At 48.0% G+C, this 142,579-nt stretch overlaps 2 protein-coding genes across 13 annotated transcripts; both read left to right on the top strand.

The window, feature by feature from the left end:
• Nucleotides 1-41,851: 41,851 nt before the first annotated feature.
• On the top strand, nucleotides 41,852-84,651 carry IQSEC2 (IQ motif and Sec7 domain ArfGEF 2). The gene is made up of 15 exons (XM_047093655.1): nucleotides 41,852-41,921; nucleotides 43,853-43,948; nucleotides 64,737-64,998; nucleotides 65,927-66,328; nucleotides 68,742-69,637; nucleotides 71,313-71,474; nucleotides 71,948-72,070; nucleotides 73,043-73,209; nucleotides 75,401-75,540; nucleotides 76,305-76,430; nucleotides 78,566-78,665; nucleotides 79,222-79,383; nucleotides 81,071-81,244; nucleotides 81,736-81,785; nucleotides 82,384-84,651. Exons 1-15 carry the CDS (start codon nucleotides 41,896-41,898, stop codon nucleotides 83,347-83,349), a joined length of 3,852 nt encoding a protein of 1,283 aa, XP_046949611.1. The 5' UTR covers nucleotides 41,852-41,895; the 3' UTR covers nucleotides 83,350-84,651.
• Nucleotides 84,652-91,486: 6,835 nt separating this feature from the next.
• On the top strand, nucleotides 91,487-124,320 carry KDM5C (lysine demethylase 5C). Of its 12 annotated transcripts, none has more exons than XM_047093598.1 (26): nucleotides 91,487-92,095; nucleotides 95,974-96,051; nucleotides 98,282-98,404; nucleotides 98,711-98,881; nucleotides 99,415-99,549; nucleotides 100,258-100,381; nucleotides 100,495-100,676; nucleotides 101,723-101,881; nucleotides 103,637-103,756; nucleotides 103,873-104,031; nucleotides 104,881-105,062; nucleotides 105,157-105,319; nucleotides 111,836-111,955; nucleotides 112,063-112,257; nucleotides 116,280-116,461; nucleotides 116,550-116,674; nucleotides 116,802-116,949; nucleotides 117,559-117,664; nucleotides 118,352-118,710; nucleotides 119,560-119,698; nucleotides 120,162-120,341; nucleotides 120,488-120,625; nucleotides 120,813-121,412; nucleotides 121,682-121,760; nucleotides 121,890-122,089; nucleotides 122,192-124,320. In XM_047093598.1, the coding sequence occupies exons 1-26, from the start codon at nucleotides 91,946-91,948 to the stop codon at nucleotides 122,555-122,557; spliced, it is 4,683 nt and encodes a 1,560-aa protein (XP_046949554.1). In that variant the 5' UTR covers nucleotides 91,487-91,945; the 3' UTR covers nucleotides 122,558-124,320. The 12 variants fall into 12 exon arrangements, with proteins under 12 accessions (XP_046949554.1, XP_046949551.1, XP_046949555.1 ...); XM_047093595.1 differs by having other exon boundaries at nucleotides 91,615-92,095; nucleotides 99,418-99,549; nucleotides 121,682-121,751; nucleotides 121,833-122,089; XM_047093599.1 differs by having other exon boundaries at nucleotides 91,615-92,095; nucleotides 99,418-99,549.
• The last annotated feature ends 18,259 nt before the right edge of the window (nucleotides 124,321-142,579 follow it).

The following is a 142,579-nucleotide window of genomic DNA, read 5'->3' as shown; positions in this document are numbered from 1 at the left end:
ACAGAGCATGAACGGGGGAGGGCCAGAGAGAGAGGGAGACACAGAATCGGAAACAGGCTCCAGGCTCTGAGCCATCAGCCCAGAGCCCGACGCGGGGCTCGAACTCCCAGACCGCGAGATCGTGACCTGGCTGAAGTCGGACGCTTAACCGACTGCGCCACCCAGGCGCCCCTTTAAAGTTATTTTTTAACATTTATTTATTTTTGAGAGAAAGAGAGAGAGAGAATGGGGGAAGGGCAGAGAGAGAAGGACACAAAGGATCTGAAGCAGGCTCTGCACTGTGAGCACAGAGCCCGATGCGGGACTCGAACTCATGAACTGTGAGATCATGACCTGAGCTGAAATCAAGAGTTGGATGCTTAACCAACTGAGACACCCAGGTGCCCCTGGACTGTAAACTATTTGATGGAAAAACCAATGATTTGATGGAAAAACCAATGATTGTTTTTTTTTTTTTAATTTTGATTTTCCTGTTTCATGTCTGGCAGCTAACCAGTATAACAGAAGATCTGTTTATGGACAGAGCTGTGAGAACCCAATAGGAAAAACCAATTTGAACAGATGCCACCTTTGCATCTGAAGAAAATATTTCCTGGCTTTCATTATCATGACGAGTTCTTGTTGACTGACTACTGGCAGTGGTGAGATGTGGTTTTCAGTGTTCTTTCCTGCTCAAGCTCCATATTCCTTGGCAAAGCCAGCTCTAGGGTAGGGGGAATTGGAACAATCACACCAGGGGTTGAGGCTTCTTGGAAATGACTCTGGGAGCCAGCAGGCAAGGGGGAAAAAGGGTAGTACCACAGTCTCTGCTAAACAACAACGAACCAACACAAAACTCACCTTGTAGTGTGTATTATTTGGTACATATAATATCCATGTGGACCCCCTCCCTGCCTACCATGTTGCTCTCGCTCAAAAATATTCCATGATTTTTCATTGCCTATAAGAAAAGGTCCAGATGCTTCAGCTTGGCAATGGAGCCTTCTCCAAGCTAAATCAAGCCATGTCTTCCCACTACCTCCTATCCCTTACAACACACACACACACACACACACACCTGCTCATGCACGCATCTCTTGTGCTCTCTTCAACCAAACTGTGTGTGGTTCCCTAAATACACACTGTTTTACTGACTGCTCGTTTCCTCCCACCACACGTGGTTCCCTTCAACAGGTATTTCTCCGCTCTACCACTTCCACCTGTTGAAATCCTAAGCTCAGTTCAAACAACTTCATATTCATAAAGACCTCCCAGCACCTCAGTCCTGGTGCCTCCACTCTGGCACTTTACACATTGTCTTGTTGGTCCTGTTTGTGACTTAGGGTCATAGCTCTCTGACTAGATGGGGAGCTCTCTGAGGCATAGGCTATGTCTAATTCACCCAGGGCTCTCTGTCATCCTTTCCCGTGTTGTCTTTCTCCAGAGCATCTATCATCATCTGTGTTAGTCTCCTGGGGCTGCCGTAACAAACTACCACAAATTGGGTGACTTAAAACAATGGAAATTTATCTCTCACAGTTCTGAGGGCTAGAAGTTAGAAATCAAGGTGTTGCCAGGGCCATGCTCTCTCTGAAGTCTCTAGGGAAGAATCCCTCCTTGTTTCTTCCCACCTTCTTGTGGTTGCTGGCAATCCTTGGCATTCCTTGGCTTGTAGACTCCAATCTCTACCTCTTTCTTCACAGGTCATTCTCCTCGTGTCTGTGTGTGTGTGTGTGTGTGTGTGTGTGTGTGGGTGTGGGTGTGTGTCTATGTCCAAATTTCCCTTTTCTTATAAGGACACCAGTCATTGGATTAGGGCACACACTAAAAGAGTATGACCTCGCCTTAACTTGATTACATCTGCAAAGACCTTTATTTCCAAATAAGATCGCAGTCACAAGGCGGGCCTCAAGTTTTGAGGGGATACTATTCAATCTAGTACACTATCCAACATGCTCTCTATATTTTTTGTTTATTGTCTCTCTGTCTAACCCACCAGAATGTCAGCTCCATGAGGTTAGGGATTGTTGTCTACTTTGTTCATTGCTATATCCTCAGCATCTAGAATAGTGCTTGACACGTGGCAGACATGCAATAAGTATTTTGTGAATGAACCTTTGTACCCATTTTCCCTATACCCCACAGGGAATCTGAATGGGAGAAGCAAGGATAAAGATGATAATGTAGGTATTGCCTAGAACATAATAAATATTCTGTAAGTGATCACTGGATACATAGAAGTATTTGATGCATGTGTTAACTTAACACTTATGGGTACCTTTTTATATAAAGTACTGAGGAAAGGTACAAAGAAGCGAGATGGAAACATCTGAGCATCCAGGCTATGCCTCAGGGCAAGTCAATTCAACCTCTGGGTTTCCCTACCTGTAACGTGGGACTAATAGCACTGCCTACCTCATTGGATTGTCATGAGGAGTAAGTGAGCTCATACATGTAAAATGCCTACCACAGTGCCTGGCACATGATAAGCTCCATAGATGTGTTAGTTATTATTACTGTAGTTGCTGTTATGTGCTATACTCTGTGCAAGGTATATGGGGTTTTTTTTAACCAGCTTTATTGAGATAAAATTCACATATCATAAAATTCTCCCTTTAAAAATGTACAGTTCAGTGATTTTTTTTTTCAACGTTTATTTATTTTTGGGACAGAGAGAGACAGAGCATGAATGGGGGAGGGGCAGAGAGAGAGGGAGACACAGAGTCGGAAACAGGCTCCAGGCTCTGAGCCATCAGCCCAGAGCCCGACGCGGGGCTCGAACTCACGGATCGCGAGATCGTGACCTGGCTGAAGTCGGACGCTTAACCGACTGCGCCACCCAGGCGCCCCCAGTTCAGTGATTTTTAATTAACAGAGCTGTGCAACCATCACCACAATCTAATTTTAGAATGTTTTCATTCTCCCTCCAAAAAAAACCCCCATACCTGTTATCAGTCACTCCTCTTTCCCCAACACATGCCTGGCAACCACCACTGTGCTTTTTGTCTCCATGAATTTGCCTATTCTGGAATTTTATATAAGTGAAATCATAATATGTGGCCTTTTGTGTCTCATGGAGTATAACACAGCAAAATGTTTTTAAGGTTCATCCATGTTTTAGCATGGATCAGTACTTTATTCCTTTTTATGGCTGAATAATACTCCATTATGTGGATACACCATATTTTGTTTGCCCATTCATCATTAGATGAACATTTGTTTCTATGTTTTGGCTATTATGAATAATGCTGCTATGAATATTCATGTGGAAGTTTTTGTGTGGACATATGTTTTCATTTCTCTTGGGTATACACCTAGGAGTAGGATTCCTGGGTCATATGGTAACTCTATGTTTAACATTTGAGGAAAATTTCAAACTGTTTTCCAAAGTGACCACACCATTTTACATCCCAACCAGCAGTGAATGAAGGTTCCAATTTCTCCGCATGCTCACCAATACTTCTGTCTGTCCTTTTTATTTTACCTGCCATAATGGGTGTGAAGTGATGTATGTGTGTGTGTGTGTGTGTGTGTGTGTGTGTGTGTAAAGAAGCTGATGTCTATTTTTCAACTTTATTTCCATTTTTTGTTTAAGAGCCTGTGGAAGAACAGTTTAAGACCACCACTAGTTGTTCCTATCCATTCAGTGGGAGCTTCGGACCAGTCTTCAGCGGTGGGCTGAGCACTCCAGTCTTCAATAGGGAACTACTGGAAAGGCACTGAGGGCATATGTACACCTTCAGACCAGTCTGTGATCTTGAGTTGAGTAACAGTAAACCCAGGAGCTGGAGCGGTAAATTCACCTTGAAATTCCTCCTTAGACAGCCTTTTCAGCAGTGGTCTGCTCTTCCTTTTCAATGTCTTCGGGATCTCTGCTAAACAGAGATCAGGTATGATCTCCCATGGATACTCATGGGAGATGATGCCACGTGTGCACACAAAGAACTTCCTGGTCCAACAATCACCACAGCAGACCCACTAAGGTGCTCCCTTGTTGTTGCATGGGATTGCAATGTCCACAGGGCACAGAGAAGAGTCTGTGTTACACAGAGCAATGGTAGGCAGGTTAACACAAGACACCTCTGTGACAGGCTGGTGGTCAGCCTGGGACCAGTAGTCATGGCTCCCGGGAGGCTGCCTTGATCTGTTTAGTGAAGCTTCCAGGAATGAAGTGGCCAGCAATAGGAGTGGCCCCAGTTTTCGGCCCCAGCAGAAAACTTTAGCACAGCTTGCTGGTCAGTATTCCGATATCAGCCGGGTTTTCAATGGCAACAATGGTAAAAGCCACCAGCAGAAGCTTCTCCTAGGTTCTCTTCAGATTTAAGATGTGGATGCCTTCACTTTTCCGTTTGTACATGTACTGTTCCACTTGGAAGTCAAGATTGGAAGTCAAGGTTGGTGCCACCTAAGAGGGTTCCTGCTGCAAAGAATTTAAGGACAGCCCCCTCCTTCATCTGCAGGACCCCAAGGGCTCTGGAAATCATGAAAGTTTCCCTTTAGGTTATGACAGGAATCCAGAACACCACCTTGTGGGTAGCACAGAAAGCTCATTGTGTTTTTTTTCTCATTGTGGTTTTTGATCTGCATTTTGCTGGTGGTTAATGATGTTGAGCATCTTTTCATGAGCTTACAGTCATTTGTACATCTTCTTTGGAGAAATGTCTCTTCGAATTCTTTGCCCATTCAAAACAAAATTGGGTTGTTTTGTTGTTGTTGGGCTGTAACAACAGTGGAGAGGGGGCTGGGGTTCTTTGCATATCATGAATACAAAACTCTTATCAGATATATCATTTGCAAATATTTTCTCCTATTCCCCGGGTTGTGTTTTCTGTGCCAAACGTTTTTACTTGCTTTTTTCCAAGACCACTCCTGTGAGGCAGGTGGTATTGATAGGGAAATGGAAGTTCAGAGAGGAGAAGGTGGAATTTAGATCCAGTTTTGTCTGACTGTAAAACATATGCTTTTTCCTCTACCTCAACTGCTCACAAAGATGAATGAAGACATGTTTCTGGCTTTAGGGAGCTCAGCCTGGCAGAGGACATAAAACAAGAACACAAACTGACATGCTATAACAAGAACACAAACCAATGCGCTATAAAGTAGGGTTCCACTTGTTCCACAAGTGCCACGAGAGAAGTGTAGAGAAGTGCAATTGGAGGTCCAGAGGAGAGCGAGCAAGCACTTCTGGCTAGAGAAATCAAGGTTGGCTTCAGGAAGGGGGCATTTAAGTCTTGAAGGATGGGTACAGTTTCATTGGATGAAGATGATGGACAGAATGAAGAGCATCCCCAAAGGAGGATGGAAAGTGAGAGTTGAATGAATGAATGAAGCTTTGATCCTAAGATTGGCAGCAATGGGCAGTCCCAGAGCTTTTGGGATGGGATCCTGGGACTGCCTTGGTTGGAGGACACAGAGACTGGCTAACCTTTGGGATCCTGGGGTTGACTGGGTTAGGGGATCTGGGTGCTGGCTTGGATGGAGAGTTTAGGAACTGGCTGGAGTGGGGGATGACTGTGATGTTGTGTGTGGGGATAGGGGAGTGATGTTCCAGGGGCTGCCTGGGAAGGGGGAACTGTGTCTGGACTGCCTGGCTGGAGGGACACGGGGCTGGGTGGGATGGAGGAATGGTGAGGGGACTGGCTAGAATGAGAGATCCAGGGACTACCCGGGATGTGGGCGGGAGGAAGGTCGCCTGAGATAGGAGGCCCAGGTGTTGGATGGGATGGGGAATCTGACACTTGGGACTGGCAGACCCAGGGAATGGGGAATCCGTGGGATGCTCGGACCTGGAGGCTGCCTGCGATGGGGGTTCCTGGGAGGTCTTAGATGAGGATCTTGGGCCGAGAGGACCCGAGGGATATTGGAACGGACTGGGATGGAGGGCTTCGTCAGGCTGAAGACCTTGGTTAGGTGAAGACCCTGGGACCGGTGGGAGAGCTCTCCGGCAGCCTGCGATGGGGCTGGCCCGGACCTGGCGCGGGTGTCTCGGGTCGGGTCCGGCTTCGGGCGCGGGTGGCTGCGGCAGGTGGGGCGCGCGCGGGCGGTCCGGGCGCGCGGGGTGGGGGCAGGGGCGGGGGGCGGGCCGGCGGCCGGGGCGGTCCCGCGCGGCCGCGCTGCGCAGTGACTCCGCAGCGGGCGGAGCGCCGTGGGCCGCGTCCTCCTGAGCTGTGGCGGTGGCGGCGGCAGCGGTAGCCTCAGCTCCTGCTCCCCGTGCCGCCGGCCCCAGCGCTGTCTCCCGGGCCCCCCCGGGCCCCCGGGCCCTCGAGCCCGGTGCGCGCCCTCGCGTCCCGCCGGCCCCCTCCCCCGGCTGGGCCCGGGGGAGGGTGGCGCCGTGAGCGAGCGGGGACCGGGCTCTCCTGCCCCTTCCCTTGCCCCTGGGCCGCCAGGATGGAGGCGGGGTCGGGGCCCCCGGGCGGTCCGGGATCCGAGAGCCCCAACCGGGCGGTGGAGTACCTGCTGGAGCTGAACAACATCATTGAGAGCCAGCAGCAACTGCTGGAGACCCAGCGGCGGCGCATTGAAGAACTGGAGGGCCAGCTGGACCAGCTCACCCAGGAGAACCGCGACCTGAGGGAGGAGAGCCAGCTGCACCGCGGGGAGCTGCACCGGGACCCCCACAGCGCGCGGGATAGCCCCGGCCGCGAAAGCCAGTACCAGAACCTGCGCGAGACCCAGTTCCACCACCGCGAGCTGCGGGAGAGCCAGTTCCACCAGGCGGCCCGGGACGTGGGCTACCCGAACCGGGACGGCGCCTACCAGAACCGGGAGGCAGTGTATCGGGACAAGGAGCGGGACGCCCCCTACCCGCTCCAGGACACTACCGGCTACCCACCCCGCGAGCGCGACGTGGCCCAGTGCCACTTGCACCACGAGAACCCAGCCCTGGGTCGCGAGCGTGGCGGGCGGGAGACCGTGCCAGCGCACCCGGGCCGCGAGAAGGAAGCCGGCTATTCAGCTGCGGTGGGCGTGGGGCCCCGGCCACCGCGGGAGCGGGGCCAGCTGAGCCGTGGCGCATCCAGGAGCTCCAGCCCCGGGGCCGGTGGCGGCCACAGCACCAGTACCAGCACCAGCCCGGCCACAACCCTCCAGAGAAAGTAAGGAACGTGTGTTTGTACCCCTCTCCCCCCTACCCCCTTCACCCCGGCTATTCCCCTCCAGTTCCCTCTCCAACTTGTCTGGCTGATAAAGTAAGAAGCCAGTGCCTGATACCATGTCCTTCTCTCCCGTCCCAGACTGTCAGAGAAGCTCGGTCCTGCTCAAGCAGCCGACACCCCTTCTCCGGCCACCCCAGCCTGGCTTGGCCAGATGAGTGCAGGTGTCTCTTCTTTCTCAAAACCGTGGCCAGTGAGGGCCTACAGCAGTCATCACCCCTCTACTTCTTCACCCCCTAGCTGTACCCTTGCCAGAGGATGGCTTTTCATTTATTTCTTTATTTTGGATGTGCTGCTTGGGATTTTTATTATCTGTGACATTGTCACCTCAGAGCCCCAAGGGAAAGAAAGCCCCCGTCTCCCCCCCCCCCCACTTTGGGTCTCCTCTGCAGGTCCTGAGTGTAGGCCTGATCTTGTCTCCTCTGGTGGCCTCAGCTCCATCCTTTCCCAGAGAGGCAGGTGGGGACTAGAATGGCTGCTGGAGGCTGAGACATCCCTCTGAGGGGAACCGCAGCACATCCTGGCCAGGGGAGCAAAGATGGGGGAGCAAAGATGGAGGCCAGGCCCTTGGCTAGTTCCTCAAAGAGCACCCCCTCTCCACCCTCAAGAAAAACACCACCCAATTAAAGAGCCCCCAGGAAGGGAAGCCTACAGATCTTCTCTCTTGTTGGATCAGTGCCAGTTTCTTTGCTGGTGTCCGTGTGTCTGCCTATTTGGGACACCTTGGGTTGGTGGGACATGGGCTGGGTCCACTTCTTCCATGCAGATACTACTGTGAGCTGGTCAGGATAAATGTCAGGCTAAGAGAGTCAAGGGCATGCAGGCTCACAGGGCTTCCCTAAACGCCCCCTGATTTCTCTTTTGCTGTATTGGAAAGAACAGCACTGAACTGGGAGTTAGGACACCTGGGTTCCCCTTCCAGCTGTGCTGCAGATTGACTTTGTGACCTTGACTGACTCCCTTCCTCTCTCAGGCCATCAGTTCCCCCCATATCTTGTCTTCCTTGAATGCTCTTTAAGGCCCCCCAGCTTAGATTTGATGGTTCTGTGACTAATCCAGCCACACTACAGAGCAAGTCTGAAGTCCTCTAGCGAATGGACAGCCTTCCCCCTCCTCTCACTGCTCAGCTGGTCCTACCATGTGCCACAACCAGTGGAGTGTCTCTTGGAGGCTGGGCTGGGGGTGGGGAAGCCTTCTGCCTCAGGAAATCTGCTGGGAGACAGCTCTCTGCAACTCCCCCGTGGTGAGGCAGCAGGCTGGGGTGCTGGGTTGAGATGGCTGGGCCCCAGGAGCAGCAGCTGCAGCTTGAGGCCTCGGCTGGGCTCCACTGCAGTGCACCCTCAGCTGAGTTTCGGTGTGGACTGCCTCAGAGTAGTCCCGGGGCCAGGGAGATGGGTTCTCCTGTCCAGGCGTGGTTGCTGGGAGCCCATTCCCAGTGGACCGACTGTGTGCAACTTGGGGCCCCACCCTGGAGGAAGGGTCTAGATCAACCAAGCAGAGCTATTTCAGGAGAGGGCTATGGTGGGTGGGAGCAGGAGACTGGAGCCTGCTGTGGTCCTTGAGCCTGACTGTGGAAGACTTTTCTGGAGTGGTCAGGCCTGTGACAGAGGAAAGAGGCTCATTATGTGTGGCTCCAGAGAGCAGAGCCAGGAGCGGTGGGAAATTTGGGGGTAAATCAGGGAGAACTTTCCAACCTGGCTGCCTGGTGATGCAGAGGACTGAGTCAAGAGGTGGGGGTGGGAGCTGGGTGGACTTGTCTGGCAGAGGCCCAGTGGGTGTTGGGAAGAGCTGGAAAAAGCACCATTCCTGAATTGGGTGTAAAGCCCAGTGAAGTGACCTGGGTCTTCCCCGATACCAGGATTTCATTACCCTCAGATTCTCCATCCTGCAGACGTGGATCTCTTGGCTGGCTGGAAGCCCATTTGCTCTTGAGCTCTGTGCTTCTGCCATCCGCACAGGCCTGCCTCTCAGTCTATCCCTCTTTTGTGCACCCTCCAGGCTGTTTGTCGGATTTCTTTGCCTCACATTTCCTACTGGATTAATAAGGGGGTTTAGATAGTGCTTTGAATTTCTCCTAGCCACATATTAAATATTTGCACATCAGTTATTGCCTCTTTTGGGCCTCACCACAGGCTCTGGTGAGCATTAGCAACTCCATTTGAGAGATGGGGAAACTGAGGCCCCAAGATGAAAGGCTTTTGCCCAAGGTTACGCTGCTAGTTCCTAATGGAGCTGGGACTAGAACCCACATCCACCTGTGTCTGAGACCTGTCATTTTTCCACTAGAGCTTTCCAACCCACATGAGTCTCCTGGCTTCAGGACCTGGCCAGGTCCCAAACTCGGAGAGGCCAGGCAAGCCTTAGGTATCTATAGGATTGGAGCAGGAGGAGCTGACTCTGGGATGAGTGGCAGAGTCAAGGGGCAGGGCGTGTGGGGGAGAAGGCTGTGTCTCCCTCCTCTCTACTCTTCCTCCCAGCCAAGCATCCAGAGGGCTTGTTCATGCAGTAACCATTGCTGCCACCACAGCTGCTGAAGAGACTCCCTTGCCAGGCCTGTTCTGGGTTTGTAAGGAGTGGGTGAGAAGACTGCTGCTGGAAGCCAGGGCAGGCAAGGTGGGAGTTTAGTGGCAGAGGCTGCAGCACTGGGGGTGGATCGGTAGAGCAGGTACAGGCTAGGCGGTCCTGGTCCCCAGGCTCCCTCTGGTGGAGGAAGAGGGGAGAGATGGGCCTGGGCCCCAGCTGCCTCTTGTTGAGGGCCCCTTGTGCCTAGGGACTTATTTAGTCCTCCCAACGACCCTGTGCGTCAGGCACCGCAGTCCACATTTTACAGCTGAAGAAACCGAGGGGCTCAGAGAAGTGAAGCGACACACCAGAGGTCACTGGCCCTAAGACAGACTCTTCATCCTGTGAACTTTCCCTCTACTGCGGTTGCTAGCGGCTGTCATGTCCACCCCCACCCATATCATACCCCCAGGATTCCAACATCCTCCCGCACTGTCTCTTCTGGACGGGTTCCCGGATGCCAGTATGCCTTCTGCTGTGCTCTGGGTGTGGCCTTCTTAGTGCAGCAGAGCACGAGATGAGGCTCAACCTCCTTCTGCCCCCTGGTCTTCTGTATGTGAGGGCTTTGCTTGTTTGTTTGTTTGTTTGTAGTTGCTGGTCTCCACCAGTGTTCAGGTCTTTTTTCCCTGGAATTGTTCCCCTAAACCCCCAGATGATTAGAGAAAACTTCTGCTTTCGTTGTTGATCTTGACCTGGCCCCCCTTGCAGTTCTGGCGCCTGGAATGATTTACGGGTGTGCTGGGGGCCACTGCTGAGTTGCTCCACACTGAAGAGAGCGGTATTTCCCACGCTTTGTGCATGGGCCCAGCTCCGGCTCTGCGTAGGCGGTGGTGGGCTGAAGCTGGTTTGGTGGTAACTCTCCACCCACCGCTCCCCCCCCCCCCGCCACACACCCTCACCCACCCTGCAAGCTGGTCCACATTGGGGGCAGCAACCAGAATGCCTGGCCTGGTGTTCTTGACAGCCAGGGCAATGCGTGGTCTGCTGCTTGGCTGCTGGGCTGTGTCAGTGTTCTCCCTGCAGGGGCTGAGGGCACTGGGAAGGAGAGGGGGGAGAGAGTGAGCCCAAGGGAGGGGCCCCGGGGAAGTCTGTCTCCTTTGGGCTCTCAGGTACTTTTCCGGGGGGGGGGGATTTCTCCTTCTTCCCAGGAGGGTAAGCCATCTATTTTCCCCCCCACTGTGTTGAGAGCATTATACTTGTGTGGGAGGAAATGATAATGTTGAGTTGAATGAGAATTAGAGGAGTCTTGCTTCTCCGTCTAGATCTGGGGCAAGAATGGGGTTGTTGTCATCCACAAACATTTCTTGGCTGCGTGCACAGAGCAGGAGGGGCCACCAGGCTGAGCAAACACCATGCTCTCTGCGCTTGAGGAGCCCCCTCTTCCTTGCCGGAGCTGCAGGGCTCCAGGCTCAGCCCACCATCGTGACCGTGCTCTGGACAAAACAAGTGGCAAGGGTGGTGGAGTGTGGAAGTTCTCAGAGGAAGGATCAGGGTAGGCCAGGCCACTGGTTGGGGACCCTGCTCAAGGGCTTCAAAGAGAGTGGGTGTCTCCTGGGGTCCAATGGGGGCCTAGGTGGGAGGAAGACTGGACTGAGGCTGACCCTCTCCTACTCTTTCATCTCACCCACACCTGCCTACTGTGGCCTCTGAATCTGCTGAGAGCATAGTAAAGGCCTGGAGCACGGAGAAGAGGCCACACATGTGCTGAGTGAGTCTCAGCCTTCTGTGTGTCAGGCACCACCCTCTGTGGCTTTATGTAATAATAGCTAACATTTTTTTTTACTGCATTTACTGTGTGCCAAGCACTATTTGTTCTGAGTGCTTTCCATGTATTAATTCATTCAATCTCCACATGAATCTTTTGATGTAGATATTGTTATTAAATCCATTTTACAGATGAGGCAACTGAGGCCCGGGAAGGTTGGTTAACTTACCCAAAGTCACTCAATGAATAAGCAGGAGAATTGAGAAGGAGCTAGAAGGAGCACAGGTAGCCAGGCTCCAGAGTCCATCTGCAGCGTTCTTACCCACCATGCAGTACTACTGCCTCTTATCTCATTTGCAGAGTCCCTGCCAGGTGGGTGTTAGTATTATCTTCATTTTTCAGACAGGGAAACAAGGATCAGAGAGGTGCAGTGACCTGCCTGAGGTTACACAACTGCATGGGGCCCAGAACTGTCGGGCTTGAGACTGTGGTACACCACTGCCTCCCGCAGGCAAGGTGTAAAGACGTTAGAGACACTCCAGGCATGGCTCCGGGCTTCCCCCAGCAGAGCTCCCAAGACCACTGCTCCAGTCAGGGTCCGTCTCCTGACTGCTTCCTGAAGTTTTGCCATAGTCTTCTCTAACAGATGCCTCTCCTGCTCTTGTTCCATCAAGCCTCTGACGAGATGCAGCCTGGCCAAGCTTTCTGCAGGGCTCCAGTGGTTCCACTCTGTCTTTGGCCTGCAGGAGAATGTTCAGACTCCTCCATCTGCCATGCATAGTCCTCTTAGCATCGGCACCTGACTTCCCTTTCTCCCCTCATCTTTTGACAGTCTACTTCCCACAGACCGTGCCCCAGCCAGAAGGGCCTGTGCACCCCAGTGTTAGCCCACTCAGCCTTCTGATAGCCTCGGGGTCTTTGCTGATGCTGGTTCCTCCTCCTGGGCTGCTCCATATAGTTCCCACGCTGAGCTGAGCTGTCATCTCTCCTGTGTCTATTTGCTGGTCTACCCCTGGCCCTTGAAATGAGCACTTTCTCTCTTTTTAAGTTTCTTTTCTTTCCTTTATTTTTTTGAGAGATAGAGAGCAAGCAGGGGAGGGGCAGAGAGAGGGAGACAGAATCCCAGGCAGGCTCCGTGCCATCAGCATGGAGCCTGATGTGGGGCTCGAACCCACAAACCATGAGGTCATAACCTGAGCCATAGTCAATGGTCGGTGGCTTAACCAACTGAGCCACCCAGGCACCCCTCTCTCTTTTTATACCTTTATGATTATTTGTTTACATCTTGTATCCTCTCTACTAGATTGAGAGCCCCTACAGATTGACATTTAAGTGACATGTATCAAGAGCATGTTGTGTTGGTCCCTATGGTAGGTGCTCTGGGCATGAGTGACAGAGCCAGCAGCTTGGAAACACACAGCACAGCACGTAGTAGCTGCTCAGTAAATGTTGAATAAACAAATGAATGTCAGATTAAGCCTTGGTGCACTAATGGCTAGAGGTGCCTAAGTTTTTCTTCATTTTAGGGCCCCCCATAGAGAGATGACTCCACTTCAGAATTCTGTTGGCTCCTGCCTTGCTTTCTCCTCATGCTCCCAGGGGTTGTTTGGCCTCTACTCTGGGCTTTTCACACTTACCAGCCTTCCAGTTTGTGGGATATCGGGGTAGCAGAATCAGAGGAAACTTTGGAGACATTTAGGCCTGTCTATTCATCATTACCTCTCCCTCCCATGCTATGGCCATATCATACCGTGGTCTTGACCCTCAGTGCAAGATCTTCTGTTCTGAAAGGAGCAAAGAGACATGTGTAGGACCCATATGCAGCCTGCCCAGTTTAGTGGAAAGCTACTTATTTATCCAACAAGTCTCTGTTGGGGCTCAGACCCTGGGCCGGGTGTGGTGTCTCAATGTCATAATAAGACACAGCCCCTTTGGCTCACTCCCTGGCTGTATTCCCTGGCAGAATGATAAACATGGGTCATGGGGGAGAACGATAAATAAATGACTTATTTCCACTTTTGAGGTAACTCATTTAGGGCAAGGTAATTTGCTAGTTACTCTAACTTTCTCATGGAAGTTATTTGATCTCTCTCCAGGCATCCATGTTGAAAGCATTTATGTAGGGAAGCCTGTTATCAAGCACTTAAGAGCTGAAGCTCTTTGGGGCCTCTGTATTCACGGAAAGCGCAGTGCCATGGAAGGGGGACTCTCTGTGACTCTAGGCAAGTCACTTAACTTTCAGAGCCTCAGTTTTCTCAAGTTGCAAATGGGGATAAAACTATATTTTCTGATATATAAGATTCAGATTCATGTTGCACCCCACCTCCCCAATGTATCAAAAATTTTCCTGTCTACCTAACACAGTAGTCAAGGAAGGTTCTGGTCAGGATGGAAAGCTGAGAGACAAGGATGGAAAATAGTTTGTGGGGTTGCCCTGCCCCCTAGAGGTGGAGTGTAGCAAACCAGACAAGTCAGCCAAGATCCACACATCACATCCTTTTCAAAACAAAGATAACAAGCCAGAGCTACGTGGGCTGATCAGGATGATTCCTCTAACATTTTAAGAAGGAAAGTTTGTTTTTATTTTATCACAATTTAATCGCAATTATCACCTGATATGTGCTACTTCTCCAATATCAATGCCTGTCTTTTTAGCTATGTGATTTTTATACCCTTTTAAAGGGATAATATGACTGTATATCTGGGCCTTGTGATTTCCTACTGGAATCCAGGATGCTGTATTTGCCTTTATAAAACCAATTATTTTCCTCTATATAACCACTTTAGAATTATTGTCATCATATCTGTGATTAAAAGTACCTACATGTTCCTTCCCTAAAATTCCCTTGTAAAACTGGGAGGCACTTGTACATCTGATATGCTGGCCAGTTCATAAATAACCCATATTCTCATGATTGTTGTAAAAATTGAGTAAGATGACATATGTGAAGTATTCAGCACATAGTGTATGTTTGGTTGGTGATAGGCATTGTTGTTATTATTTTTAAAAGTTTTTTAATGTTTATTTTTGAGAGTGAGCACAAGTGGGGGAGGGGCAGAGAGAGAGAGAGAGGGAGACACAGAATCCGAAGCAGGCTCCAGGCTCTGAGCTGTCAGCACAGATCCTGACACAGGGCTCGAACTCATGAACCGTGAGATCATGACCTGAGCCAAAGTCAGAAGCTTAACCGAATGAGCCACCCAGGTGCCCTGAGGCATTGTTATTATTAATAATTTTGCAAAACTCTGTGCTGGGGAGGAGCCAGAGGGACAGGCCATGTGGGAGCTCACCACACTTCTGAAAGAGAGGTCAGTCCAGTGAATATTGTGTGCCTAGGACGTGCCATTCCTTGTACTGCTGCATGCAGGGAGTTCTGTGATTAATGTTATACAGTTCCTGGCTTCAGGGCATTCACAGTTGGGCAGAGAAGATGAATGTGATGCCGTTTCCTGTGTGCTGTGCTGGGGCGGTGGGCACAGGGCTCTGTGGGTGCCCAAAGGAGGGACATCTACCTAGACTGTCGGGGAGAGCTTCCTGGAGGAGGTGTTGCCTGAGCTGAGGCCTGGAGGATGAGTAGGAGTTAGCACGGTGAAGCAGGACACTGTGTGGCTTGGCAGAAATGGAGAACAAAAGGGAGACTAAGGCAGAGGGGCCAGCATGAGTGAATGAACAGAGGCATGGAACCAGCAGGGTGTGTTGGGGGGCGGAGCACTTTTATTAGGTCAGTACAAACTAATGCACAAACTGAGGCAGGAAAGGTCTGGAGAAGAGTCTGAAGAGTCAGCCATCCCAGATCAGGAGGACACTTGACTAGCAGGATAAGGAGCTTTATTATGTTGGGAATTGGGAGCCAAGATCGGGTTTTAGGTTGGGGCAAGAGGTCCTTATTGTAGAGAATGGGGAGATGTGTTGAGAGGCATGTTTTGGAGAGATCCCACTAGTGGACAGTTTGGAAGACAGATTGGAGGGCACCCAGTGAGAAGGCGAGTGTGACAGTCTAGATGAGAGATGATAAGGCCTGAGCTTGGGTAGTGGGGAGTAGAGATACTCTGTTGGAGGAGAGTGACAACACATTGACAAGTGCTGTGACAGAGGGGCATGCAGCCTACTGTGGGGACACAGAGGAGCGGCAGCCATTCATGATGAGCAGGATTTTAATAATACCAGCATAAAAGCCAAGAAACTTCAAGCTAGAAGGGTCCTTAAAAATCATCCAGCTCAAGCTGTTCATTTTACAGATGAGAAGACTGAGGCCCAGAGAAAAAGGGCTTGTATGGGGCTGCTCAATGTATGAGCAGAACAGCTCTGACTAGAAAAGTCACTCTAGGGGCGCCTGGGTGGCTCAGTTGGTTAAGCGTCTGACTTTGGCTCAGGTTGTGATGTTGTGGTTCATGGGTTTGAGCCCTGTGACAGGCTCTGTACTGACAGAGCCTGGAGTCTGCTTCAGATTCTGTGTCTCCCTCTCTCTCTGCCCCTCCCCTGCTGATGCTCTGTCTCTCTCAAAAATAAATAAGCATTAAAAAATGTTTTTTTTAAAAGAAAAGTCACTCTACTGTTAATGCCAATGCTTAAAGTACTGTTCCTTAGATGTGCTATTTTATGCCTTAAAAGCCTGTGAAGATTATAGGGATCATTATCTTTGGGTCCTGCTGATGAGAAAACTGGAGCTCGAGGAGGCTTGGAGACTTGCTGGGGAGGAAGCCGTGAAGAGGAGGGATCACCTAAATAAAGGATCTCTTGCTTTGATAGCAGACAGACCCTCTGCTCTGTCTAGTTCAGCCCCTCAGAAATCAGATCTCCTAGATTCATAGCTGGGGAGTAGACCCAGATTTCACTTTCTCCACCCAGGCCCACCATTTTTTCTGCTGCTTTTTATCCTAGGAGTCCTCATTTAATGTAACTGAGGCAGCTCACAGGCAGTTTTTGGCCTGAGAGCTAGGCCTGTCATCCCCCCTTTTTCTATTTTTGTGGAAGAGGGCGGGCTTGTGTCTGTCATCACTTGTGTGCCCATCGCCTTGGGCAGAGTGTCTCCAGCCTGGATGCCTTTGTTATGAGTCCCCATGGTATGATACACAAAGAAGGAGCTTTGGAGACAGACAGACCTAACTTTGTTTTTGTTTTGTTTTGTTCTGAGTATAGTGACACACAATGTTACATTAGTTTCAGGTGTACAATATAGTGACTTTGCAAGTTTATACATTATGATATGCTCACCACAAGCATAGCTACAGTCAGGCAAACCTAAGTTTGAATCTAGGCTGTGCCCCAACCCACTGGATGACCTCAGCTATGTCACTTACCTTCTCGTCTTTGGTTTCCTTATCTGGAAAACGGGATGACAATGCCCATCTCTCAGGATTAACCAAGAACGTTTGAATGGCATTCCCTGATACTTGTAGGTGCTTAATAGTCATTTGCAGGGGAAGAAAATCAATGAAATAACCCAAGATTGTGCCATAGCACATACCTCATTTCATAATTATGGTATTACCTGAAATTCTTTAGTTTTTATGGGAAATAACTCATCCAAATATCTGAATAGTTCATCCTTGGGGTGCCTGGGTGGCTCGGTCGGTTAAGCATCCGACTTCGGCTCAGGTCATGATCTCACGGTCCGTGAGTTCGAGCCCCGCGTCAGGCTCTGTGCTGACCGCTCAGAGCCTGGAGCCTGTTTCAGATTCTGTGTCTCCCTCTCTCTCTGCCCCTCCCCTGTTCATGCTCTGTCTCTCTCTGTCTCAAAAATAAATAAACGTTAAAATTTGAATAGTTCATCCTGAATAAGACAACTTAAAGTTTAAAAAACAAAACAAAACCAAACCAGTCATCTCCTTCTCCTGCTTGGAATCTCCCATAGACAATGATTTGAAGAATTCAGTGCTCAGCAAAGATTTGCTTCCCCTGAAAACGGGTGTATTTCCTCCTTCCTAATATGAGGTTGTCATGGCTCATTGTATCTCGCTTTCTTCCTCGGCTACCAGTTAATTTGAAGTACAGCTTTAGCATCTCTGTTGATCTCTTTTTCTGAGCTCTCATTTTCTAGTTCAATTTTTATTCTTTCTTTATCTGTGTTATTGGAGTAAGCCACCTCAAATCCTTTGTGACTCAGGCAGGTATAAATAACTAACGGGTGTAAATAGTTGAATGAATGGAGGGCTGGAGAGGCTGGACAGGCAATGGTGGGACTTGAAGGAGACCAGAGGGTGGTGCAGGCTGGGGCAGCTGAGAAGGCATCTGCATAGATGACTGTGGTGCCATGAGGAGTTGAGGCATTAGTTAGGGGGAGTCAGCCCTTTACTCGCCTGTCTTGTTCCTGCTCTAAAAAGAGGCATGGAGGGGCGCCTGGGTGGCACAGTCGGTTAAGCGTCCGACTTCAGCCAGGTCACGATCTCGCGGTCTGGGAGTTCGAGCCCCGCGTCAGGCTCTGGGCTGATGGCTCGGAGCCTGGAGCCTGTTTCCAATTCTGTGTCTCCCTCTCTCTCTGGCCCTCCCCCGTTCATGCTCTGTCTCTCTCTGTCCCAAAAATAAATAAACGTTGAAAATAAAAAATAAAAAAAAATAAAAAGAGGCATGGAGGGACACCTGGGTGGCTCAGTGGTTGAGCATCTGACTTTGGCTCAGGTCATGATCTCGAGGTTCATGAGCTTGAGCCCCACATCGAGCTCTCTGCTTTTGACAGGGAGCCTTTTAGATCCTCTGTACCCCCCCACCCTCTCTGCCCCTCCTCTGCTCGTTCTCTCTGTCTCTCTCAAAATAAATAAATAAACTTAAAAAAATAAATATATAAAAGGAAGTATGGAGAACAGGACCTCACACCACGTGGAATCATCAAGCTCCCTCTTTTGTATGTAGCATGTGGGCGACCAAGGTCCAGAGAAAGAGGAGGGACTTGTTTTTAAAATTAAATTAAAGCAGTACATATGCATAGTTTTAAAAAGGCAAGTAGTACACAAAGACACATGTAAAAAGCCAGTGTCTCCCTGTTGCCCCCTTCCCAGTCCCCAGAGGTGGCTGCTTTTACCATTTAGGTTTTCTGGCAGTGACTTCATATCTCTAAATAGCATGCATCATTTCTTCATTTATCAACTTTGAACATTATCCACTGACTTCTCTCTACTATGACAAGTGAGGATTTAGCTTATTTACAACACCTGACTCTTTCTCTCCTCTTCTCAAATTTGTAATTTTTATCAATTACTATTTTAAACTATGGTTTCTTATTCCATCCATTTTCTACAGTATCTTTCTTTTCTTTTAATGTTTATTTTTGAGAGAGAGAGAGAGAGGGAGACAGAGGATCCGAAGCAGGCTCTGTGCTGACACCAGAGATCCTGATGTGGGGCTTGAACTCATGAATCAAACCCGTGAGATCATGACCTGAGCTGAAGTCAGGCACTTAACTGACTGAGCCACCCAGGTGCCCCTCCACAGTATCTCTCGACCACTCGGTTTGTAAGACATAGTTATTAGGGCCCCATCCTTCCTTCCATCTCTCCTCCACCCTTGTAGCTCCTGCTTTGTGTGTTCCATACTTTTGTCAGCAAGCTTGATTGCATTTATATTCTGTTCTGTGACAATAATTAGGTCTTCAGTGCTGTATCAAGACAAATTGATTTTAAAAGCTGACCACATTGGGGCACCTGGGTGGCTCAGTCAGTTAACTGTCCGACTTCGGCTCAGGTCACGATCTCATGGTTTGTGAGTTCGACCCCACGTCCAGCCGCTGACAGCTCAGAGCCTAGAGCCTGCTTTGGATTCTGTGTCTCCCTCTCTCTGCCCTTCCCCCACTTGTGTGCGCTCTCTCTCTCTCTCTCTCTCTCTCTCTCTCTCTCAAAAATAAACATTAGAAAATTTTTTTTAAAATTTGACCACCAATATACTCTATTTATGGGATTATGATTATGTCAATATTATTCATTGCAGGGCCAAATAGTGTACTATAATTGCACCTCAGTTCCCAAGGTCCGTTGTCACAACCTCTGTACTCCCAGGAAGATGTTCCTAGCATCCAGATCAAATGAATTTTCCTTTCTTCTGCTCTACGACATTGTTCAAAATCATGCCACTTTTTACTTTGTTTTATATTTGAGACCAGGACTTCCTTTCTACCTTGTTTGTTTGTTTGCTTCCTTGCTTATTTAGTTACTGTTTTGTGGAGTTCCTTGCATCTGCAGAATAATCACAGCACTTCTTCTGGGGACAATCTCCTTGGAGATTTCTAGAAGAAGGATTTTTTTTAAACTTCACACCGAAACATAATATGCATACAAAAAAGTGCTCACATCGCAAATGAATAGCTTGGTCAATTTTTACAAGCCAAACACACCTATGTAACCAGCACTCAGTTTTCCAGTCACCGACCCCCCGGTAAAAATGTGATGCATTTTGTCTTTTGTTACATAATTTTTTTGATAGTCTCCTCCCCTTCATTTTCTCTGTTTCCTCTTGCTGGAATGTCATTTAGTTGGATGTTGAGCTTCCCAGATTGATCCTCTGAGCTGCTGCTCTTTTCTCTCATACTTTCTATTTTAGTAGTTTATAAATGAGTTAGTAGAAAGTCTGGTTGAGATGTTTGTATATCCACACTGGCTTGTCCACTTGCTGGCTTTCTTTCAGATGAGCCTCCAGGGAGCTGACTGTTATAATGGGTGCCCCCTAAATGCCAGGATGAAAAGCACTTTATTCCAGGGACACCAACATGCCACTTGGATGCCCTAATTCACCCCAGATAGTTTAATTCCTTTAGCCCTGAGCACTCTGATATTTTGCCTAGGGGTGAATGCCAGGCAGCTTGTATTCTAGATTTGAGGGGTTAGGGAAGCAGGGGAGGATTTCATGTACTTACCCTTGGTTTATTCCCCTGTCTTCAGATCCTGAGCATTCCTACCCTTTCCTCATACCTACCATCTCCAAGTCTGGAGTCTTTCTGGGTCTCTGCTGGCCCAATTGGTTCCCACCCCGGACTGCAACCCCCTGAGTGGTGCCCCTGGCTCTCCTTCCAACTGTGCACACTCTTCTTTTTGTTTTTTGCTTCCAGAAATTTGTCAAAATCTCTCATCCATTGATCTCACTCTCTTCCATCCTCTTCACTGTTACAATTTCCTACCTTATTTGATTTTTCACATTCGTTTTAATGGGGTCCTGGGAGAGAGAGAGGAGATAAACATTTATGCTCCTGAGGCCCAAGTGAAGCTAAAGATACTTTTAAAAGTGGTTGTTTTGCTTTCTCACTCTGCACTGAGACTGGAAATTATTAGGAACCCCCCAAATACCTAACCGTGGAGGGCCTCGTTTCAGCATGTGTTACCTCTGGCTCCATGTGCATTCATGAGCATTTTTCTCAACCTCTGGTGCAGTCAAGAGAGCCCTCAGCAAACTGAAGACCTGGGTGCTGACTCCTGCTCTGCCACAGCCTCCATCTGTACCCCCCAACCCGGGCCAGCCCCTCTACTTCTCTTGGTACCCTCACTGTGACCTGAGAGGGTCCTGGGTCTGCTGTGAGCTGTGCTGTGGCAGCATTGGGTGGGTGCCTGGCATGCAGCCCAACGTCCTGGTCCTTTGCTTAGGCCGTGGGAGCAGGTAGACCAGAGATGGGCCCCCTGGTGCACAGGAGGGGCTTTGAGGCTGAGCTGAGGCTTCTACAACAGCAAGCTTCTCTAAGCTGCACCCCCTTCCACCCACTCTCCTTCCAATCATGGCTGAACCTCCATCCCTCTGCCTCCAGCAGAGGGAGGCAGGAAGGAGGGCTGGAGAGAGCCAGTTCCATTTTCCTTTTCTCCCTCTCTCCTCCTTCCTTTTTTTTTTTTTTTTTTTGTCATAATGCTGAGCTGATCTGGACTGCAACACCTGTGCCTAATCCCACCTTCCCTTTTCTTTTTGCTCCCCCTCTGACCTTGAATGATTGTTTCTTCCAGAAGTGCTCTGAGTGCTCATGGTGTGTCGGGGGTGTTGGGCTGCACTGTGTGGAGGGGAGATTGGAACCAGGTGAGGGAGAGAGGCCAAGCTCACAGTCTGGTATGGGAGATGAAGTGCCGCTTAGCTCTGGCATGACAGAAGGAAGCCACAGCTGTAGCAGTTAAAAGCCTTGGTTTCAGAGTCAGACAAACCCAGACTTGAATCTCAGCTTCCCTGCTTATTAGCTGCGTAACTCTAGGCAAATCTCATTGCTACCCTGATCCAGAGTTTTCACATCTATACAATGGGAAGAATAATCACTATCTTGCCCAACTGTTGAGAATATAATACAAGCCCTGAACCATTGTAGGTGCTTAATCAATAGTCACTTTATTCTTTTTGGATTATTAGAAGGCAGAATATGCTATGGACCAAAATAAAGCCTGCTTGACAGAAAGGAGCATGAAGTTGGGGAAGGCAGTATTTGACCTAATCACTCCTAGGGCTGGGCTCCCCAAAGGCTCCTCAGAAATTATAGGGCAATACACTGTTGCCTGGTATTCAAGGCTCTTTGTTGTAGTCTCTGCCTATCTTCTATTTGAAATAAAAATGTGAAGTGGTACTTATCTCATTATTTCCTGAAAAAGAAATTCAAAACATTAAAAGCAAAATATTTCCTTTGAAGTATGCAGCAATCTTCATTATTATTATCATCATCCTTATCATCCCAGAACTTGTTCAATGAATAGTGGTGATCAAGGACCATGGGAAGAGTAATCACCAGCAAAGGGATAAGCAGCAACCAAAATTACCATGGCCTTCATTTTGCATCTGTGCCACCATCTTGGCCTTCGATGTGGCTCTATTGCTGAAGGTGGTTTCATTATCCAACAAGCTTTCTGATTTGTCTGGTGGTTCATCTGGTTGTTCTCTTTCATTAACCTTTATAAGATTTTTTTGCACATCACCATCATCTCATCCTCCTGACTTCTCTACCTGCCTATTTGTCATTTCTAGATCTGATTCTTGGTTCAGATGGGTCCCTTCGGAAGGAGTCTTCTCCAGCTGAATAATCTTTCAAAAGGTTTTGACTTTCATTTTTCACATTGTCATGATTTAGATGGCTCTTGGACTTGGGAGGTATCTTTGCCTCTCTCCCAAGTGCTTTTCCATTCCCTAGCCATCAAAAGTAAGTCTTTACACCACTTGTGGTCTGGGAAAGCTCTTGCATGCTCCTTTTGGTCAGGCTGTGGTTCCATTCACCTTTCTAGCCACTTTCTTCCCTTCCTGGCCAGTAATCAAGTTGTATTCAACTGTCTATGGTTCCCTAAGCACAGTGGACTTCTTTGTGCCTCCATGCCTGTATTCTGGCTATTTTATCAGCCAAGAATGCCTTTTTACCCCTAAGTAGCAGATATCTACCTAACGGTAGAAGAACATCTTCTATGTACCTCACACTGTTCTAGGTACTTAGAAACAGTGAACAAAACAGACAGAATCTCTGCCTTGTGGAGCTGATATTCTAGTGTTTGTATGTTGGGGGGGTGGGGGCAGAAAAGAAACAAGAAGATATGAGTATGTCATGTAGTAGTAAGTGCTGTGGAGAAAAATAAAGCTGGGCAGGGGCATCGGGAGTATAGAAGGCCTCGTCAACTCCACCATAACCAATATTTGCACAACTATTATTAAGCAGCTTTCCTCATTTAAGAATGTTCCAATTTTATTACATATTGTTTACAACCATAATCCTTCCAACAGCTTTATCAGGTTAATGCTATTAATAACTCCATTATATTGATGAACAAACTGAGCCTCAGAGATGCAAATCACATAGTTAGAAGGGGCAGGGCTGCGATTGAAACCTAGGCCTGTCTTCTCCAAGGCCTGTGCTCATAACCATTAGGCCATCCTGTTCCCAGAAAGCCTCACCACAACTCTCTGAAGTTGGAATTATTATACATATTTTATAGTTGGGAAAACTGACGTTCAGAGAAGGGAATGGACTCATTCATGGTTGCACAGCTGATAAATGGATTTGAACCCAGGTCCATCCACCTCTCAGTGTTAGACCTTCCTATAAACCCTGAGGCTTAGGTATGGACTTGCCTGGCTCTACTTTTGTAGGGCCTGGGCAAGGTACCAGTTGACACCCTTGGCCTGTCCCCATTCTGTATGAACCTGTGGTTTGTATAGAACCTTGAGATGTGTATGGACACTCCAGGCCACATCAAAGCCCTCCCTACTCCCAGATTCCCCTTGGCCACCTGTTGGGCCTAGCCGGTGGACCTTGATAATAAGACCACACAATTTTCGCAAATAAGCTCAAGAGACATAGGCAGGGAATGCCGGGGTCCTGGGTACCTGGAGTGCAGTCTAGAAGAAAGAGGGCCAAAGATCCTGATGGTACCATTCCCTTGGCCCCTGTGACCCTGATGGTCCCATTCCCTTGGCCCCTCAGATCCTTTACCTCATGGATAGGGGTTTCTAAAGTTTGGGGCCCAGTGTAGGGGCCTCTGTTTCCCAGGATGGCCTATGGTATTGCTATTTGTAATAAGCTAGACTCCAATATCTTCCTCCTTTGGCTTCCCAAGCTAGGTCCTACTTTTGCAGTGAGAGGGGTTCGTATTCCATAGGCCTGGGTCTTCAAGGTCTCTGGACAGTGAAAAATGGAGCTTTCCCACCAAGCACTGTGGGACCTGCACACAGACTCTTAGGTCCCCCCTCACAGTATTTTGTTCATAGCACTCTCAGGACATTGGCCTTCACGTCTCAGGACCTTTTTTTTTTATTTTTTTATTTTTTTTATTTTTTTAAATTTTTTTTTCAACGTTTATTTATTTTTGGGACAGAGAGAGACAGAGCATGAACAGGGGAGGGGCAGAGAGAGAGGGAGACACAGAATCGGAAACAGGCTCCAGGCTCTGAGCCATCAGCCCAGAGCCTGACGCGGGGCTCGAACTCCCGGACCGCGAGATCGTGACCTGGCTGAAGTCGGACGCTTAACCGACTGCGCCACCCAGGCGCCCCAGAACCTTTTTAAAAATTAGACATTTAATGCATTCTTCCATTAGAAAATGTAGAAAAACTTGGAAAAGTAGAGGAGGAAAACATCACCCATAATTATAGCACACAAAGGCAGCCACTGCATGCAAACAGTTGGTGTGTTTCCCTTGTTCTTTTCATTCTTTTCATACAGTTGAAATGATACAGCACATAAAATTTTTTCTTGCTTTCTTTTCATTTGAGCATTTCCCCATGTAATTGCATATTCTTCATAAGCATTTTTTTTCATGGCAACAGATATACCATAATGTACTTAACCATCCTATGAATTCAGGGCATGGAAGCTGGGCCCATTTGTCCATGGTTTTAAATCATGCTGTAGTGGGCATCCTTGCACATCTAGCTTTTAGGGAACTGGCCTTGTATAGGAACAATTGTCTTCGGCTTATTTCCCTTTCTAGATGGTCCCTCTGGCTGGGTCTGATTCATTTTGGAAGTCATTCATTTATTCATTCATTCTATCACCACATATTTGCTCTGTGCCTCTGTGGACCAGACCCTGGGAACTGGGGGGTACAGGCATGACTGAGTGACAGCCCCAGACCACCAGGAGCTCCTGATCTGCAGGGAGAGTCAGGCAATGGACACTTTCAGAACAGTTTGATCAGGGCTATGACGGAGGCAAGAAAAGGACAGTGCAGGGGAACAGAGGAGGGCCTCCTCATCTAGCCTAGAGACATTAAGATAAGCTTTCTGGAGGAGGTCTTGCCTAAATGAGTCACAGAAGATGAATAGGAGTTAGCTGCAATAAGAAGAGGAACTTCCTGTTATACATAATGAGTTGAATAAACTTATTTATCTCTGACACTTCCCCAAATCCAACCGAAATATGAGTAAAGAAACAAAAAAGGTAGGGGCACCTGGGTGGTTCAGTCAGTTGAACATCCAACTTCAGCTCAGGTCATGATCTCATGGTTCGTGAGTTCAAGCCCCCATCAGGCTTGCTGCTGTCAGTGCAGAGCCCACTTCGGATCCTCTGTCCGCCCCCACCCCTACCCCTCCCCTGTTCACGCTCTCTCTCTCTCAAAAATAAATAATTTTTTAAAAAGAAAAAGAACGAAGAAAGGTAGAAACACACAGGGTCTGGGATGCTGACCAGAAGTAAACTGTTCCACCCAGAGAGCCCCAGAAATGCTTAGGATTTGGAGGGGCTATGAACCGCAGCAGACAGGGTGAGGTGTGGAATTCAAAACAGGGAGAATATTGGAAGTCTGTTAACAGACACTCTTGGCCCCTCCCTGGCCCCATCTAGTGAGGGCCCCCCCCCACCCCTCCAGCCCCATCCCTGCACATAGGGGTTGATTTTTTGGAGAAATTGAAGTTAAGAGGCCCTGGCCTTCGGGATACCAGGCACAATGAAGGGTGGGGTGAAACAGGCTTACAAGCATCCTAAAACAGTGGGATCCCAACCTCTTCCACTCCCCTACTTCCAGGACACCGAAATCAGGAGCATACAAGAGGGTAAAGTAATCTTCTCTGAGGAAACTGAAAGTCCCTAGAAAAGGGCCTCCAAAAGATAACATGTGGGAGTCTTCCAACAAAAGAACAGGCTTCAGCCCAGCAACTGTAGTGAAGCCCACCACCTGGCAAGCTCCATCTATCCACAGAGCTTCCCATCAGCTTGTTAGTGTCATGGGAACCAGTCACCAAGGATCACCAGCCAAGGACACTTAAGATAGGTACATTTCATTTTATGTAAATTAAACCTCAGTACAACTGACATTTAACCTCCCCCCCCCCCGCCTGCCCTTGACTAGCAAGCCTTAGGTAGCCAGAGATGATCAGATAGTACAAGTCTGTTTGAAGAAGACCATCAACCTATAAGAGTGACCAAAAAAGCAAGCAAGAAAACAAAAAACAAAGGCACTTGGAGGGAACAGAGGTCACAAAGGGAGGAGAAGAAACCTGGGAAATTAAAGATAGAGTCAAAATAAAGATTTCCACAGAAGGATTAGAAAATAAAAGGTGAGGAAATATCCTAGGAAGCAGAATAACAAGACAAAGAAATAGACAACAGAAGAGAAAAGATGAGAAAATTGGAGGATCAATTGGGGAACTCCAGCATCCGACATTAGGAGTTCCAGAAATAGAGAATGGAGGAAACAGCAGGAAGAAAGTGATCAAAGCCATAATACAAAGTGATCAAAGAAAGTGATCAAAGCCAAGAACATGTCCCAGAACTGAAGGAATGAAAATCCTACTGAGTAACCAGCAAAATAAATGTTAAAATGACCACAGCAAGGTATGCCTGTGGAATTTTAGAATACCAGGCATTAAAGAGAAGATCCTGAAAAGTTCCAGAAAAAAAATATGACACACAAAGAATCAAGAAAAAGAATGGCATTGGCTTTCTCAACAGCAACACTGGAGAGCTAGGAGACCATGGAGCAGTGTTCTCAAAAATCTGAACGAACATAATTTCCAACCTAGAAGTCTATACTTGGTTGAACTATCGATCCAGGTTGAGGGTCTAATAAAGACATTTTCAGGCATATGAGATCTAAAGATTCTATGCCCGAGGCCTCATAGGGAACACTGGGGAATGTGATCCAGCAAAATGTGGACATAAAGTCAGAAAAAAGGCCAAGGGATCCAGGAAATCCAACACTGAAGAGAGGTGAAAGGAAACCCAGAGTGATGAGGAGAGAAGATCTCAGTGCAACCTTGTGCAGGTCTAGAGAGCGCCCAGTCTCAATTGCACTAGGGACAATGTCTCAGAGGGGGAAAAATAATCTGATAGATTACCTGATGTGTCAAAACGTATTGAGAGGAGAATTGCACTTCTGACAGAGTTTGGGGAGAATTGATCATAGATATGAAGAAAACCAAGCAAGATCATCGTCACCATCATCATCATCACAATCAACAACATCAACACCAGAGAAAAGAAAAAAAAGTTGCATGGAAAAGGAAATGTGGTTATAGCATATGATATGATTTATCCATTATTAGTATTGATATAGTCATAGTAATGTCCCCTACCAGTATTGATTGAGCTAGATGTACACATGGGCTCTTTAGAAATGAGGAGGTAAATACCTGAAAAAGTGGTTAAAAGAGTTGAAAAGGGTTTGTCCCTGAGAGTGGGGGTTGGGGGTGCAACGGGGGTAGGGTAGGAAATTTGTGTGTTTTGTTACAATCCTTGAAGTACTGGGTGACTTGAAAATCTACATATGTGTATTACTTTGGCAAAAAAAAATGGTAAAAGGACACACAAGAAAATATGTTTCAAAAACAGATTAGCAGCATGAACATATACTTTAGACATACGAAAGTGCAATCAGAAAAAAACGTGGAAAATGAGTTTTGTTTTAAGATCATTTTACAATTTGACTTTTTAAACTATTTCACATATCACTCTAATACAATTAAAAATACTTTAAAAGGCATAAAAGAAGGGCAGGAGTGTTCCAAGTAGCAAATACCAGATGTGCTAGACAAGTAGGTAGGAGGCGGAGTAAGATGGAGAGCTTTGGGGAGTTTGGGCAGGACTGGCAGGGAGGTCTTTGAGGGGAGTCACTGAATGTTTGGTGCAGGAGAACCACGTCAACTGATTTGCAATGAGAAGGGAGTTCTCTGTTGGAGAGACTTGCAGTTAGACCAGGTGATGTCCAGGAGAGAAGATGCCTGGCTGCCCCTGGGCCGGTTCTCAGCTTTTGGAGAGACCTGTATGATCCCTGGACCAGGGTATCTACCTCTTTCCCCTCAGAGCACTGCTGGAAGGAGCCCTGTTCACAGTTTTCCTCAAAACCCCACATTGGGTAGAAATCACTTAAGAAAAATCCTTGGTCAGGGCGCCTGGGTGGCTCAGTCAGTTAAGCATCTGACTTCAGCCCAGGTCATGATCTCACAGTTTGTGAGTTTGAGCCCTGAACTGGGCTCTGTGCTGACAGCTCAGAGCGTGGAGCCTGCTTTGGATTCTCTCTCTCTCTCTCTCTCTCTCTCTCTCTCTGCCCCTTGCCGGCTCATGCTCTCTCAAAATATATATAAAAAATAAACGCTAAAAAATTTTTTAAAAAAAGAAAGAAAAATCCTTGGTCATATTACATGCCCAAGTTTTTGGTTCAGAAAATATGGTCACTATACTCATAGGCTTCAATAAGTTACTGTTTATGAGGATCGCTCCTGAGGATAGGAATTGGCATGGCTAAACCTTTTGAGAACCCGGGGTCCCAAGTGACCTTTCATTAGGAGAGGGCTGTGGGAGTAGCAGGAGAAATTGATCTCTTCTCCTGACATGGATTGATAAAGGGAGGCCTGGTACCCTGCGTCTTTGCCTCTCTATCTAGACAGCTGAACCCAGTTGATAAAAAAGAGAAACTTTGGCATTCTGAAGAAACTAAATATTTTAGGGCCCGAAGATTGTTTGGAACTCAGCCAACATAGCCCCGTTGTTTATAAATGAGGAACCAAGGTCCAAACAGCAGTGACTTATCCAAGTCTGTGCCACCTCCCCCAAAATGGTGGCTCAGCTTCATGGAGTAAGAGGTAGACTGACCATTAGGCAGGGCATTTGCCCTCAGAGAGGTGTAGGAAAGCACAGCACTAATGATCATTGGTATCTACACATAGTTAATCATACACTAAATGCATAAAGGGCTGTAAACCTCTGAGGTGGGATGCCCCCCCTACATTTAGGGTCCCATGATGCCATATACCCTCAAACTAGTAAGAATCAGCCCACAGTGAGGAGAACTGGTTAATTCATTCCTCATCATGGCTTAGAGATCTTTTGCTCCCCTCAGCTGCCATCTTAAGGACTGTAACACCTCATATAGGCCTGCTTTTGGAGCAGAGATAGGTATCTAATAACCTCTCAGAAGAAAGAGCCCTAGAGAGGAAGGGTCTGTCTTGACATTAGGGAAGTCGGATAAGGGAACTCACCTTAACAGTACATATGTGCCCAGCACTGAGCTACCGATACAGTGGCATGTGATGGTAAGAGCACGAGCTTTGGGGTTCATGCCAAGCTCCCCTACTTACATGATGTGTGGCCAATCATTTCAACTTCTCTGAGTCCTCATTTGATCATCTTAAAGTTGGATGAGTAGTTCCCCCTTTGCAGGATCAAAGTAGATAATGTAGGGAAAGAGTCTGACACTGTGCCTGGTACATATAGGTGCTCAGTGCTGACGGAGGTGATTATATATGTTGCTTATGCTCAAAAGTAGATTGGGGCAGGAGGCCAGTCCATGAGTTCCTGGAGGGTTCATATTTCCAGGTCTGGGTCTGGTATATGGTAGATTGAATCCATGTGTGCTGGGGCTTGGGGGTGGGATGGGGCAGCAAGAACACCAGCCTGTCTGGAGCAGAGGGTTAGTGTTAGGGAGAGAGGCTGAGGGGCTTGGCCTCAATTCTGTTGGCAGTTGGGGAGTCATTGAAGTCAGACCCCTCTGACCTGGTACCTGTGAATAATTGGGCCAGGCCTCAGAAGCAATCGTGTTGCTGCACAGTGAGATGGAAAGTTTTAATAAACATGAAAAGGTGCTCTGTGGCCCTTGTCATCTGTCCCTTTACAGGACTGTGAGGCCAAAGGTGACTACCACTGTCCTTGGCTGAACATGTACCATGTGCCAGGCAGACGCTGTGCAAGTCTTACCTGACAAGAGGAGGGATTCTCCCTCCACACACACACCCCATTTTACAAGTGAAAAAGCTGAGGCTGGGCATAGGGGAGTGCCTTTCCCAGAATTACGTGGCTAGTAAGTAGCAGAACTGGGAGCACAGTACTCACCCAGTCAGAGCTTCAACACCCTGATGCTTGCCTGCCCCACCTCGCTGTGAGTGCTCCATTCACTCTTCTAACAAATACTCCCTTCTGAGGTCCACCTCCCCTCCCTGTGCATCCATCTCTTGCTTTGCACTCAGCATAGATGATGCTCCCCCCACTGAGGACAGAGCCTGTGATGTGTTATCTCTGTCTTCTCTGTGGAAAAGGCACGGAGGGGATGGGGGGCACATAAAGGAGGAAGAAGAAGACAAAAGAGATAGGAAAGCCTGCTTCTACACTCTCCCACTTCTTCCAAGTTCCCTGGTCCTTCTTCCTCCCCTTCCCCACCCCTAAGGCACCAGCTTCTCTGTCTCAATCCTCCCCCCACCCCACCCCCCACACCCCTCTGAGGAGGAGCTGCCAGAGGGGTGTGGTTCAGATTTCACTCATTCCCTTGGGTTCCTTCAAAGCTGTCCTCCACTCCATTCTCTTCTCTCGCAGTTCCTTCACCTCTGAGAGGGCCTCACAATGGAGAAGGCAGGGCCCGTGTAGTAGAACGGAGCCCAGCAGCTGACTCACTTACCCTCTCAGCCTCATTCTGTTCATCTAGAAAATAAGCAGGTTGGACCAGGCAATTGGTGAAGCCTTTGCTATGTTGTTAATAATACCTGGTATTTGTCTGCTGGGTTCCAAAGGGCTTAATCATCCCAACAGCCCTGCCAGGATTGGCGTTGTGTTCCAAGTGGGGAGACTGAGGCTCAGATCCTGAGAAGGGGGGTGGCTTGCCTGGGTCACAGGGCTGGTAGATGGCAGAGCCAATATCTGAAGTGAGGTCTCTCTGGGTTTAAAGCTTGGGCTTTGCCTTGGCCCAAGCTGCAGGCTGCCTCTCAGCCACTCTGATTTGGGCCTTACCTTTCACTGTGACCCACTGGGACCCACATGGTTGGCTCCTGGCACCTCCCTGACCTCACCCCCTACCGTTCCTCCCTTTGCTCAGTGCACTCCAGCCATGCTGTCCTCCTCACTGTCCCAACAAATGGCTAGGCCCTTCGCCATCTCCCAGCCTTCTCACTGGTTCTTCTCTGGATGAGATACCCTACCCCTCATTTTCATAACATGTATTAGGCCACCAGGTCATTGCATAGGGCACAGGGAGAAGAACAGAGAAGAATGCTGACTTTTTTTTTTTTCTGTTTCCCTTTCAGATCTGATGGTGAGAATTCCAGGACAGTCAGGTCAGTACCCCCTTTCTCTAGTAGCAGTTGGGAGATGGGGCAGGGACTGGGGTGGGGTCCTCTGATTTCTAACTTGGGGATCCATGGGCAGGGGTGGGGGCCAACCCCAGGGGTTTTGTCCCGTTGGTATTAGGGACGGGTATGGAGCAGACTGGGAGGGCTGGGTGAGTGTGGCAGGCATGGGAAAGGGGTTGAAAACTGTTTCTCAGTCTTTCTGACCCTAGCTACTCTGGGCTGAGCTGGGCTGAACCCCAGAGGGATTCATGGTTGCTGCCCAGATGGGAAAGCCGACTTGCAGAGAGGTCGGCTCTGGGCCTGGGACCTTCTCCACCTTTTCCTTCCAGGAGAAGAGGGTATGAGAGAAGTGGGGCTTCTCTGTCTAGTGTTGGTGCTCTACCCCAAACTGCACTAGCCCTGAGTAGTGGGATCTGGGTGGACTTTTAATGTGACACAGTCTACACATTAGAAACATACATCATGGTGCCAAGTGCACATTTTTTTTTACATGCTTGGTAAAAAGGATTTACAAACTTCAGTAAGTTTTCAGGGTGTGATCAGTTGGCCGCTTGTGGGGGCAGGAGTAAAATGGGGGTAAAGAAAAGGGCTATTTATGAATTTCCCAGGCCTTAACCCATCAGAAGCTTCATGAAGACACAAGTGTGAAGGATAGGGGGTCTGGGTCTACATGGGAATGGTGGGGGGACCCAGGATAAGGCCCGCTCAGGCTCAGCATCTAGGCCAGGGGTGATCTCTGAGATGAGATGGGCCCAGGCAACAAAGGGATGGGATGGGTATACTCAGTCCCAGCCAGGATTGTAACTAGCATATACAGTGCCTTCGTGAAGAGTAGAATCCACTGAGTTGATCAGTTGGAGGAAAGTTCCCTTTCTACTGGTCTACTGTGGCCCCTCACTGGGGTTCCCGGCTTAGTGAACAGAGCACAGGATACCATTTCAGTCCCCTACTTGTGGCCTCTTGGCTGTGAACCCTTGTACGGGGCACAGCTTGCCCAACCATATGTGGCAACCCAGGTCCTGCCATTCAGGCAGTAGATATGGGAGGGAGGCAGAGGATCCCAGCATACAGATGGAAGTGTGTAATGGGACACACCGTGTTCTGGCATCCCAAGCAGGGGCTATGGGATGAGCACACTGATGAGGGCCAAGGTCGGGACTGTGGGGTGGAAGCACACTTGTGTCAACAGGAAAGCAGGGGAATGTGACAGATGCAGTCAGGCCCAGTGTCCAGGCAAGGAGTACATGACAAGATGCAGTTAGTCCCAGGATGCAGCCAAGGAGGGTGGCATGGGCACAGCCTGTCCTAGCATTTAGGAAGGCACTAGTCTAGCAAAGGATCTGAGTCCCACTGTTCCACTGTGGGTTTGGAGAAAAGCAACCTGGCATGGCTCCAAGCACAGTCATAGGCCTCCACACTGATATCCCTGCTACTTGTTGAAGAATCCTATTAAAGGCATCTCTAGCTCTCAGCTCTCCCAGCAGGGGAGTTCCTGGGACCTATAGCTCAGGGTATTTACTAATGATCATAATCATAAGTCATGATGACATGTATTGGGCCTTTACAACTTATAGAAGTCATCAGGGACTTTCTTTCATTTGATCCTCCTAGTGACACTGTAGGTGGAACCCAGGCTGGCCTTATCATCACTGTTTCAGAGTTGAAGAAACTGAAGCTTGGGCTGGTTATGGGTTTTGCCTACAGCCACGCAACTCATAGATGGCTGGGCCAGGATTCAAACCCAGGTCTGCCTGGCACCAAGCCCGGAGCCCTGCCCACGCTGTCACTGTGGGAGCTCTTGACAGCCTTGCAGATAATAATAATCATCCTCATCATCATCCTAATATTAGTAATAATAGCAGTTATCATTTGCTCCTCGCATATTAAGAACTCTGAACATGATCTTATTTAATGTTCATAACAGCCCTATTAGATGTAGATTGGGATCCCTGATTTACAGATGAGAAAAATGAGGTTACCCAGAGGGTCAGTGCCTTGCCCAAGGAAAGAAAAGCAATAGGTCAGGGTAGCATCACTCTGACTCATACCCTGTGCTGTCTGGTTCCAAAGCCAGCATTTGTTTTGTGGAGACTTGCTTCCCGACATCCATCCTGTGTCCACAGCCCAGGAGGCTACAGCAGCCTCGAGGACTCAGCAGTTGGGAAGCAAGGGTCACACTTGGGCTGTGGAAGGGTCTTAAAACATAGCACTTGTGGGGAAGATCTTGCAAACCTGGTTGGTAGACCCTTGAACTTGGAACCAGGGCTGTGTGAGGATGCTCACAGGACCACATGTAAATTCTTGAGCTGGCTTCAGCTAGGGGTCTAGGGAGAGCTTCCTGGAGAAGGCAGAATCTGATCTGGGCTGTGGAAGAGTGACATGCAGGCTTTGCAGTGGAGGGTGGGGGCACATCCCTGGGAATGTAGCCAATATGCATCAGAAGTGAGGATGGGACTCCAGGGGGGCGCAGTTGGCTGGGCAAAAACAGATCCGGGCAGGAAAAGAGCTAATGTTAAAGTTCAGAACACGGACTGATACCTTCTGTCATCAGTGGGAGCCAGGGAAGGCTAGAGGGGAGAGGCTGAGCTCTGCAGCATACCAAGGGCAGCAAGTAGATCCAGGTAAAGGGCTCCATTTATGGCAGGTCACTTTCTAGTTATGTGCTTTTGGACAAATCTGTTCATCCCTTGGAGCCCCAGTGTCTTTATCTAATAAGCACTGTGTGTGCATAAAAGGGAGACGCTGGGGTGGGGGAGAAGAAACACCAAGGAGAGGAGCGAGGCCTTGGCAGTTGTGGAAGCAGGGTAGGTAGATTGAAAACCATGGAGGCCTGAGGGCTTCTAAGTATGGGGTGGCAGAGGAAGTGTGGAGTCTAATTAGAGCTGAACAGCTGGTGTTGCGCGAGGGCTGTGGGCACAGGAAGGTGCCCGGACTTCCTGTAGGTTTGTGAGAAGTTGTTAAGCCTACAGGCACTTTAAACCAAGGTCCTTGGAGGGCGATGGCTCAAGTTCACAAAGCCAGCTCTCAGCAGAGCCTGTTTCCTAGCTGGTGTGCTCTCTGCAAAGTCACTGAACTTCTCTGATCCTTGGTTTCCTGGCCGGTGAAATGAGGATGAGGATTCTGACTTGTCCAGGTCAGATGAAAGAAATTAAAGTAAAACAATGCTCAGCATAAAATAGTGCTCAATATGTTGTAGTGCCCTCCACCCTCCTCTACGCCCAATCCACTGTCTCTTACTGGATGGTCAAGCTTGAGAGATGTGGAGAAGTGTGGGGAGAGGCAGGAGGGGCCAATACCTCCCAGGGGTCCCAGATTTGGAGGCGGTGCCACAGTAGGGAAGGTCGGGCTGAAACTGGGGGGCCTTGGGGACAGGGCTGGGGTTGCCAGGCACGCAAGGAGGAGAGCCGAAGAGGTGGCCTGTTGCTAGGGAAGGAGGGAGGAGGTGGGGGAGCCACTGACACCCACAGAGCCAGAGATGTCCCCATGGCAACGGGAGCCCGCTGCATTTGGGAGGAGAAGTGGGAGGAGGAGCCACGGTTGGCTCTGTTCCCAGAGGAGGCCTCCCACTCTGGGCCTCAGTGCCCCCATCTGCCAAACGGGAGTTTGGATTAGGTAATCTCTAAAATGCTTCCTTGTTTTGGCCTCCTGGCAATCTGGGGTGGCTGAGACTGCAGGGATCTTCCAAGGCTCCCCCATCCACAAGTCGAAGACTCCACCAGTCCCTGGAGGCAACCCAGCTGTGTTGGAGTCTTCCCTTCCCAGGCTGAGTCCTGTTCAGCATAGCCTGGTTGCCCGCCCTGCCCCAGCCCTCTGTTCTCACCACTTCCTGTGCCTGAAAACCTTGTCACTTAGTGTCTGCTGAAAGCTTTCTGGCTCTGGGAGCCCAACTCCAGTCCTCCTCACTCTGAGAAGCCTTCCCTGGCTGCTCTAGTCCACCCTGCCTACTTTCTCCCTCCTGGGATGCTCTGACCCCAGAGTTGCTCCTCCTGCTGCCCTTAGTATTCACTGCTGCCATTTATCTGGCAGCTTCTAAGATCTGGGCTCCACACAAGATGCTTGACAGGCTCAAATCTTTGCAGTCCATCTGTGGTATCATATCGCAGACCCCCATTTTACATATGAGGCAGTTCTCTGTGAGGTTCCCCAGGTACCATGTGGTGGAGCCAAGCTTGGAACTTGGCTCTGTGTTATTGCCGGTACCCTGGGCCTGAGATGGGGTGTTAACAGCAGGAGCACTTACTGAGTGTTAGCTAAAGCTGTTATATGCCAGGCACCATGCTGGGCACTTTACCTATATTCTCTCATTTAATGTCCACAATGATGCTAGAGGGTGTATATTCTTGTCATTTTGCTGATGAGGAAACTAATCTTAGGGAGCTGAAGGCATTTATCCCGTAGTAGAACTAGGATAGGAATTCAGACCATCAGAGGTGCAGTCACCACAGTACACTGGGGTCAACTCAGTTGTATTCCAGAAGCACGTAGAGCATTCCCTATGTACCATACCTGTGTTGGGTGGTCTGTTGGGGGTGGGGAGACAGAAGCAGGGTACAGACACAGATATGCCAGCTCCAGCAAGCCAAAATGAGAGTGTGCTGAAGAGGAGAGGCCAGTTGTAAGGACAAGAGTCTGGAGGGGGTACAGCTGGAATAACAGTGAGATAGAAGAGGATGGTGTGGGGGAATTGGGTAATTTTCCCAAAGAAGGTGCCATTCCAGGAAGATCCTGAGGGACAAGAAGGGGTAAGAGGGTCTTCCCTCCCCTTCCAGTTTGTGTTCCTCTGCCTCTGCCTGGCCTAGCCCCAGGAAGTGGGTGACCCCTAAGCTGGCTGCGTGCCTGGTTGGAACCAAAATAAACTTGCCTTCTCTCTCTTCCCCTCCCCTTGCCTCTGTCCCCTCTGTCCTGGCTTTAATTAGCAGCCCCGGGGATGAGTCACTTGGCAGCTGGGGAGGGAGGCTGCACAGAGCCCAGTCAAGCCCCGACTCCTGCCCTGAGTTTTGTGGGCAAGCGCCACTGTGTTCATGCACCTGTGTGTGCTCCTGCGTGGCCCCTGCATCTACGTCCGTGCGGGCGTGAGGAATGCAGAGGTGCTGGCATGTGTCCATGTGTGTCTGGGTATCTGCATAAAAGCATATCCAGCCATTGCTGCCTTTGTTTCTGCGTGCCACTGAATGTCAGTGTGTGTGAGTGTGTGGCTATAGTATGCGTCTGTGGAAGCAAGTGTCAGGAAATGAGGGAGCATTTGAATGAGCAAACACAAATACTTTATGATTGCACCCACCCTTCCCTACATAATGTTCTTTATGTGGTCTTGCTTATGCAAACCCTGCACTTATATCCCCAATTTTCCCTTGTCTGAGTCTGGGTACATTTTGTTGCAGGGAACAGAAACCCGCTCAAACTCACTCCAGAATGTAAAGGGTGGGAGGTGGACTATTGTGAAGCTACATCTCACCGAATCTGAGAAATTAAGTGTGCATGTGTGTGTGTGTGTGTGTGTGTGTATACATATATATATATATATATATATATAGAGAGAGAGAGAGAGAGAGAGAGAGTCAGGCCTCACACCAACTGGAAGCAGGACCAAGAAATCGAGGACCAAGATTACTTGCCCTAGCTCCCTCTCCCTCCTTCTCTCTCTCTGCATCTCCCAGGCCCATGTCTCATCTCTCTGTGTATCTCATGGCTTGCTTGGTCTCTGTCATCTCTTTGTCACTGACTCACCTCTCTGGACTAGCTTCATCTGCGTTTGTTTATACGATCTGATGTGGCTGCCAACCTGGAAGCTTAAGGGTCCATTCCATATGACAGTGTTTCTGTCCAGCCTATGGGAACAGGCGGCAGCAAGGGGCTGTAGGTGGGAGTCAGTTCTCTTAGAAGTGGGTGAGGGTAGAGAGGTCAAATACATCTCCAGCTAGCAGTTATTGTGGGTCCACACATGAGGTCAGAGCCTCGGGGGCGGTATGCTCAGAAGCCCATGGTTGTTAAATTGCCTGTCCATTAAGGTTTTGGTTCCTTTTCTAATGCAAGTTGACCTTTGCTCACTGTGCTTTCAAGTTCCATGCACTTGCATTAAAACACCTTCATTTTATCTAAATAATTCCCCCCTTTTTATGCCAGAACAGCTTTTAAGTGCACAGTGAATATTACCATTGCTACCAGTGTGTGGTGTTTTCATAGCCTCAGAACAACTAACATAATGCTACTCATGGTACAGCTACTACTGAGTTCTTGGTTGCTTCGGGAATTTTCACATTTTATTAGTGCAGGGACTGAATTTATAGTTATCTGTAGTATATAATTATAAGTGCACATTATCAATATTATCAGCTTGACGCTTGGGCTTACTTTTCCATTAATACAAACCCCTGCAGTTTTTACATTAATTACAGAGAGAATTAATGACCTCTTAGACAAGTTTTCACCTGTGAGTAAAGAGTTCGGAACCAGCTGTGCCCATAATGACTGTTCTCCAGATGCAGGGGCAATGCCCACAGCTTTGACTTTGGCCTTTGCCTCGCATCCTCTGGCTGAGACTTAGAGGCTGCCCACCGCCTCCTTGGGGGCCTCCTGTTTCTGGCTTGCATATAGAAGGTGCTGTTATTTTTAATATTTTTAATAGGAATGATAGTTTCCTTATTATCATTAAAGCCATCTTCTATGTGTAAACGGTAAATGTGAGGTTGGAGAGATTATCCCAGGTTCAAGGAAGAGTCTCCTTCAACTTCTCCCCTCCCCCCCTTTTTTACTATTCCAAATATTAATAATTGCTTTGATCTGCAAAATGTCTGCTGTGTATTGGGTACTGTTAGGGAGCATTTGGCACACATTCTCTTTAAGCCTCCTGGCCACTCTGCCAAGTAGAGATGATTGTGGGCACTTTACAGCTGGGGAAACTGAAACCTGTAGAGGTGAAGTGACTTCCCAGAGTCATCCATCCATCCAACCACCTATCCAACCACCCATCCACCCACCCACCCATCCATTCACCCATCTATCTACTCACTCACTCAAGGATGATTTCTTGAGCACCTACAATGTGCCAGGCACTGTGCTAAATTAGATTCAGCTGATATACTGATGAATCATAGAAGTCTGCTCTGAGGAAACTCACTGTCCAGGAGGGAAAGAGATGAGGAAATAGACAATTACAGGGGAAGTATAGGGCGGGAGCATCTCAGAAGTATACTGTACCCAGCCTGAGGGGCTGGAAGGCCTCTCTAAGCTGATACCTAGGCTGAGACTTGGAGGATGAGTACAAGCTGGCCAGGTGAGGACTGGGGGTGGGGTGAGGTGAAGCCGAGAGGAGAGAGTTGCAGGCAGAGCAGGAAATGTATGCTGGAACTGTGGGAGGCGTGTTTGGCACCTGTGTTTGTAAAGAATTAAAGCTGTTTCTGCAGAGAAATGGGACTGTCATAAGCCATGGGCTGGGAAGGGCGCAGAAGGTAAATTGGGAGGCTGTAACTGGGACCCCAGTCAGTTAGGCCCAGAGCTGAGGAGCTGCAGGACCCAGGAGCACAGTTTCCTTGCTTCCAGGCGCACCTGGTCCTGGTCCCCACTGTGGGTCAGCCTGGGCAGCATCAGGCCAGGATTCTAGTGACCACAGTGCCCTCTAGTGTCCACCAGCCCATCTTGCAGCCTCCACTTCAGTGTGGATTGTCTACCACCACCACCATGTGCTGACCTGTGTGTCTGGGTGCCCTGTGCTGGATTCTGGGGACACTGGGATAAATAAGGCAGCGCCCCTGTCCCCACAGAGCTCCCGGCCCAGAGGGAGAATCAGCTTGTGGACAGACAAGGCTGAGACAAGTGCAGGGTGGGAAGGAAACAGGGAAGGGGCCAGGGCCTGTTCCAGGGGGCACAACCTGTAAGCTGACTTGTGAGGAACTAGGGGGAGCTAGTGAGGTGGGGAGGTGGCAGTGGGGATGGGTGGTGGGAATGGATTTTTGAGCAGAGGCAAAGATGAGGCTGGGACAGCAGTGTGGCAGAGAATGTAAGCACTCCTGTCTGGGTGGAGCACTGGTTGAGGATCAGGGGCAGGGGAAGGCTGAGTCTAGCTGGGGGGGTGGGGGGTGGGTAGGAGTCAGCTCAGAGAAGGTTCTAGGAGGCCTGCCACTAGCTCATGGTGGGCGCTTAGCAAATGGAATCATATAAGGAGCTTTCCTGCTCTTTTGGGATCATAAACCCATGTGAGGATCTGATGAAAGCTACACTTTCCCCCCAAACATGCTGTTACTCATTAATATTTTCCATACAACTTCAGGGGCTTCAAGGCACTTCCCCTCCCCCAGTGCCTGTACATGAACCACAGGCTGCCAAACTGCTCTTTGTATAAATACCAAAACTTTATCGTGGCCTCTCAGGCTCTGTGTGATTAGAACCCTGCCTACATCTCCAGTCTCACCTCTCTCCCCTTTGCTTTTTCCACTCAGCTGCATTGGCCTTCTTGCAGTTCCTGGAAATATCACCTCAGATCGTTTGCCCAAATTGTTTCCTTTGCCTGGAACACTCTCTCCTGCTGCCTCCTCTTTTTGCCCAGCTTAATTCCATTAGCTGCTGAATGTCTGTCTCCTCTCACTTGGATATGAGCTCCATGAGATCAGGACATTGACTACCCTGAGCCCCTGCTGTATCAGGTCCCTGGCCCAGTGCCGGGTCCACAGGATCTGTAGAATAAGTGAATGAAGGCCTGCTGGTGCCTTGTGGCTGGGTCAAGCTGCTCACCATTAATTCCTTCTTCCTTTCAGCCCCTGGTGGGTCATCACATGAATCTACCCAACATTCTCAGATATGTCTGAATTCCAGGAGTGGCTCAGAGATATTTTCCTAGAATCCTCCCCATCCCTGAAACAAATAGGCTTCCCGTGGGTCTCCCCTGTCTTCTTGGGAGACGTTGTCAGACTCCTTTAGGCTCAAGCTGACTCTACACCGTAGATGCGCATTCGTTTCACTGAATCATCACAAGAACCCATGAGGTAGAAATTGCCACTTGTCTTTTAGAGATAAGGTAACTGAGCCTCAGAAGCGTTATCCAGCTGGAAAGTGGTAGAGCTGGGACTTGTACTTGCTCTACCAGGCACCCAGGTGTGGGATCTTGGCCTTAACACAGGAGAAGGAGCTTGCCCAAGGGCCACAACATCAGCCTTATGGCCAGGAATAGAATTTCTGTCTCTCAACTCCTACCAGGCCAAGAGGAAGGTCTGGGCCAGAGGTGCAGCCATTAGGGCAGTAACTGCAAATGGGCACAGAGCACAGCGGCTGCAGGAGCTAGGAGAGTTGCTCAAGGAGAGAAAAAAGCAGGGGTCAAGGCCAGAGCTCCGGGGACCAGGATCTTTAGGGGGTAGGAAAAGGGAGAAGAGACCACAAAGGGCCTGCAGATGCTAACTTTGCGGTGGTCCGGAGGGCCTATCTCTCTCAACGGCTTTGGCTTTCTTGAGAGGAACCAGCTGCCCCAGCAGGGAGGCAGGAAGGCAGGAAGGCTGGCCTGTTGCCTGTCAGTTCCTATTCCTTCTAGATCATTGCCCCCCTGGCCCCTCCCAGGGCCGCCTTCTGCTCAGAACAGCCAGGGGCCTGGGCTCTGGGGCTGTGAAAGGACAAGAGCACTCTGAGCTGGATCTGTGGGACTCTTCAGGAACCCCCCATCCTTCCAACCCTCCAAATTCTCTCCTTTCTCCAGCCTCATCCAAAGGAAGGAGAGAAAGAGATTCCTGTGATGAGTAGGTGGGGAGTCAGGGCATCTGGATTCTAGTCTGACTGGCTGTGTGAACATTAGCAAGACTCTTCCCCTCTCTAGGCCTCAATTTCCCCATCTGTAAAGTCAGGCAGGGCAGTTTCCTTGGAAGAAGAGCCTCTTGATGGAGAATGGTGTTTCTTCTGATTTTTGCTTTTCTCTTCAGGGAGCATTTCTCGTAGCCAGTCCTGGGAAGCATACGCAGGAGAATGCAAGCTTGTTGCAGTAGTCAAGCATATTGGCCAGGGTCTTGCCTTGATTTCCCCAAATGGGTGATTTGAATATTACTTGATCTGCAGCATCCAGGCACAACAACAAAACATGGTCTCTAATTGTGCAGAAGATGAGAATGTGAAAAGCTTCTGTGGAAAAGTTTCCGTACTCACAAGCCAGCAATATGGCTGAGGGGACCGATCCAGATCTGGGGAATGGTCAAACCAGGGCTCGATCTTGGGGTTCTGCCACTTAGTAGCTGTAGTACCGGTACTGAATTACTTAATGTCTCTCCATCTGAGTTTTCTTGTCCGGAGAATAGGACTAGTGACACACACTTGACAGGGTTCTTGGGGGAGATTCCAGGAGAGATGCACATGGGGAGCCTAGCCTGGGGTTTGGCCCAGAGGAGTCACTGTGAGTTCTCAGAACTGCTTCCCCTTACTTGGAGTTCCCAGCCCTCCTGAGGGAGCAGGGGAAGGAGCAAAGTTTCCAGCTGCAGTCTGGCCAACAGCCCAGCTGGCCTGGCCCCGCCTCCTTGGTTCCTCCTTCTAGGGAAGGGCTGGGAGGAGGGGGTGGTGACACAGTGGAGGCACCGCCCAGCCAGGGGGCCTGCCCTCGGGACAGGTCCAGACCCATGGAGCCCTCCGGGAGGAGTAGCAGGTAGGAACCTAGCCCCCCCACCCCCGACCCTGCAGCCTGACCCCCTCCTTCGCTGCCCCGGCCTGGACTTGGTCCTTGGACTGCTGATTCAGCAGCCTCCTGGCTTCCTGGTTCCTGGCTCCCCTCTTGGACTCTTGGAGGCCTTTGGCTTGGGGAGGGAGCTAGCGAGAGAGGGTGAGCACATGGGCATCGGGGTGCCCCCCCCCGCACTGTGAGGACCCTGGAGCCCTGAGCAACACAGTCCATGGCCTATGAGGGGTGTAACTAGTGGCTGCTTTGGCATGCTAGCCTGGCTCAGCACTGCAGGGCTCCCCCATAGCCACTGAGATTCTCTGATACTAACATTCCAGCAGCCTAAGGGTCTCTGTGTCTCAGATTTAATGAGATAATGAGTCAAGGACTGGGGCTGGTGACTGGCACATAGATGGCACTTGAGAGACAGTCATTCTGATGATGATGCTTATTCCAGAGTCTCTGACAAGAACAGGCTCAGATTCCAAGATTCTCTATAAGGATCTAAGATTTGGGCATCCTCAGAATCACAAGTGAGATGCTGGGCAGCTGGCCTGGCCTGCAGCCACATCTCCTGGCCTTTACTTGGGCTTTGGAATGGCCAGGCCATGACCACAATCTGCCTTCAGGGGCATGTGGGGGAGAGGGGCTGGCTGGCCTGGAAGGGCCAGTTCCACTCCCAGCACCTGCCCTGCTCAGGGTAGACCAGGCCCTCAGCCTCACTACCCTACTGTCCCTCCTCCCCCAGGCCCATTCTCTGGACTTTAATCATGGGAAGCAAGAGGCACAGGGGCCTTTGGACCCTGTGCTAGGGGTGGGGGTACAGCGCTGGGGGGATGGTGTGTGGGCCGTGTCCTGGGCTAGGGGCACAGCACTGGCCTTGGAAGCAAAGACTCCTACTGGGAACCACCCTGTCCTCTGGCTCACTGGGCTCCACCCACCCACTCAGCCCCAGTCCCATCCGTCACTTAGGCCACTGAGACCTTGGCAGCTCTCCTCCCGCCCTCGCCTCTCCTCTCCTTTGCTCTGGCACTCTCTGCCTCTCCCTGTCCTCTCTCTGTGTCTTTTGTCTCACCATTCCTCTGTCTTCCTCTTTCTCTGTCTTTCTCCTTTTCTGTCTTACCCTTTCCGTGTCTCTTTCAGTTTCTCTCTGTCCCTCTCCCTCTCCTCCTACAGTGTTTCCTCCACCCACCTGGCCTGGGTTCTTCCCCCTCTTTGGATCCAGAGTCTCCTCTCCCTCCATGCCTTCCTCCCTTCTTGTAAGGGGTCTTCTATAAGGGGGAGCCCCCCATATATCTTTTCCCTTTCTCTTTCATCCCCTCTCCCCTCCCCTCTTTCCTACCTGTGTGGCGTCTGGTGTGAGGAGGGCTCCCTTCCCCCTTCCCTGCTGTGGTGTCCCAGTGTCTCCGTGGCTTAGGTCCCCACGGAGTCACCTGGAACACAGGAGGCCCAGACTGGCTCTTTTGTCTCTGCTGCCCCCTGTTGTCGTTGTGTTCTGTTTGTGGTTCGAGTGCCGTCCTCTCTTTCTTGACTTTGTGGTTTTTTTTTCTTTTTTTCTTCCTTCCTTCCTTCCTTCCTTCCTTCCTTCCTTCCTTCCTTCCTTCCCCTCCTTCCCTCCCTCCTTCCTCTCTTTCCCTCCTTCCTTCCTCCCTTCCTTCCTTCCTCCCTTCCTTCCTTCCTCCCTTCCTCCCTTCCTCCCTTCCCTCTATCCCTTCTCTCCCTTCTTCCCTGCCTCCCCACCTCCCACCCCTCCTCTTCATTCCCAATCCTCCACCACCCATTCTTCCCAGTCTTCCCTTTCCCCTTCTCACTTCCTCATCCCTACTCCCCACTCGGCCTCTCCCTTCCCTCCCTGTCTCTTTCTCTGTCTCTCTGTCTCTGTCTCTCTCTCTCTCTCTCTGTCTCTTGCTGTCTCTCAGGTCCACAGCGTCTCATACTCTACACCAGTATTGCTGTCCTACTCAGGTCCTTGACTCCATGAAGCTTACCCCCTCAGGCAGGCTGGCAGAGAGCAGGTAAGAGCTAGACCCATCCTTCCCCTCATCCTTCACCCTTCCAGACAAATCTGCAATAGCATTGCCAGACCCTCTCCCCCATCTCCCTCTAGCCCCCCTGAGTGATTGTGGAATGAATGTCTGAGCATGTGAGAAGAGTGACTGGGAGACCAGGTAGGAGACCAAAGAGGAGATTCAGATTCTGTTTGTAGTTTATGCTTCCTTAAAAATCCTTCCGCGATACACATCCCCATTCCCAAAGGTGGGAGTGGTTGGTTCTACAATATGTAATATTTGAGCTGTTTTGAAGGATGAGTAAGAGTTTGCCAGTTGGATAGGATGGAGAAGGATGTTTAGGCAGAGGGAACAATCACCCACACCTTTGAGAACATTATTTCCAAGTTAATGAGAAATCACATTTTACATTTTCTAATTATAAGGCAATAAAATGAAATATAGCAACAGCAAAAAAAAAAATAGACCCATTTGAAAGTTTAAAAAAACACTTGTGTGAAAGAGGAAATAAGAATGGAATTTATAGACTATTTAAGATAAATATCAATTATAGACTATTTAGAATAAATGTCAATGGGAATACTGTATATCAAAACCTATGGGATGTGACCATGGGGGTTCCCAGAAGAAAATGTATAGTCTTAAATGTTTTTATTAGGGAACACAACAGTTTAAATTAAACAAATTATCCCACTCAAAAATTTAGAAAAATAACAACCAAATGAAAGCAGAATAAAGTAATTACTATAGATAAAACCAGAAATTAATGAAATAGAAAACAAAAGATTTGATAAACTAAGAGGTGGTTTTTGAAAAGACCAGCAAACTAGACAGACTATTCTCTGGCAGATATGACTGAGTAAAAAGCAAGAAGAAACATAAATAAAATAAGGTATGATGAAGGGGATTTAACCACAGATTTTGAAGAGATGAAAAAAGTCATAAAAGATGCTCTGTATAATTTTATACCAATACATGTGAAAATATAGGTGAAATGGGTGGTTTTCTAGGAAAATATAAATTACCAAAATGACTTAAGGAGTGACAGAAAACTTGAATAGAATAGAACAATATAGAAGAAGTTAAAAATATGGTCAAAGTTTTCTTCTCAGAAATGGTACCAGGACCCAACTGGTATTACGGAAGTGGTGGTATGATGGAAGTTTTATTGAATCTGGAAAGATCAGATAATGGAAAAAGATGGGCAGCTCCACTTCATTCCAGAAAACTAGTATAACTGGATAGGTTTAGAGAAGGAGAGAGAGAGAGAGAGAGAGAACGAACTATAGCCCAATCTCACATTTCAATAGTCATACATTTTTTAAATAAAAGATTATCAAACTGAATCCATCAGTGTATTGAAAGAAGAACATACCGTGACAAATGAAAGTTTGTCCCAGAAGTGCAGGGATTGTTAAACATTAGGAAAGCTGTTATTTTAATGGATTACATTAATAGATTAAAGTAAAAAGAATGTATAACTATCTCCATAAATGCTGAAAAAATAATCTGATAGAATTATGTATCTGTTCTTGGTTTTAAAACTCTTAGTAAGTGTCCTAGTTATTTCTTGTATTGGTATGATTTGTTACACAGCCATAGATAACTAGTACAGTAAGCTGTCAGTGAAAACATCCTTATTTTGATAAATAATTTTTTATCAGAAACCAAAGATAATCACCAAATTTAATAGTGAACTACTAGGTAAATTCCTATTAACCTCAGGAACAAAATAAGTATGACTGCTATCACTGTCACTAACCAACATTTTTTCCTAGAAGTTTTTTTTTTAAATTTAATTTATTTATACTAGAGAGAGAAAGTGAGTGAGCACGAGCAAGGCAGGGGCAGAGAGAGAGGGAGAGAAAGAGAATCCCAAGCAGGCCCAGCGCTATCAGCGCTGAGCCTAATGTGGGGTTTGAACTCATGAACCCTGAGATCATGATCTGAGCCGAAACCAAGAGTCAGACGCTTAACCCACTGAGCCACCCAGGCGCCCCATCAACATTTTTTTCTAAAACTTTTAACCAGTAGGATTAAAAACAGAAATAAGTGGTATAAATATTAGAAAGAAAGAGTCAGAATTAGCACTATTTGGAGATGATATGGTTGTCTACTTAGATAATCAAAGAGAATAAAAGGGAAAATTATTAGAACTAATAAGAAAATTCTGTGAGATGGCTAGATACAAGATAAATATATACCCAAACCATTAGCTTCTCTGAATAGCAACAATAACTAATTAGAAGACATAATAGAAATAGATTCCATTCACAATAGTAAGACAAAATGATAAAATTACTAGGAATTGACAAGAAACATGAAATACTTCTCCATAGAAAACTAGAAGATTTCATCAAAGGCTGTAAGAAGACTTGAATAGTCAACGATCCTATCCTGTTCCTGGATGCGAAGATTGAATATAGTAAAAATGACAGTTTTTCCCTCAATCTGATCAAAAGTTTCAATGCATTTCTCACTAAAATTTCAGTGGTATTTTCTTTGGGAATTGGGCAATTGGATTTTAAAGCTCATTTAGAAGAGTAAATGCCCATGAATTACTAAGAAAATTTTGAAAAAGAAGAACAATGAGGGGGAACTTATACAAAATTACCATAAAGCTGCAGAAATTGCAATCTTATATCATCACAGAAATAGAGAATTACATACAGGGAACAAAATAGAGAGTTTAGAAACAAAACCAAATATTCATATGGGAATATAATTTATGATAAAAAAACACATTTCAAATGAGTAGGGAGTCAGTAAATGGGATGGGACTATTGGCTACCATTTGGGAAAAAACTAAGTTAAACCTCTGTCTCACATAAAATCAAATACAAAGGATAAAACTGCAAAAGTATCAGAAGACAATACAGAATATTTTTATCATAGTAGGATGGAGAAGCTTTTCTGAGCATGACTTAAGAACCCAGAAGCCATAAAGTAAAGAACAATAATTTTGACTACATTAAAGTTGAGAACTTCTGTGTAGAGAAAGAGACTATACACAAAATTAAAACATAACAGCCTAGGAAAAAGGATTTGGTACATAAACATCAGGCAAAGGTTAAGATCTCTGTTTATATATAAATCATCTCCTGGAAATCAATAAGAAAAAGATTTATACCATCTTTTAGAATAGAGAAATTACATGATTTGGCAATTCAGAGAATAGATATCCATTAGCTGATGAATGGGAAAATAACTAAAACAAGAACAAAGTACCAGTTTTAAAGTGCCAAAATTTAAAAGATTGAGGAAACAGAAACACTGTTTCCAGTGAGGAAACAGATTCTCTCATGTTCCATGATTGGAGTGCAAATTGGTACCATTTTTTATGGCACCAATTTGTCAGTTGCCCCCCCCCGCCCCCAATCTTAAATGTGGGTATACTTCCAACCTGAGAACCATGTCTTGAAGGTAGATTTCTCTAAGGCTTTACTACTAGATGGTCCTCCAACCAGAGGTCTTTTCTAAAGCATTCAATCCCAACTTTGAGCATAAACCATTCTGTGCGACTCTTTATCACATGCCCTTTTAGGATAGCATTCTCAACCAACTCTTTTTTTTTTATGAAATTTATTGTCAAATTGGTTTCCATACAACACCCAATGCTCATCCCAACAGGGGCCCTCCTCAATACCCATCACCCACCCACCCCTCCCTCCCACCCCCCATAAACCCTCAGTTTTTAGGAGTCTCATATGTTTTGGCTCCCTCCCTCTCTAACCATTTTTTTTTCCTTCCCCTCCCCCATGGTCTTCTGTTAAGTTTCTCAGGATCCACATAGGAGTGAAAACATATGGAATCTGTCCTTCTTTGTATGACTTATTTCACTTAGCATAACACTCTCCAGTTCCATCCATGTTGATACAAAAGGCCAGATTTCATTCTTTCTCATTGCCACGTAGTATTCCATTGTGTATATAAGCCACAATTTCTTTATCCATTCGTCAGTTGATGGACATTTAGGCTTTTTCCATAATTTAGCTATTCTCAACCAACTCTTAATGAAAATGTTGTATGATGTATGCTTCTCAAAATAAAGGCTGGATTATGTGAGTAGGACTAATCTTTATTTTTAGCCAGTCTATAAAGATGTTAAAGCAACAGAAATAAGTTTTATCTACATTTTAAACAAAATGTGCATTCCTTTGGCCCACCAATTCAACTTTTAGGAACCTATTCTTCAAAACTGCTTCCAGACATACACAAAGATGTTCATTGCAGCATTGTTTACTATAGCAAAACATTAAAACAACCTACATGGCTGTCCACAAGAGAACAGCTTTTCTTTCATGATTCACCCATCCTATTGTATTCACCCATACTCTTACAGATCAAAAGAAAAAGATACATCTCTATATACTGGCATGAAAGTATCTCCAAGACTTATCGCTATAAGAAAAAAAGCAAGTTGGAGCGCCTGGGTGGCTCAGTCAGTTAAGTGTCTGACTTAGGCTCAGGTCATGATCTCACAGTTTGTGAGTTCGAGCCCCGCGTCGAGCTCTGTGTTGACAGCTCAGAGCCTGGAGCCTGCTTTGGATTCTGTGTCTCCCTCTCTCTCTGCCCTCCACCACTCAGGCTCTGTCTCTCTCTCTCTCTTTCAAAAATAAATAAACATTAAAAAAAAAAAGAAAAAAGCAAGTTGCAGAACATGGTTTGTAGTATTATCCCATTCTTGTAAGGAAAAGAAAATCTGCATAACAACAATGAAAACGTGTTATACACATTCTGTCATAATTTCAAAATTACTGGTCTTTATCCTCGGTCCCATTTATTTGCTTTTACTAACATTTCCTTCTCTATATATACCACTTCCCTACATCCAGCTGTTCAGATCTTGCTTTCCTTTTCATAACTAGCTCAAATACCACCTTATTCATTCAGCAAGATTTGTCCTGCCCACGGTCGGTTAGGCCTTGTGCTGAACCTTGGTGGGATACAGAAATGAATTGTATCTTGTCCTATCAGGGAGCTCAAGTCTAGAGGGAAGAGACACCTAGACAATGACAACATAGTATGGTTTGGTATGGGACAGAAGTAGGTTCAGAGGGCTTCCTGAGGAAGGGCACCTAACCCCACGTGTCCCCTAGAGGAGGGGACATGGGTACTGAGGCTTGAAAGAGTGATAGCTTTTCTTCATCCCCCAACCCTGCCAGAAATGGTCTTGCCTACTTTTTTGGCTCTTCCAAGCAAGATGACCTAGTGGGGGAAAGTAGTTGAATTAGTACCTTTCTTTATTTAAATCCAAGTTTGACCACTTACCAACTCTATGACTATGGGCAGGCCATTTAACCTCTGAGCCTCTGTTTCCTCATCTGTGTAATGAGGATAATGCCTACTTACCTCTCAGGGCTGATTGGAGATGGTGCATGTAAAATTCCTGGGTGACTATCAACTCTTGAAGGGCATGCACTACCCATGTCTTGTTTTCCTCATAGCCAAGTATGTAGCATTGGATTGGATTGGATCTAAAAACTTCATGTATCTGAGGATGGTTCCAGATCAAAGAATGGGCCCAACCATAGTGGGGCTTTGAGATGAGAAGCTGAGAGTAGTACATGGGATGGAGGGGGTTACGCTATAAAAAGAGAGAGCCAGGTCTCTGGTCTTGCCATGAAAGGGGACACAGGAGGGAAAAAATGAAGCCATGGTAAGTGGAGCCCAGACAGGGCATTCTGGCCCTGGTTCTTGGCCCTGTTCTACCGATGCCATCTTCCAATCTCATAGTCCAGGGCAGGGAAGCATGGTGGGCCAATACTTGCATTGGTGCCAACACATCTCAATTTCATCCCTAGTTCTTTCACTCACTAGCTGCATGACCATAGACAACTCACTTCACATGTCTGAGCCTAGTTCCTTATCTGTTAAAAGAAACACATAACATCATGGGGTTTATAGACGAGACCAGTTGCTGAATGCATGACACATAATGGGTATTCAAAAAACACGTAGCTGTTATTAGTGTTCATTTCAGTAGATACTTATGGAGTTCTGCTGTAGCCAGGGCCTATGCTGGGTAATGGTTCTTGCCTTCCACAAGTTCCCAGTCAGTTGAGGAGACCAAGGAGAGCTATGATAGAGGGGCTTATGGTGGAGGGGACTGTGGAAGCCCAAAGGAAGGGATTTGGCCTGGTCTAGGACTGCTGCAGGTCAACTCAGACTAAAAGCTGAGTCTTAGAGGATGAGTAAGAGGCGGTCAGGGACAGAAGGGTGAAATGTGGAAGAACCTTTCAGGCAGAAGGAACAGCATATGTAGAAGAACCTAGAAGTTATTGGGTAGGGCCAGAGGTTCTTAACCTGGGTTTCATGGGCTTCCGGTGGTCCATGAACCTCCTGAAGTTGAATGCAAAACATTTTGGGTGTGTACCTACAGGCATTTTTTGTTGGGGAAATGGTCCGTGGCTTTCATTATATGTATAAAGGTCAAGAACCAATGTTGCTAGTGATGAAGTAGCATGTGAGTAGATTCTAAACAGGAGAGAAATTTGGTATAATTTGTGTTTTAGAAACATTGCAGTAGCAGTCAGTATGAGAAATGGATTGTGTGCATGGAGGCCAGCTGGAAGACCTCAACTGGGGTATTGGCATGGAAGGGAATGGATTTGAGCAGGACTTCTGTTGCAGTACTCCACTGGGCACCAGTCATATAGAAACATTTTAATTTCAAATTATGGAATCTAAAGCCTTTGGGAGTTATTAATGAGATAGACCCAATAGAAGATGAAGGAAAGGGAGGAGACAAGGATGAGTTGGCCTTAGCAGAGGTCCAGAGGGACATGAATCCAGGGTAATAGTGCAAGAGGAAAAGGGAATCTCTATTAATGCTTACCCAGCATTCAAAGTCCTTGCTAATTACTAACTTCCATCCTACTCAGTTCTCGGAGATCCTGAGCAACACTGGAGACACTTATTTCTCTATGGTCTTTGAAGAGGAATTACTTCTGGTTTGTGAGTCAGGTTGTTTCCTGAAGAAATAAGTGTTTGAGCCAATCATTCAGGTCCATAAAGATTCGGAGAGCTAGAGATGGGGGAGGATACTCTGAGTGTGCACACAAAGGCCCAGGGGTGAGAGATAGCGAAACTAAACATGGGAGGGTGCAGAGGTTGGACCTGCCTCCAAACAGCTGTCTGGGGAGTTAAGGCTTCCTCTTTCATGGTAGGCAGCTGGAGAGCAGTGAGCAGTTCTCGAGCAGGCAAGGTGGCATATCTCATCCTTCTAAAAAGCTTTTTCAAAGGAAGGGAAACTAGGGAGGAGGCTGCTGTGGTAATCCAAAAGAGAGATAACTGAAGATAGTGGCCATGGGGACAGAGCAGAGGAGATGGATTTGAGAGGTGATTGGGAGGATCTTCTACTACTGGAGTAGTAGGCTGAATAAATTGTGGGGATGGAAGGGAGTGGAGATGACAGAGGTTGGAATTCAGAGTGAGTTTCAGTGTTCAGGTCTGGCAATGGAGTCATTCATTCAACAAGTATTTATTGAGTGCCAGATGCTGTGCCGGGCATTAGGAATACAGCACCGAACAGAACATATGGTGGTCCTGATGGATCTTACAGGGGGTGAGAGGGATAATAAATAAATAAACAACTAAATATGTAGAATGTGTCTGGTGGCACACCTAGCTGGGAGACAGTGATCCAGATAGAAGGAACATAGAGCACAAAGTCCCTGAGGCAGGAGTGTGCGTGTTATGTTTGAGAGACAGCAGAACACCAATACGATTGAACAAAGAGTCAACAGGGAGTGAGAGGAGCAGAAGATGAGGAGGCGGAATTGGCAGAATTTGGCAACTGACTTGTTAAGGGAGCAGGAGGAACCTAGCATGACTCCCAGGTGTGTTTTGGGCTTGAGCACCTGGGTGGATGGTGGTGCTTTTCAGGAAGGTGCAAAATGCAGAGGACAGGTTTGCAGTGGTAAGATGCTGAGTTCAGGGTCCCTGTGAGCTCAGAAGGCCTTAAAGACCATCCTGATGGAGTTTCTGGCAAGGATTAGGCTTGATGGGTCTGGGACCCAGGAGAGAGGGGAGGAGATGGGGAGGGTCCTAAGCCATACCTGAAGTTATGCACTGGAGATTGCTGAGAAAAGGTGTGGAATGGAAGAGAAGAGGATCAGAACTGGGGAAGAGGGACCAACACAGAAGAAATGAGGAGAGGAAGAAGAGATGGGGGTGGTCGGAGAAGTAGGAGGAAAACCAGCAGGCAGTGGGCTCACGGAAGCAGAGGAAGGAAAGAGCCATCCGTGCACAGGAGGGGCTTGTTAAGAGTGGCAAATGTTATAGCTGGTGGAAGTTAGATGCGGGTGGAAGAGAGTCTATTGGCTTTAACCACTAGGAGGTCCTCGACGACCTGGCTAAGAACAGTTTCTATGGCATGGTGGGCACACCAGGCAGATTGTGGTGGGTTGAAGAGCTCGTGGGAGGTACTGAAGTGGAGATGGCCAGTGTAGATGAATTTCTCAAGAAGCTTAGCTGTGAAGAGGAGAGAGGGACAGTGATTGCTAGAGGGAGATGTGGGGGCAGATAGAGGGTTCTTATTCCCAGATGGGAGAGACTTGAGCTTCTATAAATGTTGGTAAGAAGGAGGCAACAGAGAGAGAGAGAGGGGGGTTGAGATACAGGAGGGAGAGGGGTGATTGTTGTGGAGGAGGTAGCAGTGGTGGGTTCCAGAGCCCAGGTGGAGGGGCTGGCCTTAAATAGTATAGGGGCCCTCTCTTTCTTACAGAAAAGGAAGGCAGGGGTGGTGGGGTGGAGAAATGTGAGGGTGTTGAGCGGGTTGGTGAGAGAAATGCTTCAGTGAAGTTCAGAGCAACAAATGGAGATCCCTGACCAAGGGATGGATGCTGGAGCTAGGAGGGAGCAAGGAATACTTCCGGTTGAGAGTCAGAGAGGACTTCCTGCAGGAAGCAGCATTTAAGCTGGGCTATGATGTTCAGATGGGATTTCCATAGGAAAAGATGTATGCAGAAGGAAGGAGCAGAGTCAGCAAAGGCACAGAGGTGTGAAAAGGTTGGCCATCCTGATGGAATAATGAACAAGCTGATTTGATGAAGGGTGAGATGAGTGAGCCACTGATGATGACAGTAATAATAACAGTTACTACGTAAGAAGCACCAAACCTACCCTGGGGCAGGTGCCTTATGTACTTGAATTCATTTAATCCCACCATGCCCTGTGGAATAGGTGTTTTCCATTTTGCAGATGAGGCAAATTAGTCCTAGAGAAGTGAAGAGGTGGACCCAAGGCCACCCAGCTAGTAGGAGGTGTGGCCAATATTCATACCCAGGTCTGTCTAACTCTAAAGCCCATGCTTTTTCCACCTGACAGGGAAAGCCAGGTGAGGCCATATTGTGGGGGAGCCTTGAATGCCAAGTTGAGGAGTCTGACCTTTATCAAGGAAGCAGTGGGGAGCCAAAGTGGGTGTCTAAGCAGAGACAAGCAAGAAATCTTTGCTTGCAGTCTTTATTAGGAAGGCTGACGGGTCCAAAAGGGGAGAGAGAAGAAGAAATGAGGAGGTGGCTGCAGTGGCAGGCTGAGGGGTTGCAGGGGCCTGACCTGGATGCAAGAGGAGTGAGCGGTGGGACTGGAAGATCGTTTGTTCTTCATGACAGCCTTGAGAGGCGTGGAGTTTTCTCCTTTTATAGATGAGAAATGGGAGCCTCAGAAAGGGGGAGCCGCTTGCCCAGGACTTGAGCTCTGCTTCACGTGGTTTTGCTGACTCAGTGATTCTGTGGAACAATGTGTCACAGGGAGCTTTGAGTATGAAGAGGGTGTGTGTGTGTGCTTGGGTGCCTGTGTGCATGTATGTGTGTACGTGCACGTGTGTGTGCTTGTCTGTCTGTCACCTGGACAGCAGTGCCTTCCCTTGCCTGTCCTCTTTCCTTCTCATTTCTTCCCAATCCTCCAGTTTCCTGGATTCCATACTTACCACCTCTCTTGAGCCAAGGGGTCTGGGAGTGGGGTGATACTGTTTCACTGGCTATCTCCAGAGGATCAGCCTTTTCATTCCCAAGGCACCTGGACCCACTCAGCCCTACTGTCTGTCCATCCCCCCTCCAAAAAAACTGTAGCCCAGCTCCAGTGATGGCCCCCTAGTACCCTGCGGACAGGCGCTTGTTCCTGCAATGACTCCTCCCTGCCACTGTGGCACTACAGTGTGGGTGCAAATGGCCACCTTGGGAATTAGATTCAGTTCATGAGCAGTTAACGATAAACCACCACCATGTTCTTATTGCTCTTATTTGCCAGGCAGTTGACGTATGTTCCAGTCCTTGCAACAATCATGTGGGGTTGGCATCATGAGCCCCATTTTTACAGATGAGGAAACTAGGCTTCAAGAGGGGCAATAATATGCCTGGGCACATAGCCTGGAAGCACTTGTAAAGCTGGCATTGGAACCCTGGTCTGTTGGCTTCCACAGCTGTGGGCTTTCCATACTCCATTTCTAATCATCTCCAATTTGCCTGACTCCGAGCCTTCAGGAAATACAAATCTTTGTCCTTCAAGGGCAGGTGGATTTCTCAAGATAGTGCCAAGTTCACCTAAAGGACCTCGTGGGATGAGTCTGGGACTTGGAACTCTAAGAACTCTGGGTTGAAATCCTGACTCTACCACTCACCCAGCTATGTGACCTTGGGCAGGTTATCCAACCTCTCTGAACTTCAATTCCTTTGTCTCTAAAATGTTGCAGTGTTGTTGCAAGGGTTAAATGAGATGATGTGTGCAAAGAGCCAGCACCCAAGCAGGTTGCTGCTATTTATATTCAAATGTAGGTTGGGCACCTGTCAGGTCAGAAATGGAATTTGTATACTCTGGGCCTGACCTTAAATGAGCCTGGCTGGGGGGGGGGGGGCTCTCAAAGGCTCTTTGGAGACTGAGTTGGGTGTGGCCATAGATCATCTGCCATACTGGCCTCCCCATTCAGACCCCGTCCTAGCCCCACCACCCTGGTTCCAGCCATTCATGTATCTCTCCTGCTCTGCAAACTAATGCCTCTGCCTCTCTCTGTCACCCACCTGCCTGTGGCCTCTACCCTGCCCTTCCTGGCCCCAGGGAAGAGGAGGAGGAGGAGGAGACTGAGGAAGAGGAAGAGGAAGACGCTCATCAGTTCTGCTGTCCGGCCTCCGAGTGCAGTAGTCCCTCCTCTCGGTAACTGAGAGGACAAGGGTCATTTTCTATGCAGAAGCAAAAGCCTTAACCAGCCCCCCAACCTGCCCTGCCCAGGACCCCCCATGGGACCCTGTCCCTGCTTCAGGATAGGCAAGCATCGTGCCCCTTCCTCCCCCACCTCCTTCTTGCAACTCCCCCGTCCCCCCACTGCTGCCTCCCCTGGACTCCAGCCCCTGAATTATAAAGGCTGGAGCCCTAGGTCTGACTAAAATGTGGGAGCAGTAGAGCTTGGAGCTTGGAGCTTGGAACCTGGGCCCTCCCGTACCCACACCCCACTTCCCAGGCACCCTGGAGCCTGCCACTCCTGGAGAGGTCTCCAAATGACATCCCAAGGACCTACCTCTGTCCTCTGTGAGCACAAACAGAGATGCAGGGTGCCTAGGGCTCAGAGGACCAGACGGGGGCGGGACCCAGCCTGCCTAGTTCCCCATTGCTCGCTCGCTGGTTCCCTTGCTGTGGCCATTGCTGCCATCTCCACTGCTTGAAGGCCTTGCCCCGTGCCCTCTGCCACTCCCATAGTGCTCTGTAAATATGATCAGGATGAAAGGGCTTTCAGAGTGTGGGTGTTGCTGTGTACAAAGGAATTTCCATCAATAAAAGCTGATCTCTTCTCTCTGTCTGATGTATGTTCCACCCCACCCCCACTTCCCTCTCCTCATCCCCACCAGGGCCTTACCTTCTTTCCTATCCAGGGCTGGGAACAGGGCCTGGGAGAGAGAGTAGGGTCTGATTCTTGGTATTGTCAATACCCAAAAGGCACTCAATAAATGAACGAATGGTGTGGCACTCTCACCACGGGCAAGTCTGCTGCCTTCTCCAGTCAGTCAGCCTGAGGCAGCATGGGCCGGCCAACCTGGACATGTTGCTTGGCCCCTCTGCTACCTAGTTTCCACCCCACCCCATGTGTAAAAGGAGGAGGGAGGTTGGACCAGAGGATCTCCAAGGGTTCCTCCAGCTCTGACATTCTGTCAATCTGAGATGCTAGAATTTTAAGAAACTGTGATTATATGGACTTAAAATATTATAATTCAGTGACACATTCCATGCAATTCTGTGGTTTCTATTTCTACAACTCTGTGATTTGGGGATTCTCCAATCCTGTGGTTTTAAGATTTCATGATTCTGTTATTAAAAAATTCTGATAATATGATTTTAATATTCTGTGATGGTTAAGAGTCCTCGATTCTGTACTTTCAAGGTTCTGATTCTACAACTTTAGGGATCTCTGAGTCTAAGGGGAAGCCATTTCCTCCAGATGCAATGACCCTAAATATATCCTGCACCTTCCAGAAGCTGGTTCTAAGCATCCCTGGAAGCTGTTGGCAGGAGGGTGGAAGGTATCCTTTATGGACGGTGGGACCCACACATTCCATAATGTGTCTGTGTTGGGAGCAAAGTCAAGAGACACCCTCCGCCCCAAGTGGGCTCATACCCTGGCTTTCCCTTTCTAAGCCTTTGGCATTGAACAAAACTGAGTTTACCTTGGTTCTCCCACTTAACTATCTGTGTAATCTTGAGCAAATATTTTCTTCTCCTTGAGCTTCATTTTCCTCACGAGTACAGTGAGAATATATCTATCTCTGTGGGTTGTCATGAAGATTAGCAAGAAAACACTAGGAACCCAGCATAAGGTGTGATGCACAGTTGGACAAGTGTGCAGTGGCTGGTGGCTCTTGCTTTGATTAAGGTGCAGGTGAGAGTTCCTCCTCTCCTTTCTTTCAGCACCCCCCTCCTTCAGCGTCCCCTCATCTTGTTCCCTCACTCATTGTTTCACTCAACCACTCAAGTCATCTACTCATTTACTCATCCAAATTCTAATTTATTTGTCCCCTCCCTCTGTCCCTTACTTTGCCCTTCCCTCTCTCTCTTCCCCTCTCCCTCCTTCACTCGTCCAGAAAGCATTGTTTGAGCATCTAACTGTGGGAAAGACTTCACGCTTAATACTGTGAGGGATCCAGTGGAAGGAAGGAAGACAGTGGCTGTGTTTTCCATAAGATCTCCACCTCCCAGGGGAGAGGAGAAATTCCTTTGGAAAAGTAGGCAGGGTGTGAAGGGCAGAAATGATGGAGTAGATATGGCTTCACTAATGAGCAAACTATGTTCCTGGCGCAAAGAGGAGGGGGTATGTCAAGGTGGGCTGGGGAGGATTGTAGTGTCTAGGAGGGCTTGCTGGAGGAGGAAGGGCAAGAATAGAAGACTCAGAAGGGTTTGAATGGGTGGTAGATGTGAAGAGGCATCACAGGAGACACAGCATGGACAGAAACCTGGTGGAGAGCTCCAGGATTGTGCTGGTGAGTTGGGGAATAGTGTGTAGATCTGTTCCACTGGCTCTCCAGGGCGTGTGAGTCTAGATGACCTGTGGTGGCTGGAGAAGAGACCATTCTACCCTTTATCTGATTGGAGATAGAAGGAAGTGAAGAGGGGCGAGGATTCAACTAAATGGAGGGAGAGGGCAAGTCAAGGTCAGATGATCGTTGTGGGAGCCGAGGAGGTATAGACTCCTATGTAGACAACTGAATTGGCTGAGGGCCTGGGCTGTGGGAAGAGGGAAGGTTTCTCTCAGTTGTGAGGGAAACGTGTGTGCCTGTGCATATGTGTGCCTGTGCATGACTTTATGTTTAGCAGGCAGGTGGATCAGTAGTGAGAAACTGTGCACTGTTGTGTATCTAAGGGAATGTGATGGTATAAGGAATTCTGAGTGTGTGTGTGTGTGTGTGTGTGTGTGTGTGGTTGATTGTGTGAGGTGGTGACTTTCCACACCTGGCAGGCTCTCTGTGTGTGCCTGGTAGAGATAATCATGAGACTGGGCATGGGTGGCTTTTGAGCATGTGGGGCTATGGCTTTTAGGGTGACAGTTGCCAGGCAGGATGGTCACACACACTCAGACACACACGACTGCCACCTGACTTAGGGGACCAAGGTGGCTGGTGAGCACATGCTGTGTGCTGGGCCCTGGCCTGGGCATGCCGGGTCCACAGAGGTGAATCATACCAGGCCACTGCCTTTGGGAGACAGGAGCAGGAAGGGGACAGACACTTCAAGAGAGTAGCTTGAAGTTAGCTGCTGATAAGGATCATCTGTGACATGACTGTGCACAAGACACAGAGTGGGGAGTAGCTTACCCTGTCAACTTCTATGGCGGGGTGGGTAGACATGAGTCAGAATTGGCTTCCCAGAAGGGCTCACCTTCTCAGAGTGCTGCAAGATGCAGAGGAGCTCACCCAGACCAATGAAGTCTGGGGCGAAGGGGAGAGGGAACAAGGAAGAAGAAACGAAGAGTACGAACAAAGGCACTGTGCTCACATAGCGTAGGAAGTGCAAGTAGCCTGCTGTTGCCCAGCTGTTGTCTAGGAGCTTAAAGGTGCAGGGGTTGGCGGGGGGCAGCTGGACAGATTCAAGGGGATTCTGAAACTAAAAAGTGGGACACTGGCCTGGAAGGTAGGGGATTTTGGTTCTCATTCTTTGCGACCCTGGGCATGCCACTTTGACTTTCTGAGCCTGAGTTTGGATCTGTGGGATTGCATGGTTCATAGAGTCCATCTCTGTTCTGTTGGCTCTTCTACCCTTGGCCAGTCTAACCCATGACTCACAGTTCTCAAAGTCAGGTGCTTCTTCCATCTAACCTCAGTCTTTCCTGCTTCCTCCCAGGTGGCTTCTTCTCACACTCCACAAATATTTACCCAGCATCTGGCCCTGTGCGTATCATTGTGGGAAGGTGTAGGGAGCTGGAGAATGCAGACTAGACCTGGGAGGGGCAGTTCAGAGCAGAGAGAGGGTGGTTAAGAACACCTTAATTTGTTGATTTGGCTCCTGGCTCCACCACTGCTGAGCTTTGAGACTTTGGGCAAGTTACTTCATCTCTCTGTACTTCGGTTTCCTCATCTGTTATCTCCTTCAGGGAGAACAACCCAGACCTTGCAAAGTTGCTAGGCCTAACAAAAAGTAGATACTTGGTAAATGACAACAATTATTTTTAGGGCTGCAAAGAAGCAGATCTGGGATTCAAACCTGGGTCTGTGTGCTCCCAAGCCTGTGTTTGCCCACTCTCTCCCCAGTCAGTCCCTTTGATGGCCTCCTCCCCTACCAGCCCCTGTGCCAAGCCAGGTTGGCCCAGGTTTGGATTCTCCATGGCAGTGGGATTGAGCAGTAGAAACAGCTTGCAGAAGAGCCATCAGAGGAGACAGAGGTGATTGGGGTCCCTCTGCCCATCTGCCCCACCCACCCCTTTGTCTAGCGTCCTTGCCTGTCTTTCTCCAAGGCCCGAAGAAAGCCCCTGCCCTCATCTAGGTGCGCTGACTTCCTCATCTTGTTTTCTTGTCTCTCACTTCAGGTACCCTCACTGCCCCCCACCCCGCCTTTCCAGCCTAAGTTGTCATGGGAATAGTCCTCAGCATCCCTAGCTTCCTCTTGCCCTCATGTTATAGTATCCATAGCAACAGCCCCCATTCATTTCCATGGCAACTGCATCCTGATCCCATCCCCTGCTGGCTGCCTAGCTCCGGGCAGTGCCAATAAAGAGAAGGAGGGAGAGAGACCTCCCATTAGGAACAGCATCTGGGGAGAGTCAGTGCCCCACACCATGGGAAGGCCACCCCAAATCCCTACAGAATGTCCTACCCTGCTTCTCCCTATCTTAGTGCCTTGGCTCACAAAGTCACTCACTTCTACCAGCTCCTCCTAGGCAAGGCCCTGGTCAACAGCTTCCTCCTCCAGGAAGCCTTTATAAAAGGCAGCAAGGGAACTAATACAGGCTCTGGGCTTTGGATTCCTGTTCTGCCACTTGCTAGCTCTGAGACCTTTGGCTGTTACTTTCCCCCTCAGAACCTTTTTCCTCACCTGCAAAGTAGGAATACTAATTCTTCCTTCACGTTTGTCATGCAGATTAAATAATGTGTGGAAAATGCCTGACACAGGGAAGGTGCACTGTGAGTGTGAGTTTATTTTTATTCTGCTCAGCCACCCCCAAGCAGAAGGAATCTCTCTCCTGAGCTCCCCCAGCACTTCCTCTGTTCCCCAGCCTTAAGGACTTTCAGCTTTGTACTGTGGTTATTTGTATAACGTAGTTTATTTCCCCTGATGCAGAGGATGCTCTCCAGTTTCCCCCACAGAATAGCCCAGAAGACAGTGCACACGTGGTGTGTGTGTGTGTGTGTGTGTGTGTGTGTGTGTGTGTGTGTGTTCTTATATTCTTTGCCCCTGACTGGGAGGAGTCCAGAGGTGGGGGAGCGGGGTCCCCCAGGCCCTTTCAGAAGTCCAGGAAGCCAAAGAGGGAATTGCATTTCCTCTAGCCCTACACAGAAGAGAAACAGGTGCAGAGAGGTAAAGGGACGTGCCTGGGCTCATACAGCTGGTAAATGGCAGTCAAGACCTGAACCTAGGCCTGCCCAGCTTTTACCGTACGGTGTGTGTGTGCGCGCGCGCGCACACACACACACACACACACACACACACACATGAGGAAGAGAAGAGAGATTTTCCATGTGATCAGCATGCCCTTTGGTGTTTTGGGGGACCCTGAGTAAAGGGATTCCACATCCTCAGGTGCTATTTCTTCAACAGTACGTATGATGTCAGGGGCAACACCCTCAAGCACTGTCCTTTTTGCCAGGCCCTCTTGGGGGAGGCTGTGCTGACAGTCTGACCTCCCTGCCCCTATTCCCTTTGCACCAGAGTTGGGGGCCATCTCTGAAGGGAGGAATTGCCAAAGAGTGAAGACCTGGGGGCGACATGGAGCCAGAAGTGGGGAGAGGCAATGAGATGTCATGAAAAGACAGCCTGGGCCCTGTGTTTGCATCCTGACTTTCTCACCTAATAACTGTGTGACCTTGAGCAAGTTTCTATGACCTCTCTGAGCCTCAGTGTCCTCATCTATAACATGGAGCTAATGGTGTCTGCCTCGAAACATTTTGAGGATTCAATGAACTCATTAATGCTCTTGCCCTAGGGATAGAGGTGACCATAAGGCCCTATGGCAGCAGAGGAAGGACCTGAAAGCCAACATGTGTGGAGTGGGCAGGTGGGCATGGAAGAGCACACCTGAGCTAAATGTTGAAGGGTGAGCAGGGCATAGCCAGGTTGAAGTAATGGGGCAGAGGAATATGAAGCAGGGGTCAGGTCAGCAGAACCATCCATGGCTCTGGTGAGGAAGTTAGACATTATCCTATGGATGATGATTCCTATGAAACCTAAGTTAGATCACGTCCCTCCTCAGCTCATCTCAATCAGAGTGAAAAAGTCAAAGTCTTTATCATGGGCTTAATGCCATTCATGATTTGGCCCCCATTACCTCTCTCATCTTACCTCTCTATCACTCTCCCCTCATCCACTTTGCTCCAGCTACACTGGCTTCCTTACTGTTTCTCAAACATGGCAGGTGCCATTCAACTCTATATCTTTTCACTAGCTCTACCTTCTGTCTGGACTGCTTTTCCCTCAGGTGACCACAGAGCTCACTCCCTCACTTCCATCGGGGCTCAGCTTATATGCCACTTCTTCAAGAAGACCTTCCCTGACCACAATATCGGAAACAGCACTTTTTATCCCTCTGTTGTATTTTCCTTCCTAGCACTTCTCCCTACCTGAAAGGACAGTATGTATTTAAAAAAATTTTTTTTAAGTTTATATATTTTTGAGAGAGAGACAGAGACAGCATGAACAGGGGAGGGGCAGAGAGAGAGAGAGAGAGAGAGAGAGAGAGAGAGAGAGAGAGAATCCCAAACAGGCTCCACACTGCCAGCACAGAGCCTGATGGGGGGCTTGAACTCACAAAACTGTGAGGTCAAGACCTGAGCCGAGACTGAGAGTCAGATGCTTAACCAACTGAGCCACCCAGGCTCCCCAACAGCATGTATTTATAGTCTGCTTCTCTCACTAGAATGTCACCTCCCCAGGGAACACATCTTATGTATTTTGTCCACTATTTTATTTCTGGCACCTAGCATTGTGCCTGGTGCATAGAAAATGCTCAATTGTTCGTTGAATGAATTATGAGGAGCTGTGGAAGGGTTTTAGTGGGAGCACAAAATGGTCAAAGCTGTACTTTGGAGAGCTCTCTCTGGCCGCAGGATGGAGAATGGATTGGAAGAAGACACTGGAGAGGGAGGTCAAGGCTCAGGTGGGAGGATCTATTAGCATAGCCACCATGGCCCATTCATTGACTCCTTCACTCCAGAAGATTTTAGCTACTCTGTTCCCGGCCTTGTGCTCTGTGCTGGCTAGGAGATTACCAAAGTCTCTTCCTGTGCTGGGAACACAAATAGTTGTCATGCTTTGCCAAAGCTAACCTGCACCATAAAAAGAAGGACAGACATGTGCTGTGTGTGGGAGCTCTGCACAGGACCAGCAATAATTTCTGGCTGGAGGTGGGCTTCAGGAGGACTTCTTAGTGGTGGCATATGACCTGAATCTTGATAGAAGTAGGGTGTGGGGGGATTTCTCAGATTGCAGATGGCAGAAATGATAGGGGCTGTATTCCAGGCAGAAGGTACTGTATGAGCAGTTTTGGAGGTGGAAAGCAGAGGAGTATTTGGGAGAAACAGGATCTGGGCCAGGCTGGAGGGAAGGGTAGATGGGATGGGGGCTGGCAGCTAAGCTTGCAGTATAGCTTAATATTGAAGAGTGTGAGCTCTGGAGACCGACCGCCTGGATTTGAATCCTGGGTCTATCATTAATAGCTGTGTGACCATTGATAAGTTACTTAACCTCTCTGAGCCCCAGTTTCTTTATGTATAAAATGAAGATAAATCACAATACCTATCTCATAGGGTTCTTTTAGACAGTAAACAGATTATTAAATGTGAAGTGGTAAGCACAGTGCCTGACATGCTAAGCACTCTATAAGCATTAGCTATGGTATCTTTGAGAATCCTCAAATGCCAGAATAAGGAACTTGGGCTATCTCTTGTGGACAGTGGGAGCTATGGATGGTTCATGAACCGAGGAGACAATTGAGGAAACCTGGGTTTGAGCTGTGTGCTGAGAGGGAGAGTTTTGAGAGGTTGCTGGGCAGTATCCTGCAGTCCTGAGTGAGGTGGAGAGGAGCACCTTAGATGCCTGGGTTGGTGGGGGGAGCGCTGGGCCAGGTCTGACCCCCAAAGTGGACTTCACAAGGCCCTGAGGCCCAGGAAGAGAGAGTGTTTGGGGTGGAGGGCAGTTCCCCAGTCTGTTTCTGCCTTGCTCCTGGCAGTGTTATAGACTGACGTTGGAAGGATGGAGGTTGAATGGTGGGTGGGAGGCTCCACTAGGGGTGGAAAGGAGCTCTCCCCCTGCAGCCCAGGACCCAGCCTGGTGGGTGGGTACAGCCTCCCCACTGCACCCCTGAGTGCTCTCCTGCAAGGCTGGAAGGTCTGTTGCAGCTCAAGCTCCCATATTGGTAGGGAGTCCCCTTACATCCACCCCAGCTTGCCCTGCCCTGTGCCCTGGCCTCTGCCAAGTAGGGGTTGGGGAGTGGCCCCTTAACCCTTTCCAACCAAGGGCCCCTTCAACCATGTGCCGGCCCAAACCAGACCATTCCCTGGGCCCCAGCCACACCCATTCCCCCCACAACCCCCATGCTTCACCCACCTGTCCTTCCCCTCCCGACCTCCCTCCCCCATTTTCCCCACCTCTGTTGTTCCTCACCTTGCCCGCTAGGCTCAGGGCACCTGGGCTCTGCCGCCACCTGGGTTCCCTGGCAGCCTGGTTGCCATGGCACCATGGGAGCAGGTCTGGCAGAACAACAGCTCTGAGTAACCAGGGCAGGCAAGGCCCAGTGCCCAGCTCCTGCCAGTCTTCAACCTCGAGACTCTTGCCCTCCCCTCCCCCAGCTGAGCAGAGGAGGCCATGAGGAGAAAAAAGAAGTTGCCCCGCAGGGCAGCTCTTTACCTGTGAGGATGCTGAATGGGAGGTGCCTCCCACTGTCTGGGAGCCTGAGCCCTTGCAGCCAGGGAACCCTGGGAACTGGCCAGACCAGTGTCCAGGCAGCTGAGGGCAGGGGCGGGGCTATAGGGGGTCGGGCTAGGCAGGGGAGGGGTGAGTGTGGAGGTGCAGGATGCAGGAGTGGATCCCAGGCCTGGGGTCGGGCTGATCTGGGTGGTGCTGGGGGATCAGGCTGGGAAGGAAACCACAGCATGCAGTGCTGGGGACAGAGCCATGAGGGGCTAGAGCTGAGAGGGATGGGACTGTGAGGGAACTGGTCCATCAAGGGAAGGAAGGTTTGGGGATGGAATTGTTAGGGGCCAGCACTATTAGAAAAAGGTACTTGAGTGGACAAGACTGGGAGGGAACCAGTCTGGGGATAAGGCTGTGGAGGGGACATGACTACGAAGGGACCAGGTGTGAGGGGTGAGTAGGACTGGGGACAAGCCTGTGAGAAGACCCAACCTTGAGGTAAAGGAGTCTAAGAGGCCGGAGCTGTGAGTGGTGGGGCTGAAGGGCAATGAGGGTAGGGCTATGAAGGCAAGGGGGCCTGAAGGGAAAAGAGGGGAACTCCCTTCCTGCCCTTAAATACTGGGGTTCCTGTGTCTGTGAGGGAGCTGGGGAGGATGAGGTTGTGGGCAGGGATCTGGTCTACCCACTCTCAGTCTTGCTGAGCAGGCCCATCTCCTGGTCCCACATCCTGGCTCATCTTATCTCATCCCCACAGTGTGGAGGGTGATGCCCCAGGCAGTGACCTGAGCACAGCGGTTGATAGTCCTGGGAGCCAACCCCCCTACCGGCTGAGCCAGATGCCCCCCACCAGCAGCCACATGGGGGGCCCCCCAACTGGGGTGGGCCTTCCCTGGGCTCAACGAGCTCGCCTCCAGCCAGCCAGTGTCGCCCTGAGGAAGCAGGAGGAGGAGGAGATAAAGCGCTCCAAGGCCCTATCGGACAGCTACGAACTCTCCACGGACCTGCAGGACAAGAAGGTGCAGAGGAGACAGTTCTGGCTGGGAATGGGAGTGGGAACGGGGTGGGGGTGTGTGGGTGTGCGAGAACCAAGGGAGGGATTGGGATGTGGCACTTGAGGGCGGTATCCAGGGAGGGATAGGGAAACTAGAATGGGAAACTAGCTCTGGGGTCCTTCATCCTCCTGGGGATGCACTCATTCACCACCCATCCACTGAGTTTCCAGTTCACTCAGCAAACACTGACACAAAGATGAATGAGATCGGAACCCAGTCCTCCAAAATCTAATAGGAGAAGCACACACATAAATGGGCACTTTCAGAAGAGTGTGCTATAGTATATCACATATATCACACAGGATTTGTGTATCTAAAAAAAAAAAAAAAAGAAAGAAAAAGAAAAAAAAAATGTCAGGGAGCACAAAATCCTATGTATATAAAAAAAATCTGGAAGGACATATACCAAAGCATTCATTGTGGTTATGCCTAGGTATTGGGACTTCAGATGAACCTATCTTCCTTCCTCCCTTCCTTCCTCCCCCCTCCCTCCCTCCCTCCCTTCCTTCCTTCCTTCTTTCTTTCCTTCCCTCTCTCTACACTCCCCTTCCCTTCCTCTCTCCCTCTCTTCTTTCTCTCTCTTCCTCTTTCCTTTCCTTCCCCTTGCTCTCAATTTATTTCTTACTTTTCTTTCCATTTTTGGCATCTCTGTTTTTTTTTAACTTTTCTGGCATAATGAACATCTATTTCTTGTAAATAAAAAAGAAAACCACAATCCAGTCCCATGTGACAAGTGTTATCTGAGATTAAAGTGAGGACACAACACTGAGAGCACAGCCTGGCCTGTCTAGGCAGCTATGCGCAGTTGGCTGTGGTGTGGGTTGAGGCCCAGGGAGGTGAATGAGGCTGCAGTGAGTTTCTGACCTCATCCCCCTCAACCCTCCCCTGCTAGGTGGAAATGCTGGAGAGGAAGTATGGGGGCTCCTTCCTGAGCCGCAGGGCCGCCAGGACCATCCAGACAGCCTTTCGCCAGTACCGCATGAACAAGAACTTTGAGCGGCTCCGCAGCTCGGCTTCAGAAAGCCGCATGTCCCGCCGCATCATCCTTTCCAATATGCGGATGCAGTTCTCCTTTGAGGAGTATGAGAAGGCACAGAACCCCGCGTACTTCGAGGGCAAGCCTGCCTCGCTGGACGAGGGTGCCATGGCTGGTGCCCGGAGCCACCGGCTTGACCGAGGGCTCCCATATGGGGGCTCCTGTGGAGGGGGCATCGATGGTGGGGGAAGCTCTGTCACCACATCTGGAGAGTTTTCCAATGACATCACAGAGCTCGAGGACTCCTTCTCCAAACAGGTCAGCATCCCTGAAAAGGGCCTCTCCTCCCTATATTGCCTATATTCCAAACTGAAAGAAGTTGCCTGGCAAGCATGTGAGTACGGACTGTGAGATGGATGAGAAAGGCATCCATCTAGTTAGAACAAGTTAAACATCTAGGCTTTTGGAACACATAAGAAAATTTAAGTTCTTACTCTTTGGAACTTGATGCACAAGCAAATTAAGGCCTAACAGGTGATGAGCTCCTACTCCGTGCCAGGTGCTGTGTGTGCATCATAACGACCTGCACAATGGGGGTTGTTATCCCAATTGTGATAACAGAGGAGGAGACTGGGGCTCCAAGTCCCTGAGAGGCGAAGTGACTTTTCCAAACTGGATTGGAACTCAGCTCTGTCTGGTTCTAAAGTCCATGCCCTTTCCCTTATACTGCACTACTACCACTATCGACCAGGCTCTGTGGTGGGCACTGTGACAGAGACAGATGAGCCAGCCAGGGTCCTTGTTCTCGAGGATCTCCAAGGCCAGTAGGAAATGGCAGACATGCACATGACTGTCTCCTGAAATAGAGTGTGCTCCGAGCCATGAGAAAGGATCACATATAGTACCATGGGAATGCAGAGGAGGGAAAAGAGACTTTCTTCTGGGAGGACAAGAGAAAGCCTCTTTGAGAAAATAGCACTGGAGCTGGGCCTTACCAGACAAATAAGACTTCGCAAGTTAGAGATTGTTGGGAGGGTAGGGTGTTGCTTGCACAGGCATTACATTGGCAAAAGCATGAGATGGTGGGAATATAATAGGCAGTGATGGTGGTAGCAGATCATTCTCAGCTTGAGGTCTGTCAGCATTAGCTGTTCAAGTGCAAATCCCAGTTCTGCCATCTCTCAGCTGTGTGACCTCCGGAAAGTTGTTTAACCTCACTGAAACATGATCAATAAAATGGAGATAGAGCCTTCCTTTTAAAGCTGTTTTGAAGAGTCACTTCAGCTAGGTAATATACATGAAAGCAGCTGCTCAGTACATGTTAGTTTCCTTCCTAAAACCAAGGAGGTATTTGTCAGAAAGGGTTGAATGAATGAATGAATGAATGAAGCTTTATAAGAGAAGAAACCATTCTTCTCTAAGCTCTCTGATCTCACCCTGCCATCAGCCAGGACATGCTTCCCTGGAGCTAGTGAAGGGGTGTAGGTAGGGGGGAGGAAAGAAATTTTAAATGGAAGATCTAAATCACTCATCCATCCATACAACAAACATTTAATTGAATACCTCTTCTGTGTCAAATGTGTTGAGCTGAATCGGCTGAAGCTGACTGAGCTGGCTGAAAAGACAGAAACCTGGACCCATCCCTCAAGGGGAGAATGGGGGATAAGGGATCACAGTCTGGTGCAGAGACTGAGGAACCAGGCCTGGGCTCAGCTGTTAATGCTATCTAAATATGATGGAGAAGTGTGGTAGTTACATGTATCAGTTACATTGCTGCATAACACATGACCCCCAAATTTAGTAGCTTCAAACTGAACATAAAGACTGCGCTTAAACAAGAAATATTTATTATCTCACACGGTTTCTGAGGGCCAGGAATCTGGGAGTGGCTTGGCTGGTGGTTCTGGCTCAGGGTCTTTCATGAGGCTTCAATCAAGCCATAGGTTGAGACCAGTCTGTGAAGACTTGCTGGGGGATGATGGGTCTGCTTCCAAGCTCACTCACTTGACTGTTGGCAGGAAGATTCAGCTCCTCATCATGTGGGCATCTCCCTAGGACTGCTCATGGTGTGGCTTCCCCCAGAGCAAGGGGTCTGAGAGAGAGAGATTGAGAGAGAGAACAGTGAACAAGAGTGCTCAAGAAGGAAGCTGCAGTCCTGTATAACCTGATGTAGGAAGTGACATCCCATCACTTCTGCCATATACTGTTGGCTCCACAGACCAAGCCTGGGATCATGTATACCAAGAGGCAGGGATCATTAGAGGCCAGTTTGGAGGCTGGATACCACAGGGAAGCAGAGTTACCAGCCATGGTTTAGATTGTCAAATAATAAATATTATGGGTTGAACCAGACAGAACCAGATGGAGGGCTCTGGGAGCCCAGAGGAAGCTGGGATATTGGTTTACCCTGGGGGATGGCAGAGGCAGGAATGTGGATTGAATCAGAGAGTAGGTGGCATTTGGCATGGGTACATAGGGACATGAAGGAGGGATTGAGATATTGAGAAGGGGACTTGTGGCCAATAGCCAGCCCCTGTGAGCTCACAATGGTTCCCTGGGAGTTATTTTATACACTGCAGAGAACCTGTGGGGGTGGGGGAGGGGATTCCCTCTTCTTGGCTGACCCACTAGGAAGATTCCCCCTTTTGCCTCCCCTCCCTCCCTCCCCTACTCCCTCCCTTCCACCATCCTACCCTCCTTCCCTTCCCTCTTCCCCTTTACTCCCACACAGGTAAAGTCTCTGGCTGAGTCCATTGATGAGGCCCTGAACTGCCACCCATCAGGGCCCATGTCTGAGGAGCCAGGGTCAGCCCAACTGGAGAAGCGAGAGTCAAAGGAACAGCAAGAGGACAGCTCAGCCACGTCCTTCAGTGACCTTCCCCTCTACTTGGATGACCCAGTTCCCCCACCATCCCCTGAGCGACTGCCCAGCACAGAGCCCCCACCCCAGGGCCGGCCTGAGTTCTGGGCGCCAGCCCCTCTCCCACCAGTTCCTCCACCAGTGCCACCTGGGACCCGGGAAGATGGTGCCCGTGAGGAAGGCACTCGCAGGGGTCCTGGGTGCTTGGAGTGCCGGGATTTCCGGCTGCGGGCCGCCCACCTTCCCCTGCTTACCATTGAGCCTCCTAGTGACAGCTCCGTGGACCTGAGTGACCGCTCAGATCGCGGGTCTGTCCACCGCCAGCTGGTGTATGAGGCTGATGGCTGCAGCCCCCATGGGACCCTGAAGCACAAGGGGCCACCAGGCAGGGCCCCGATCCCACACCGCCACTACCCAGCCCCAGAGGGCCCAGCCCCAGCCCCGCCAGGGCCCCTGCCACCAGCCCCCAACAGTGGCACTGGGCCCAGTGGTGTGGCTGGGGGTCGGAGGTTGGGGAAGTGCGAGGCAGCAGGCGAGAACTCTGATGGTGGAGATAATGAGAGCCTGGAGAGCTCCAGCAATTCCAATGAGACCATCAACTGCAGCTCTGGCTCCTCTTCGAGGGACAGCCTGAGAGAGCCTCCAGCCACAGGCCTGTGCAAGCAGACTTACCAGCGGGAGACGAGGCACAGCTGGGACTCACCAGCCTTTAACAACGACGTGGTGCAGAGGCGGCACTACCGAATCGGCCTCAACCTCTTCAACAAGTACGTGCTCCCTGATCCTGCCTCCTCGCCCCTTCCTACCCTCCTAGAGGCACTTGGACCGCTGGGGCTGAACTCCAAGCAGAGATCCTGCTTCAGCCATCCTCTCGTTTTGTGGGTGGTGTTTCTCCCCAGCCTTTCAGGGAAGAGGATTGGCAACAGGGTGGCAGAATGGAAAGCCCTCCCCACCACACACAGACACACCTGTCAGAAGCAATTCTAACCCTAATACTGCCTTTGACTGGCTGTGTGATCTTGGGCAAGATGTTTCCTCCTCTGGGCCCGGTTTGCTGTCTATAGGATGGATTCTGAACCTTGGGTCCCCCATGTCCCCTTTTTGGTGGGGAGGTGATATGATGTATAAAGAGCCCTGCTCTAAGTAACAGGAGCCCTCAACCCCTAACCTGACTCCGGCCAGCCTCTCTGTATAGCCCTGGGCAAGGTGTGTTCCTTCCTTGGGCTTCAGTGCTTCCATCTATTGATTAGCAGGGTGTGTGGGGCACCTGGGTGGCTCAGTTTATTAAGCATCCAACTCTTGATCTCGGTTCATGTCATGATCTCGTGGTTTGTGAGTTTGAGCCCTGCATCGGGCTCTGAGCTGACAGCACAGAGCCTGCTTGGGATTCTTTCTCTCCCTCTCTCTCTGCCCCTTCCCTGCTCGTTTTTTCCCTCCCTCCCCTTCCTCCTCTCCCTCTCTCTTTCTCTCTCTCTCTCTCTCAAAATAAATAAAACAAACTTTTAAAAAGTTTTGATTAGCAGGGTGTGCATACTCAGGCCTGGGGGGGGGCAGGGTGGAGTACTGGAGTAGTCAGTGACCATGACTGAGCCCTTTCTAGGTGCCTGATCTTATGCCAGGTGCTTAGGAGTGGGGTGGAAGCCTGACATTTGCTCAGAAGAGAATTAGAAACCAAATGCCTTGTGTCTTCATAGCCTAGTAGACACTGCCACCTATATTTACTTCTCACAATAGCTCAGGAAGGTGGGAAGTAGTGTCCCTGTTTTATAGAGAAGGAGCTGAGGCTTAGAGACATAAAAGGAGTTGCCTTGAGTCACACAACTGGTAAGTGACAGATGTGAGACTCCTGTGGCACCAAAGTCTCTTCCAAATTCCAGCCTCATGGGGTCCTAAGGCTCTGGGGTTTTGAATACAGGATAGCTCAGACCCAGATTTGGCCTAGTGGAAAGTAGAGAGTATCTTGTCTATTGGCACATTCACAGAGGCTGGGTACTACCTTGTCTGGGTGGGATTTGAGAGGCAGACAGAGAAACCTCTTCACTTTCCTGTTCTGAGGGTCTGTGACTCAGAGAGAAGGGCTTAGCCTGGGGGCTCAGGCCTTCTCCCAGGACTCCTCAGTGGCTACTGGGAATATTAAAGCTCCTGGCATAGAGCAGCCTCTCATTAGATCTTAGTTTCCATTGTAGTGTGGCTCCAGTTAACTGACTGGCTCCAGTGAAAGGGTTTAGGATGCCTTGGAATTTAGAAACTCTGTGAGAGTGACTTCCTCCCCTTGGGCCTCAGTTTTCTTATCTGTACCATGAAGGGATTGGACATAAGTTATATATTCACCTTCCTTGGTTCTCTGAGGCTATGGTTGGGCCCCAAATTAGTTCATGAAGTGGGACCGAGGGCCGAGTTCTAGGAGGACAGTCATCTCATCTACCTCCCCTCTTTCTGCAGGAAGCCAGAGAAGGGTATCCAGTATCTGATCGAGCGGGGCTTCCTGTCAGACACACCGGTGGGAGTGGCTCACTTTATCCTGGAACGGAAAGGCCTGAGCCGGCAGATGATAGGGGAATTCCTAGGGAACCGGCAGAAGCAGTTCAACAGAGATGTGTTGGAGTGAGGACCCCAGGATGGGGCAGATCGGGCCAGGGATTCCTGGAAAAGGAGGGCAGGAGGGAGGAAGTGGGCAGCCTGTCCTTTTTGTTCAGATAAACTTTACAAAACAGGATGAAGAGACCTTCCTGCTCCCATACCCCTCTACTTCAAAAACGTCTGATCTCTCTTGGCCCTGTTTCCAAAAGTCCTCTGGGTGGTCCTGCTTGTCCTATGGCCTGCTTTGGGCCCCAGTTTGCCTATCTCTGAAATGAGCGGGTCAGTGGAAAGGACCCTTAGAACCATGTGTCTGGCCTTGATTTTCTGGGATGGATTCAATTTCAAACATTCCATCCTCGTAAGTACTTGGTAGGGCTATGGGTCCAGATTTTGGAAGTCTGTCAGTGGGGGTGTTTGTCCGTTTGAGCAGGTCAGGGTAGGTCAGAGGTTTTCTGCAGAGGATTTGAGAGTGGCATACCTGCTTCTTTCCTCCTCAGCTGTGTGGTGGATGAGATGGACTTCTCCTCCATGGATTTGGATGATGCACTCCGGAAGTTCCAATCCCATATCCGGGTCCAAGGCGAGGCCCAGAAAGTGGAGCGACTTATCGAAGCCTTCAGGTGTGCCTTTTTCCCATTCCTGAAGCTGCCCTTCCCCCCTTTGGGGGGCAGTGTAGTATGTGTCTACAAGTAACTTCTCTGAGCCTCATACTTTCCTCACCAGAAACTGGAAATCATAAATCCTATCATGCAAGGCAGTTGTGAGGATCAGAGGTAGTGTGCCTAAAGTGTCTAGCTCAGCATCTGGGACATGGGCATCCAATAGGTGACGACAGCATTAGCAACAGCTAATGTTTGTCAAGCACTGGTTTACCAGGTATCAGGTGCTGAGCTGGGCACTATGTGATTATTTCACCAAATACTCACAACAACCCTACGAGGTGGGTGCTTCCATTATTATTCCCATTTTGCAGATAAGAAATCAGAAATTTAGAGAGGTTAAGTAATTTGCTCAGTGTCATACAGTAAGAGGTTCAAACCAGGATTTGAACTCAAATGTGTTTGCCTCCATGACCTAATGCCTTTGACTCTTATCCTCTACTGTTAATGCTTTGGGAATCAGGCAGACCTGGACATAACCCGGCTCCACCACTTAGGGGTATCAAGCAGGGAAACAGAAGAGTTGCTGACAACTTGTTTCCCATAATGGGAGAAGGATTTGTCCTATAGTCAGAAAGATCTGGATTTTCATCTTGTCTTCACCATTTACCGACCTTTTACCTTGGGCACGTTACATCTCTACTTTGGGCCTCATTACTTCCTCTGTAAAATGGGGCTGCTAATAGCTACCTTACAGGATCGTGATAGGATTACATGAGACAATGTATGGAGGTCTGTAGGCAGAGCTCCGTAAAAGGTAGTGGTTGTGATTTTATATGCTAGTCTTGGGGAAGCTGAAGAAAGAGGACATACCCAAAAGCCTTGGGAATATTTCTTGGGGGAGAGGATTGGTGGCACCAGACTGGGGGTGGGAGGATGGTGGGTAGGTGAAGATTACTAGTGTCTGACCCTGGCCCTGATCCTGCCCTGCAGCCAGCGGTATTGTGTCTGTAACCCAGCCCTTGTGCGCCAGTTCCGGAACCCAGACACCATCTTCATCCTTGCTTTTGCTATCATCCTCCTCAATACCGACATGTACAGTCCCAGCGTCAAGGCTGAACGCAAGATGAAACTAGATGACTTCATCAAGAACCTGAGAGGTGACCCCAGACATCGCTAGCAGCTTGTCCTGTCCTTCACCTCGGAAGGGAGAGTGGGCAGGGTGGAGGTGGGCTGGGGAAGGAGCGGGGAGATCACACCTGTTCTGTGGAAAATTACCTCTGATGCTCTCTCACTTTCTGCCAAAGCTGGGTATTGCAAGGGCATTCACTTATTAATTCACTCAAATAGTTGTTTGTCCATCTACTCATTCCTGCACCAGATACTCACTGAGAAGGTTCTGGGGTTACAGCAGTGAACATGAGAGATAAAAGCCCTGGCTCTTACAGAGCTTACACTAATCCACTCAGTCATTTTATGTATCCATTCACTTATCACTCCTCCCTCTTTCCCTCTCCTTTTTATTTATGCCCATAAAGACTCATTTAAGTATTCTACATACCCTTTCCTCCATCCATACATTCCTTTATCCACTTGAACACCCAGCCAGCCAGCCAGCCAGTTGACACTGAGTGCCTCACGTGTGCCAGGCCCTGTGATGTGTGCTAAGGAAACCATAGTCCCTTGCCCCGAGAGAGCTCCTGGTTTGTGGGACAGACTGACATATAGTACCAGATACCCAACACAAGAGAAAAAGCAAACCATGATGTCAGGCCAAAAGCGCAGTCAGACCTCAGAGGAGGGAGAGCCCACCTCCAACACACTTCCTGGAGGAAGCAGTATTTTCATTTTAAGGTGGGCTTTGAAGGCATGGCTAATATGACAGAATAGCAATAGAGGAGGCTTACCTAGTAGTAAGAATAATGAAGGCACAGGGGCACCTGAGTGGCTCAGTCAGTTAAGCATCTGACTTTAGTTCAGGTCATGATCTCCCAGCTCATGGGTTTGAGCCCCACATCGGGCTCTCCCCTCTCAGGGCAGAGCCTGCTTCCAATCCTCTGTCTCCCTCTCTCTCTGAACCCCCCCTCAAAAATAAACAAACATCAAAAAACATTAAAAAAAGAATAACAAAGGCAGGAAAAGTTGTTTGAAGAACAATCAAGATGGGGTGGATGATCCAGTTGGGAAGGTCAGTTGGAATCAATATGCAAGGACCTTGAATGCCAGGTAGAAGGTGTCACCTTGCCCTTTTTTCTTGGTTTATTGTATTGATGTCAAACCCTGGCTCTCACCAAAGAGCAGCCTCCTAAAAATGGCACATATGCTAGGATTATTTAAACAGAAACGAAAGAGGGAAATAGACATGAGGAAAAACAAACAGATGAGACAAATTGGCTGACCGGCAGGGTTTGCACAGTAGATGGGCTTAAGCTCTCTGGCAGCTGAGGTAAAAAGGCGGTGTGATGAAGCATGTTCCTTTAGCACCTGTCCAGGGAGGAGGCGTGGCATTTCCAAAGGAGAAAACATTTTCTCTAGCAGAAGGTTTGGAGGGAAGAGTGAGTGGGTTTCACTCAGCAGACAGGAGTGAAGAAGGATGGTAGACTTGGGAGGAGGGAGTTAGATCAGAGGCCATCTGGATCTGTCTTCTGGAATCCTGCTGTTAGTCATTCGTTCATTCATTCATTTCATCAATCCTCCCTCCCACCCTCCCTCCTTCTCTCTCCTGCTCTTTATTATCCTGCCCTTTCCACGTAACCTCGCTACAGGAACTTTCACATGCTTTTTGTAAACACCAAGTTTTTAATAGCTGTAAATTATTTTATTAAATGGATGCACTCAGCTTTACTTAACTGTCCCTCTATTGTGAGAACTTAGGTTGTTTCAAGGTTTTTCCTGTAAGTAGCACTTGTACGCACATCTATGCACATACTTCTGAGTAATGCCTTAGGGCAGATTCCTAGAAGAAGAATCATGGAATATTTAGGCTTTTGCCAAACTACCTTCCAAAAACAGTTTTGTTAATATACATGCCCACTTTCCTGCACTCTTACTAACATTTAATGTTAGTTTTGCTAGTTAGAAAGGGGAAAAGTATCTGATTATTTTAATCACAGTGTGCTCTGAGTGGCTTAGAAAAAATCCCTGCCATGGGAGAGAAAGCAACTGGCTATCCAGTTGCTTGGTGAAGGACACCTTTTCCAGTCCAGTCCTGACCAAGGGACCGAGGGTGCCCACTCCCTCCAGTCTCGGCCATTGTTTGCACTCATGCCTGGGTGTGGGGCATTTGGAGGAACCCCTGCCACCCACTCCTCACATTTGTGCAATATGCCCCTGTGTTACTCCCTTACCCAGGGGTTGACAACGGTGAAGACATCCCCCGAGACCTCTTGGTGGGCATCTACCAGCGAATCCAGGGGCGTGAACTGCGGACCAATGATGACCATGTGTCCCAGGTGCAGGCTGTGGAGCGCATGATTGTTGGCAAGAAACCGGTAAGTGCCTGGAGAGGCTGCAGAGGGACGGGGTTTGGGTCTGCTTTTGCCACTGAATGGCAGGTAAGTCAGTACCCCTGACTCTGAGCCCCAGACTCCCCTCTCCAGCTGAATGGAGTAGGCGATAATGCATTCCTCAGCGGGGCGTGGTACAGAGTGAGATGCTCTTATGGGGATGCATCTAGCACATTGCAAGGCACGTGTTGGGTGCTGTATAAATATTGGCATCCTTCTCACCCCCGGTTTTGCCTCTCCATCCCAGGTGAGGAGCCAAGCTAATAGTAAACTGATAACCAAAACCAAGAACACACTGTCGTCTTTTAGTCAACAAGCACTTACAGATGCCTTTCCATAGAGCTGGGCATTTGACTGGGGAGTAGGGACACAGATATGAATCAGACATAGTTTCTGTCCTTAGAGGTATTCACAGGCTGGGAGTGGGGGTGTCAGTGCATCTGCCTTATAGTTAGTCTGAGGGAGCATAAAGGATGGAGAGGTCACTTCTGGTCCGGGGAAATCAGAAACACCTTCTTGGAAGAGAAAAGACTAGAACTGGGATTTGGAAGAAGAATGGAATATAAAGCTGGACAAGAAAGGCATTCTAAACAAAGAGAGCTCCAAGGACAAAGGCAAGCCTAGGCCTTTTGTTGCTTAGACTCCTTGTGTCAGAGTAAACTTCCTCTTGAGATTGGATGATAAGGTGCCAGAGGCCTGAAGCTGGTGTGGCTAGCCTTGATGACATCTATTTCTTCATGCCTATCTAGGTCTTGTCTCTTCCTCACCGTCGACTGGTTTGCTGCTGTCAACTCTACGAGGTGCCAGATCCAAACCGCCCCCAGAGGCTAGGGTTGCATCAGCGGGAAGTCTTCCTCTTCAATGATCTCCTCGTGGTAGGAGCACTGTAGGGGAGGAAATGGAGCGGCGGGGGGGGGGGGGGGGGGGGGGGAGGGGGGGTGGTGAACTTGCACCCTGGGTCTATGTGAACCATGTTAACCGCTGGTGGGTGGAGGTGTGGTGGATGACGTGCTTTACCATGTGATGTGTGCAGTCTTGGATAGGGCATAGGCCATCTCTGCCCCTCTTTTACCTTTTGGATCCATTTGGAGGGAGTGACAGCTGCACAGGGGGAGAAAATGTGAGGACCAGAGGAGTTGACAGGCTTACAGTCTGGGAAGTGGTAGGAAATGTCCCTGTTCACCTTAATAGCCCAGAGTGTGGGCTGAAAGGAGGGGAAACCTGTGACCCTGGGGTCCCTCTGAAACCTTCAGGTGGTCAGGATGCTTGAAGTGATTCAAGCTTAAAACCAAGCTCATCACCCTTGTAGACGTGCATCTTTTAGAGCTGGGACTCTTAAGGACTCTGCTGGTACAAGAGAATTTCAGGGTCTCTTGTCCAATCTCTAACCTGAAACCAACTTCCTGCATGGCTCCCTGCTTGCATGACTGTGGAGACAGAAGGGTGCCTTCCTCTAAGGCAGCCAGTTTCCTGGTTAGACAGCTCTGATTGACAGAATCTGTTTCCCAATGGGGTTCCTCCAATCATCTTCCCTGGGCCCTTGGGATCACAGAGAATGAGTGTTCTCCTGCTCTGAGACAGCTCTTCAGTGATTTGAGGACAGTGAGCTATCTTCCCCCCTTATTCCCGTGATCTTCAGTTCTTTAGAACAGGGTCTCTCGATCTCAGCACTATTGACATTTGGGGAGGGATAACTCTTTGTTGTGGGAGCTAACCTGTGCATTGGAGTGTATTTAGCATCATCCCTAGTGTCTACCTGCTAGATGCCAGTAGCGCTCCTTCAACCAAAACTGTTTCCAGTCATTGCTAGATGTCCCCTGGGGTTCCAAGTCACACCTAGTTGAGAATTGCTGCTTTATTTTTTTCTAATGTTTATTCATTTTTTTGAGGGGGGGAAGGGGCAGAGAGAGAGGGAGACACAGAATCTGAAGCAGGCTCCAGGCTCTGAGCTGTCAGCACAGAGCCCGACGTGGGGCTTGAACTCATGAGCTATGAGATCATGACCTGAGCTGAAGTCGGACACTTAACCGACTGAGCCACCCAGGCGCCCCGAGAATTGCTGCTTTAGATGAAACCTCTCCAATGCCTTCACTAAGCCTTAATTTCCTCCTCTGTGAAGTGGGGCTAATCCCTATCTCATAAGGTTGTCATGAGGATGGAGTTAAGAAATCAGAAGTAGAATAGCCTAACCTAGAGGAGTGCCAGGCCCACATGGGTGCTGTGTAAATGTTTCAGCACCTGTCATGCACTGACACCTGTGCGTGTCCAGCCCCATGCTGGGCACTGGGTTCACAGAGATGAGTGAAAGTCAGTCCTCATTCTCGGGAGCTCACAGTCCAAAGGACTAAGAAAATGCTCTGCATAACCATGCACTATAACCCATCCTGAAATCAAGTAATTTGCTTTTAAACACCACTTTGTAGACTGTCTGACGTGTTCACAACCTCCGGTTGTCGAATCCAGAGTGCCCAAGTACTTGATAAAGACCTTGGGCTATTGAGAGGAAGACTCATTAACTCTAGACGTTGGCTCATTGGCATTTGCCACAGGTTGTGGGGTTCTACCGAGGTGGGCAAGAAACACGACAATCAGACCCTTCGTGGCGCTTCTGGTCCAGCAGGGGGCGATCACACCCGCAGAGCGCTCACCTAAAGCCTGGTGGTGAAAGGCACTGAAGCAGCAATCTGGAAGCTCAGAAAAGGGGGCAGGGTGGGGGAGTCTGTGTGAGGTATTAGATAGAACAGGCTTTCTGGGGAGCATTCGGTTACTTCCTATAAAAATCGCAAATGTCCGTTGCGCATCGTCATTACATCAGGAACTTGCGTTTTCTCCCATCTCTCCTGTTCTGCTCCTCAAGCTTCAGTTCTCCCCAACTTGTGGGTATGTGTGTTTGTGTGTATATGTCTTTCAGTGGCGGTGGGAGGGGAGGGTGGCTATGAGAAATAGGTGTCATGTGGAAATTCCCTACCCCAAACCCTGCCTCTTGTCTTTTTCCCACCCCCTTCCAAAGGTCACCAAAATTTTCCAGAAGAAGAAGATCTTGGTGACGTACAGCTTCCGTCAGTCCTTTCCTCTGGTGGAAATGCACATGCAGCTCTTCCAGAATTCATGTGAGTCCCTACTTGGATCCCAGCATCCCCAAAGTCTATGCCATGGCCCCTGTGTTCATCCTTCATCCATACCAACCTCCAGTTTTTGGAGTCCTTTACAACTGGACTAAGGTCTCCAAAGCACCTACTTGGTCCCGGGATGCAGGGTAGGCTAGGGTGGAGTATGATTTGGGTCTGTGCCCTGGGGGTCTGGCAGAGAACCGTGGTGTGTACGTTTTCTGGTGGGCCAAAGAGATGGTGATCACGCTGTGCTTTGAAGGACTGAGCCAGAGGAGCTCTGTCAGGTGGCAACAGAAGCAATGTGATTAGAGGCAGAGGTGTGAAGGCAGGGGTTGGAGAGAGTCAGAGTGCAGTTTGCCTTTCTATCTGGAGTAGAGGGAGTAACAGGGCCATGACTGCCAAGATTTTGGGGACCTTGGGGGGCAAAAGGGAAGCCACTAAGGATGCTGAGCAGAGAAGAGGCTGGATTAGAGTTGAAGAGTAGAAAAACTCATTCATGTATGAGCCACCTTGCTTCAGTGCTGACGGGTGCCCGACCTCCCCTTTCCCCCACCAGACTACCAGTTTGGGATCAAGTTGCTGTCTGCAGTACCTGGCGGGGAGCGCAAAGTCCTCATCATCTTCAATGCCCCCAGCCTCCAGGACCGGCTGCGCTTCACATCCGACTTGCGCGAGTCCATTGCCGAGGTGCAGGAGATGGAGAAATACCGCGTGGAGTGTGAGTACCCAGCTGTACCTCTTGTCCCTTTTCCTGATATGATCCCCCCCAGACACCAAGAATCCTGTCCTCTGAGAATCTCAGAGTTGAGGGTTAGCTTGTCCAACCTTCCTACCCCCATTCTAGGAACTTTTCAGCTTCTGCTTGAATACCTTCAGGGACAAGAGGCTCGTTACCTCTGAACTTCAGATAATTATTCCAAGCCCTGATTAGGAGCCAGCTCTTCCTTCTATTGAAAGGCAGCAGGGAGAAGCATCAGGGTATTGGAGGTAGGACTCTAGTTTCAGATCCCAGGTATGCTACTTATTATATAGGTAAGCTGGGGTGAGTTGCCTGACTCCCTGATCCCCCAGTTTTTTCATACATGACATTAGGATGATGAAATATCCTTACAGAGTTGTGGAGATTTAATGAGGCAAGGTAGAAGAGATGTCCTACATGTTAGTAGGACCCTGGCACTGAACATCCTAGTTGTCCAAAAAAGGTGATCCCTCTTCCCAGCCCCCCTCCCCTTTCCTGTCCTTTTCCCACACTCCATTTCCTGAGCTGAGTCCCCATCACCCATCCTTCTGGCCCCCAGAGGCCACGCCAAGTCGTTTTAAGCATATATAATGGGAAAAGAGTGATTACGTCTAATTTTACTCAATGCCCTCCAAGTTTTCTCTTCTCCAGGCTAAGCAGTCACAGTTAAGTAACATGATGTTGAGGAGAAAGAGATAGGCAGACACAGAGAGAGAAACTGAGGCAGCTGACAGCTGCTCGGTGAGCCCTTCATGGTTCCAGGGTCTGCTCCACTCAGCAAAGCAAGGTCCGCACATATCAGTTCACCAGATCCTTGAGACCCAGGGGACATTCAGAGAGGGGTGAGCATACCAAGATGAGGGGAAGGCAACAGGCAAAAGTCTCCATGACCTCCTCAGGGAGGTGAAGGGGGGCATTGTAAGGAGGCTAGAGAGCACAGGCTTTGGACTCTGGCAGACCTGCTTCCAGAATATCAGCTCCCCACCGCCCCCCCCCCCCATTTCCAGCTGTATGACCCTGGGCCAGCTTTATGACTTTTTGGATTCTCAGTTTCTTCCTCTGAAAAATGTGGATGATGATCCTTCCCTCTGAACTGTTGTGAGATTAAGCGAGATCAAGTACACATAGCTCCCAGCAGACTGCTGGCATATAATAGAAGATTCCATTCCTGTTGGTTTCCTGCTCCTGTCCTTCCTGGAGCCCTCTGCTCTGGAGCAAGATAGCTGAGAACTGAGCTGACTTTGGAAGGATTGCCCTTTGCCATAGACTAGAAGGGCTTTCCTGCCCCTGCTGTGACCAGCCAGCCATTGTGAAGCTCTGTTTTGAAGGGCAGGGGTGGTTTGGGAGACCAGACTGAGAGTGGGCAGGGGAGGGGGGAGCAAGAAGGGTGAGAGGAAGGGGAGAGGAGCAGGAGGAGCAGGCAGAGAGGTACAGAGGGAAAACCCAGCCAGAGGAGATGGTGTGAAACAGGGTGGGCGCCGTGGGGGGGCTTCAGAGATGGAACTGAGGTTTTGGGGGAATGTGCCGTCTGTCCAGGGGGCAAAGCAGAAGGCCTGGGGACAGAACAGGCAAGAATGGGGAAGGTTGCTGGAGGGCTGGGATTAGCCAAGTGGCCTTTCACTCCTGTTCCTGACCTTCTCTCCCCATCTGCCCCACAACCACCCAGCGGAGCTAGAGAAGCAGAAAGGTATGATGCGGCCAAATGCCTCACAGCCCGGAGGGGCCAAGGACTCAGTGAATGGCACGCTGGCCCGCAGCAGCCTGGAGGACACGTATGGGGCAGGCGATGGGCTCAAACGGGGCGCACTCAGCAGTTCTCTGCGAGACCTCTCCGATGCAGGCAAGTCTTTGGGGCCCCTCCCCTGGCTGGGGAGATGTGGGACCGGGTGTCCTCTCTGCCTCCTATCACTGACCGCCAGCCTCTCCTGCACCCACCACACCTGCACACACCCGGCCTTTATCCAGAGCCCTGGGCACTGTGCCGCAGGGGGCCTGGGAGCCAGGTCAGATCAGGTGGAGCCCAGAGTTTGGGCCAGGGAGTGTGAAGTGGGGCCACAGTCAGCCCCTCTCTCTCTCTCTCACTGCTCCACCTCTCCTCTCTTTCCTCTTCTATCTCTCCAGCACCACCTCTCCTCCTTCGCCATCTTTTCCTCCTCTCACTCCTCCTCCTCCACCTCTCCTCCTCCCCACCTTCCCCTCTTCAACGGGGGAAAGGGAATAGGGGTGTCTGTCCCCGGGAGGGGCCCAGGCCTGGTGCCCAGCTCTGGAGCCCAGCAGGGTGGGGAGGGGGGGTTGCTGCTCTGACGCTGGGCTCCTTGCTTGTGGGTGCAGGGAAGCGGGGGCGGCGTAACAGCGTGGGATCGCTGGACAGCACCATCGAAGTAAGTGCCAGCTCCTGCCCCACTCATCCTCTGCATGAACCCTGCCCTGCCATGGAGCCCCAGAGGAGGAGGGGACCTGATGCTTCCCCCTCTTCCTTGATGGGAACCTCGAGGCTGCCTCTCCCAGCCAACCACTTTCTCCATCTGTCCTCAACTCTGTCTGTCCTCACTCTGCCTGTCTCTCAGTCTGTCTTCCACTCTCCCTAGCCCCTCTCAACCCCAGGGCCGACTCTGAGTTGAGATGCCCTTGGAGTTGGACCGTGAGAAGCTCTCACCTCCAAGTCCTGCTCTTTGAGCCTGAGCAAGTCACTCTGTGCCTCTGGGCCTAACATTCTCCCTGCCTGCAAAATGGGGATGAGGAGGAGGTACTACTAATTCTTCCTCTCCCAGCAGAGGCTCAGATGAGATAGTGGATGTGACAGAGGAGCTCTGCAAGCTGGGGAGCTCCGTGTACAAGTACAGGACCATTAAACTGGTTTTCATTATGCCATGGGGGTTCCTGTCTCCCCAGTTCCAGCCCTCAGGGACCGGGTGGAGTTTAGGGTTGGGGGTTTAGGAAGTCTAGACTGGCCTGACTTTCCCCCCTCCCCGCTTCCAGGGGTCTGTTATTAGCAGTCCACGCCCTCACCAGAGGATGCCACCTCCGCCCCCACCCCCGCCGCCAGAGGAGTACAAGAGCCAGAGACCGGTCTCCAACTCCTCATCTTTCCTGGGCTCCCTGTTTGGAAGCAAGCGGGGCAAGGGGCCCTTCCAGATGCCACCACCGCCAACAGGCCAGGCTTCTGCCTCCTCTTCATCTGCTTCTTCCACCCACCACCACCACCACCACCACCACCATGGTCACAGCCACGGTGGCCTGGGGGTGCTGCCTGATGGGCAGTCCAAGCTCCAGGCCCTGCATGCCCAGTATTGCCAAGGACCAGGCCCTGCCCCGCCACCCTACCTCCCACCCCAGCAACCCCCTCTCCCCCCACCTCCTCAGCAGCCCCCGCCCCTGCCCCAGCTGGGCTCCATTCCACCACCTCCCGCCTCAGCCCCACCTGTGGGGCCACACCGCCACTTCCATGCCCATGGCCCAGTCCCAGGCCCCCAGCACTATACTTTGGGCCGGCCAGGCAGGGCTCCCAGACGGGGGGCTGGAGGACACCCTCAGTTTGCTCCACATGGCCGCCACCCCCTGCACCAGCCCACATCCCCATTGCCCCTGTACAGTCCTGCCCCCCAGCACCCTCCAGCCCACAAACAGGGCCCCAAGCACTTCATCTTCAGCCACCACCCACAGATGATGCCAGCAGCAGGGGCCACAGGGGGCCCTGGATCCCGGCCACCAGGAGGCTCCTATTCCCACCCTCACCACCCCCAGTCACCCTTGTCACCGCACTCACCCATTCCACCCCACCCTTCCTACCCACCCCTGCCCCCACCCTCACCCCATACCCCACACTCACCCCTGCCACCCACCTCCCCCCATGGCCCACTGCACGCCTCTGGGCCCCCTGGCACGGCCAACCCACCCAGTGCAAACCCCAAGGCCAAGCCAAGCCGGATCAGCACCGTGGTCTGATGAACAGAGGGAGTGAGCTGGGGCCCAGGGAGGTCTGGGGAATCCACAAGAGGTTCCCAGTTTTTCCAAAATATATATACACATAAAGATGTCCTCCTCCCCACTTCTTCCCTGCCTCGGGACCCCTCCTCTAACCCTCAACAGTTGCCATGGGGTTTCCTTCCAGATTGAAGGATCCTTGCCACCTGAAGCCTGGATGCAGGGCTCTCAAGCTCTGGGGAGTGGCGAGGACCTTTTGGAGATCCTCCTCCTCTTTTCCCTGTCTCCATCCCACCCCCATCCCCAAGGTGACCTCAGACTTCTGGGCCAGTGTGAGCGCCCATCAGCTCTGGCTGGTAGAGAAGGGCAGGCAGGTGTCAGGAGCAGTAAAGGGTGGACGCTTCCCCAGAGCACCTCTAGCCACATGGGGCTAGGAGGGAGCTCTGTAGAGTTGTGGCCAAACCTCGGCTGACTCGGCCCTCTCTCAGACCTCAGGGCCTGACTAAACTCCTTCATGTGTCTCTCAACCTGCCAGAGGAACAGGGCTGTCAGTGCACTCGGTGGGTCCCCACTAACGCTGGCCCCCAAATGGGCAGTGCTTCCTCTCCAGAGCCAGCCTCTGTCCTCTCTCCAGTGGGCCCCAGCCCAGACCACTTCAGCTTCAGGACCTTGCCTCTCACGGCAACGTTCTTACCCTGATAAAAGTCCAGACAGGTTTGGGGAGGGGGTGCTCAGGTCTGGGATGAGAAGGGCACTGCCCTCCCTCACCCATATTGCATGCCCTCCCATTCCCTTACACCGACCCCTCCTACAACTGAAGACAATGCACTTTACAGATCTTGCCCACATACACCTCGCCGGAGCAGGGCACCCAGCATCAGCCCTGGGGAGAGACGCTCCCAGAGGGCCACCATAAGCCCAAGATGTCCTTCCTGAGGCAGATTGAAGCCATCAGAGCAGGGGCTGGGAGCCAGGATGCCTGAGTCCTTCTGTCCGTCAAAATCTCTGCTGCCTCTCCAGCCCCCTTTACAGCCCTGTTTATTTATTATAAATATATTTTTTACAAGCCCCAGCTCCTCTTCTTGCCCCGTACATCCAGCTCCTTTCTCAGCTCCTGCCTCCCTCTCCCCCCTCTACCATGGGCTGCAGTACAGACAGACAGACCCTGGCTGTATAAAGGTCCAGAGACCCAGGGGCTTGGGGGTGGGGGAGGGCAGCAGTGGGAGGGGCTGTATGGAGAGGAGCTGGGGTTCAGGCATTGTCTTTTTTCCTCCTTGTATATAAGAATGTATATTTGATGCCTCATAAAAGACCTTGTGCTCACCTCCCGCCTCTGCCTCCTACTTATGCCCCCTCCCCCAGGGTGGAGCCCCTGGAGAGAGAAGCCTTAGCCCAGGGAGGTGAGGAGCTAATGGTAGCAGCTCAGGCAACTGGGTGGGTGAGATGCTTTGGTTGGGTGGGAGGTGGGGATGAGGGAGATTTCCCTCTCTCAGCTCCTTAATGGACCACAGCGGCAAGGGTGTGGGCTTTGGAGTTGATCCAGTTCCAGTCCTGAGGTTTTCCCTTCTGAGGCACACACACTCAGGAGAAGCACCCTCTGGGTCTCAGTTTTCTTAATTTAAACCTTGAGGTGATAAAGCCGTTGCCACATGGAGTAACGATGATGACATGGCGGTAATGGATATCAAGCAGATAGCATGGAGTAGGTGCTTGGGAGGTTAGTTCCCTGCTCTTCCTTTCACAGGTGGGATACTTCCTTCTGCTCTTGTGCCATCTGTGCTTACCCTTCTTGTGGCTGCCTGGCTTTGCCCTGGGGCCCTCCCCACTGCCCAAGGCTGGCCATGTTTCTGTCCTTGAGGGTAGGGGGGTAGGTGACCTGGGCCAGGAAGCCAGGGGCTGGATACATCATAAGAACTCTTTTGTGTATATACTTATGTTGTTAGATAGCAAATAGCTGGATTCTCTTTAGTTTACACGGGAGGACACAAGTCCAGAGAAGGGAAGGGTCTTTTCCAAGGCCACACAGCAAGTCAAGATGGGGGTTCCTGATTTCTAGGCCAGTCCCCCCAAACTGCCTCCCTATGAAATGAACATGTTTTCAGCACCACAAGTTATGTCCTGGGTCTTGGGAGAGCCCAGTAGGAGTGGGCCAGAGCACTGGCTCTTGGTTAGGGTCAGCAGGGTCCCCAGAAGCAGCAGTCAGTAAATATGTTTGGTGCTTTCTTAGAGTCTGGAATAGCATCTAAGAGGGAATGGTTTGTATGGCCTGGAATAGCACCTAAGAGGGAATGGTTTGTATGGCCCCACTCTTTAGCAGCTTGGACCGAGGCCTTTGTTTTCTTCTTCATATGCACATTTGAGTGAGAGAAGCAGCTGGGGCCATCTAACCATTTGATGCCGCCTCCAGGACCCAACCTGAGCGTTGGAGGAGCTTAGATGTGGAGGTTTCAGAATGAAATCCAATGAGCATTTTTTAAAAAAATTTGTTTTAAGTTTATGTATTTATTTTGAGGGAGACAGAGACAGTGCAAGTGGGGAGGGGCAGAGAGAGGGAGAGAGAGAATCCGAAGCAGGCTCTTGTGCTGCAGAGTCAGCCACGGGGCTCAAACTCATGAAACTGTGAGATCATGACCTGAGCCAAAAGCAAGAGTCGGACACGTAACCGACTAAGCCACCCAGGTGCCCAAGTGCTCCAGCATTTTTTTTTCTTTTTCTCTTCCTTCCTCTCTTTCTTTCTTTCTTTCTTTCTTTCTTTCTTTCTTTCTTTCTTTCTTTCTTTCTTTCTTTCTTTCTCTTTGGTTTCTTCCCTGGTGGGCCAAGCTGGACTGCCTTTAGTCACGCCCCATTCTCCCACCTTCAACTTCATGCTGGTTTTGTCTTCCCAAAGCTTAGCTTTTAGCACTCAAATCCTGGCTCAGTCACAGACTTGACTGTGTTGCCTTTGGCAAGTCACCTAGACCCTCAGAGCCTGGCCTTCCACCTGTGAAATAGGAATAATAATCTCACAGGAAAATTGTTAACAGATGCATATGAAATGTCTCCCTCCTGCCAGACGCACAGTAAGCTGTTCTCTGCCACCTACAGAAACGAAAGCAAACTCCTTGTCTTGACATTGGAGGTCCTCCACCGCATGGCCCCAACCAATCTCCTAATCCTCATTCCTCGCCCACACTTTGACCACCCACTCACTGTTCCCTGAAAAGGCCTGTGTGTAATTTTCAGACTCTATTTTACCTGTGCCTTCCTGCTCCCTGCCCCACCCCCAGAAAAGGTGCCCCCCCCCAATACTCTGGTTTTCTCACTGTTGTTAGATGAGCTTAAAAGACCCATCCCTTACAAAGCGTGCCCTTGATCATGTCCTCTGAGATCCTTCATGTCATTACCTTTCTTCCTCACCAGGCCTCAAGGGTGACAATGGTCTGAATCATCTCTGTCCAGAGCATTGCACAGCATAGATGACCCTGAAATTTTGTTGATTTGAATGAATAGTTCTTTCCAAGCTAAATCTTAGGTATCTTTGCATTGGTTAGCTTATTGATTGGTGCAACCTGTATACCAAGCTTTTGGTCCCCCTGGGACCTCCTCATGCCTCCTCCAGATATTTCTGATGTTCCCCCCTCTACCCTTCACTGGACTGTCCCTGCCCCACCCTCTCCCACTTCCCGGCACCTCACCATCCAGACTGTGGAGGGGTACTTTGGCTCCTTACCTCCCCATTTCTGTGAGGGCCTGAAGACAAGAAGCCTAGTGGCTATCCGGCTCTCAAAGGTCCTACTGCCAGTCTCTTTGGGGACGTAGATGGGGAGGGACAACACATAACAAAGGACAAAGGTCCTAGACTCTCACAGAGTCTTTGTCCTAGACCAGTGCTGTCCAATAAGTCTGTGATGATGGAAATGTCCTATATTTGTGCTGTCCAGTACAGTAACCCCTAGCACATGTGGCTACTGGGCACTTGGGATGTGGCTAGTGCCACTGACGAACTGAATTTTTAAATTTAAATTTAAATAGCCACATGTAGGTAGTGGCTACCATATTAGTTCAGGACAAGACCCTCAGGAATGTACATTGGGATAATGTCCCTGGGGATAATGTCCATGCAATAGGTACAGTCCCTGAAGGGAGCACAGCACGTGTGGGGGGAGCAAAGAAGGGAAAAATCCAAATTGGGGTCGGCGTGGGTGATTGGTGGGCAAGGAGGGAACTGCCCTATTAGCTGTGTCTTGAAAGGTGAGTGGCATGGGTGGGGACGCCTGGCTGGCTCAGTTGGAAGAACATGGGACGCTTGATCTCAGGGTCATGAGTTTGAACCCCATGTTGGGTGTAGAGATTACGTAAATAAAAACTTAAAAAGAAAGAAAGAAAAGAAAAGTGAGTAGGAGTTATCCTGGTAAAGAAGGGCATGTGTCAGAGGGAGCAGTGTGTACAAAGGCCTGTGAGTGTGTGATGTATGTGAGTGTGTGATGTGTTAGTGGCATACTGAGAACGGAATGGGAGAGGGAAGCCCAGGTGGTAGGCATAGCATATCCCAAAGCACAGAGGCTGGCAGTCAGTGTACCCTCACTCCTCTGTTGCCAACCGGTTTTTTTCACCAGAGCCTCATGAGGACCTGAAGTAAGAGCCCAGGGATACATTAGCCTGTATAGTGTCCCCACTGTAAAGTTACTGTTTTTCCCTTTGTAATAAATGAGAAACTTGTGGAGAGCTACATTGAGATTATGCTAATATCCTGTTCTCCTCGAACTTTCACTCACAGGTTTTAGTATTCAATGACAATTCTCCAAGTTGCCAAATGGTGATTTTCAAACGCCACCATTCCTTTGACATGGATTAGTTGGCTCTCCACTATAAGGGAAAGCTTTCCCTTCTTCTACATGTATTTGTTTATCTCCTCATGGACTTTTGGTTGTCTATTGTATTCAGTGGGTTATAACACATTAATATTTGATGTTCAAAAATGCCCCAGATGTGGCCAGCAGGAGGCCCTCCAAGCTGGCTCCTATATCCTCTTGGTCAGTCTCCAACTTTCTTTGAGCATTTCCTAATCTTCTGGCACCACAAGATGCTCCAGGCCCATCATGTACTTTCCCTGCCCCAGTCTTGGAATAAGCCACTTTACCCAAGGAGCCCTGGTCCTTTTTAGTGGAGAATGGCATTTGGGAACCAAGATTTGGGCCAAGATTTTAGGGTTATAGGTGTGTTTTAAGAGTTTACTTTTTTACTTGGAAAAAGTCTGAGCATCTGTCGATGATTTTCTTACTCCATCCTTCCTTTAAGGAAAAGCTTTCCCCTTTCCCTCATTTTATTTATGTATATCAGTGTGAAGTCATGAATTTTTATTTCACTCTTCAATGAATTATAATCCACTATCATAATTCATTTGGAATTATCATTATTTTGAATATATATTATGTGTATGTATGTATCCATGAGTTCACACAGATACCTTGATGCCTTTAGGAGGCTCTTTTAATAATCCAGGCTAGAGATAATAAATGGCTCTCAGGGGGATAGAAGATTAGAAAATGGCATGAGAAGGGGATGGATGGATTCCACAGCTATTTAGTTAGAACTCACAGCTCATACCTACATCACTAGAAGGGACCCTATTTTACAAATCAAAAAAGTGAGGTACAAAGTCACTCTCATCCTGTTCATCCAGAAAACCTGGATTGGATGAGTGTGGTCGAGAGCCCAGCCAAGGCTCCAATCACTGCCCTGCACCAGCTCCATGCCAGACTCTCTCTCCAGGTGGGTAGGTGAGGCCAACCTAGCCCCCAGCCCAGGGTGGGCTCCCTGATGCTTCCCAATTCTTAACTCTGCAGTTCCCAGATGCAGATTTATCTCCAGCAAGACCCAAGGGTTGGGAAAGGAACCCGTTTCCTGAGCACTTTATTGGGCCTGGGGGTGGGTGGGTGTGGGGAGCACCATCCGAGACTTTTACAGCAGTCAGAGAGACCTGGGTTTGAATTCTGGGTCTTCCACTTACTAGCCATATGACTTGGTAAGCTTCCCTGAGCTTCAGTCCCCTTATCTGTAAAACAAGGATAACAATACCAATGTCAACAAGGATAACAATACCAATGTCATAGCAGTCGGCCCTTGATGAACGGCAGTTATCATTATCTCTCATCTTCATAACTGCCCTGTGAAGAAAGGATTATAGAGCCTCACTGGATAAGTGAGAAAATAAAGGCTACAGGAAATGAGGTACTTTGCAGATCTCAGTTGGTAAATGTCAGCTTCAGGAAAGCAGGGACCATGTCTGTCTTGGTCACCATTATATTCTCAGGCCCAGAAAAGTGCCTGGTGCATAAGAGGAATTTAATAAATATTTGTGAATGAATGAATTAGATCTGACTGGCTTCAAAGACTCTATGCAATTTCCATTTGCCCTTCTGGGATGGTGGGGATGGCGTCTGGGCTAAGGACCTCAGAGAAGGCTGAGCTAGGACCCCAAACCTGGTCTCCTGACTCCTGGTTCATGTTCTTTGCCCTTCAATGAGCTGCATCTAGATGGAAAAGCTGAACTTCCTTTAGCCTAGGATTTGGCATATCTCCCACCTTCTGCATTCTCCTTACCCTTCTCCTGCCCCATCCTATTCCTGGTGAGAAAAATAATAGGAAGAACATTTGACCAGGAGGTAGCAACTTCCTGTGTAACAGTGGCCAAGTTGTTTAATCTTTCTAGAATTTAGTTTCTCATCTATAGAATGGGTAAATTGACCTACATCTTTCCCAGGACAAAGGTTAAGGGAAATTGCAAAGATTAATAATAAGTGAAATAATTAGGCCTATCTGACCCTAGGGTGTGAGCGCCTACTGGTGTGCACCGCTCTACAGATAGGATGTCTTTAGCTCAGTCCTGAAGTAGGCAGAATAATGTACCTAACTGGGACATGGTATATGATTAGGAACAGTTAACTGTTCCCTGCTTCAAACATATTTAAGCTTATAACAGATGTTTAATATACACAGAAAGTGTTTGCAAAGAGTATGTATTATTTTAGTCAATATATACTAAGGATGCTCAAAAATATACATTCATTTTTCTTTTGTTTACTCAACATTTACTGCTTACTATGCCAAGTGCTAAGGATGTATAAAGCCACATGGTCCCTGCCCTTAAGGAATTCAATCTAATGGGGGAACACAAAATAAGCACTTACACAAGTACTCTAATGTGTGAATAGTAGGTGTCCAAACTGTATGCAATAGGCCCACAATCATGTATAACATAATCCTCAAATGCAACAGATGCCTGATGTGTGGGCAAAGTACTGGTTTGATGCATGCAACTGGTTAGTTGCCATAAACCTATTCGTAAACTGCTCAATGAACATGCACACAATAGTAGATATACACATGGCAGGTACTCAAATTCATATGACAGGGCTATACACAATAAATACAACCCATGTACACAATGTTTGATAAGTACACTGTAGGCTTACAAATGGTAGGTGTTTCATACAGTAGGCATTAGTAGGCGGTAAATATGCTGTTGCTAAACATCCAACAGTTAAAATATATATACACTTAGGCTTATTTTATAGGAGTACCTTCCACAAATGTGTACACAATAAAAGTGCATACAGAACATTTGGAAGTGTTCATTAAAATGCTGACGGACAATGACTCTTTGGGGGGTATGAATGGAAGCCCCCATCTCTGAGAGGCCTCTACACATAACCTTGGATGAAATAAATATTTCCTTTCTCTCCTTGGGACCCAGGATTCCAAAAATCCGTAATTCCCAGGGGGTAAGCAACATCTTGTCTTCCTTCTTTCAAAGCCCCAGCGGTGTCAGCGCCTAGAGCTGGGAACTCCCACGTCTCCCTCAACCTGCATGCCAGCAGGCACCCAAAGCCGCCTTCTGAGGCCCACAACGGAAAGACCCTGGAGAAGAAAATGTTGGGGCGGGGCTCGCGCCAGGGCTGAGGTCATAAAGGGGAGAGCCAATTTGGACCCACCACCCACTAACGCCAGCTCCTCTTCCGGTCTCTCTTCATAACGCGCATGCGCATCACTGGCCTTTAAACGTGCGCCCCCGGTCCACCGGAAAAAGGTTCCGACAGTAGAATTGCGGTTTGCTCGTCCGCCACCGTGGTGGACTATTTGCTCTCAGTCTGGGAGGTACTTTTGCGTCCCTGCTTCCAAATAGGGAACCCATGCCTGCAGATTCAGCTAGGTCTCCATGGGATGAAAGTTTCTTAGAGCTTGGCCTCACGCAAGGTATACGAGGCTCGGAGGGACACACCGCGGAGGGATCCGGTTTGTTGTGGTGAGGTGGGGGGGGAGGAGACGCTGACAAACCAAGATGGCGGCGGCGGCGCCGAAGGCCGCGGCGGCTGGGAGGTAACTGTAGTGGTGAAGGCTGCGGTAGTTGGGAGGCAGCGGCAGAGTTTGGAAGGAACGAGGCAGGACGAAGAGGCGGTAGCAGTAGCGCCAGCTTGAGCCTCTCAGAGCGTGGCAGCTACACGCCCCCAAGGCCCTCGGCGGGCGGCGGCCGCCCCGCTTTAGGGCCTAGTCCCCGAGCAGTGCCTCGGCTTCATACCGCGGTGTCCGCCATGAGTCCTTAAGGGCGGTCCGAGCCCTCCAAGTCCTAGGGCCCACCATGGAGCCGGGGTCCGACGACTTCCTACCGCCGCCGGAGTGCCCGGTGTTCGAGCCTAGCTGGGCCGAGTTCCGAGACCCTCTTGGCTACATCGCGAAAATACGGCCCATCGCCGAGAAGTCGGGCATTTGCAAGATCCGCCCACCCGCGGTAAGTCCCGGGGTCCGTGGTCGCCGGCGGCGAGGCCAGGGATGAAGAACTAGCGTAGCTGGTGGAGAACTCTGGGGCGGAGGGCAGCTCGAGGTGTGGAGAAATGGGGGTGGCTGGGACCGTTGTGGATGTGGCGCGGGTCGGAGCAAGGATGATGTGGCGCCAGGGGTCCTCTAGCGGTGTGAGGCCCCCCAAGGGACCTGGGTCTCTGACCCATCCCCACTTTCACTCCGCCTTTCAGATTCATTCCTGGTGAGGTTCAAAACGGGGATGCCTAGTGGACCCGGGAGAGTTCAGAGAGGTATCTACACATCTCTCAGTTATCCCGGACCACCCAGGTCAAGGCTGTACCAAACAAGGCCTTTTTTCCGTTTATTGTCATCACTTCCCTCGAGGCAGGCAATGTGCTGTAGTGGAGAGATCACAGCTCTAAAGGGAGACAGACCTGAGTTCAAAATTCCACTGTGAAGCTTACTAGCTGTGTGACCTTGGACAAGTAACTTAATCTCTCTGAGCCTGTGAATTGACTCCCCTGAATGCTTATTTTGAGAATTGGATTAAGCTAGGTAGAGTCTCTGTGTAGTAGGCGCTAGATAAGTGGTAATTATTGTGACTGCGAAGGTGTTTGATGTGGTCATTGGTTTGCTCCTATGTGGGTTGACTCATATTTACTCACGCCCTGTCAGGCCAATCCATCTAAGATGATGTCCTGGCCTAGTAGATCAGGAAATTCTATTACAGGGAATGTTCTATCTGGCTCCCCTGAGATGGGATTAGGGAATTGTCCCCTTCTTTTCCTAGCTGAAGGCAATATCCTTCCCTGCACATCACCCCCCATCCCCCCAGACCTGGCTCCTATGGGTAGGCTTGGACCAGCCGACTTGACGGTGGGGTATGAGTCCTTCTCAGAAGATTTTGTACTGTGTTCTGTCCCAGGATGTAGCAGGTCCCAGAGGATAGGGTATTCTTGGACTCCCCAAAACAGAATGGAGCTATGGAAGTCTGTCTCCTTTAGAACACTTGATTTCCAGAGGTCAATGACAAAGGGCATATCTTTGTTCCTAGGCCTGGCTTCAGGGCCGCGAGAAGTCCCCCAAGGGCTAGGATAGGCTGCCACCTTGCTGGCATGGAGGAGAAATGATGGTATGTGTTGTTCAGTCACCACTTGGGATTCCAAGGACAGGAATTGAGTTTGGAACAGGGTGTTTTTGAGTAGGTGTCTCCTGGCTGAAACAGAATGGGAAGCCTCACTGCCACCTGAGGAGGGCACCACAGGCCTCCTTGTCCATCTTGGTGTTTTCTGGTGTTCAGCCACAGATCTAGGCTAGTTTCAAATGGATCTTTTGGGAGGTGTTGGGTATACTAATTTTTCCCTTGTTGGAGCCTGGCCATAGATCTTTGAGGTATCCTTGTTCATGGTGAAGGAGTGGCATTTGGTAGCGAGAAGTCAGAAAGGCTAGCAGAAAGGAGAGGCTGGAGTCCTGGGCAGCCTCAAGAAGGCACTCCCTGAAGTGGCCCAGCAGGCAAGGAATCGTATCTGACACAGAGGGTAGCTGAGGCCTGAATTTCTGTTTTTCTGCCTTAGACTTATTGGGCAGGCTGGCCTTGTGCAGGTGTTGATACCCTTCCTTGGGGGACCAGGAAGGGGAAAAGTGACACATCCCTAGTGTGTGTGTGACCTGCAGGAGGCCATCTTTTGTTATGCTTCTCTACCCCAACAGTGTACTTCCCTCAAATCCAGGAGACCTAGTCTCTCTGGTTTTGTTCAGTTTTTTCCTCTTGTAGAGCTGCTCATACGCCACCTTTAGGCAGCCAGGCCATCTAGCTGGAATTCGAAGCCCTTGCCCAAGTGGTGCTTCAGCCCAGGGTGGGAACCTGTGTATGGGTGGGTTCTTGGAAATTGGAGGTTTGCCTGAGGAAGGACGATTTGGGCTTTGAATTGCTAGACAGTTGACTGCTGCTCTTGGGGAAGGTGGGTGGGAGGAGAGTGTTGGTACCCTGGAGTAGACCCAGGGGATCTTGGAAGGCTCTTGCTTCCTGCATTGGGTAGCCAACTTTTTTATCACCATCCTAATAATACGGGTGTGTTTGGCACACAGGAGTAGGAGACTGAAGGCAGAATGAGGGAGCTCGTAGGTTCCAGGGAGAGCTGGGTGGGGGTTTGCTGGACCTTCCCCAGCTATCTGTTGCACCCACAGCTCCTGCTCTAGGATTCGGTTCTGCCATTTCCTGTCCGGTTGCTTGATGCTGTGCTTATTTTTATCCAGAACTTGATTCAGCAGGAAAGAAGGGTTCCTGGAGTTTTGGGTTTGAGTACCTTTCTACCTGCACTAAGGGGAGTGCCCTACTGGTGGGTGGCAAGAGGGCATGAGGAGCTTGTCTGGGCTTGAGCCATACCATTTTAGTCTCTTTTCTCTCTCTTTTCTTTTTCTTTTTTTTTAATTTGCCCCTGCTTCACTGAGCCCCAGGTGTTTGCTGCAAACCTGCTTCGGCTGGGGGGTTGGGGGATTGAGGGGAATATGTGTGCCTGCAAGTAAGAGTCCTCTGGCCTCTTTTCTAAAAGTGTGTGTGCAGAAAAGGCCAACAGCTTTTTCTTCTCTTTTACTACCCCCCACTTCCGTATGTATGCATGTGTGTATGAACACTGGTATCCTGGTGTTGTACAAAGCCTTGGACTGGAGGTCTGAAGACCTGGGTTCTAGTTTGACTCTACCACTAAATCAGCATGTGATTTTGGAGAAATCACAATTCATATCTGGGCCTCACTTTCCCCATTCATAAAATGAGAGCATTGGTCTAGGTTACTCTGGGTGGTTTTTACCACCCCAGCAGGAGCTAGGGCTTTGGGGAGGAGAGGACTGCATGGGAGGTTTTGGAGAAAAGGCCATCAGGGAGGGGCTCCCCACAGTTACCCTTTGGTAGGACACAACAAGCCTCAACTTGGCATGGCAGTCACCCCCCACTTCCATTATCCTTCCGCAACTTCCTTCTCCTCAAATTCTCCTATTCTTTGCGACCATGGTTGGGTATCCCATCACTAACCCTTTCCCCTGCTTCCCCCCCCCCCCCCTTTTCCTATACCAGGCAGGTGTTTGAGAGAGGACCCACAGGAAGCCTTCCAGACTGGGTGAATGATGCAGATTCTTGCTCCCCATCCCTTGCTTTTCCCTACAGCACATGTCTCAGGCCCTTTCAACTGAGAGAAGACATTAAAGGCCCGAACCTTTAAATCCTGGCAGAATTGGAGCTGAGCTACCCTACGTGTATATTAGGTGGTGGAGTTAGCTTAAGATACCAGGTCTTAAGGATGACTCCTTTGAATAACATTTTTCATTTGAAAACCAATTTAATTTGCCGTATCAGTATTATGAGGAAGCCAGGGCAAGTGTTCATATTCCCACCTTACAGATGAGAAAACAGGTTCAGAAAAGTAAAATCCCACAGCTAGTAAGTAGTGGAGCTAGAACATGAACCCTGGTCTTCTGACTCCAGATCCCTGTGCTTACCAGTACTTCCAGACTGTGTCCTACAGTACATGCCTGGGGAACAAGGAGTTAATGTGGATGTAGGGAGAGTTTGAGGTCAGCTGTTTTGGGCCCCATCTCTCTCTTTCTTGAAATCCTGGTGCTGTACTGTTGGAGGGACTTGGGAGAAATTTCAATGCTTGGGGCATTGAGTATGGACTTGAGGGACTTCTAGGGCCCTGTGGTGAGTTCTGGGGGGCAGGTAGTGGGTTGGGTGTTTGCCAAGTTAAAGGGCCTGGGGTGGCTAGAGGTCTGGGAAGGAACAAATGGGGTGCTGAGCTGCTTGTGGTGCCCTCTGGCCTTGCACTGTGCTGGAATAACTCAACTCCCTTTCCCCTCTGTGTAACCCCCCAGGACTGGCAGCCACCCTTTGCTGTAGAAGTGGACAACTTCAGGTTTACTCCCCGAATCCAGAGGCTGAATGAACTAGAGGTGAGAAGACTAGCAGCTGGTGGCGGGGTTGGATATGTGAACTCCGATTCCACTTCCCTCATACCTTCTTGAGCTAAGGTGCTTTACCTGACTATGCCTTTATTCTCTCTCCTGTGAAGTTGCATGGAGGTCATAGAGGAAGCTTTAGAGCTCTGTGTATAACCAAGAGCAGGAGCATTTAGGATCTCTAATATGATAGCTCAAAGACTAGGGACGTCCCTTTCCCTAAAGGTTTGCTACTTCTGAAAGTCCCCTGTCAGCCAGCCTACTGTAACTGAGTCAACAAAAGGGAAATAGGGGGTTGGCTGAGCCCTTTCATGCTTGGCCAGCTGAATGTGGTCTCATTATCCAATTCATCCACAATCCTGTGCTTCTGGCCTGCCTTCTATGGGGCTTGGTGAGGTGGGACATGAGGTAGAGGGGCAGGAACAACACAAGAACTGGTCTTTATCAAGGCTAGAATGGTTATAAACTTGGACAGGGGTCAGGCAGGTAGGCTTTTCCCTCTCCCTTTTCTGTACAGGAAGTCCAGGCTCTGTTCCAGGCTCTGTGCATGGATTGGTGAGGTTCTCCACTAAGGGCTTGAGAATGCCCTGGGATAATGAGAGTGTGTGCTTTGAAACCAGTTCCTAGGAAGATCCTGGAGTTCCCCAGGGAAGATACAGTTGAGAACTATGTTACCACCTTTTTCTCTCATTATGTATCCATAAACCTTACTAGATGCCCTGGGGAGGGGGAGTGTATTGGGCCCCACTGGAAACTTATGACCTAAAAGCTTCCTTGTTTCTAGACTACAGTTCCTCAACCTTGATGCTATTGACATTTTGGCCCAGATAATTTTTTGTCATGGAGGGACTATCCTATGCATTGTAGGATGTTTATCAGTACCCTTAGCTTCTACTTGTTAGATGCCAGTAATACCTTTTCCCAGTTATAACAATCAAAAATGTCTCCAGGCATTGCTAAATATCCCCCCAGGGAGCAAAATTGTTCCTCATTGAGAACCACTGTTGTAGGGTCAGTCTAGGAGCTGTCCTTGTCGGGGAAAAAAATCATCTCATGAATGGGGTATAAGTTCCTTAAAGAAATGGATCCTAAAGAAATGGATCTATGGAGGTGCAGCTAGTGCAAGGTGTCACCTAGCATGGGACAAGGGCAGGTTTTCTAGAGATACTGTGCTGGCTGTTGATGGGGAGGAGCAACGAAGAGGCCAAGATTGGAAAGCTAAGATGGAGGGAGTAGAGTTGCTAGCCTCTTCCAGGTTTCCGCAGTTAAATAGCCATAGGTTGTTTCTTTCCACAAATAGACCTTAGTTTTCCCCATCTATGAAATAGAACTGTTTCTGTTCTTATAATGGGATCTGAGCAAGGCGGTGAATGGTAGTGACTTATCTAGTTCTCCATAGAATTAGGCTATCTGACCAGGGCAAGGTGGTTCTAGACTTAGAGCTTTGGGGAGCCTTTCTTGGGTCACTGAGATTTCAGGGAAGCAAGCAAGGTACATGCCTTGTTCCTAGGATACTTGGCCCACATCGGGTCCTGGGTTGGTCAGGTGCCAGTGCTGCTTTGGTATACTGTCTCTTAGTTCTTTAGGCCATTCTGTCTCCAGCATGCACTCTCAGCCTTCAGCCACCATGGGACAAGTTCTGTGGTGCATAAGAAGAGGTAAATGTGCTTTTGGAGCCTTCAATCTGAAACGTGCCTAGAACTTAGATACAGTTCTGGAGTTTCCAGAGGGTCTTCACTGTTTCTCTCATAACTCCACCCTTCTGGAGTAAGTGGACTGGGCAGTTATGTTAGTTCCCCCTTATAATCAGAAAATGGAGTTTCAGAGAATAGAAGGCTATACAAGCAAATCAATAGCAGGAAACAAGCTGAAACTTAAGTTATTTGACGTTCAGATCTCTTGATACCTGCTCTGTGACTTAAGGAAACAGAGGCTGTCTGTAACAGGAATGGTGATATTCACACAGCCCTGTCGAAGAGATTGAGAGAGCTGTTGTGACCTAACCCTCTCTGTTTTGGAACCTTGGGCTTATCCTATTGACTAGAAGGTGGCAGAGATGCGAGAGAGGTGGGCTAAGCACTGCCTAGAGTTTGGGATCCATTTCACGGGGAGAGGCCTTGGATGGTGGGCTGCTCTGTACACGTTCTTCTCTCCTAAGATTAGGCCAGAAGATGGGGCTCAGGTGGAGGGGGAGGCCATCCTCTTTGAGCAATTTCTTCTCCAGGCCCAGACAAGAGTGAAGCTGAACTATTTGGACCAGATTGCCAAATTCTGGGAAATCCAGGGCTCCTCCTTAAAAATTCCCAATGTAGAACGGCGGATCTTGGACCTCTACAGCCTCAGCAAAGTAAGAGAAGGTTTTTCTCAAACCCCCCCCACCCCTTAATATCCTTGGTACTCTGGGGGCTCCCTTGGTTTGGATATTAGATCTCTAGGCTGCAGTGGAAGGGCACAGCCTGGTAGCACATGAGCTGTTGTCAGAACTTCTTGGTGTCTCCTACTGCAATTTGAATCTGAGTGGTGGTGGTAGAAGGAGGGAATAGTCCTCACTGAAGTGAGGAGCCGGACTTGTCCTCATTTCCCTTTCTGCAGGCCTATTCCCTCATGTACATACACACAGCACATCCACATCCCTTCCTGCTTGTCCCTGCAGATCGTGGTGGAGGAAGGTGGCTATGAAGCCATCTGCAAAGACCGTCGGTGGGCCCGGGTGGCCCAGCGCCTCAACTACCCACCAGGCAAAAACATTGGTTCCCTGCTACGCTCCCACTATGAACGCATCGTTTACCCCTATGAGATGTACCAGTCTGGAGCCAACCTGGTGGTAAGGATGCCAGGCTGGGGTGGAAAAAGGCTTTCCCCCCCACACCAGATGCAGATGTCCCACACTTGGCTCTTAATGGAACTGGTTCAGAGAACTGGACACCTGGGAGCTAGACTCTACCCTTTTTTAGTGGTGCTTATTCTCTTCCATGCTGCCCAGGATCAGAGATCCTGGAGTTGCCCACAGGGCCAGCCTACTATCCAATATATAACAAGGTTTTAACTGATAAAGTAATTCCAAAGAGGGAGAGACATTTTGGACTTGGAGAGGTCTGGGAAGAGATGGCATCTGATTTAGTTAGGGAGATGGTTGTGGGGAGGTGGTTTGAAGGAGGAATGACCTAAGCAAAGGCAAGAAAAGAATTCTCAAACTGTGTGCTGGTGTCATTGGTAACGACCAGTTGAGCATGGCCTTTTGGTGTGGGCCATGTGGGTGCAGCCACAGCTTGGTTTGCCATTGGGTAAGGGTAGAGGGAAGTCATTGTTGGGGTTTAGGGCCCCATACCCTCACCCTTACTCCTCACTTGTCCCCAGCAGTGCAACACACGTCCATTTGATAATGAGGAAAAGGACAAGGAATACAAACCCCACAGTATCCCCCTTCGACAGTCCGTGCAACCTTCCAAGTTCAATAGCTATGGCCGGCGGGCCAAGAGACTGCAGCCTGATGTGAGTACTTCACTTCTAACTCAGAGCTTTGGAAGTGGGAGTCCTCTCCCTTCCTCTGACCAGAGTTCTGTTCCCTGTTCCACTTTTCTTCACTCCACTCGCTGAGTTCTGAGCAGAAGTGTGCCCCCCTGCAGCTTCTGAGCTGGGTCTTGATCTCCTCGTACAATATCTTTTCTATGTCGGCCCTTCTTGCCTATCTTGTTCTTTCCTGACTCACTCTGCTCGTAGGGGTAGAACTCTTCTTTTCCCTTATACCTGTATCCTAGCTTTAGGCAGAAGCTTGTGTGCCAGACATTCTTCTAGGCACTGGGGATACAGTAGAATAAGATAGACATTGTCCCTGGGCTCACCGAAGCATGTCATTTAGTGGATCGTATTAGTCACTGTCATTTATTGGTAGTGTCAAACACTGTTAGATTTCTTTATATATGTTATCCCCAAAACTCTTTGTAAGCCTCACTGTAAAGTAGAAGTTAATATTCTTGTTTTACAGTTGGGAAAACAAATTGCATCTTAATTTTTTTCCAAGAGAGGGCTGAGGGGGGAGCTCACTTAACCCTAGTCTCCAAAAAGCAGCTCTGCCCAGGCCTGCCCTTGCCTTAGTCCCTGGCATGAGCTCAAGTGATATATAGTCCAAGCTATTGTTCTTTTAGGATGGGCAGTCTGCCTCAGATAGCAGGCTTGATTCATTTCCTTTTTTTCTCCCAGCCGGAACCCACGGAAGAAGACATTGAAAAGAATCCGGAACTGAAGAAGCTACAGATCTATGGGGCAGGCCCCAAGATGATGGGCCTGGGCCTCATGGCCAAGGATAAGACTCTGCGGAAGAAAGGTGAGGCCTGACAGGCTGGGGCAGTGTGAAGGATGGTGGCTTCGCCTGGGGAGAGGAGGCGGGGCCCTGACTGTTCTAGACCTGTACTTTAGAGCCACTCTTCCCTCTCCCAGATAAGGAAGGGCCTGAGTGTCCCCCCACCGTAGTGGTGAAGGAGGAGTCAGGCGGGGATGTGAAGGTGGAGTCAACCTCACCTAAGACCTTCCTGGAGAGCAAGGAGGAGCTGAGTCACAGCCCAGAGCCCTGCACCAAGATGACCATGAGACTGCGGAGGAACCACAGCAATGCCCAGTTTGTAAGGACCCAGCCCTGACTTCTTAATGCTCTGCTTCTCATCCCTTCAACGAGCATTTCCCCAGCATGGCTCTGGACCAGGTTGCGTTAAGCAGAAAAGTGGGCCTGGTGGGCCCTGCCTTCAGGTAGCTCACTTAATTGGGGAAACAAGGCCAACTCACATGGAACAGAGGACAAGAAAGGGTGATCAAGTGCTGTCAACATGAAGTGCTGGAAGGGTCCAAAGAAGGAGACTCCCTCTCCATTGCTTCAGGATAAAGGCTAAGCTCCTCATTACCATGCATGATCCAGTCCCTGCTGACCTCTAGCCTCATTCCCCAGCACTGCCCACCTCACTCCTCTGCTATAGCCACACTGAACTACTTGTAGGTATGTTCGTTTTTTCCCCTGAGATGCGCCATGCTTTTTCTTGCCCCCATCTCTTTGCACATGCTGTTTCTTCCGCCTGGAAGTTTCCCCCTGTGCTCTGCCCCATTGCCAGACTTCAGTTTGCATTCAGGTTTTGGTCAGTTTCAAATGTCACTGTCAAGTGTCCCCTTTTCAGTGAAGTCCTTCCTCAAGGCTATCCCTCCTTATCTCTGGCTGATTTGAGGGCTCCCTTCTCTAGGCTCCAATAGTACCCTTCATGGGCCAATATTGGCAATTGCCACATTGCCCTTTAATTTTTATGAATATGTGTCTCTGGAGTACTGTATGCCTTTAGGAGGCAGGTACCATATTTATTCATTGCTGTACTTCAGAGTCCAGCACAGTGTTGAACACATAAGTGCTCAGTGTTTGTTGAATGAATAAAAATGGGAGATTCATGACTGAATGATAAAGACTCCACTCTCACAGCTCTACCAGTTTATTTGGGGAGATGGTATATGCACACAGTTAAACTCCAGAACTAGCATGACTAGCCTGTCACAGGGTTATGACTAATCTAGCCAGCAAGCATGGTGGGTTTCTATTGGATAGTTATGTGGATTAGAGTACTGTCTGGAGGACAGTTTGAAGGCTGGACAGGGCTTAGATTGATGAACTCTTGCCTCCTTTCCCTGGCAGATCGAGTCCTATGTTTGCCGGATGTGTTCCCGAGGGGATGAGGATGACAAGCTTCTGCTGTGTGATGGCTGTGATGACAACTACCACATCTTCTGCCTGCTGCCTCCTCTGCCTGAGATTCCCAAGGGTGTCTGGAGGTGCCCAAAGTGTGTCATGGCGGTAAGGCCTTCCCAGCCCCAGCTCATGTCTGCCCCATAGGGTATTTTTGCCTTCCTTTATCTGGCCTTATTGAGAACAGCTTCCTAGTTCAGCCACAGTTTAATATTTTGGGTTCCAGCGTGGGGCTAGGCTGGGCAGAGTGTTAGGAGAAAGAAGAGGAGGAGACTTAGCCTTTGCTTATGTCCTCTGGGAGCTCCCAGACCACCTGGGGCAGTGAGAGTCATGATTGGACACATGGTGTGCTGATGTATAGTCAAATGCTAAATTACGTGTTAGAAACTCTGAGGTGTAGAAGTTCAGAGGAGAGGAAGATGACTAAGGGTAGTAATCAGGGAATGTGTCAGGAATGAGATTTGGAGAACAGGAATATGAAGAAAAAGTTGTTCTTTTGATTTCCAAGTTTTTTATTCTTTGTTTTTTTTAGAAAGCTTGGAAAATAGACAAATTACCTATCATCTCACCATCTAGAGACAACCATTGTTAATAGTCTGGTATATTTTCTTCTCATCTTTTTGTTGTTGCATATATATAACTACCTTTAACAAGTTTGGGCTCTTACTGTATATTTTCATTTGCTACTTTATGATCATTTTCTATATTAAATTTATTCATGGGTATGATTTAATTTTTCTTTTGGGGGGTCCATCATATGGTTATAATACTTAGTTTTCCTTTTGTTTTGGTAATTTGATTGGTTTGCAGTGATATAGGCTTTAACTAGAAGAGATGGGCAGGCTTTCTAAACCTGGGAATGGAGGCATGCTGGAGCAAGAGTATTTGGGGCAAATGTACCTAGTGCAAGAGGGACAAGTAAGGAGAGCATCTGAAGCAGCAGTGAGGGCTGAGAGGCCTGGTCTGTCTGTCAGGTCTGTTTCATGAGCTTTCTACCTTCATCCAAATTCTGGGCACTCATCTACATTTCTCTGTGGGTTTCTGGAGAGCAAATGTGGATGGTCTCTTAGGGACTCAGCTGTGGTCATAGAGACTAGGTGTGCATGTGCACACACACAGCTGAGGAAAGAGACCGGGGCAGTGCATAATGGCCTTGGTGTAGTGGTGGAGATTCCTTCAGGGAGGAGTTTGGACGCCAGTAGTATCATCGACAATGAAGGCTGTCAGCTCTGCTTGGCTCTCTTTAAGTGGTTGTGGGCCAGTGGACCAGATTGACATTGATTTTTCAGACATGAGTCTAACTCTGGGATACATACAGCTCTCATCTAAAACCATGAACATAGGTACAAAGTGAGGTAGACTCAACATCCTGTCTTCTGAGACAGTCTAAAGAACAGGAATAGTGTAGGGTTTGACAGCGTAGGAGCTAGTGCCTTCGTTTTCCATCCTCTGAGCTACTAGAACATTCAGTGCCATTTTCTCAGGCTTGTAGTTCCAGGCTGGGCATTAAGAAAGCTTCCTTACACACCCTGCTTAAACTCCAATTTTAGCCCAAGCGAAAAAATTGGCAGAAGAATATAGGATAGCATATTTAAGTCTGAGTTCATGGTTTAGGTAGTAAAGTCCTAAAGGAAGAAAAGAGCAAAAGCATGGCAGCGCAGTGCATGTGGGGAATGAAAAGACTAAGCTGAGGTGCTAGGAGAAAAAGGTGGAGCTATAAAGTGAGGTCTGCCTCAGGGGCCTTGAGTGCAGACCTAGGGCTGTTCTTGTTCCCTGCTCCTACCCCATATTCCAGCTCCGCTTTTGAGGAATCTCCACCCCTGTGCCTTCTACCTTGGTGACATGTTCTCCTTTGGGTTTCAGGAGTGTAAGCGCCCCCCTGAAGCCTTTGGCTTTGAGCAGGCTACCCGGGAATACACTCTGCAGAGCTTTGGCGAGATGGCTGACTCCTTTAAAGCCGATTACTTCAACATGCCTGTGCACGTAGGTGATGGAGGGCTGGGGTAGTGTCAGGGCTAGGGTCGTAGGTGTTGGTGCCTGGTGGTCTTAGCTCTCCTGAGTCACTGGGGCCATGGTCATCTGCTACCCCTGTTCTCCAGATGGTGCCCACAGAACTCGTGGAGAAGGAGTTCTGGCGGTTGGTAAACAGCATTGAGGAAGATGTGACTGTTGAGTATGGGGCTGACATCCATTCCAAAGAATTTGGTAGCGGTTTCCCCGTCAGTGACAGTAAGCGGCACCTAACCCCTGAGGAGGAGGTGAGTGGATGATTCATGATTATATGTCAGTGGTGTGAGCTTTGGCAGGTCATTCAATATCTCTTTTGGGTGGGGATCATTATGCCTGCCTCATAGAGTTGCTGTGAGATTTAGATGAAGATGGTACATGTAAAGAACACAGCCTAGTATCTGGAATGGCATCTCTAGCCACGAGATTGGCTACTTCTTTGTAGGATGGGGATAGTACCTACCTTACAAATTTGTAATAATTAAATGAGAAGGTATATGAAATACTTGGCAGGGTGCCTGGCTCATTCATAAGAAGTGTTCAGGGACTGAGACTGTATGTGCAGGAAAAAAAATGAGGGCCCAGGCCTACCTCAAGAGAAGGGTGCGTTTTGGTCCAATGCGGGGGCCTTTAACTTGCAGGTATTTTGGTGGGTGAGTATATCTGTAAAACTTGCTAAAATCAAAGCGAATTGAAATTTTGTGTGCATGTATTTGGTGGAGGGTGGGTGGGAGGTGGAGAATGTCTATAATATTTCTTAGATGTGTCAAAAAGGTCTATGACCTCGGGGCGCCTGGGTGGCTTGGTCGGTTGGGCGGCCGACTTCGGCTCAGGTCATGATCTCGCCGTCCGTGAGTTCAAGCCCTGTGTCGGGCTCTGGGCTGACAGCTCAGAGCCTGTAGCCTGTTTCGGATTTTGTGTCTCCCTCTTCCTCTGCCCCTCCCCTGTTCATGCTCTGTCTCTCTCTGTCTCAAAGATAAATAAACGTTAAAAAATTAAAAAAAAAAGTCTGTGACCTCAAAATTAAGGTTCCCTGGGCTAAAGCTCTCGGTTCCTTAGTATAACCCTCTTCCCCTATCCACAAATACCCAACCTGACAGGAGTATGCTACCAGTGGTTGGAACCTGAATGTGATGCCAGTGTTGGAGCAGTCTGTACTATGCCACATCAATGCAGATATTTCTGGCATGAAGGTGCCCTGGCTCTATGTGGGCATGGTCTTTTCAGCCTTTTGCTGGCATATTGAGGATCACTGGAGTTACTCCATTAACTACCTCCATTGGTGAGCGGGGGCCCTGGGAAGCTGGGGAGGCAGGGTAGGCCCCCTGAGGACCATGTGTGTGACCACTCCATATGTCCCCTTTCCACATGGCCAGGGGTGAGCCGAAGACCTGGTATGGGGTACCCTCACTTGCAGCAGAACATTTGGAAGAGGTGATGAAGAAGCTGACACCTGAGCTCTTTGATAGCCAGCCTGACCTCCTGCACCAACTTGTCACCCTCATGAATCCCAATACCCTCATGTCCCATGGTGTGCCGGTGAGTGCTCAGGAAACAAGGACAAGGGGTAGGAATGGTGTAGCGATGTCCTTTATGGTGGTGGTGTTCATCTGGAATCTACCCGTGCTTCTTTCTCATTCCTCTTTTATCTTTATTCGACAACTCTAATAGAGACTTCACATAGCAATAGTTAGATACATGATGTGATGGTGAGCGCTCTGGGCCATGTGTTTGAGGGCAACACCTCAGGATGGTTCTTTTCACGTCTGTATGACAGCCAGTAGGAGAGGGAAGTGGCAGAAGGACAGAGCAAGACGCGCGTCATTTCCATTCATCTCCTGTTAGTCACAGCTTAGTCACGTGGCCATGTCTAGTTACAAGGAAGACTGGAAAATGTGGTTCTTACTCCAGATGGTCATGTACCAGTTACAAATTCATAGTGTGAGAGAGGGTGAGAATGAATATTGGGGGGCAACTAGCAGTCTCTGACATGTTCCATATAGTAGCCCTTTTGGAAGCAATGGGTAGGTCTTTTTTACTTATTTAACAGGTCAAAAGTTCTGTGGTAGTAATTATTTTGCAATATATAAGTGTATCAGGTCAACATGTTGTACACCTTAAACTTGTAGGGTATTATACATCAGCTATATCTCAGTAAAGCTGGAGGGGAAGTAACCTCTAAAAAAAAGTGCCAATGTCAACATTTAAAATAAAGTTGAACCCAGAGTCCTAGACTGAACCTATCCTCCTCCTCTGTGGACTTCTCTCCCACACTATAAAATGTTTTGCTGGGTATACAATCTAGCTTGCCTATAAGAAACTTTCAAGCATTAGCATCAGCCAGTTTTCTGGTGTAGATCTTAAAACAGCCTGATCAACAGTCCTGTAGGGTCAGTAATTGGTACATCGTCCACCTGTACTTTGAGTCTTATTCTGTGCTACTACTCCTCCCCACTCCCTTCAACCCCCCACCCCCCGCCCCCTGCCAACACCTTGGCTGCCCTGCCACTTGGTCTAATGCATAGGATGTGGTAAGCGGTCAGTACATATTGAATTAATGTCTCCTTGAGATCCCCGAGCACCTGTACAGTAGAGCTTTGGACTAGGTCAGTGGTTCTCACCCATATTGTTTCTTGCCTTCACCTTGTTTTGATATACTACATACCCTGTAGTATTTTTTTATTAGCTACTTTAGTGATACTTAACCAAGCCTTGAGGGATCTAGGGAATTAGTGGAAGTGTATCCTACAACAGTTCAGGCAGCCTTCTTCCACTTGAGGTGGCAGAGTGGTAGGGGGATGGCAGGTATCCTTTTCCATCACTGCCTCACCCCATTTAAGAATTACTGGACTCGAGAGGTGGAGATGATCAAGGGCCCTTCCAGTTCAGCTCTTCGTAAGTAGACACTGGGTCTGACTTCCTCACAGTCCATTCTTCCTGACACATAGCACAGCATTAGTCCTTGCCTACAGTGCCAAGGAAAATTATGAGTAGAAGAGGATTCTCCTTAAAGATTTAGACAGCCAAGATACACACACACGCGCGCGCGCGCGTGTGTGTGTGTAACTATTTAATCCTTAACTCTTTTTAAGAAAAATTTATTACAGATTTTTAAACGTGTGCTCTTTGCTTCCAGCTCCACAGCATTTGTCCTGCTCATGGCTCACCAGCTTCTCTGGCCAGCTGCTGCTTCACCCCACCCCCACCCTGCCCCTCCTATAGGTGGTTCCCAGCATCTCCAGACTCTTTGGACTTGGCAGTATCCCCTCAATCCAAGGCATCTGATTTTCATATTCTCATGCTGGCAGCCTGCAGTTTAAGCCAGCTGAAGCTCCCCCAGGATCTATCTTTAGCCCACCCCCTACCCCCTTCCCCTTTGGCAGAAGAAAACCATTTTTTTTTATAGCTATATAGTGTAAGTTTTATTTTCATTATAAAAGAAACCTGCCCCCTTTCCAGAAAATGGAAATATAGTGATCATCTCTATTTCCTCCACATTTTGTTATGTTTCCCATCTGTTATTTTTCTATGTAAATTTTGATATAACAATCAGTGTATGGGTTTTATAATCTCATTTTAAGTTTAATGATCTAGAACGGCACTGTCCAGTTTGGTAGCCACTAGCCACATGTGGCTGCTGAGCACTTGAAACATGGCTAGTCCAATCTGAAATGTGCTGAAAGTATAAAACATGTCGGGTGTCAAGACTTAGTATGAAAATATCTTACTGATATTTTTGTATACCACTTACACACTGAAATGCTGATATTGTGGATCTATTAAATAGAATACTCTGAAGTTATTAATTTTACTTGTTTCTTTTTACTTTTTTAATGTACTAGAGAATTTAAAAGTACATATGTGGCTGGCATTATATTTCTGTTGGACAGTGCTGGGCTAGAATGATTGTTGTTTTCTTACTATGAGCTGCTTATAACCATCTTTTTAAACAAATTTTTTTTATTGCAGTATAATTTACATACCTTAAAATTTACCCATTTTAAGTGTACACAGTTCAGTGAATTTACACAGTTGTGCCATCACCACAATCCAGTTTTAGAACATTTATCACCCCAAAAAGATCCCTCATGCCCTTTTGCAGTCACTCTCCATTCCAACCCCTAGTCCCAGGCAACCACTAATCTGCCTTCTGTCACTAGAGATTTGCCTTTTCTAGACAGTTCTTATAAATGGAATAATATGTGGTCTTTTGCATCCAGCTTCTTTCACTTAGCATAATGTTTTTGAGGTTCATCCATGTTGTAGCATGTGTCAGAACCTCATTTCTATTTATGGTAGAATAATATTTCATTGTATGAATGTATCACATTTTGTTTATCCATTCACCACTTGATGGATATTTGGGTCATTTTTAACAGCTACAGAATGTGAGGAGAGCCTTTTTAAATAACTACATAGGACATGGTAAAGTAACATTGCCAAAGTGAGGGTGCAGGTTGAGATAAGAGGAGCATTAAGTTCTATTTCTGGCTCTGCTACTTGAAGCTTCTCTGGGATTCAGTTTTCACATCTATAGAATCAAGGCTGGGTTTAGGTCATTCAGCAAGTACTACTGCTAGAACTCCCTGTGTGTACAAGGCCTCTGGCCAGCACCTTGAAGACAAATAAACCAGTCCCTACCTTCAGGTATGTGCAGTTGAGTGGACAACAGAGGTGAGTAAACAAGTGGAATAAATGTTAGAGGTGCTTCAGAAGAACAACAGACTGTGTCATTAGGAAGAGGGGGTCAGGAAAGCATTTGTAGAAGGAATGATCCTTGAGGGAAGAGTAACAGTGGCTTCAATCATGTGGACATGGAGTTTCAAGTAAGGGGTTCTCAGCAGGGGCATTGCTGGTCAGATTTGCATTTTTTGGAAGATAATTCTAGTGCTTGGTAATGGGGGCCAGTACAATAATCCAGGCAAGAAATGCTGTTGCATCTTTGAAAAGAAAATGTATTGGAGGTGGGAGCTGATGCATGACCTGGATAAATGCGGAGATGTATTCATGAATGGGAAATTTCAGTGTCATGAGGATGTTAATTCTCCCCATTAATCTAGAATCCTAGCAGATTGTTTTGAAGGGTATAAATATTTTAGGCTCTTGATATATATCAGTAATAATATCTTAGTTTTAGTTACTGGTCCCATTACCAGCCTTGCACCTATTTCACTGTGTGTTCATCAGCACTGGATATTCATCTTAATATTCATCTCAAAAAACTTTGTGAGGCTTCTCCTAAAGATGGCAAACTAACACATGGCTGCTTCCATTCCTTGCTGAAACTCCACTAAAATGGCACAAAGGGCTTTTTTTTAAGGTAAAAAATTATTAAAATGGAGAAAAGAGAGAGATCAAAATTCTTGAAACTAGAAAACAGATAAGAAAATTGAAACTTAAGCCAGTATTCAAACATCTCAGAACCAAGCAACCTGATATATAGTTCAGAATCCCCCCAGAGGTTCAGTAGTCAGTGGCACCAGACATTCTGGGAGGAAAGAAGAATGGGGTGAAAATAAGGATTCATTCACGTCTATAAGAGGCTGTGAGATCCCCTGCCATGCTGGGCAGCTGGAAATGTGACCCTCCCTCACTAAAGCAGAAGACTGGAGATTTACTTGAAGAGGTTAAAATAAAATATCTCTGGACAGAGGTCTAGGTACAGTTGAGGATGGAGATAAAGTGAAAATAGTAGGATTCATCATTGTATGAGTGATGGATGCTGAGGTTCCCAGTCTTCCTTCACTTGGTTCTCAGAACTAGCAGCTAGATGTTTTTCTTTCAGGCAAAAAAAAAAAAAAAAAGGAGTTTTCCCTGGAGAATCTTGAGTGACCTGAAAAGAAAGACCTACAGTTTCCCAAACTAAATGGCTCAGCCACATCACCCTACAGCGACAGTTGACAGACTTCACCTATATACTCAGAACTTCCATTCAGCTTTTCCATTTTTTACTCTTAAAAAAGTAGACAGCCACAGATTAACAGACAACTGAGGAAACTCTAGAAAACAGAACCAAACAACAACAAAAAAGCAACCTGTATAAACAGAGGTTAGGCAGGGAGAGAAGTAAACTTCAAAAAGAAAAGGGATGGGGTGCTGGGTGGCTCATTCGGTTGAGCATCCATCTTCAGCTCAGGTCATGATCTCGTGGTGAATGGCTTCAAGCCCCACATCGGGCTCTGTGCTGACAGCTCAGAGCCTGGAGCCTGTTTCAGATTCTGTCTCCCTCTCTCCCTGACCCTCTCCTGCTTATGCGCTCACTTGCTCACTCTCTCTGAAAAATAAACATTAAAAGAACTTGAAAAGGGAAGGAAATCTCACTAAGATCTTCAGAGATGAGCATATATTGCAAACTGAAATAAGAACAGGATACTCTAAAAAGAACATCCTGATGAACAAAAAAGAGCTCTTGGAAATTAAAATTGTGATAGCGAAAGTGGAAGAAAAAGGTTTAGAGGATAAACAGTAAAGATGGGAAATGGTAACGAAAGTTGAGAAAAGGTAGAGAATTTGTTCAGAAGGTTCTATATTCAAATGAGTTCTGAAAAGAGCAGAGATGAAAACAAATCACTAATGAAATCATTCAAGAAAATTTTCCTGAACTAAAAGACCCAAGCTTTCAGAATTGAAGCGCCTACCCAGTACATGAATGAAAATAGATCTACACCAAGTATATCTGGTAAAATTTTTATATCAAACACTTGGACCAGAAAAAATCCTACAAGCTCTCTGAGAGAAAAGAGGTTTAATTCATAGCACTAGAAATCAGGATGGCTTCAGACTTTTCTTTTTTTTTTAAATTTTTTTTTTTTTCCAACGTTTATTTATTTTTGCGACAGAGAGAGACAGAGCATGAACGGGGGAGGGGCAGAGAGAGAGGGAGACACAGAATCGGAAACAGGCTCCAGGCTCTGAGCCATCAGCCCAGAGCCCGACGCGGGGCTCGAACTCACGGACCGCGAGATCGTGACCTGGCTGAAGTTGGACGCTTAACCGACTGCGCCACCCAGGCGCCCCGGCTTCAGACTTTTCAAAAGCATCACTAGAATCTAGAAGACTAGAGCCATGCCTTCGAAATGGTTTTCAATTTAGAATTCTATATGGTCAAATTATGCAGTATGAGAGTAGAATAGAAACATTTTCCAAAAAAAAGTTGTTCCCACTGTTTCCTAGGCAGCTATTGGAGGATGTGCTCAAGTACAGCAAAAGAATACACCAAGAAAGAGGAAGACCTGGGATCTAGGAAACAGGAGATCATCATGGCAGAGTGACGATCCAGGGAGTATAGTGTAGCTGGTTCAGGTTGGAACAGATCATAAGGCTCTGCAACAGAAAGGTGAAAACTGATAGATGAGAAGAGGGTTGGACACTTGTCTAAAAGGTTGGGATTGAATTACTAATACATGCACGGAAAACTAAGCAAACTGAGAAATAATAGGTGGCTATTTTCAGTATAGTCAAGAGGCATGTTATTTAGGGTTGTTAAGGAGAATGCCAAAATAGAAGAGGTGAAAGTGATTGGCTTTCACCAATAGAAGAGGCGGGGTGAGGGGGCAGAGACAGAGAATCCCAAGCAGGCTCTGCACTGTCAGCACAGAGCTCGATGCGGGGCTCGAAGCCATGAACCACGAGATTGTGACCTGAACTGAAATCAAGAGTCAGATGCTTAACCACCTGAGCCATCCAGGCGCCCCAGGGTCTGCTGATTTTAAAACAAATCTTGTAGAACACATGGCTCTGGGAACTGCATATATGACTGATAAAAATAATTATTAATGAAAAAGGCTTAGCCAGCTTAATGAAAAGTGAGATTTTAAATTTTTATAAAAATTACTAGGAAAGTTGAAATACTTTGGTACGTACATTTCCTACTTTTGACTCCGATCTTCCTGTTGGCTGCCAACATAAAGTCACAACTTTGAGAGCAGAGGCCAGTGGTCGGTCCTTTTGGAATTGGATCTGGAAGTCTGTTGTCACACTGTTTCCTCAGACTCTCCTTTGTCTCCTTAAGAACCCTGCACTTAAATCAGGTTTCCTGGCCTTTTTCTTCCTCAGGTTGTCCGTACAAACCAGTGTGCAGGAGAATTTGTCATTACCTTCCCTCGTGCTTACCACAGTGGCTTCAACCAAGGCTACAACTTTGCGGAGGCTGTCAACTTTTGCACTGCTGACTGGGTGAGTGGAGTATGGTGGGTTGGCAGGGAGAAGCAGGAGGGATGTGGGGAAGCTGAGGCACCATGGCCTTCAGACTTGGCCACACTCAACCGTGAATCTGTCCACAGTTGCCAGCTGGGCGCCAATGCATTGAGCACTACCGCCGGCTCCGAAGATACTGCGTCTTCTCCCATGAGGAGCTCATCTGTAAGATGGCTGCCTGCCCAGAGAAGCTGGACCTGAACCTGGCCGCAGCTGTGCATAAGGAGATGTTCATCATGGTGCAGGAGGAACGGCGTCTACGAAAGGCCCTGCTTGAAAAGGTAGGGTGGAGGGGAGAGTGCCCTGAATTAGGCACCCTAGCCTGGCAGAAGTGGGGGAAGAAAGAAGTAGATGTACCCTCTAGTCTTGGAGTGTAGTAAAAAGAACTAGATGCATCTGGATTAGAAATCCCTTTCCATTCTCTGCTCTGCCATTTATCAACAGCTGTGAGCAAGTTAATTTACTTTGCAGAGTGTCCTAATCCATCTCTGAAAAATGGGGATTATAACGTTTATCTTTTTGGATAGTTGAGTAGATTAAAGATTATGTTAAGTAACTGACCCGCAGCAGGTCCTGGTGTTACCGCTGTTTGTCATTATTTAAATAACCTGACAGGACAGCCTGGCATATGAAACCCCTACTGCTGATTAGCTGGGTGACCTGTTCAGGTTGCATAACCTCTCATAGTCTCACTTCCCTACTCTGGAAAATGGGACTAAATACCACATTTGCAAGGGAGTTGTAAAGCTTGAGTAAGGTCATTTATTTATGTCAAAGTATCTATTATTATGCTTGCAACGTAGCAGCTGCTGTTGTTGGTAATAGTAACACATGAAGGAAATGATTGAAATATGGAACATTTTTTAGCAAATGCCATTTTATTGCATTCAGATGGTTCAGTAGCCCAAACTAGGGTGACACTACCAAATACAAAGGCGGTCCTCCTTTAGATTTCTCGTAAGCCTGTGGTCAGCTGTGTTTGTAGACCAGTGGGAGTGCTACTCTTGTAGCTCAGCTGCCTCCTTAAAGTTCCACTCTTGCCCAACTAGGGAATTGACTTAGAGTCCTACATAATATTACAAGGGAATGCTGGTCCTGAGGGATCCCTTGCTGCCCATTTAGGGTAATCCTTTCTTATTTTAAAGCTCATTTATAATTTGCCTATGAGCATGGGCTGTAAGGAGAATTGCAGCTGTGGTGATGTTGGAAGTCTCTGGTGTTAGTTGGTAAGCCCCTGGGCTTTTCCAGGCATCATTCTCTTTCTCTGTTCAGTGCAGTTATTAAATGATGACCCTGAGGTTGTACCAGACTACAAGAAGGAGCCACAGCAAGGTGGGAAGACAAGGTGTTCTCATCCTGACCCTGAGAATTCGTTATACTTGGTCCTTACTGTAGAGAAAGGTTCTCGACCCCATAGTCTTAAAAATCTGTAAAAGACTGTGTGTGTGTATTTGAGCACTTTTATGGGGAGAGGGCTCATACCTTGTATCCAATTCTCAAAGGAGCCTATGATCCAAAAATACCTAGGAGCTTCGTTCTTAGAGCATTCTCTGGCTTTATAGTCAAAATAGACTGTCATCAGATTCTTACTTTGGGCAGGTTACAGACCCTCTGAGACATAGTTTCCTCCTCAGTAAAATGGGATAGGCCTGTGAGAATAGGTATCCTTAATCTGAAAATTAAAGTTAATAATAGTAAATATTTGTTGAGCACTTACTCTTTTTTTTTTTTTTTTTTCTTTTCTACGGTTACCATGCTGTACATTAGATCCCCCAGACCTGCTCAACTTTTGACTGGAAGTGTGTGTCCTCGACCAATATCTCCCATTTCCCCTACTCCCCAGCACTTGGAAACCACTATTCTACTCTGTGTCTATGAATTTGGCTTTTGTAGATTCCACACATAAGTGATATCCTATAGTATTTGTTTTTTTCTTTGGCTGACATACTTAGTATAATGTTCACCAGGCTCATCCATGTCTTACAAATGCCAGGATTTCCTTCTTTCTCATGGCTGGATAATATTACATTGTATGTATATATCACATTTTTCTGATCTGTTCAGCCACTGATGAACTCTTAGGTTGTTTCCATAGCTTGGCTGTTGTGAATAATGCTGCAGTGATCATGGGAGTGCAGATATCTCTTTGAGATTCTATTTCCTTTGGGTATATATCCAGGATTGAGATTGCTAGATCATAGGGTAGTTCTATTTTTTAATTTTTTGAAGAACCTCCATACTATTTTCCAAGTAGCTGAGTCAGTTTACATTCCCACTAACAGTGTGCAAGGGTTCCCTTTTTTCCACATCCATGCCAACACTTATCTCTTTTGGTAATAGCCATTCTGACAGGTGTAAGGTGATATCACATTGTGGTTTTGATTTGTACTTCCCTGATGGTAGTCCTGTTGAGCATATATTCATGTACCTCTTGCCCATTTGTATCTCTTTGGAAAAGTATCTGTTCAGGTTCTCTGCCCATGTTTGTTTTTCTTTTTTTTTAATTTTTTTTTTTAATGTTTGTTTATTTTTGAGACAGAGAGAGACAGAGCATGAGCAGGGAAGGGGCAGAGAAAGAGAGAGACATAGAATGTGAAGCAGTCTCCAGGCTCTGAGCTGTCAGCACAGAGCCCGACACGGGGCTCAAACTCACGAACTGTGAGATCATGACCTGAGCCGAGTCAGACGCTTAACTGACGGAGCCACCCAGGCGCCCCACTGCCCATGTTTTTTTAAATCACATTGTTTGTGGGGTTTTTTTTTTTGTATTGAGTTGGATGAGTTCCTTATATGTTTTGGATATTAATCCTTTATCAAACAGATGATTTACAAATACTTTCTCCCATTCCATAGGTTGCCTTTTCATTTTGTTGATGATTTCTTCTGCTGTGCAGATGCTGTTATAGTAGTCCCACTTACTTATTTTTGCTTTTGTTGCTTGTGCTTAGGTGTCCTGTCCAAGAAGTTATTGCCAGGACCAATGTCAAGGAACTTTATCACTGTGTTCTCTTTTAGGAGTTTTACGGTTTTAGGCATTACATTTAAGTCTTTAATCAATTTCAAGTTAATTTTCACGAGTGGTAGAAGGGTCCAAATTCATCTGTATGTGGTTACTCAGTTTTCCCACTGTCATTTGTTGAAGAGACTGTCCTTTCTCTATTGAGTATTCTTGGCTCCCATATCAAATGTTAATTGACTTTATTTATTTTGGGGTTTATTTCAGGGCATAATTCTGTTCCATTTGTCTGTGTGTCTATTTTTATGCAAGTACCATACTGTTTTAATTATTATAGCTTTGTAGTATAGTTCAAAGTCAGGAAGTATGATGCGTCCAGTTTTGTTCTTTCTCAAGATTGTTTTGGCTGTTAGGGATATTTTGTGGTTCCACTTCTTCTAAGTGTTAAGATACTTTTCTAAGTCTTAGTCACTGCACCTTTGTTAATTTTCGTAACAGTACAGTGAGGATGGTGCCATTATCTCCAACTTAAGACGGCGAAATAGAAATCCAGAGAGGTTTAAGTAATTTACTCAACATCACACAACTAATAAGAGGCAGAGCGAGATTTGTAATGTACAATGGACTCATATCTTATGCAGAGGTTAGATGTTAGAGTCAATGTAGAACAAAAACTGTTAGTTCAAATTTCCCTTTAGAAATCCCTAAAATTGCCCATAAGGTACAGCATTGTGTTGTCTTTTGGTTACTTCAGCCTAGCTGGGTTTTCATCCATTTTTGGAACAGATGGCTTTTTCTTCATCTGAGTGACAGATGAAGTCACTGGCATAGGTTTGGAAACCATGTTGTTGAAAAAAAAATTGTATCTTTAGACACTGGACACAAGCACAGAGTCTTATTTCTGTGAGTTATATGTGTGCATGCGGCGTGTCCTGCCTGCTAAGCTGCCAGCATGGTGCCTGGAACACTGGGTGCCAAGGGACCGGAAGCCAGCATCGTTTCCCTTGCACATAGCCTTTCTCTCAGCCGCTCCCGCACGTTGCCACCTCTCTGGTGCCTTGATCCACCACCTCACCTCCTTTCACCCATAAAGGCCCTCTCTGCTGATCTGAATCCTACCCAATTTTTCTTCCTCTCAGCCCTCACTGATCTTGCCCTGGTTCATCTGATTCCTCCAGTTTTGAGAGTTTGAACTTCACAGAGGCAGTATGTTCTAGGAGTTTGCTCTCCACAACTCTTAGCACAGATTGTGGAGTCTAGGTTGAGGCTCGGTTGTGGCAGTGATGGGGGCATTTCTGCAGCCCTGTTCTGGTTCTGTATGACGTGTGTGGGTTGAATTGCCCCCAGGGCATCACGGAAGCTGAGCGAGAGGCTTTCGAGCTACTCCCAGATGACGAGCGCCAATGCATCAAGTGCAAGACCACATGCTTCCTGTCAGCTCTGGCCTGCTACGACTGCCCGGACGGGCTTGTCTGCCTTTCCCACATCAATGACCTCTGCAAGTGCTCCAGTAGCCGGCAGTACCTGCGGTGAGCCAAGGACCTATTATGAAGGAAGTGGGCTGAGGAGGGGGATACAGAGCTGGGCCAGATGTGCTTCCCTGCTGTCTTCGTCCAGGTATCGATACACCTTGGATGAGCTCCCTGCTATGCTGCATAAACTGAAGGTTCGGGCCGAGTCCTTTGACACCTGGGCCAACAAAGTTCGAGTGGCCCTGGAGGTGGAGGATGGGCGGAAGCGCAGTGAGTGATGGGGGGACGGAGGGACTCCACAGGCAAGTTCTCTTCCCTTTTGTTCTGTACCTCCCCACCCCCTTCTCTGCCTTTACTCAATACTGCCTACTCCTTGCCGCTCTCATTCTCTCTCCAGGCCTTGAAGAACTGAGGGCACTAGAGTCTGAGGCCCGTGAACGGAGGTTTCCTAACAGTGAGCTGCTGCAGCAACTGAAGAACTGCCTGAGTGAGGCAGAGGCCTGCGTGTCCCGGGCTCTGGGACTAGTCAGCGGCCAGGAAGCCGGGTATGACAGTGGGACGTGTGGGGTTCAGGTAGCCTGCTGAGGAGCCAGCACCTAGAAGGAGTGGGCTCTGAATGCCACTGGGCAGATGACAGCAGGAAGCTGACAAGCACTACAACGCAAGGTGGCCTAAGAGGTGTTGGGAGGGCAGGGAGATCAGGCAACTAGGATGGAGAAGAGTGCCTCAGTGCTAAGAACGCTAGAAATGGTCCTTTTTATCAGTACCTGGAGATGTCAGACAGGCTGAGGGATTTTGTGGCCAGAGAGGAGTTGTGGAAGGTTTAGGGACAAGGAAAGGACACAGAAGAATAAACCTGATCAGAGAATTCGCAGTAGAGGATGAGCTAAAAAGTTCAGCCTTTGTTACTATCATTTAGTTTCTCAGCTTCCCCCCCCCAACATATCCTATATTCCCCCCTTCCAATTCTTTGCTCTCATCATATGAATGTGCTTATATCTTAAAACCCTCCTCCCTCTGATCTGGCTAGTTGGGGGCACTGAAGTGTGAGAGATCCAGGTGGGCAAGCATGAGAAAAGGCATTGGGTCTGAGTGCAGAGATGGAGGGAGGGGACTGGGTTTGGACCCGAAACCCCACATGTGAAACTCCATAGCCCCCACAGGGTGGCTGGTCTACAGATGACCCTGGCTGAGCTCCGGGCATTTCTGGACCAGATGAACAACCTGCCTTGTGCCATGCACCAGATTGGGGATGTCAAGGTGAGGAGGAGTGCACTCAGAGTGCTGATAAGGATTCAGGGGGATTGGGAGACCCGAGCAGCAGGCTACTCTTGGCTTCCTTCAAAAGCATCAAGTGTTTGGGCAAGATAGGATGCACTTATGAGAATAACAGGAGATAGGCAACGGGGGTTTGAGGGCCAGGTGGCAAGGGGTAAGTACAGGATATGGAGTCAAGGGAATGTGTCCTGGTGGAAGTGGAAGAAGATAAAGGACCAAGGATGTTTGTGGGCCTAGAAAGCTGAGTCAAGTTCAGGGAGGTAGAGGAGAGGTGGGATGAAGAAGGCAGTGACACCAGCATGAGCATGGGGGTTTGTGAGAAGGCCAAGTATAGGAAGTGTGTTCTGGGCCAAGGGTCTCCTGGTGCTAAACATCAGAATCCTCTGGGGACTTTCGCAAAGCACAGACTCTTGACCAAACCCTATTAAGAATCTCTACGGGTGGGGCCCAGGCATCTGCATTTTAATAAATTCCTCAGAGCATTCTACCAGGTACTGAGTATTAGGAACTGTTGTCTTAGGGTGTGGGACAGGAAGAGAGTGCAGCCCCTGTTAGGTGCTTTTCCCAAATAACTGGAGGGTAAGAAGGTAGGTGGGGCAAAGGTATTTGGCCGTGGCACCTCAAAGTGTGCCCAGCTGAGGAGTTTCTTCTTCATCTGTGTCCCGGTAGGGTATTCTGGAACAGGTGGAGGCCTACCAGGCTGAGGCCCGTGAGGCCCTGGCCTCGCTGCCCTCCAGTCCAGGGCTACTGCAGTCCCTGTTGGAGAGGGGGCAGCTGCTAGGGGTGGAGGTGCCCGAGGCCCAGCAGCTCCAGCGGCAGGTGGAACAGGCACGATGGCTGGATGAGGTGAAGCGCACGCTGGCCCCCTCAGCCCGGAGGGGCACCCTGGCTGTCATGCGGGGACTTTTGGTTGCGGGTGCTAGCGTAGCCCCTAGCCCTGCTGTGGACAAAGCCCAGGCTGAGCTGCAGGAGCTGCTAACCATTGCTGAACGCTGGGAGGAGAAAGCCCACCTCTGCTTGGAGGCCAGGTAGGTCCAGCCTCCTCCCCTCCCTGCTCTACCCTAACCATCAAAGTTTAGTGGGGAAGCCAGAAATGATTCCCATGGGTGGCCTTGGGTACCAGACTCTGTCACTGGTGTATTGACTTTCTTCCCCTTTTTTCTTCCCTAGCTTATCTTTTGTTTTATTTTATTTATTTTTTTTTTTTCAATGTTTATTTTTGACAGAGAGAGACAGAGCATGAACGGGGGAGGGGCAGAGAGAGAGGGAGACACAGAATCGGAAACAGGCTCCAGGCTCTGAGCCATCAGCCCAGAGCCCGACGCGGGGCTCGAACTCACGGACCGCGAGATCGTGACCTGGCTGAAGTCGGACGCTTAACCGACTGCGCCACCCAGGCGCCCCCCTAGCTTATCTTTTAAAACTCCATATATACATAGAGGCAGAGATAGGCTAGTGGGGAAGCAGAGATGGACAGATACAGAGACGTATAGTGGCACCAGCTCCACGGGCTGACGTGGGCACACATGTGTGAGCACAAGTACTAACAGGCAGGTGGATGGCTGTCCATAGAAAGAAGCCACACACAGGGCAGTCTGACGAACTGGAGTGCCAGGTTAATCTTTCCAGTTGTGTAGGCAGTGTGAACAGGATGACAGACTGGTTGGCCAGGCAGAGGCACGAAGGCTGTGGCAGAAGTCGGGTGGGTGCATGCGGTCTGGAGCAAACAGGGACCAGCAGCCCCCTGTAGGCAGAGTACTAGCAGGTAGACCCACATGGCAGCTCCAGGGTCCCATGCCGATATATCTGGCGGTCAGGCCGGGCTGCTGGTCAAGCAGATTACCCTACACTGAGGCCTCTTTTTTCCCTACCTTCAGGCAGAAGCATCCACCAGCCACACTCGAGGCCATAATCCATGAGGCAGAAAACATCCCTGTTCACCTGCCCAACATCCAGGCTCTCAAGGAGGCTCTTGCTAAAGCCCGGGCCTGGATTGCTGATGTGGATGAGATCCAAGTGAGGACCCTGTTGCCCCCCGAACCTCCACCCCAGGCCTTCAGTCCAGCCAGGAGAGCTGGCATACACTGGGTTGCGCTGGGTTGGGTGGGCTAGAGAAGTGAGCGCGGTACATCGAGTGGAGGCAAAATGGGCTTGGTGTGGTGAGCAGCATGAAGAGGGATTGCAGGGCCAGCCTGAGGGCAGAGAGATTGTAGAAAGGGTGAGAATGGTAGGGGCAGGGAGGGTGGGAGAGGCAGGCCACAAGAGGATGATTAGTCTGGCAGTCACTGGCACTGACTGGTATCAGGGGACAAGCCAGTGGATGTAGGAGCTACAGGAGTGCTTCCCGTGGGATGATCCCTGGTTTGTTCTACCCGAAGACTACCAGTTCAGTCCCTGCTCCCAGCTCAGGGCTGGGCAGAGTAGTACCATCAGTAGATGTTGGCAAGTTGACTGGAGCTTTCTCTTGTCCCTGTCCCAGAATGGTGACCACTACCCCTGCTTGGATGACTTAGAGGGCCTGGTGGCCGTGGGCCGGGACCTACCTGTGGGCTTGGAGGAGCTGAGACAGCTAGAGCTGCAGGTACTGACGGCACACTCCTGGAGGGAGAAGGCATCCAAGACTTTCCTCAAGAGGAATTCCTGCTACACGCTGCTGGAGGTAAGGCCCGGACCCTGACCCGCACTGTCTCCTGCCTCTGGCCCAGCTGTTAGGAGATGGCTCATGTGAGGATGTGGGGGTTTGGAAGTCCTGGCAGTGGGAGGTAGGAGAAGCCTAGTCATCCCTGTTCTGTCTGCCTGCCTTAGGTGCTCTGCCCGTGTGCAGACGCCGGCTCAGACAGCACCAAGCGCAGCCGGTGGATGGAGAAGGAGCTGGGGTTGTACAAATCTGACACGGAGCTGCTGGGACTGTCTGCACAGGACCTCAGGGACCCAGGCTCTGTGGTAAGGAGCTGGGGCCCTGTTTGGGAGAAGAGCCTGGTGGTGATAGGTGTCTGAATGGGGCGACCATGGCCAGACCGCTTGCTCCTGGGGCCTCACTTCTCCTGGTTTGGGAGTAGGGTGTTAATGGCGTCAGAGAAGGGAGGGGCTGGGCCGCTGACCTCCTCTCCCGCTGTCCTGGGCCTGCCAGATCGTGGCCTTCAAGGAGGGGGAACAGAAGGAGAAGGAGGGTATCCTGCAGCTGCGTCGCACCAACTCCGCCAAGCCCAGTCCACTGGCATCATCGACCACAGCTTCCTCTGCAACCTCCGTCTGTGTGTGTGGGCAGGTGCCGGCCGGGGTGGGAGCTCTGCAGTGTGACCTGTGTCAGGACTGGTTCCATGGGCGATGTGTGTCGGTACCCCGCCTCCTCAGCTCCCCAAGGCCCAGTCCCACCTCGTCCCCGCTGCTGGCCTGGTGGGAGTGGGACACCAAATTCTTGTGTCCGCTGTGCATGCGCTCACGGCGCCCCCGCCTGGAGACCATCCTGGCACTGCTGGTAGCCTTGCAGAGACTGCCTGTGCGGCTGCCAGAGGGCGAGGCCCTGCAGTGTCTCACAGAGAGGGCCATCAGCTGGCAAGGCCGTGCCAGGCAGGCTTTGGCCTCTGAGGATGTGACTGCTCTGTTGGGACGGCTGGCCGAGCTTCGCCAGCGGCTGCAGGCTGAACCCAGGCCTGAGGAACCCCCTACCTACCCTTCAGCCCCTGCCTCTGACCCTCTCAGAGAAGGCAGTGGCAAGGATATGCCCAAGGTGAGCTGCCCAACCCAGCTCTTGCCCTCAAATTCCTGCCTCCTAGCCCCCGCCCCTCTTTAGGCGCCAGCCCTGTCCCTGCTCTCTGACTTCTGGCCTCTTTTGGCCTGGCCTCCCTGCCCCATCTTACATTCTGTCCAGATCCCCGACTGCTCCGTGTGCTGCAGCCTTTGCTCTCCTCCTCCAGGAGGTGGAACGTCCCAAGTCTGGGGTTGGTGGGGAATAAGGGCCTGGTTTCACCTACCACTACCCATCCTTGCTCTTTGCAGGTCCAGGGGTTGCTGGAGAACGGAGACAGTGTGACCAGTCCTGAGAAGGTAGCCCCCGGGGAGGGCTCAGGTAAGAGAGGTAGGTCTAGGTGTGGGTAGGCTGTTGGTTGGATATCCCCAGTGACCCCTGTGGTCCTCGGCTCTGTTTTAGTGGTGGGGATACAACCAGGAGCAGCCTCTAACCCAGCCTGTCCCCGCAACCCACCAGACCTGGAGCTGCTTTCCTCGCTGTTGCCACAGTTGACTGGCCCTGTGTTGGAGCTGCCTGAGGCAACTCGGGCCCCTCTAGAGGAGCTTATGTTAGAAGGGGACCTGCTTGAGGTGACCCTGGATGAAAACCACAGCATTTGGCAGCTATTGCAGGCTGGGCAGCCTCCAGACATGGAGCGGATCCGCACACTTCTAGAGGTAAGGAGAGGGATGGACAGGGCCAGGAGGTCAGGCCAAGGAGGCAGGGAGCCCAGGCCTGACCACTGGCCCACACCTCTTTCTGCCTGTCTGATCACACAGCTGGAAAAGGCAGAGCGCCATGGGAGCCGGGCACGGGGCCGGGCGTTGGAGAGGCGGCGACGGCGGAAGGTGGATCGGGGTGGGGAGGGCGATGACCCAGCCCGAGAGGAGCTAGAGCCAAAGAGGGTACGGAGCTCAGGGCCAGAGGCTGAGGAGGCCCAGGAGGAGGAGGAGCTGGAGGAGGAGACTGGGGGTGAGGGCCCCCCCCAACCCCTGCCCACCACTGGCAGCCCCAGCACCCAGGAGAACCAGAATGGCTTGGAGCCGGCACTAGGGGCCACTTCAGGCCCCTCGGCCCCTTTCTCTACTCTGACTCCTAGGCTGCATGTGCCCTGCTCACAGCAGCCACCTCAGCAACAGTTGTGACAGTGGCTGAGCCTAGCACAGACCCCTAACAAAGACCCCCCCCCCCCCCGTTGGTCTCAAGGATCCTCTTTCTGACCATCAAGCCTGTTTCTTGGGAGGTGGGCAAGTAGGGGGGATGGCCACTGTCCCCCCCCCCCCCCACTCCCCAGCCCACCCCTGAGTCCCTTGACTTTTATATTCTGACTCCAAGGTATTGTTCAGACCTCAGCTCCTGGGGGCTGGCCCCTGGAGTCCCCCTCTCTGGTAGCCTCTAACCAGCATTCCCAGACACCTGAGGCAGATAAACAGATGGGTGGGCAGGTGGGCAGGGGGGTGGCTGGGGTTGGGCCAGCACCATTCCAGAGACCAGGCCAGTGCGTACGCAAACTGGGGGAATCTCCTCTCCCTTCTCTCCCCAGTTCTGGCCCTGGCCAGGCCATGCTACACTAACCTCACCTCCCTCTCACTCTTTCTCCTCCCTCCCCTTTCCTACCTCTCTTCCCCCACCTTTACCTCCCCCTCCCCTCCCCCTTCCCCCTTCCCCCTTCCCCCTTCCCCTGACTGGTCTACCCAGGAGGAGGAAACTTCACATAGCTGTGCTCACAGTTTTTTATTTTAAATGAATTTGGCTGGGGAGCTCCCCATGATCTGAAGAAAGCTTTTGGTGCTTGCCCTCACAACCACCTTGACCTTCTCTCCCTGTCCCATCCCATCTCCTTTCCTCCTCCTGGGTTCATGTTGTAATAAAAGAAGATTGTTGGTGTGTAATTAATTTGTTCAAAAAAAAAAAAAAAACTTGGTTCCAACTGAAGCCTATTTTAATTTTATTTTATTATTTTCCTCTTGTTAGAAATAAAACCCTTAGCAACATTTTTTGGAAACATGTTTCTGAAGTGTATTTCTCTTTGAAGGGGGAGAACAGTGCCTCCATCACCCGTCAGCGGCGGAGGAGCACTAGGGCTGAAGTCTGGGAGCTCTGGGTTCTGAAAACAAGTTCTACCGGGTTCTCCTTACCTGAGGGCAAGACGTCCTGAGTCTCCCCCTACCCCACCCCCCAAGCCATTTTCCCCCATCTCCCAACGGACGGCCTGCCACCTCGTCTAAACTTCTGCCACGGCCTCCTCCAACTTCATGCCCTCCAGTCTGTCCTCCTCAAGCCCCCGAGGGGAATTTTGGTCTTGGCTTTATTGAGGTATAATTTCTACATCATAAAATTTACCTGCTTTAAATGTAAAACTCAGTGATTTAGAGGGATGTTTCTAAAGTACAGATGTGATCTTGTCACTCTTGCTGCTTAAAACCATCCATGATGCTTCATTGCCCTTAAGATCGAGGTTATATTTATAATCTCATTCTTTGTGGAATGCTTTCCTGTCTGACCCACCCATATGCCATGTTCAGGGACGCTTCCCTGATTTGTCTATACCCTAAAGGGTTTTTTTCTGCCCCTGTGAAATGGAGACTGAAGCTCAGATGTGTGGTCATTTGCAGCCCAAGTTCACTTTTACAGCTTTATTGTGATACAATTTACATATCATACAGTTTACCCACTTAAAGTATACAGTACAATGGCTTTTAGTATATTCTAGTTGTGCAACCGTCATTGCAAAATATTTTAGAATGTTTTCATCATTCCAAAATGAAATCACACTCCCCAGGCATCACCCTTCCCCTGCCGTCCTCCCCCCCCCCCCCCACCGGCCCCTTGACCCTAGGCCACCACTAATCTCTATGGATTTGCCTATTTTGGACATTTTATATAAATGGAATCATACAATTTGTGATCCTTTGTGACTGTGTTCTTTCGCTTAACGTAATGGTTTCAAGTTGAATTCGATTTTAAATGGAGTTGTCAATGGTGCCTTTATATTGGACAGATTTTTTTTTCCCCTTCCGGGCCCCAGAGTCTTGACAATGAGGGAAAATGAGGGTGTTAGACTAGATCGGGGGCCATCACTACTCTCCCTTTTCTCATTTGCTCCCTCACTGGGTTCATTTTGCTCCATTTCTCCTCCTTCCCAAGATTTCCAGTTGATGGGAACCTAGTGATGAGTGAGAAAGCCCACCATTTTCTGGCTGCTTTGATTGATGGGAGGATCTGGCTAAGCCCTGCCTCTAGCCTTCTGGTCAGGAGGCACTGGGCTGTACAAGTTAAAGGGGAGGCAGGAGCCAATGAATACCCCTGTCCTGGGCCCAGTTCAACCCAGGCCCCAATCTAGGGGGAAAGGTTGGCCTTCTGTCTGCCCACTTACTTGGAATGGATCATGAAAGGAGGGTTGGAGGAGGCACCGTAGAGAAGAGACAGGCTTGAGTGCTACAAAAGGGACAGGAAGGGGCTCAGGCTCAGCACTTCACTCCCACTCCCCACTGCAAGGCAGTCTGCCCCCAGAAGTAACCCAACAGGTGGGGGAAAGGGTACCTATGACCTGCGGGCTAGCAAACTGCCGGCCCCAGTCTGGGGTCCTCCAGGGTATGGCCCAGCCCTCAGCAGTTTGCAGACAGCCTTTTCCATCTTGGCACTGCCCTGTGCCATTCCTCACGGCATGCATCCCATGAGCTCTGGAGAGGCCCCAGCTCTGATTATGCAAGACCCAGGTCAAACATGGCCTCTTCCAGAGAGCTTGCTCTGATGGCACATATGTCCCCCTTGCTGAAGCACTCACCTAGAAAAGGAGGAGTCGGGGGTGGGTGGGGGACAGAGTGGGAGATGGGAAGAAAGGACCTGGGAAGAAGAGGGCATCTTCACCCTCAAAAGTCCTTTTTTATAGACCCTATTTGCTGCTGCTGCTGTTGCTGCTGCTGCTGCTGCATCCTCCCAGAGGTTGCCACATCATTCAGGATGGCTCCTGAGTCTGCAGGTGACAAGGATGAGAAGAGACATCACTTCCACTGAAGACTTAGCCCAACCACACACCTTTACTCCTCTAGTGCTTCCACTGTGCATTACCTGTTGTCTGAAACACTCTAGGATTAATAGGTCTGTCTCTCCCACCATCCTGGGAGCTCCTGGAGGGAAGGCAAGGCCCAGGCCTAAGTCCTCTGTCCCCATTTCAAATCAGTCTGGGTTCAGAAGGAGGGAGACAGGAGCAGCATTTGGAGCCCCACTGCATAGGAACTCTATTCTCTTTGCATTGCATGAATCTCATTGGTAACAATGTTACCCTGTGGAGGTGGGGTCTGGGGTCCAGGACCATGGTCACTGGGGGCATGAAGGAGCAGACACTGACCATGCTTCTCAGAACTCCTGAAATTGTGATGGGAGAAGAGGGATTTCGAGGCAGATAGGGCCCCTGCCCCTGGGGCACTCCTCGGAAAGGAAAGGGAGCAGCCTCCCTTGTGAGCCCCCTGCTGGGTGCCAGCTCCATGAGAGACATTTCACAAAGTGCCTGTCAGACATGCAGGAAGCAGAACCCTCGAAGAATAGGCCTTGTCTGGGCATATCAGACCCGCAGAGCTGGGATTCCCACCAAGTCTCTATGAACCTACTGCTCTGTGCCGCATGATAGAAGGGGTCCAAAGTAATCAGCCTGCACCCAGGAAATATTTCATTGTGGGGGGGGCTCATCATTGATCTCTGCTGTTGGCAGGTGGGAACTCAGCAATGCTGAGCAAGAGCCAGATTGGCCTTGGTAGGTAGAAGTCCTTATTGTTGAACTTGTACATAACTTTCATGCCTGCCTGTATTCATTATGTATTGAGTAACAAATTACTCCAAAAACTTAATGGCTTAAAACCATGACATTATCTCATGGTTCCTGTAGGTCAGGAATCAGCACTACTTAGCTGGGTTTCAATTTTAGGGCCTCACAGGCTGCAGTCAAGGTGTCAGCTGAGGCTGCAGTCATCTCAAGGCTCAACTGGGGAAGGATCTGCTTCCAAGCCTACTCATGTGGGTGTTGGCAGGATTCAGTTCCTTGTGGGTTGTTGGACTGAGGGCCTCAGTTCCTCACTGGCTGTTGGAAGCTGCCCTCAGTTTCTTGTCATGTGGTCCTCTCCATAGGGCAGCTCACAACATGGCAGCTTTCTTCATCAGACCAGTCGAGATGAGACACAGAGAATAGCATGAGTGCAAGATGGAAGTCACTTTATGACCTAATCTCTGCAGTGACATCCCATCACTGTTACAATATTCTATCCATTAGGAGTAAGTCACTAGGTCCAAGCCACACTCGAGGGAAGGGGATTACATAAGGATGTGAATACCAGGAGGTGAAGATCATTGGTGCCATCTTGGAAACTGACTAGTTTATTCTCTGGCCCCCAATGATTTACGACTCTTGGTTTCAGCTCAGGTCATGATCTCACATTTGTGAGATGGAGCCCTGTATCAGCCTCTGTGCTGACAGCGTGGGGCTTTCTTGGGATTCGCGCTCTCTCTCTGGCCCTCCTCCCCTTCTCTCTCCCCCATCTCTCTCTCTCAAAAATTATTTTAAAAAGTCAGAGAAAGACAAATACCGTATGATTTCACTCATGTGGAACTTAAACAAATGAGCAAAGAAAGACAAACCAAGAAAGAGACTCAACTATAGAGAACAAACTGATGGTTACCAGAGGGGAGGTGGGTGAGGGGATGAAAAAAAAAATGGAAAAGCTTGATCTTAACAAAACCAGATCACAAGAAAATTACAGACCAATCTCTCTTATGAATATAGATGCAAAAATCCTCAACAAAATACTAGCAAACCAAACCCAAGAGCATATAAAAAGATTAGGGGCGCCTGGGTGGCTCAGTTGGTTAAGTGTCCAACTCGTGATTTTGGCTCAAGCCAGGATTTCACGGTTGTGAGATCAAGCCCCACGTTGGTCTCCTGCTTGAGATTCTCTCCCTTTCTCTCTGCCCCTAACCTGTTTGCACTCTCTCTCTCAAAACAAATATTAAAAAAAAATCATACACTACAATCAAGTGGGATTTGTGTCAGGAATGCAAGAATGGTTCAACATCAGAAAACTGGTTCAAGTTATACATTACATTGATAGAGCAAAGGGAAAACCCTACATGATCATGTTGATAAGAAAAGGCACAGAGCTAATAAATTCAGCAAAGTTGCAGGGTACAAGATCGGCACATAAGAATCAGTTGTGCTTTATACATTAGCACCCACATTTCAAAAATGAAATTAAGAAAGCAATTCCACTTACAATAGCATCTAAAAGAAATACCTAAAAATAAATGTAACCAAGGAGGCCAAAGACTTGTATATTGAAAACTAGAACATGAACTGCGAGATCATGACCTGAGACGAAATCAAGAGTTGGACGCTTAACTGAGCCACCCAGATGTCCCTTCACTTTTCATAGCCAAAAATAGAAACAAACCAAATGTCCATAACTGAGAATAAATAAAATGTGGTATATCCGTACAATGGAATATTATTTGGCAATAAAAATGAAGTACTGACCCATGCTACAAATATATGGACGAACCTTGAAAACATTTTGCTAGGGGCACCTCGGTTGAGTGACCGACTCTTCATTTCGGCTCAGGTCATGAGCTCATGGTTTGTTAGATCGAGCCCCGCATCGAGCTCCACGCTAATGGTGCAGAGCCTGCTTAGGATTTTCTCTTTCCCTCTGCCCCCTCCCCTGCTTTTACACCCTCTCTCTCAAAAAGAAGGAAAACATTTTGCTAAATGAGAGAATCTAGACACAAAAGATACCTATTGTATGATTTCTTTTCTATGAAATGTCCAGAATAGGCAAATCTATAAAAACATAAAATAGATTAGTGGTTACTAAAGGAAGTGGTGTGGGGGGAGGTTGGCGGGAAATGGGGAATGACTACTAATGGGTAGAGGTTTTCTTTTTGAGGTGATGAAAATATTTTATATTTATATTGTGATAATGTCAGGCAACTGTGAATATGCTAAAAGACACTGAATTGTATACTTTAAATGGGTGAATTGTATGATATGTGAATTACATTTCAATAAAGGTGTTATATATCTTATGTACATTTTAGAGGTAATGGTATCTCAGTAAAGCTGTTATATATAAACCTATTGCTGATATACAAAATATCTATATCTATCACCTATCATCTGTTTATCATCATCTATCATCTATCTATCTAAACATATTATTGCCTCTTTGGAGAAATGGTTGATGCCAGGGCTAGGACCAGAGAATCAAGGGCTTAAAAATGAAAGAAACATTAGAAGCACAAAGAAGCCACTTGAAGGATCTCCTAATGTCTAAATCTGTGACAATTTGAGCAACACAATAAATAATGAATGAATTATAATCCATAAAATAACATTTCATGGGGCTCCTGGGTGGCTCAGTTGGTTGGGCGTCCCACTCTATTTCAGCTCAGGTCATGATCTCACGGGTTCGTGAGTTTGAGCCTTGAGTTGGGTTCTGCGTTGACAACAGGGAGCCTGCTTGGGATTCTCTCTCTCCCTCTCTCTGCCCCTCCCACCCCACTCACACGTGCTCTCTCTCAAAATAAACATTAAAAAATTAAAAAATTCATGAGTCCATATAGAAATATACAAATGAATGAATAAATGAGTGAATGAATAGGGGAGAAGGCAAAGCCCTCATCAAAGAAGAAGTCTAATGAAGTCTTAATGTAGAAGGAATGATTGAAATAGAAAATCACTATTTGGCAAACACCACAATAACAATTATATCAGGCATGAATCATCAGTATATGCTAAAATTAGTGGGTGAAAGCTTGATGAAAAATAAGATTTGCATAAATACTTTGAGTATGTCCTCACAAGTTAGTTACTAATTACTACTTTATAGTGGTGAACACCACCTTAAGTGAGAAAGGTTAACATTATCAAAAATAAGACATATGGACATCATATACCCTCTGTTCTGGTGGACTAAGAAGGGCGCAACACTTTCGTGGTATTTTTTCCCCCAAGTTTTTATTTAAATTCCAGTTAGCATACAGTGTAATATTAGCTTCGGGTGTAGAATTTAGTGATTCAACACTTAACATACAACACCCGGTGCTCTTCACAAGTGCCCTCCTAAATCCCCATCACTTATTTCACCCATCCACCGCCCACCTCCCTTCTGGTATCCATCAATTTGTTTTCTATACTTAAAAGTCTGTTTCTCAGTTTTCCTCTCTTTTTTCCTCCCTATGTTCATTTGTTTTGTTTCTTAAATTCCACATGAGTGAAATCATATGGTATTTGTCTTTGACTGACTTATTTCATTTAGCAGTATACTCTCTAGCTCCATCCAAGTCGTTGCAAATGGCAAGACTTCATTCTTTTTTATGGCTGAGTTATAGTCCATTATATATACACCACATCTTTTTTATCAGTTCATCCATTGATGGACATTTGAGCTCTTTCCATAACTTGCTACTGTTGATAATGCTGCTATAAACATTGGGGCGCATGTATCCCTTCAAATTAGTACTTTTGTATCCTTTGGGTAAATACCTAGTAGTGAAATTGCTGGATCATAGGGTAGTTCTATTTTTAACTTTTTGAGGAACTTCCATACTGTTATCCAGAGTGGCTGCACCAGTTTGCATTCTCACCAACAGTGTTCTTGACAAAAGAGCACAACCTAAATCTAATCATGAGAGAACACCAGAAAAACCTAATTGTGGGATAGCCTACAAAATAACTAACCAATACTCTTCAAAAGTGTCAAAGTCATGAAAGACAAGGAAAGACTGAGGAACTGTCACAGACGATAAGGAGACATGATAACTAATTGTAATGGAGGCATCCTAGAACAGAAAAAATATAATTGGGGAAAAACTGGTAAAATCTGACTAAAGTTCAAAGTGAAATTTGGATAGATTAATAGTACTGTGTCAATGTTGATTTCCTGGTTTCAATAATTCTACGTAATTCTACTGTGATTGTTTAAAATGGTAACACTTGGCAAAGCTAGGTGAAAGATGTATGAGAATTCTTTGTACTAGCTTTATAACTTGTGATGTCCAAAATTATTTTTATTTTTTTTTAAATTTTTTTTCAACGTTTTTTTATTTTTGGGACAGAGAGAGACAGAGCATGAACGGGGGAGGGGCAGAGAGAGAGGGAGACACAGAATCGGAAACAGGCTCCAGGCTCTGAGCCATCAGCCCAGAGCCTGACGCGGGGCTCGAACTCATGGACCGCGAGATCGTGACCTGGCTGAAGTCGGACGCTTAACCGACTGCGCCACCCAGGCGCCCCCCAAAATTATTTTTAAAAAAAAAGCTAAAAAATTTAAAAGCACATATTGTTATGTAAACAAGTAGTAAACAGAATGAAATATACCACATAAGACCTTTAGATACTGTTAACCTAAACAGAACAGCCAGTTATTTTACCAGCAAGATAGGTTTATTCAGGAATAACAGAATTGCAATTCGGGACAAGCAAGCTACAGCAAAACCATGGGCAAGTCTGACAATGGAGAGGAGTTATTTTATGGAGAAGGAAAAGTTGGAAGGGGTTGTTTTTGTTTGTTTTAATTTTAATTTCAGTGGAAAGGGTTTGTTTTGAAACAATGAAAGTCCAATGAAAGTCCACTGGAGAAAAGCAAGAGTTCAGGGTGATGACAGTTTCTCATTGGTGAGTTGTAAGGGTAGTCAGTTACTTGCAGGAGATGCAATATACATCTTTTCCTGTTGGGGGCCTGTAATTCATGTTTATTTTCTGTTGACAATTCTGTTGGGGGTCTGTAATTGACAATTCCTAGGACTGAGGTGGAATAGGACAGCTCCCCCCTTCTGGCTTCTCAACTCTACTTTAGTGAGGTTTCTCTTTATTCATTTTCACAATGCACTACAGATACAGTAAAACCTTGGTTTGCGAGCATAACTTGTTCTGGAAACATGCTTGTAATCCAAAGCACTTGTATATCAAAGCGAATTTCCCCGTAAGAAATAATGAAAACTCAGATGATTCGTTCCATAACCTAAAAATATTCATATAAAAATGATTATAATACTGTAATATAATACAAAATAATAAAGAAAATACAAAATACAAAGACAAATTAGCAAATTAACCTGCACTTGCCTTTGAAAACTGTCATGGCTGGTGTGAGGGAGACAAGAGAGAGGAGGGTTATCTATCACTAATGGAATCACTGCTATCTATTGGCTCAATGGAATCTTTTTCTGCATGGGGGCCATTGTACACTTACATGGGTGTTGACTACAGTACAGTATTAATAAACTCTTGTCATAAACCATATTTAATGGAACTGGCAATAAGGCAGCAGAGGAAAGGGCCTATATCTGCAGGCAATCTGAACTAGAATGAAGTAAAGCATTCCTAAGATTATTCATATGGAAAAGCAAAGGACTGTCCATAGGTGGTTTGAAGTGACAAAAAATACACCAGTGCCAGTTGTGGGTAGCTTCCAGTGTTCTGAAAAATCACTGATTTCTGGCAAACACTGCAGCCTGAGACTGACCATCTGAGCATGGGAGATGATCACCCACAATCCTGCAGCAAGAGAGAGAGAGAAGAACCATTGATTCAGTTGTGATCATATGACATTCAGCATCACTTACTAATTTGCAAGATATCGCTCATTTATTAAGTCAAAATTTATTAGAAACGTTTGCTCGTCTTGCAGAACACTTGCAGAACAAGTTACATGCAATCCAGGGTTTTACTGCACATGCAAACACAACAGTATAGTTTACCAGAAGAACACATACAAACAAAAGGTTATACATTAAAACATTAGCTTGATTCCCTGAGAATGGCAAATGGGAAAAAGGAGGAATCGATCATTCAATTTATCAGGAGAGGAAACTTAACTGAGACCTTAGCGGCTTTTCTAGAGGGGTTGGGATTAGATTTGGACCTTGCAGGATGGATGTAGGGACTTGGGAGAGATAGGGGGTGGTCTGAAGTCACGATAGTGGCAAAACGTAGAAGATGGGGCTTGGAGGTGGTGCCAAGAGCCTGCCTTGGTCTGGGAGGAAAGACCAGGTGTAGAGGCATTGGGAGTTGAGGCTGGTTACAGAGGGGCTCAATCTCTGGAGATGCCTTCAGGGCCAGTCCCCTCTCTGGCCATATCTTCTTCTCAACTACTGCCAGGAGGCGCTGCTGGCATTGAACACTTTCCTGCCCTTTACCTGGTATTCAGGTCTCATTCTCTTCTAAACATCTCCCTTCTAGCCCCTTCTTGCCCTCCTCCTTCCTCCCCCAGATAATGGCATCCACTGTGTTATCCTGTGATCAGCTCCAGACAGGGGGGATAGGTAAAAGGCCAGGCCTTGCCCCTAGACTAGGTATTAGGGTCAGGCTGGACCAGGGGCTGGTGCTTCCATTACTCCTTGCTTCCCCTAACTATAGACTTCAGTGTCCCCAGCTGGGCTGGTCCTGCTGTGTGACTTATGTGGTCATCTCCCCAACCTGTAGCTTGGCCTGGGCAGTCCCAATATAAACTCCTCTCACAACCAAGCATTGCAAATGAGCAGCTGAGGCCCAAAAGGAGCATAGAGGGGCCCAGAAAGAGCAGGCATAGTAAGGGGTAATTACAGGAGGAGCCACCCACCCAGGGGCTGCTGAACTGCCTGAGTGCCAATCTTGCCTCCATTGATTACTGGCTATGGTTTTGTTTTGTTTTGGTTTTGGGTTTTTTTTGCAAATCACTTAATCTCTTATAGTCTCAGTTCCCACATGTTTCTATTGAAGAATAGTAGAATAAGAGTACCTACCACAGAGGGTTAATGTCCGAATTAAATGAGATTATGTATTTAGTGTCTGACATAAGTAAGTCCTCAATAAATGATAGCTGCCATTATTATTATTACACATTCTCAGTCCTGGTCCTTGGGCTTTCATAGGTGGAGTGAGACATCACCCTGGCTGTGGCTACAGCTCCAATTCAGAGGAGGTGTGGGGTACTGAGAAAGGGATGAGAAGTGGGCTTGGTGAAAACTTGTACTCCTTTGTATTTATTTTATATAGTTATGATAAAAAACAAAATACACAGAGGAGATAGTAAATCTTTAACATATATTACTAAGTATTTTCACATTTTTGAATGATATAATCGAGCCTCTTCTGTGCATATACATTTTACATAAGGTTTTATGCTGGAATATATACATAATTCCTCATCAGGACTTTTTACTTTTTTATTTTTTTAATGTTTATTATTTTTGAGATAGACAAAGAATAAGCAGGGGAGGGACAGAGAGAGAGGAGACACAGAATCTGAAGCAGGCTCCAGGCTCTGAGCTGTCAGCACAGAGCTTGACAAGCTCAAACCCACGAGTGGTGACTTAATGAGCTTAACTGACTGAGCCACCCAGTCCTCATCAGGACTTTTTACTAATGACCTCTTTAAAATTTTGATTGTTGCTATTAATGAGAAATGCTTTTTTTTTTTTTCAAGTAGGTACGGCTAGTTGGAAATAGAAAAGGAGACTTTTTTCCCCCTCTATTAATCAGAATTTCTATTTCATCCTTGAAATCATTTAAATCCAGTTGAATATTTTAATAGTTTTTTAATACAGCTTGAAGTCTGGGATTGTGATGCCTCCAGCTTTGGTTTTCCTTTTCAACATGACTTTGGCTATTTGGGGTCTTTTCTGGTTCCATACAAATTTCAGGATTGTTTGTTCTAGCTCTGTGAAGAATGCTGGTGGTATTTTGATAAGGATTGCATTGAATGTGTAGATTGCTTTGGGTAGTATCAACATTTTAACAATATTTGTTCTTCCAATCCATGAGCATGGAGTGTTTTTCCATCTCTTTGTGTCTTCTTCGATTTCTTTCAGAAGCTTTCTATGGTTTTCAGCATACAGATCTTTTACTTCTTTGGTTAGGTTTATTCCTAGGTATCTTATGATACAAGTTTTATAATTTCTTTAACATTTATTTATTTTTGAGAGACAGAGTGTGAGCAGGGGAGGGGCAAGGAGAGAGGCGGGACACAGAATCCGAAGCAGGCTCCAGGATCTGAGCTGTCAGCACAGAGCCCGATGCAGGGCTCGAACTCACAGACTGCAAGATCATGACCTGACCTGAATTCGGACGCTCAACCGAATGAGTCATCCAGGCACTTCATATGATACTAGTTTTAAAATAATGGTTCTTTTCTTCAAGTTATTCACAGATGTTACTCTAATTCTTTAATTTTCTTTATGATTCAAATTATAATAGCAACATTACCAGGGAATGATTTTTTTAAGCTCACTTATCCAAAGTTGACTTTTTGCTTTGAACTTTCAAATCTGTGTCAGTGCACATTCATCTCTTTTCACATGGTCCTTCCACATTTCTACACAGTATATTAAGGAACCCAAAAAAGTCAGGTAATCTTTCCACAGATCTACCAGGTAAGAATTGTTTATGGAAAAAAAACCCTCAATTTTGATTTTTGCTCACAAACTTTTTAAAATATTCTTCCTTTGGGTCAGCTTACACACTTGTGAAACAGCAAAGAGGGATGTTCTGATCCTTTGTCTTAAAACAAAGGTGAAAACAGGTGCAATGTTAGTGCATTGTATTTAATTAGACTTGTCATGCCAATAGTACCATTTCCCATGGAAATCAGATCAAAAGGCAAACTCTTACAGATGAAGGCTTTTCTGTATAAAATAAATGAAACAACATATTAATAGAATCTCAGGGTTTTCAGAACAAACTCCAGATGCAAAGCCTTTACATCTTCTTATCACTGTGGTCTCACTCACTACACAAATTTATTTATTTCAAAATATTGATAAAAATGCAATGCACAATCCTGGATTGGGCCATTTTGCTATAAATTATAAGACATTAGGAAAATTTATGAAATATGAAGATTAGGTGGTAGTGATATATTAACATTAATTTCATGACACTGATGATTGCATTGTGATTATGTAGGAAAATGTCCTTATTTGTAGAAAATCACACTAAAATATTCAGAAGTGATGGGTCTGCAACTAGATCTGCAACTCGCTTTCAAGTGGTTCAGGAAAAGAAGTTTTCTATACGGTTCTTGCAACTGCTCTTTAACCTTGTGATTATTCTGGGGTGCCTGGGTGGCTCAGTCGGTTGAGCATCCAACTTCAGCTTAGGTCACGAACTCGTGGTTTGTGAGTTTGAGCCCCGCATCCAGGCTCTGTGCTGACAGCTCAGAGCCTGGAGCCTGTTTCGGATTCTGTGTCTCCCTCTCTCTCTGCTCCTCCCCCGCTCATGCTCTGTCTCTCTCTGTCTCTCAAAATTAAATAAATGCTAAAAAAAAATTTAACCTTGTTATTATTCCAAAATAAAAAATAATTCATGAAATATTTGCTTGAATATTTTAACCTGGAATCATTTGCTTGGCATTATTGCTTCTCTCAATAATTTTCCATGCAAATCAGGCAATTGGGCTGAGCAATGAGGGCTTCTTGGGCACCCAAATCCAAACTTGAGATGATCCCCATGACTGAAACATCATACATGGACATGAAGTTGGTCTTGAAAATACGATGACATTGCAGCTTTATTCCAAAAGTTGTTCATTACGATATTGTGATGGTTAATTTCATGTTTCAACTTTGCCACACCATGGGTTGCCCAGATATTTGGTCAAACATTAATTCAGGTGTTATTTTGGATGAGGTTAACATTTAAATCAGTAATCAGTAGACTGAGTAAAGCAGATGGATCTCCTGAATGTGTGTGGGCCTCATCCAGTCAGTTGAAGGCCTGAATAGAAGAAAAAGGCTGACTCTCCCCAGAGTAAGGGAGAATCCTTTCTGCCTGACTGCCTTTGAACTGAGATATCAGCTTTTTTCTATCTTCAGACTCAAATGAAACAATGACTCTTCCTGGGTGTGTTGGCCTTTGGACTAGAACTACACCATCAATTCTCCTGGGTCTCCCCTTGCCAACTCATCCTGCAGATCTTCAGGCTTGTCAGCCTCTATAAGTGTATAAATAAACCAATTCCTTATAATAAATCTCTATATCTCTATATTGGCATCCTGTTGGTTCTTTCTCTGGAGGACCCTGACTAACACAGATTTTGGTACAGAAAGCGGCTAGAGGAACAAAATTTTAAGGATGATTTTTCTGAATGGGTTCTGGAGTTTCTGTGTGGTAGGGTCCCCTCCCCAAGGAAAGAAGAAGAAGAAAAAAAACCTCAAGGCAACCTGGTTATACACATACATGACAATATCCCTCACGACCATGTAACATGAGACCACTTAATCAGACTGCATGCTTGTGTGTTACCATATATGGGAGACAAAGAAGTGGAAAATGTATAAACTACTACACCACATGGCATTTGGGTCTCAGTTTTTCCGGTACGAACCCAACTGAACGGTGCCACCAGGAATAAAGTTGCTTCCGGGAAAGAAAACCCTCGGTGTCAACAACTCTCTGTGCAAGAATCCTGCGACATCTGGAATTGAATCTCTAATCTAAATATTTTGGTTAAAAAAAAATTTTTTTTAATGTTTATTTTTTGAGAGAGAGAGACAGAGTGTGAGCAGGGTAGGGGCAGAGATAGAGAGGGAGACACAGAATCTGAAGCAGCTTCCAGGCTCTGAGCTGTCAGCACAGAGCCCAACACAGGGCTCAAACCCATGAGCCATGACATCATGACCTAAGCCGAAGTTGGACGCTTAACCAACAGAGCCACCCAGGCACCCCTAAATATTTTGGGGTTTTTAAAAATGTTTTATTTATTTTTGAGAGAAAGAGAGAATAAGAGGGGCAGAAAGAGAGGGAGACAGAGAATCCCTGAAGCAGGCTCCAGGTCCTGAGCTGTCAGCACAGAGCCCTACACGGGGCTTGAACCCATCCATGAAACACAAGATCATGACCTGAGCCCAAGTCAGATGCTTAACCAACTGAGCCACCCAGGCACCCCTAATCTGATTATATTCAAAGACACTAATGGGATCCTGGGGAAGATGGCCGCATAGGAGGGCGCCGGGCTCAACTTGTCCTACTGATCACTTAGATTCCACCCACACCTGCCTAAGTAACCCAGAAAACCACCAGAAGACTAGCAGAAAGGACTCTTTGGAGCCAAGCATAGACAAGAGGCCCACAGAAGAGGACCCACGCCAGCTAATATGCCAGATCCCACCAAAGCAGCACCACAAGCCTGGCGGTGTGCAAATAGCCTGGACAGGCGCCACACCACAGTGAGTTCTGCCCCTGGGAGAGGGGAAGATAAGGTTCACACCAGTCTGACTGTGGCCCCAGCAGTGGGCTGGGGACAGACATTGGGTCTGACTTCAGCTCCGCCCACCAACATGTTACTCCAGACAGCACAGGGGAAGTGCCCTGCAGTTCCGCACTACCCCAGGGACTACCCTAAATGATGAAATGAAAGAACTCTCCTCAAAAGAAACTCCAGGAAGTAGCGACAGCTAATGAATTGATCAAAAATGATTTAAGCACTACAAAGGAACAAGAATTTAGAATAATAGTCATAAAATTAATCGCTGGACTTGAAAAAAGTATAGAGGACAGCAGAGAATCTATTGCTACAGAGATCAAGGGACTAAGAAATCGTCATGAGGAGCTAAAAAATGCTATAAATGAGGTGCAAAATAAAATGGAAGCAACCACAGCTTGGATTGAAGAGGCAGAGGAGAGAATAGATGAATTAGAAGATAAAATTATGGAAAAAGAGGATGCTGAGAAAAAGAGAGATAAGAAAATCTGGGAGTATGAGGGGAGAATTAGAGAACTAAGTGATACAATCAAATGCAACAATATAAGTATCATAAGAATTCCAGAAGAGGAAGAGAGAAAGAAAGGGGCTTTAGGTGAACTTGAACAAATCATAGTTGAGAACTTCCCTGGTCTGGGGAAGGAAAAAGGCATTGAAATCCAAGAGGCACAGAGAACTCCCTTCAGACATAACTTGAATCGATCTTCTGCATGATATATCATAGTGAAACTGGCAAAATACAAGGGTAAAGAGAAAATTCTGAAAGCAGCTAGGGATAAACACGCTCTAACTTATAAAGGGAGATCCATAAGACTCATGGCAGACCTATCTACTGAAACTTGGCAGTCCAGAAAGGAATGGCAGGAAATCTTCACTGTGACGAACAGAAAAAATATGCAGCCGAGAATCCTTTATCCAGCAAGTCTGTCATTCAGAATAGAAGGAGAGATAAAGGTCTTCCCAAACAAAAAAAAAAAACTGAAGGAATGCATCACCACTAAACCAGCCCTACAAGAGATCCTAAGGGGGACTCTGTGAGTGAAGTGTTGCAAGGACCACAAAGTACCAGAGACATCACTACAAGCAGGAAACCTACAGACATCACAATGCCTCTAAATCCATATCTTTCTATAATAACACTGAGTGTAAATGGACAAAATGCTCCAACCAAAAGACATAGGGTATCAGAATGGATAAAAAACAAGACCCATCTATTTGCTGTCTACAAGAGATTCATTTTAGACCTGAGGACACCTGCAGATTGAAAGTGAAGGGATGGAGAACTATCTTTCATGCTACTGGAAGTCAAAAGAAAGCTGGAGTATCCATACTTATATCAGACAAACTAGACTTTAAATTAAAGGCTATAACAAGAGATGAAGGGCATTATGTAATAATTACAGGGTCTATCCATCAGGAAGAGCTAACAAGTATAAATGTCTATGTGCCGAATATGGGAGCCCCCAAATATATAAAAAAATTAATCACAAACATAAGCAACCTTATTGATAAGAATGTGGTAATTGCAGGGGACTTTAAATACTCCACTTACAACAATGGATAGATCATCTAGACAGGGGATCAATAAAGAAACAAGGGCCCTGAATGATACATTGGATCAGATGGACTTGACAGATATATTTAGAACTCTGTATCCCAAAGCAACAGAATATATTTTCTTCTCGAGTGCACATGGAACATTCTCCAAGATAGATCACATTCTGGATCACAAAACAGCCCTTCATAAGTACAAAAGAATTGAGATCACACCATGCACACTTTCAGACCACAATGCTATGAAACTTGAAATCAACCACAGGAAAAAGTCTGGGAAACCTCCAAAAGCATGGAGGTTAAAGAACATCCTACTAAAGAATGAATGGGTCAACCAGACAATTAGAGAAGAAATTTAAAAATATATGGAAACAAATGAAGATGAAAATACAACAATCCAAATGCTTTGGGATACAGCGAAGGCAGTCCTCAGAGGAAAATACTTTGCAATCCAGGCCTATCTCCAGAAACAAGAAAAATCCCAAATACAAAATCTAACAGCACACCTAAAGGAAATAGAAGCAGAACAGCAAAGACACCCCAAACCCAGCAGAAGAAGAAAAATAATAAAGATCAGAGCAGAAATAAACAATACAGAATATAAAAAACTGTAGAGCAAATCAATGAAACCAAGAGTTGTTTTTTTGAAAAAATAAACAAAACTGATAAACCTCTAGACAGGCTTCTCAAAAAGAAAAGGGAGATGACCCAAATAGATAAAATCATGAATGAAAATGGACTTATTACAACCAATCCCTCAGAAATACAAGCAATTATCAGGGAATACTATGAAAAATTACATGCCAACAAACTGGACAACCTGGAAGAAATGGACAAATTCCTAGGCACCCACACACTTCCAAAACTCAAACAGGAAGAAATAGAAAACTTGAACAGACCCATAACCAGCGATGAAATTGAATCAGTTATCAAAAATCTCCCAACAAATAAGAGTCCAGGACCAGATGGCTTCCCTGGGGAACTCTACCAGACATTTAAAGCAGAGATAATACCTATCCTTCTCAAGCTGTTCCAAAAAATAGAAAGGGAAGGAAAAGTTCCAGACTCATTCTATGAAGCCAGCATTACTTTGGTTCCTAAACCAGACAGAGACCCAGCAAAGAAAGAGAACTACAGGCCAACATCCCCGATGAATATGGATGCAAAAATTCTCAATAAGATGCTAGCAAATCGAATTCAACAACATATAAAAAGAATTATTCACCATGATCAAGTGGGATTCATTCTTGGGCTGCAGGGGTGGTTCCACATTTGCAAATCAATCAATGTGATACATCATATTAATAAAAGAAAAGAAAAGAACCATATGATCCTGTCAATCGATTCAGAAAAAGCATTTGACAAAATTCAGCATCCTTTCATAATAAAAACCCTCAAGAAAGTCAGGATAGAAGGAACATACTTAAACATCACAAAAGCCATTTATGAAAAGCCCACAGCTAATATCATCCTCAATAGGGAAAAACTGAGACCTTTCCCCCTGAGATCAGGAACATGACAGGGATGTCCACTCTCACCGCTGTTGTTTCACATAGTGCTGGAAGTGCTAGCATCAGCAATCAGACAACAAAAGGAAATCAAAGGCATCAAAATTGGCCAAGATGAAGCCAAGCTTTCACTTTTTGCAGATGACATGATATTATACATGGAAAATCCGATAGACTCCACCAAAAGTCTGCTAGAACTTATACTGAATTCAGCAAAGTCGCAGGATACAAAATAAATGTACAGAAATCAGTTGCATTCTTATACACTAATAATGAAGCAACAGAAAGACAAATAAAGAAACTGATCCCATTCACAATTGCACCAAGAAGCATAAAATACCTAGGAATAAATCTAACCAAAGATGTAAAAGATCTGTATGCTGAAAACTATAGAAAGCTTATGAAGGAAATTGAAGAAGATATAAAGAAGTGGAAAAACATTCCATGCTCATGGATTGGAAGAATAAATGTTGTTAAAATGTCAATACTACCCAAAGCTATCTACACATTCAATGCAATCCCAATCAAAATGGCACCAGCATTCTTCTCGAAGCTAGATCAAGCAATGATAAAATTTGTATGGAACCACAAAAGACCCCGAATAGACAAAGTAATTTTGAAGAAGAAGACCAAAGCAGGAGGCATCACAATCCCAGACTTTAGCCTCTACTACAAAGCTGTAATCCTCAAGACAGCATGGTATTGGCACAAAAACAGACACATAGACCAATGGCATAGAATAGAAACCCCAGAACTAGACTCACAAACGTATGGCCAACTACTCTTTGACAAAGCAGGAAAGAATATCCAATGGAAAAAAGACAGTCTCTTTAACAAATGGTGCAGGGAGAGCTGGACAGCAACATGCAGAAGGTTGAAACTAGACCACTTTCTTACACCATTCACAAAAATAAACTCAAAATGGATCAAGGACCTGAATGTGAGACAGGAAACCATCAAAACCCTAGAGGAGAAAGCAGGAAAAAAACCTCTCTGACCTCAGTCACAGCAATTTCTTACTTGACACATCCGCAAAGGCAAGGGAATTAAAAGCAAAAATGAACTATTGGGACCTCATGAAGATTAAAAAGCTTCTCCACTGCAAAGGAAACAATCAACAAAACTAAAAGGCAACCAACAGAATGGGAAAAGATATTTGCAAATGACATATTGGACAAAGGGCTAGTACCCAAAATCTATAAAGAACTCACCAAACTCCACACCCATAAAACAAATAATACAGTGAGGAAATGGGCAGAAAACATGAATACACACTTCTCTAAAGAAGACATCCAGATGGCCAACAGGCACATGAAAAGATGCTCAACGTTGCTCCTCATCACGGAAATACAAATCAAAACCACACTCAGATATCACCTCATGCCTGTCAGAGTGGCTAAAATGAACAAATCAGGAGACTATAGATGCTGGCGAGGATGTGGAGAAACGGGAACCCTCTTGCACTGTTTGTGGGAATGCAAACTGGTACAGCCGCTCTGGAAAACAGTGTGGAGGTTCCTCAAAAAATTAAAAAGAGACCTACCCTATGACCCAGCAATAGCACTGCTAGGAATTTACCCCAGGGCTACAGGAGTGCTGATGCATAGGGGCACTTGTACCCCAATGTTTATAGCAGCACTTTCAACAATAGCCAAATTATGGAAAGAACCTAAATGTCCATCCACTGATAAATGGATAAAGAAATTGTGGTTTATATACACAATGGAACACTACGTGGCCATGAGAAAGAATGAAATTGGCCTTTTGTAGCAACGTGGATGTAACTGGAGAGTGTTATGCTAAGTGAAATAAGCCATACAGAGAAAGACAGATACCATATGTTTTCACTCCTATGTGGATCCTGAGAAAGTTAACAGAA

Source organism: Lynx rufus, unplaced genomic scaffold (assembly GCF_022079265.1).
Source record: "Lynx rufus isolate CCGP_SWC_20201006 ecotype Redwood Valley unplaced genomic scaffold, mLynRuf1.p SCAF_35, whole genome shotgun sequence".
In the NCBI taxonomy this organism is placed as follows: Eukaryota; Metazoa; Chordata; class Mammalia; order Carnivora; family Felidae; genus Lynx; species Lynx rufus.
This window is presented reverse-complemented; position numbering and strand designations above follow the sequence as displayed.

Bases quoted from the DNA above. Each gene is read 5' to 3' on its own strand.
- IQSEC2 (XM_047093655.1), top strand. From the start codon at position 41,896: ATGGAGCCCTCCGGGAGGAGTAGCAG. The intron at 73,210-75,400 runs GTGACCCCAGAC...TCCCTTACCCAG, and splicing joins CTTCATCAAGAACCTGAGAG to GGGTTGACAACGGTGAAGAC. The intron at 75,541-76,304 runs GTAAGTGCCTGG...ATGCCTATCTAG, and splicing joins TGATTGTTGGCAAGAAACCG to GTCTTGTCTCTTCCTCACCG.
- KDM5C (XM_047093594.1), top strand. From the start codon at position 91,946: ATGGAGCCGGGGTCCGACGACTTCCTACCGCCGCCGGAGTGCCCGGTG. The intron at 98,882-99,414 runs GTAAGGATGCCA...ACTTGTCCCCAG, and splicing joins AGTCTGGAGCCAACCTGGTG to CAGTGCAACACACGTCCATT. The intron at 100,382-100,494 runs GTGAGGCCTGAC...TCCCTCTCCCAG, and splicing joins TAAGACTCTGCGGAAGAAAG to ATAAGGAAGGGCCTGAGTGT.